We start from the raw sequence: 144,179 nt of genomic DNA on the forward strand, positions 1-144,179 counted from the left end.
GGTATACGCAGCGCGCTAGCGTGCGTATGCGCGCGCGGGCGTGTATGGGAAATGCAAGATGGCAGCCGCGAACATGAAGCCGGCAGTTCTGCATCGACGACGGCGACTGCGGCGCTGACCCGTACATTAGTACTCAGTACAATATTAACAAATAATGTACTGAGAACATATATCTTTATTTAACATTTCTTGCATTATAAAAGCAAGCGTATTTCAAATTCATTTCTCAGTAACTCCTATTCGGACCACTAGGTGGGGCAGCAGAGCGCCTCGTTCTTTACCCCGCTCGAGCGGATGAGTGATCCGCCGGGCTAAAATTCTTTTTTCGCGAGCCGCTCCACTGGCGCAACGGTGGAGACCGCGAGCGGAGCGAAACGTAAACCCGCTGAGCTAAAAGTCTCCGCTGGACTCGGGCGTTTGTCGGGCAGTGCCAAAGCATTGGAGCGAGGTGCTTGAAAAACGCGGATGCTGCAGGTTCGACTCGGCGTAGCGCCAAAGATTTAAAGTATTTTTCTTCATACGGTACTAGAATAACAAGGCTACGCAGAACCATTGTAGCTAAAGCACGGCAATGGCTTCTATTCTCCGCTTCCCTCCCACAATGTACACCTCCTTCTCCTGGCCGAGATATAGCACACTCCGCCGCTGCCTCTTTCCTTCATTTGGCATCTACGCATCGTTGTAGGCTACTCCGGAACTTTCTTCAGACTCCTAGCAACGGTTGTCATGGGTATTCGTTATGTGCACGGGCGAATGGAGAACACACATGCACCCAAATTCATGATAACAGCTGACGCAGTAAAATACCGAACGGAATATGTCTTTCCTCACAAATCCATTATATTCAGCGCAGTACACTGGAAGGTTTTAGGATTATATTGTGACCTCGAATCTGCACGTAAAAATTTGTTTACAGTCATCATACTGTATCGCAGAAATGACGCGGGGTTACGGCGCTACGCAATTCGTCCACAGTGCGTAACAAACGAAGACGCAATGAGCTTTGTCGACAAGGCCGTAAGAAATTCCTGAAAAAAATGGTTAATATACCATTCGTACTTCTCTTGCAGTTGAACGGCGGTAGTTCCCAGTTTTAATTATTTCTTTGTCCCGCTTCGTCCTGTCAGCGTGTAGCTGGCTACGAAGCCTAGCTTGTGATAAAGCAATGTCCTACTAGACTGCGCTACGTGTAGGTCTACGACAACAGCTTACGTGAGTGGCACAGGCATGTGCGTAGTGACAATGAGACGAGGACGGCACGACAACCGCATTGAGGCAGTTACATGATGTCAATAATGACTACCGCCACATCACAACAAAGTCATGACAATAAAGATGACAGTACAATTATAGAACATTACATATAAGTATGCCATGGCCATGAATACGCGAATCAATATTCGAATCCACATAAGTATTGTTTACACAGTGTGCAGAATATCGAGAATCTTTTTCCCAAGTAATTCTAGTATTAGTGTATATGCTGACAAGCAGGGACAAGCATCCACTTTCGTGCGCTGATTTATACAAAGAGAAAACCCCAAGCACGAGACCAAATCCTTCAATCAGGTGACTAAAGCTCTAAACATGCTAAACGGCTAAAGGCGTGGAAGAAACTCTCACGCGATTATGATTGCGATAGCAACTTTATGGACGTTACAGGCGCATTTATACCGTCGCCCTCGGCGTCGCCATGAGGTTGTGTATAAAGTCCATTGGCGATAAAATCGTCGCTACGCGCCGTATGCTGAAAGTGCGAGTGAACGCGTGCGAGGATTACCCGGCGAACGAGGCTCAATTTGGCCTGCGCGAGCGAGGAAGGCGTGGGGCGGGGCGGTACCTTGCGCTTTTCTCTCGTATGCTAGACACGGGGGTGAGGCAGGGGAAAGAGGGAGGAGGGGGGCGTTCTGCGGCGGCTGCTCCTTGAGGCACGGCCATGCGGGCGCCGTATGTTGAAAGCGATCTGTGACGTGCCCAATATGCGCGCCCGCGCGCGCCTTATATGGCCTCATCTTCAAAGCAATCTGCGATGTTTGCAGAGTGTACGTAGGGCAGGTAGCTTCCTATGCGCTCTGTTTTCGACGTTTCTTTCGCGTTGAAGCGACAGTTGCACGAAGGTCAATACGCTCGCTCATGCTGCCGTGATTGCCCCCTCCATCGTTTTGATAGCGAGTTCTCGTGGTAATTGACCGAGATGTGTGCATGTTTACCTGGTCGCGGGTGACACCATGCTTGTTAGTTTGGTTAGCAAGCGAATGTCTAAAACTTTGTGCGCCGACAAAACTAATATCCTTATGTCGTACAGCTATGGACTAATTTGCTATCGGAATCAGTGCGTCGCCGTTCGGGCAAAACTGCTACTTTTTTATTAGCACAATTTCACTGCATGTCCTATGCTTTGCACAACACATCGTGGAAGCGAGAATATGTTGCAGCAACATGGTTTGTTCGTTTTGCAAACAAAATATTTCCCGCAATATTCCTATCAGCAGTGGAAGAGGGATAGTTGCCGGCCTAAACTATACATTAGAATTCGTACTTACACACAGGTAGTTTTTGTACATTCCACGTAGAAATAATAAATATTTACGGAAAGTCCACCGAAGTAGCCCTAAAGAGGTGCCGCCTGTTAATTCAGTAGGTATGTTGTCCCGACCCCTATGAATACGCGCGAAAAAAATTAACAATAACACAGTCGGTTGACTGAAGACTGAAAAGAGGACATGGCTAAGTCACATAGATCAGAGTTATCGTTTAAAATGTCGCAGCTTCACATGAAAGGCGATGCATCGATTGCGATAGCCAATTAGTCGCCAGCCATAATATGTAAGGATAATATATTTATGAGCCGTATAAGCTAGTAAACACTCGCTTGATAAATAAATTAACAAGCATGGTGTCAGCGGCCATAAGCAAACATGCGCACATAACTCTCGATGACTCCGGACACTCATGTCTAAACGCTGACGTGAGCAAGCGCGGCAGCAGCAGCGAGTGAAGTGACCTTCGTGCTGTCTATCGTTTCAACGCAAACTGAGCAGCAAGAACACAGCACATTCAAAGCTACGAGCCCCCGTCTGCCCACCTAGACTCTGCCCCCAAAGCAGGTCTCATTTAGGATAAAGCCCGCGCGACCACGCGTCAAATGATGATTTTGATGCCCCTTGCATCAAAATGAGCTAAAGCGCTAAAACACAGCGCGCGGCGGACTCTGTGCACGTCGCATATAGCTTTCAAGATAAGCCGGCCTGGGAGTCCGCGCGGCCGACTTTGTCCAAGCCGCCTGAAGAAAACTTTGGTAGCCACATTGCCCCTTGCGCGGACGCGTATACGGAAAACATATCCCCTGAGCGCCAGGGGGTCAGACCTGCACGTCTATTGGCTCTCGTAACAGGCCACTTCCGCTAGTGCGGCGGCACCCAGGGACGCGGCCTTCAACGTCGCCTACGAGATTAAGTTTCTTTACGCTCCGACGCTGGGCTGCCGCGGTGGTGAACGCCCTGCAGCAGTGAGCACTGAAGCCCCGTAATAGGAGCGCGCATAACTTGCATTGTGGTGTATCCGAGGCACGTGAAGCAACTAGCAATGCTTTAAGAAACACCTGTGCAACATTGTGCAATGGTTGCGTGCAGGCCTTTGACAACGCCACTCCTTGCTGCCAAAAGCCTCGTCGCGGCGTTTTGAACGACGCTAAAGAAGAATTCATGCGGAAAGTGGACACGCGCCACATCGAAAAGGAAGCAGGCGACGGTGGCATATGATCATGGAGCCGTGTCTTGAGGGCCCAGCAACAACGGCGACGCGGTAAGTTTTTGTTGCAATTCAGATTGCATATGTCCGAGAACCGTAGCACGATCAGGTAAGACTTAACGCCGGATACGTTACGCGGATCTCGCACTTCTCCAAAATATTTCGTTGCCACACAGACTGACTGAGCGCATGCCACGTGGAATGAGAAGCGCACATATATTTGCAGATGTACGTCCATAAGCCTTCAAAGCATGCTTCAAACCATGAGCGTTTTCCTGCTGCTGCGCGTGCGGCATGCGCGGCATTCATGCACGTGGAACCACGCATGAATAATCATGATCCCTAAACCGGGCAAGAAATTGGCAATTGAAAACCTCAGACCCATCTCGCTCACGTCCTGCCCCGGCAAAGTGTACGAGATATTATAAACACGAGACTACAGACACACTTAAAAGATAACAAACACCTGCCGGACAGCACGTTCGGTTTCCTCGCAGGCCTGTCGACACAAGATGATGTGCTACTCCAAATCAAGGAAGAAGTCCTCAGCAACGTTTCCCGTAGCGGCGAACACGTCCTGCTAGCAATCGACATCAAAGGGGCTTTCGATAACGTCAGTCACCAAGGTATCCTAGAAGGGCTGACCGACAGCAACTGCAGCGAGCGAACGTACAATTATGTTCAGAGCTTCCTGAGCCGCCGCACGGCAGAGCTGAAGATGGGAGAGATCGAGGCTCCAGTGTACCACTCTCCCAACAAGGGCACACCACAAGGTACTGTCATCTCACCCACGCTGTTCAACGTCGCCATGACAGGCCTCGCAAGCAAACTGCAGGACGTAGGAGGTCTTCAGCACGCAATCTACGCAGACGACATAACGCTGTGGACCACAACAGGGTCCCTTGTTGAAAAAGAAGAACGGTTGCAAACTGCATCAAATCTAATCCAAGAATACGTCAGCCAACGGCGACTACAATGCTACCCCGAAAAATCTGATCTCCTACGAGTCTGTCGCGGCCGAGGTAACCACACAGTCCCCACAGACCCAACAAGAACACTCGAGATACGCCTCAACCGGGGCCTCATACCAGACAAGCCAATTCTCAGGGCGCTGGGCTAGTGGCTGCAGTCCAAACAGTGGGCCACACACACCCCTACACTCCTCAAAACCAGTGTCAAGGCTATATCACGTATGATCTCCGGCCTAACATCCAAGAACAGAGGCATGGAAGAGACACTCTCGGACTTGTCGGAATCCTGGTGGTGAGCTGAATCACACAATGCCTGCCCTACTACTATCTCACACAATCCGAGCCGAAGCAGGCCGACACACTTTTGAGGATGGCTTTCAACACCGCTCTCCGCCTGCCGATGAGTACATCAACCGAAAGATTATTGGCACTAGGGTTGGACAACATCTTCAGCGAACTGACAGAAGCAGCTTACATCTCGCAACAACAGAGATTTGCGCGGACTCGCATGGGCCGGCAGGTCCTACAAGCCTTGGGGTTCCAAGCTATACCAACATGAACCCAAGACACCTACTCCGTACCTCGTCACGTCCAGGACAGGTATCACGTTGCCCAATACCACGCAATATGAACCCTAACTCCCTAGCTAACCCTAGCTCCATAACCCTAGCTCCGGCAGGAGGAGAGCAAGGACCCAGTACATGGAGAAAGCATTCAGGTTTAATACACGGCCCGTTTTACGGGCACCGCCATGTATGGGACAAGCAGCAAGGGCGCAGTGGCAGTGGTATACAACCACTGAGGCCACATTACCTCCGCTGCATCAACCCGCCCTTGCACGATCACGGAAGCCGAAGAGCTGGCCATCGTGTTAGCTATCCGCGAAGGCAAACACGCGAACAAACCACTGACGATCCTCATGGATTCCCAGCAGGCCTGCCGCAACTTCCTACAAAGAAGAATTGGAAGACCAGCTGCACAAGTCCTAGCCGAAATACTTAAGGAGGAGCCTGAGGGCATAACCACCCGAATCATCATCTGAATACCGGGTCACACTGGCATCACGGGCAACCTGCAGGCCGACAGAGCAGCTCGAGAATGCGTACATAACCGAGCACTCATAAAGCCGGCTGCAGAAGGCCCGGACCCTGCCGACCTGGAGTATTCAGGCATAATGAACGACCACAGAGGGAGTCGCTTGCGATATCCACCACCCTATCGAAATCTAAAGACAGGGGATGCCGCTGCCTGGGGTAGGCTCCAGCCAAACACTTCCACGCACCTACACATATTACATCGCATACACGTACCCCACAGCCTACAGGGACGAATGCCCGTGGGGCGGCGCCACACCAACCCTACACCACATTACATGGGAGTACACACTACACAGCATACAACACCCCGACGCGAACACCACGAGGGAGCAATGGGAGGCACTGCTGTCCAGCTCGGCCCTTGACGACCAGCTCAAGCTGATAGAAAGAGCTGAGAAGATGGCAAGAGGCAGCGGAGCCCTGGACTAGGGGCCCGAAGCATTAGCGATTCTTCTGATTATTCTTTTATTAAAGTTTATCTATCTATCTATCTTACACACCGCCCGGCCTATTCGTCTCCTGGCTTCCTCACTGCTCGCCCTTTTTCCCGTCGCTCGCCCTCCCATGCGGTTGTTCGCTCCGCGGACACCTATAGAGTTACACGTAATAAGACATTAAAAATCCTTGTTTGGTATTTTCGCATAGATTTTTACCGTATTTAAGGTTTGTTTATTGTGTTCTGTGCTAGGTGTGGTCATGGAACGCTGTGTAACTGGCATAATCAGATGATTTTTGTGCTTTTTCAGCGAGTAACTACGCAGCTGTTTTGCCGCTTCAGGTTGGCTGCCTGCTTCTTGTTGGAAGCCTTGTGAGGCTAGTTTGGTGGCCGATTACTTTAGTGTCGTCTTCTAGCACAAAAACCAGAACTTTTTGTCTCTCCAAAATCGCATACGTGATGCACACGATGTTCATGCACCTGCCACGGTTTTATTTCTGTGTTATGTCGTTCATGACTAAAGTACCTGCACGCAAAAGCACTGTCGCGGCTTGCACAGATCAAGCTGCTTCTCGAGTTATTTCTACTGCACTGATCAGATTCTTAATTTGGCTTTCTAACGACACTTGCCCGGCGCAAAAGGGCTGGGATGAAGTCAAGTTTCGCCGTTACACGCAAAAGGTGATGCGGTTGCGTGTGCAGCACTATGTAGCTGCAATTCAACGACTCGGATGCGTTTAAGCTGCTCGAAGTGCGCACGTGTGTTCTTGCGTATACCCAATCGACTGCCGTGTGTCGAGCTTCTGTAGCTTCATAATTTATTCATCTTACTACCATGGTGACCTACCGCAAGGCGCTACATATTTGCCTGAATAAGGCGAGCCTCATCTAGAAACGTGCGCGATCAACGCGGAGCATTTCAGCTATTCTCGTCATTTAGTCATGATGCTGGCATCTCTTTATGCAGTGAAACGGGTGCCGTTAGCTCTCAAGCGCAAATGTCACACTGAAACCTGTACTTTATTTGTAAATAAAGCATATGCAAGGACGAAAGTTCCATTTAGAAATGGTTTCCATCAATGAACACTTTCCCTCTTTTTATTGCGCAGTTCGAAGTCAACATCAGTGAAAATCGTCCAATGCTTTATTCTGCCGAGACGGCGAAGGGGAGAAAGCCTGCTCACACTAGTAAAATTAATTTATTCTTGATAATGAGCAGCTTGTCCTCGCAAGATATGTTTGTAGCGCCTAACAAAAGCATGGACTGATAAAGCTACACACTCTCCGTACTAAAACTATAACGCTTGTTACGCTACCAGCGTGATATAGGACAGAACACAGCCTACGCACCCCGTAGCTTCATATACCTGTAGACTATACCGTAAGCAGGAAAACAAATCTGAACGAGCACCCAGAAAAGCACCGGTGCATAAGCTTGCCCATGCTTGTGCTCCGCACAACGTCAGCAAACAAAAAAGCTCCGTTCCTACATGCTTGCACCTCCAATACTCTTAAAATCAGTCTCTAACGTAAAACAAAACAATTGAGTTCTCCAATGAAGCGGTTAGCCACGAAACTGAGCCAAAACACAGCAAATCTTTTGCGAATGCCTCGCCTCGGATACTCGACGGCCAACTGTCATGGTAGCGAGCGCGCCTAGACGCAAATATATATATATATATATATATATATATATATATATATATATATATATATATATATATATATATATATATATATATATATAAATATAGAAAAGGGCGCGAGAAATACCACGTGATGGAGCGCAACCAATTGGAAGACGCAGACCTTAGCTCCTGCCGCCCCGCGTGCTCGTCGCAGCAGCGGCAGCGGCAGGGTAAAGGTAAAGTCGCTACGCCTTGTTTGATTCAGGGAGTGACTTCGCCTCCCCAAGTAAAACGCCCCCCCCCCCCCTCCTCCATATCCACGGCGGACCTTGTCTCCGTCGAGAATAGCTTTCAAGATAAATCGGCCCAAGCGGGCAAGAGTGGGCGCACGGGCTGCCCAGAACATGCCCTCCCATCCGTTCCATCCACCCACTTTCCTCGCTTTAGTGCTCGAGAAAGCAGCGCTATCCGGCTCAAGCTCGCAAGCTTTCACTCACCCACACAGACAGCAGACGGCGCGCGGCGACGATTTTATCGCCCTGGGACTTTATATGGAACCACACGGTGACGCCGACGCCAAAAGTGTGCTTAAGGTCCCAAATAATTTCTATCGCAATAATATAATTGCACTGGGAGGCGACAGGGCAGTGCAACCAGAAGTCTTTTCTTAGGTCCGGGACATTGTGGCGGGGTATGGAGCTTTTGCCACATGCCCTAATCCCAAGCAGAGGAAGACAATAAGGAGCCAAAATTTTCCATATTGTGCCTGTACCGACAGTTCAGCCAATACAAAGAGAACGAAGTCACCCCCGCTATAAACGGTGATGCAAATCACATGAAAATTATCGTGAACGTCAAGTGCATGCACCGTTAGACACAGAGAAAAATAGAGACTTTTAGCTTGTACGCTTTTCCGGTAAACGAGAGCGGTTTGGGCGGATTACCGGATGGTCGGGGCGTAAACGTGAGCGGTGAAGCCGCCTGGTGTTGTAGAGCTCAACCAGACAAACGCATGGCTAAAACTGCAGTAACTCACCATATCCTGCTTCGCCACTCGTGCAAATTTTTGGCAGCGGCGTAATTGTGAACACGATTACGCCACTGTCGAAAATTTACGCCAGCAGCTAAGCAGAATATAGTAATTAGCTCTGTGTTTGTGTGGTTGAGCTTTGCGCCACCAGCTGGCGCCACCAATCTGGCCGCTCACGTTGACGCCCCCGCTAAACCGGAAAACCGCCCGCGCTTGCCCGAATACCGGACACGTTAAAAGTCTCTATTATGTAGAACCTAATCTTACAGAATATAACATTGGCACGAGTACGTCGGGACTCAAAACGGAGTCGTATGCCAACTGTTGTCTACTTTCCAAATGCGATGTTAATGCAATGATTGGTGCCTGCTTGTGGCCTTAATGCATCGCAGTGTATGTAAGGCAACGAAACTTGGGCCACAGCGTATTTCCCGTCAAAACTTCTATGCAAAACATTGAAGAAAGAGGGTTAACCGAGGGGCCCGATTTTTATTATTCATATCATGAGAAGCCAACAAACACTGACACCAAGGACAACATAGGGGAAATTATTGGTGCTTAATAACTGAAGTAAAGAAACGATACATTAATGGAAATTAAAGTTGATGAAAAAACAATTTGCCGCAAGGGGGAACCGAACCCGCAACCTTCGCATTTCTACCAATTGAGCTACCACGGCTTTTTTTTTTCCTTATTTCCAGCTTGGCTAGAAGCTTCAAAAGCGTTTGTCATCTTAGATCACACTCGTTTTATATGTGTCAAAGTATCAATGATTGACACCACAGCTTCATCACAGTCATTCGCTTTGTACACGTCACGTACCTTCACAACCATTTCCACAAAATATTCATAAACAGGTCGACTTTTAACATCACAATGTCTATATGCCAACAGACTACGCCAGACTGCGTACAGCCCAAGTAAAATGATAACATCCCTCTGTTCAAAATCGCGTTCAGGTGGTAAAAAGCGAATGCCATGTGGATTGAAAGGTAGGTCTATCTTTAACGTTCTCTGTAATATATCCTAAAAGAACATGGCATTCTTACAATCAATGAAAACATGTTCAATCGTTTCAGCTTTGTTGCACAGAAAGCATCTGCTTCCCCATGGCACATAAATCCCTCTTTCCTCTAACCACGTTTTAACAGGTAAAGTTCCCGTGTGAAGCTTGAAGAAGAATGTTTGAACGTTTGCCGGTATACACATTTTTAACCCTTTCAGGTACGTCTTGCCCAGGCCCTTCTTGAAAAATTAACCGATACAATGGAACAGGGAACACACTTTCAATGAGATCCTTCATAAGACGCTTTCTTTTTACATTGGAGAGGTACTCAAGGGAAAATCTCGCCTTAAGGAAACGATAGGACGTTGCAACTTCACGCAAGAACCTTGAAATTTTGTAATGAGGGCCAATGGCTGAAGAAGCAAAAAAAAGAAATCAGGCATAGAAACTGTTAACATATTTTGAAAAAAAAAAAACCTCAGAAATGGGTCTCTTTCGTCCCTTATCAATATGAAAAGTTATACAACTTGCTGAAGAAACAAGTGGCACACCGACAGGCCACCTTTCTTTACTCGACGAAACAAATTTGTCCATGATGTGCGCTCCCACACAGAACACCATATAAACGTGGCAAAGATTCGGTGAAATTTTTGAATGTGCTTGCGTGTAGAATACAGTGCCTGCAGAAGATACATAATTTTCGCAGCGAGAAAGACGTTACAAACAGTGGCACGTGCGAAAATCGACAATTCACGGCCACCCCATGCTTCGTCCATCGCACGCATTTCATCCGTTTTTCCGAGCCAGAGTGACTCGTTCTCACGATACCCATCCAAAGGCACCCCCAGGTAAGTGCTAGGTGTCGTGAGCCACCGGATATATTCAAAAGCACCGGGCGTGGCATTCCAATGGCCATTCCAGAGACAAATACTCTTTTGCTTACTAATTTCACTGCCGATTTTCTCACAAAACCTTTCAGTAATTCTTAATAATGAGCTAACACTCTCCCTATCTGCAGCAAATAGGGCAACGTCATCGGCATAAGCTAGAACACGGACTTCAAAGGACTGTATCTTAAACCCCCTGATTTCTGTGCTGTTAACTATTTTTCTACAGAGCGGCTCCAAAAATAAAGCAAAAAGTAAAGGACTTAACGGACAACCCTGTTGAACGGAAGAGAGAACTTGTATGCGTTGTGAGAGTTCACCATTAACAATTAAATTGGTACACAAGCTTTGATATGCCATTTTGATGCCCTTACACAAGACGGAACCAAGTCCTACATATTTAATTAATAAAAAGAGAACACTATGTGGTACCATATCAAAAGCCTTAACTAGATCTATTTGCAGCATCGCTACCTTGAGGAGAGCGTTATCGCAATATTCTAAAATGCTTCTAGCTGTATGAATATTTGTAAATATTTTCCTACCTCTGATGCCGCATGTCTGATGCGGCCCAACTAACTTCCATATAACTCCCTGCAGCCTTGCTGCAACAATTTTCACGAAAACCTTGTACTCAACATTTGTCAACGTAATTGGCCTGTATCCCTTTACTTTACGTAATATATTTTTATCTTTTCCTTTTTTGATTAGTACTGTGTGCGCACGATTGAACGATGGAGGTAAAGTCCCCCGCTCGAGTGCCTCTGAAAACTCTTCATGCTGGTCTCGAATCCGGCAACATTGATGCCTTCAGGTAGCATGCGTGGGTTTATTGACCAGTCGCCTTCACCCAAAAAGATCACGTTCTCGTTACACCTGCGACAAAAACGACGTTTCACGTCCGCGCCAAGGTCTGTGAGTGGTGGCGCTGGTTAACACTCCCAAGGTTCTACCAGGACACATAAATACCCAAGAAAAGTGGATGAGGAAACAGCGCCGCGTTAGCTCAAATGGTAGAGCATCGAACGCGAAATGCGAAGGTTAGAGGTTTGGTTCCCAGCTGCGGCAAGGTGTTTTTTCATCCACTTTAACTTCCATTAATGTATCGTTTCTTTACTTCATTTATTAAGCACAAGTAATTTGCTCTATGTTGTCCTTGGTGTCGGTGTTTGTTGGCTTCTCATGATATGACTAATAAAAATCGGGCGCCTCGGTTAACCGTCTTTCTTCTTGTTTATTACATAACGAGGGTCTCGAATCCGGCAACATTGATGCCTTCAGGTAGCATGCGTGGGTTTATTGACCAGTCGCCTTCACCCAAAAAGATCACGTTCTCGTTACACCTGCGGCAAAAACGACGTTTCACGTCCGCCGCCAAAGTCTGTCAGTGGTGGCGCTGGTTAACACTCCCAGGGCTCTACCAGGACACATAAATACCCAAGAAAAGTGGATGGGGAAACAGCGCCGCGGTAGCTCAATTGGTAGAGTATCGCACGCGAAATGCGAAGGTTGTAGGTTTGGTTCCCAACTGCGGCAAGGTGTTTTTTCATCCACCTTAATTTCCATTATTGTATCGTTTCCTTACTTCATTTATTAAGCACAAGTAATTTCGCCTATGCTGTCTTTGGTGTCAGTGTTTGTTGGCTTCTCATGATAAGCAAAACATTGCAGTTTAAGACATCAAATGTTCCCTACGACCCCAGAGGAAAGCTCTGCACGGTGATCATTTTTAGGTTTTATGATTTTTTCAAATTTAGCCTGTTGCTGATAACATAATGTTAGTGCTTGAGCTGGATGATTCAGAGAGAGCGGACATCAGTTCCACAAGAAACCGAAACACAGATTTGAATAATTATTATAAATTTACTAATTACTTTGTTGCATAATTACTCGTTAGATTATGTCGCAATTTACGAATTGTAACTGGTCAGGTTCCAAGGCGTCTCAACTTGGAATGAATTTCCAGAATGACACCAGTTTGCAGATGTGAGCCAAGAAACCTGCTGTAAGAATGCTCTATTCTTGCCCTTTTTCAAAGAAAACGCTCCTTTATGCATTTGTGGGCAAAAGTAACTGGAACGCCCGTGTATTTCGTTCCACCCACTTTGGGAAATAATATCTCGAAAGTGGTTTCATCCCGCAAATATTTACAAGCGGATACTTCTTGCAAGCTCATCAGCACCAATATTTAAATTGCAACATGTACCGTAAAGTAATTAGGAATTATTGTCTTTTTTCGTTATTTGAACATGCGCATGAATTAATCGTGCTACTTATGTTCCTGTCTTGGAATAATCCAGCTCAATGACAAAGATTATGCTATCTGCCACAGGCGACCTTTAAAAATTCCATAAGCCTTAAAAACGATCACATTGCATATGTATATTCGCCACATTCATCATATGTATAACATCACATTGCATATGTTTTTAATACGAATCCACAGGCTAAGTTTTCTAAGAAATTGCAATGATATCTTTGTTTCTATCCTTATCTTCTGTAACCCCCCCTTATGTAATACCCCGACAGGGGTCCTTAAGGAAAAATAAATGATAATGATGATGTATATGTATCAGTGATTGGGGGATGGGATACGACTGATACTTCGCAGAGCACAATGTTTTGCGACTCGCCAGCTAAACCAATCGGGAAGCCATAGCTGATACACTTTACTGCATGGGGTGCCTTTAGTTTGCATCCCACAGTATAGGTCCAGTGTGTATGGAGCCTTGCATGTTTTAATAGTGGTGACAGAATTTTCTTACGCTTTTTCCGTCACTTCAGTTCCTTTGCGTTAACTTTCCATTTTTCTTGCCGATCCGGAATATCTATCTAGAGCGAAGTAAACGCTGCGCCTCCAGTTGCTCCTTGCGAAAGCAAGAGCGACACCTTCAGGTCGATAGGAGGGGCCTTGGGGGACGACTTCACCCCCCCCCCCCCCTTGCCTCCCTATGACATGCGAACGCGTCAGCGCTGGCACAATCCAGTGCGCAACAATCCAACCCCCCCCCCCCCCCCCCGAATATACAGTACTAGAAAGTCTAGAAGGCTGCGGTGGACGCCGCCATGATCAAAACCTGACGACGCAAACGAAGTGCTAACTCCAGCCACTCATTAGTAAAAGCACGAAGATCACAATTTGCACTACTTGCGCCAATAAAGAGGACGCGTGTGCACATTTGGTCAAGTGTATCAGTTACTTGTGAAAGTATTACGCTCGTACAGTTGCGCGGCGTCCGAATTATGCATCTTTATATCGTACTTGTAATAGTCTTTTTTTTGTCCTCTACCGCGTTGCCGCGTACAAGATTATCTCGTTGGCGAGATGATGCGTCATCTATTTCAGCGTGTCTTGTCACAATTTGCAGCTTGAAAAGGAGCACTATGGCTGCACCATCCATCGACCATGAGAAGCCGCTGTGCCGTCAGCCTATCATTTCACGCATCTTGTGGAGCCGGTTTGCTGCGCCCCCGCATTCATGCAGGGCGAGGTTAAACGTGAGGTTATGAGCCAGCCATCCAACTACGTGGGTGGCAACGAGGTTCAGCTGCTGGAGTTTCATATTCGTCTTGTTCATCTGCAGAGGTAGAGCAATACGTAAGAAGTAAATACAGATGTACAAATCATGAGTCGCTTATCAGAGATACGAATTTGATACCGCATTTCCTCACCTGTACAAACACACTGAAAATCTACACTAAATATTTTTCTTTCGCTCGAGTAGTTTATGAACAAGACACTACGGTCACGTAGGTCGTTCAACCTCTCATCATATTCTGCTGCATGATTTAAACCACATGAACTTTCCGCAAAGACAGCCATTGTGAGAAAGCCAGAAAACTGCCGGCCCAACATATGCTAGTACAACAGACATGCTATTTCTTGTTTCATGTTATCAGCGCAGTAGTAAAAGGAGACGCAGACAGCAATATTTTGTTGAGGTCTAATATGGGCTTACCTTGGCCAGGTATTTCTTGATAGCAAGTTACGAGGACCCTCGAAATATATATATATATATATATTGTGACGCAGCAGTAATCACGGCTTTTATTCCGCGTCACAAGATTAGGCGAACCGACCACGCCCACAGCACGGAGCACACTCGAGAGCCAGCCCCACAAGCGATGATGAAGAAGAACCCCATATAAACCCCATATGATGATGATCGTGTACAGATGACAAAGAATAGCTTATGAATTCCCACACTAATGTCCCCTCGCGCGAGAGCGGCCATCCTGGCCGCAATTCAAAGGGGCGGTGAACGTCTCGTGAAAGGCTTCATACGGGAAACGTGGACAATCTCAGCGGCGCGGCAGCGGCGGTCATTTGGAACAATAACTGGTTCCACGCGATAGTTCACTGGAGAAGTCTGCTCCAAGACTTTGTAGGGGCCGATGAACCGAAGCTGAAACTTGTCACACAAGCCAGGAGTACGAACTGGTGTCCGGAGTAGCACTTCCTCACCAGGGCGGAAGCACACGACGCGATGAGAGGCGTCGTAATGCTGCTTGCGGTCCTGTTGCCGTGCTTCGATGTTGGTGCGGGCGAGCTGGCGACAACGCAGAATGCGGGACACATATTCTTCGCAGGAGGAAGGACATTGATGAACCGTTGGCGCGAAGAAAGAGACGTCAAGACAGGAAGAGGGCGAACGACCATAGACAAGGTAGAATGGCGAGTAACCGGTCGTGCGTTGAACGGCGGTATTATATGCAAAGGTCACGAATGGTAAAATTGCGTCCCAGTTTCTGTGATCCGGGTCAATGTACATGACTAACATGTCTGACAGCGTGCGATGAAATCGCTCTGTGAGGCCGTTGCTTTGCGGATGGTAACTGGAGGTAGTCTTGTGGGTGGTTCCGGAGGCTCTGAGTACTTCGTCTAGTAGTTGCGAGAGGAATGCTTTTCCACGGTCGCTCAGGAGGACGCGAGGAGCACCGTGACGCAGTATTAAGGATTGAAGTATGAATGCAGCAACTTCAGAGGCTGAGGCAGAACTCACACAAGTTGTTTCGGCGTAGCGTGTCAAGTGATCAACGGCTGTCACAATCCATCGTTTACCGGTGAGAGTCACAGGAAGTGGGCCATATAGGTCAACTCCAACGACCTCAAATGGTTGCGACGGACAAGGAACCGGTTGCAGTTGTCCGCTTGGAGCTGATGTAGGCAGCTTTCGACGCTGACATAGAGCGCAGGAAGCGACATACCTCGCTACACTGGCGGACAATCCAGGCCAGTAGAAGCGCCCTTTGATGCGGTCATAGGGTTTCTGGAAACCAAGGTGACCAGCAGTCATGTCGTCGTGAGAAGCCCGCAGGACATAAGCACGTAGAGAGCGTGGCAGAACAGGAACCCAGCGTTGACCGTCGGGGTGATAGACATGACGGTATAGGACGCGGTTGTCAATCTTAAATTGCGTCAGCTGCCGACGAAGGCGGGCGTTAGGCGGGCGCGAAGCTCCTTGAAGGTGGTCGATAATGCGCCGACAGTAAGAGTCGGCAAGTTGATGAAATTGGAAGGATTTGTTGTCGTGTGGAGGCATCTCGTCGACAGTGGCCAACAAGAAAGCATCTGAGGAGGGATCGAGCGAAAGCTTGTCACGGATGGTAGTTGGAGCTCCATTGCATGGTGTCGTAGGAAGCGGACAGCGAGAAAGTGCGTCTGCATCTTGGTGTTTTTTTCCGCACTTGTAGGTAATGGTAAAGTCGTATTCTTGCAAACGAAGAATCCACCGACCAAGTCGTCCAGACAAGTTCTTCAGCGTCGAAAGCCAGCATAATGCATGATGGTCTGTAACGATCGTAAAGTGGTGGCCGTGAAGATAAGGTCGAAACTTCTGCACAGACCAAATGATAGCTAGACATTCCTGCTCCGTGATGGTGTAATTCTTTTCGGCGTTTGTCAGAACGCGACTTGCGTATGCGACGACCCTCTCACCTAAAGTGTCGTCTCGCTGTAGGAGAATGCCACCAATTCCGTGACCACTAGCATCCGTATGCAGGAGGGTAGGAGCAGCTTCATCAAAATGGCGTAGTACTGGTTCAGATGTGAGAGCGCGCTTCAGATGGGTGAACGCAGATTCACATTCGGGAGACCACACAAAGGGAACATTAGAACCCAGTAATTTGTGCAGAGGTGACGCTATTGAGGCGAAGCCCCGTATGAATCGCCGAAAATAGGAAGCGAGGCCTAAGAAACTACGCAAATCTTTGGTCTTTTCGGGACGAGGGAAGTGCTGAACTGCGGAAACCTTGTCAGGATCAGGACGAATGCCATCTTTGCTCACAATGTGACCTAGAACTTTGATTGTCTTGCTCGCAAAATGGCATTTCTTAGTGTTTAGCTGAAGTCCAGCGTTGGCAAGGCACGTGAGAACTTCATCCAGACGTTGCAGGTGCTGAGAGAAGGTTGACGAGAAAACAACAATATCGTCGAGATAGCACAGGCAAGTCTTCCACTTTAGGCCACGAAGAACGGTGTCAATCATGCGCTCGAACGTTGCGGGCGCATTGCAAAGGCCGAATGGCATGACATTAAACTCGTAGAGCCCATCTGGTGTTGAAAACGCTGTTTTCTCCTTATCGTCCTCATGCATAGGTATCTGCCAGTAGCCGGAACGCAGATCGATGCTGGAGAAGTACTCGGCACCCTGCAGGGAATCCAAGGCATCGTCTATTCGCGGCATAGGGTATACATCCTTGCGTGTGATCTTGTTAAGTGCTCGGTAGTCGACACAAAATCGAACAGAGCCGTCTTTTTTGCGAACCAAAACAACGGGGGAAGACCAAGGGCTAGCAGAGGGGCGTATTATGTTTCGTTGGAGCATGTCGGTGACGTTCTCGTCAATGACTTTCCTCTCGACTAGCGATACGCGATATGGTCTACGGCGCACGATGGATGTACCATCTGTCTCTATCCGATGCGTCGTAATCGAAGTCTTTCCCAACGAAGATGAATGCGCGTCAAAGGAAGCTTCATGTTTTCGGAGCAAAGCAAGCAATTGTTGTGACTGCGAAGCTGTCAGGTCGGAACTGATGGCAGCTGCAAGAGCTGAAGGAGATGCGGCCCGTCCGGTACAAGGACCTTCAGAGGAAGGTGGTTTAAAGGAAATAACAGATATAGACTCTGATGCAGTGGCGCAAGCCAATGTAGTGCCTTTAGGGATGAGAATCTTTTCGGATGTCGGGTTTGTAGCGTAGAGAAGTGCAGCGCCATGATCAAACCTAACGAGCCCTGATGCAAAGGCTATCCCTCTTGCAAGACAGCGTGCAGATGGTAAGACGAGCCCGTCGCCGCAGTCAATCACATCAGACGTGATAGTAACGATGCTTTGATGGCGAGGAGGTAACGCGGTATCTTCTGCAGCAACGAAGTGAAGGGGTGTGTCAGCTGCATGAAGTGAATAGGTCGTGTCGGTCATGTGGAGAACGCGTTGTCCACAGCAGATGGAGGCGGAGGCCGTAGAAAGAAAATCCCATCCCAATATGAGCTGCTGGGCACACGAACTTAGCACTGCAAATTGTACGTGATGTAGAAGTCCATCGATGGAAATACGAGCTGTGCACATAGCAATATGTCGAATGGAGGCCCCTTGAGCAGCGAGTAGCGTAGGTCCATCATAGGGGGTCGTAACTTTCCTAAGTCGCGAACACAAATCACGGTGAATGACGGAAACACTAGCACCAGTGTCTATTAAAGCTTCTACTTGTACACCTTCTACTACAACCAATATCACATTGTACGGACGCGATGGAGGAATTTCTGTCCTGTCGTTCGATGCAGCTTTTCCTCCAAAAGCTGCATAATTCAGTTTTCCGGACGACGCTCGGCGAATTGAGAAGCAGGTCTCAGTGGGGACGTAGAGCGGCGAAGGGGTGACGGCGAGCGGCGTCTCGCAGGACGGTAAGCTGTCTCGGATGCTACAGTAGGCGATGGAGAGCGTCCGCGCGGTGGACCATAAGGACGGCGTTGGTCATGGAAGCTCCCTAGACGTTGGAAAATAGCACCGGGCGAAAAGTCATCCCGTTCGTATACGTCATATCCGCGACGCTCGTCTTGCTGGCGCTTGCGGCAAAAACGCGCTATGTGGCCACGATAGCCGCAGTAGTAGCAGATGGGACGAGGAGGACGCCACTGCGGATAGCTGGTTTGGGTAGGTGCGCTGGTAGTCATGGAAGCGATGTGAGCCGGTGTTGGTTTTGGAGGCATCGGTGGGACGATGACTGGAGTAGCTGCGGCTACTAGTGCGTACGTCGATGGGGCCCTAGGTGTTAGAGGGACCGTGTACGCTGCACCAGCCATGGATGCCAATTCCTCCTTGATGGCATCTCGCAGATTGGTATCGGAGGCATGAGAAGGCATAGGTCTTGCTGCTAAGCCAAGATACTGGAGCTCTTCTCGAATTATTGCGCGTATCATTGCTCGTAACGTAGGGTCGTCGGCGCTAGTGTTTGCAGTGGTGTCCGGCTGCAACCGTACTGATTCGAGTTCGTCAAGGCGCTGGCAAGTAGCGACGATATCAGCGACGGTAGCGGGGTTCTGGATGGCTAAAGCATTGAAAGCAATAGCTCCGATGCCTTTGAGGATGTGGCGAACCCTGTCTGATTCGGTCAGGGCCGTGTTCACGCGTCGACAAAGAGCAAGCACATCCTCGATGTACGACGTATAAGATTCACCGGGTTGTTGCTTGCGAGTGTCGAGCGTCTTTTTTGCGAGGGCAGAACGAACAGCCGGTGTACCGAAGATTTGGCGGAGCTGCTGTTTGAAAGCGCCCCAGTTCGTGAAATCAACCTCATGGTTGAAAAACCAAGTCTTCGCTACGCCTGTCAGATAAAAGGCGACGTGACGTAGCTTGGACGCATCGTCCCAACGGTTAGCCGAACTCACTCGGTCATAGTCGTCCAGCCAATCCTCGACGTCTTCACCGCGAAGTCCAGCAAACAGATGGGGATCACGCTGGTGCCCACTGACAACCCAATACGGAGAGGCTGGGGTAGTCGAGGCCGAGATGGTGGAAGTAGAAGTGCCTGTTGGCTCGTCCTGCGACATGTTGGCGGACAGCTGGCACAATCGGCGACCCGATCGAAGCTCCAGGAGGTTGAGCGGGGAGTCAGAGGACGGGGGACCGAAGAGCACACTCCACCACTTGTGACGCAGCAGTAATCACGGCTTTTATTCCGCGTCACAAGATTAGGCGAACCGACCACGCCCACAGCACGGAGCACACTCGAGAGCCAGCCCCACAAGCGATGATGAAGAAGAACCCCATATAAACCCCATATGATGATGATCGTGTACAGATGACAAAGAATAGCTTATGAATTCCCACAATATATATATGTATAGATATATAAATATATATATATATTGCTTGGCGCTTAGTGCACATGCTGGAGCAAGCATTTATGACACGAATGGGCACAGACACAGCTCTCCTAGGATATCTTCACGGAGCAGGTTTTTCTTGCTACAAAATCTGACGGAACATGCCCTGCACGAAGCAAGGGCTATTAGGGTAACCATACGGCTTGGGCACGGAAAGGTATGTAGCGGGTCCTTCGCGGTTCCAAATTTCATGGCATCAGGTTGTACGCCAGTAGTGCCCACATTATGCTCACAAATGACAACACGGTGGTCGCTGCTTGCACTTAGACCAATTCAGTGCTATTTCACCCGTAGAAACACGTCAAGAACCATGCAGACGAGTTGAAGGTGCCTTTCCAATGCAGTTGAAAACACGATTAAAACGTCTTGATACCACAGGGATGTGAGCAGCTTGAATTCATGAAGAAGGGTCTATCGTTCAGTCAGATGTAGCTGGCGTATTACACACACCCCAAGGCATGAGCATTAGGAGTGACAAATACTGTTTTGACTGGCTCCATATTGTCCACCATAATCTTTCATATCCAGAGTGAAGGTGGATAGAAGAAAAATACACAGCACAATACATGCTATCAAGGGCATGATCAATTGTGGCAAACGGCCTGTATCTTCGTAATGGTGTTGACGTGGCTATAATCCATGAAAAAGTGCTATGACTCAAATTTATTTCTAAGGGCCGCCACCAGGGATTTCCAGATATTGGAGGATGGCTCAATAAGACCAATGGCAAGTATGTTCGCGCTTTCTGCTGGATGACGCTTTTCTAAGGCGCAGACGCTGACTGGATAGGGGCACCGGTGAACAAGGCTGGCATTACTAGTGTGTATGCGCGGCGAGACATGTCTAGCCGAAATGCCTATTACGTAATTCTAAGATTCCTGAATAGGACACGACAAGCAGCCGGCGGCCTTCAGGGTGAGTAGGAGGAAGACCTGAGATTACGCTGTGGATTTTGTAGCAACCACTAGTTAGCAACGTCGGTGTGCCCTTCTGAGGGAAGGCTCATGGGTTCTGCGTGGAAGCCTTGCAGTGCAAAACGGCGAGGCATGGAGATCCCCTTTGGTATGACTCGCTTGGTGAAGCGAACATTGACAACTTGAAGGATGTTTTTAAAAGCCAAGACTGACCTTTGCAACGTTTAACACTCGGACCCTCTCGAGTGAAGCTAGCCTAGCAGAACTCCTTGAGGAAATATCAGGCCCTGTTTGGGATATCATTGGCCTTAGTAAGTAAGGTAAGAAGAACTGGTGAAGCTGTTACAGTGCTGACATATGGTCACGTCCTATTCTATAGAAGACTAGCAGATAAGAAGCAGTTCGGAGTAGGATTCCTGATGCATAATGTCATAACAGGCAAGACTGACGAATTCTACATAATTATTGCGAGGGTTGCAGTAGTCGTAAGAAAGCTAAATAGGAGGTACACTATAAAGGTAGCACAAATCTACGCTCCTACCTCCAGTCACGATGATGAAGAAAGAGAACAGTTTTATGAAGACGTTGAATTAGCGATGCGAAAAGTGCAAACTCAGTATACTGTAGTCATGGGCGACTTCAAAACAAAAGTGGGGAAAAAGCAGGCTGGTGAACCAGAAATTAGCAACAATGGCGTGGATTATAACAACACTCGAGGAGAGATGTTGGTAGAATTAGCGGCACGAAATAAGCGGCGAATAATGATAACCTTCTTCAGGAAGCGTTGGAATAAAAAGTGCACCTGGAAAAGCCCTAATAGTCAAACAAGAAATGAGATTGAGTTCATCCTTTCTGCCGATCCCAGCATAGTACAGGATGCAGAAGTGTTAGGTAGGGTAAAGTGCAGTGATCATAGGTTAGCGAGGGTTAGCATTCATCTGAATTTGAAGAGAGAAAGGATAAAATTGGTCAAGAAGAAACAGGCCAACCTAGACGCAGTAAGGGTGATAGCACACCAATTCAGGTTGACACTTTCAAGCAAATTTGCAGCCTTAGAAGAGAGAGATGAACATTTATGTTACATTAGATTCATAGAGGCAATGAATGAAACCGGAGCTACGCTGGCTTCAGAAGCAGCAATTGAACTGGGAATGAATGCCCCAAGGCAACCAGTAGGTAAGCGCTCCCAATTAACAAAAGAACTAATAAATAAACGACAAAGAATGAAAGTGCCCAACTCAAGGCACTTTCATTCTTTACACAAACTACGGCAAGAGAACTCGTGCTTTCTACGTGCCGGCTAATTTTAATAAATTGAAGGAGAATGATATCGCGGGAACATTTAAACAAATAAAATCACATTTAAGGTCATGGGTGATACGTAATGTCCATACTCTTTGATGTTTTCTTCGGGATTTGAAGCATGCGAACCTGATTGCGAAGTCATCTCTAATGTCAATGTGTACTTTTTTTCCCCTGTTGATGCAATAATTTCTTTTGTTCAAATAATCTCTTTTGTTCACTTTTGCAATATCATTTTTTTCCTATATTCTTTTTATTAATTTATTTGTTTGTACACATATCAGTACTACCAGCTGACTGCCCAGCCTCGCACACAAGCAATGTTGCTTATGCGGGCTGGATCTGTAACAGTGACATGACTGGATGTAATAAAGATTATTATTATTATTATTATTATTATTATTATAAGAGATCAGATAGAATTCGCGTAACTGAAAACTAATCAACAAAGACAAAATAAGGGATATTCGAAGCTATGAGGTGAAAAAAACTGAGAAAGCAGTAAAAAAAAATTGACGCAGCCTGAAAACAGTCAGACGGAAACTAGGCATTGGACAAACCAAGATGTATGCACTGAAAGATAGGGTAATATCATCAGCAATCTCGAAGACATAGTACAAGCGCAGTAAGAATTATATTGTCACCTGTAAGTACGCAAAGCAGGAACTATACCTCCATTCATATTAGTAATGAACAGGTTAGAGAGGCTCCTTTTAAACCTATCGATGAAGTTAGATGCGCCTTGCAAGATATGAAACGGGGAAAAGCGGCAAGAGAAGATGGAATATCACTCTATGTAATAAACGATGGTGGAGGCATAATGCTTGAAAATCTAGTGGCCCTTTATACGAACTGCGAATCGACTTCAAGGATCCCAGAGAACTGTAAGAATGCCAAAATTTTACTAATTCACAAAAAGGGAGACGTCAATGAATTGAAAACTATGTGCCCATTAGCTTACATCCAATATTATATAAAATATTCACCAAGATAATCTCCAATAGAGTAAGAGCAACACTAGACTTCATTCACCTAAGCGAACAGCAGGTTTCAGGAATGGATACTCTACAGTGGACCACATTCATGTCATCCATTAAGTAATCGGCAAATCCACAGAGTACATACACTCTGCCTCGCTATATGGCTTTCATAGATTACGAAAAGGCATTTGATTCAGTGGAAATACCAGCAATCGTAAAGGCATTACGTAAGCAATGAGTGCAGGACGCTTACGTAAATATCTTGGAGAGTATCTACAGAGATTCCACAGCTACCTTAATTCTCCCCGAGAATAGTGGGAAGATACTTATAAAGAAATGAATGATGAAATTAGGGAATTCGCAGGCGCTAGTTGGCATTGCTTGTCGCAGGACAGGGGTGATTGGCGATCGCAGGGAGAGGCCTTCATTCTGCAGTGGACATAAAATAGGCTGCTGCTGATGATGATGAATGGTCAGTACGGCACTGTAGACAGGAGCGACAGCGTAAGGGACGACATCTACTACTTTCCATGTGGAACCACAGGCAAAGATGGTACCTCGGCAGGCGTCCCAGTTTTATTCGGCAAGTGAACAATCTCGCTTGAATGTAAGTGACTCAGAGGTCGGACATAGACGTAAAAAAATTCTACTCAGTACAAGGTGCAACGCCCCGGTGAAGCAATCGGTCAGATTGCAATTAGAAGAAAGAATATTAAGTCTAGGTATTTTGTCAAGGGGCTACTGCGTAAGGACGACAAAAACCTGGTGACCGGTAACCGTAATCTGGATTCTGCTTAACCGAACAACAGTGACTCTCGCACCATCGGCGATGCGTACGGCTTGCGGTATAGGAGGTGTTAAGATCTACATTCGATGACGAAAACTTGTACTTAAAACACAGATGTGTACTCCGGCGTCGGTCATAGCTCTGATTCAAAGGTCGTTGATGTATACTTCAAAGATATTCCAGTCGGAAAGTAATTTAGCAGAGCGTTTTAGCTCAAGCTTCACTTCCCAAAACTCTGTTGCGATACCGGCGCCTGTGCGCGTTTTGCGCGCCGATGGACGCGCCACTGGTGGCGGCCTTGCGCAGAACACCGGCAAACGAGCCAGGAGCGCGCCGTGGTTTTCTGCGTCTTTGAGCGTGCTTCCCTTTCTTATTCGCGTTTTCAGACAGAGCAGAATAAGGAACAACCTTCGCATGTGTGGCGTGGTCAAAGCTTCAAGGAATGTCGAAGAAGAATTCTGGCATGGTGGGTGGCTCCAATACCGGCAAAAACGTGCCGACGATACGGTTTTAATCATTCCCCGCAAACCCTCATCAGCGGGAGCAACGTTTGTAATTAATCGCCGCCGTTCAGCGGCAAATTTCTTGTTCTTATCCTTTCCTTTGTCATTTCAGTGTTTTTTCCGTTCGGTAATATTTAGATGGGTAAGCGATCAAGTTCGTCTGCAGTGATGCATGCCATTTAAAGGAAATTCGCTAAAGTTCTGAATGCCGTATGCCGGTTCATTACCGCGTGCGCTAACTAGGCAGCTGAATGGCTCGACTGAACGAGTGCGTCGTGTTGTGTGTTAAAGCTACTAAAGCTTGCACAATCGAAATTGTTGGTTTTATGCGGCCCGGTAAGTCCTCGCACTAGCTGTCGTGCACTTCATGTTTTTGCACCTCTTTTATGCGCGATATCGCGCATGTTGAACTGTTGCTAGTTGCTTCGTGCAGACCTGTTGTGGATTTTTGGAGGTGCGAGATTTTGACCCTGCCTCGTTTGTAAAGGGTCTAAATCGCGCTCATAGATGTTGTGGTCTTTTGGGATGTGTTTAGAAAATAGGTAGTTCAAGGTGAGAATTACTAACAGTTGCTGCATATGCTATTTTTGTTCCATTTTCGCTGAAGAGCTTGTGTCACGTTTGGGAATCCGTCACACCTAGATGCTGTCTCAGCAGATTCGCCACGCCGATTCATTGGTTTTGTTTACAACGTAGTCCCTTTCTGCATATTAATGTTGTGCTCAATTGAATTATTTCTTGTTATACTTATGCCACAGGGGACTAAACCTTGCATTGCCGCCAGCGCCCATTTGCTTCGACTGACGCTACTCTGCCTTTATATATATATATATATCATGTGGCATCTCCCTCTAGGAACGTTAAAAAAAAAAGCACTGAAAAGTTGGCAAAACTTTAGCTTTGTACGTTTCCAAGCAGCTCCCTTAGGGAATTTAAAATTACAAAAAGGCCAGTCGATACATCAGTTCATCGGCATATGCAGCCGAATTGCTTCGGCGGTACAGCGCTAACACTCACTCTGATTAACCCTTGCGTTTGCTTGCTTCGTTGACTAGCGTACGCGTTTTCATCAATAAATTCGGAATTACTCTTCTTGAGTCGACTTTTACTGTACTAATTCGTCGATGTCACTTCTATTGACTGGCAGAAAGATCCGAACGGCATGTGTAGACATTGCACCGTGCGGATTTGTTCCGAGATGTAAGTCTTCACTAACGACGAGTGCTTATTATTGAGGTACAGAAGCAGTATTATGGCATGGGTATAATTAAAGAAAGCAATCGAGACATCGCATTACTCTATAAAATTTACCGGCTAGTTAACGTGAGCTCCACATCGTTTATATGGGGTTCATAGCATTTGTCTGCGGAACGCACCTGGCATGTATGTGGACCGTGTTGTCCCAAACATGGCCAACATCGTGTTCATGCCCGCTCCCACAGAGGCCCGCGTATTCCAGAGAGCTGTCAACGCAGAAGAAGCAGTCTGGCACCCAAACAAAGGAGAAATCGCAGCCGCTAACTTCTGCTATCTTTGCTGCAAAGTGTTGCCGGCTGCTACTACTCCTGTGCGTACTGTTGGAAGTGCCCTCTAGGTGGCTATCAGTGGCACCTCAACTTTTAGCCTTACCAAGCGGTACGCTACGCGCACAGGACGGGGAGGGAGAGCGATGGCTTGTTAGTGAACGACATGGACGGCGGAGGCGACTGGGCATGGCACGTACCGCCCTCGGGAACTGTACTTGCAGATAACTTGTTGTTGGGCGGAAAAGGCGAGCAATGCTGCAGGGAGCGAGGTAAGCGCGAAACGCAGAGGTGACAGAGAGGGCTTCTGGCCACGGTAATAGAAAAGGTGGTGTGCAGCACGATTAAACCGGGGACATGTAAGCTCATTTACAGCTCTTAATCGTAAAGACGATTCCTGGCACGACAAAAGGAATACGCGCGGCCTCGACACGCTCCACCGAGGTTACAGCACCATGAAAATTATTCATGGCGCAGACACTAAACAGGTCCATGTCCAGGAATTTCCGAAAACCAACGGCTTGGATCAAAGAAATAGCCAAAGTCGAGGTGCCAGAGAGCACAGTGTTATGAGCATCCGGATAAGCTGCCTCGAGTTTACATCAGGCCATACGTGCAAGGTCGTCAGATGTAGACAGTTGACAAGTATTTGCCTCGTATTCCGAAGTTGGAGCGGTGGTCGGGAGAAGCCCGAAGTGATGCGAGATGAGGTGGCTCTTCAGTTCCTCTAAGCGGTGGCACTAAGATTACGCTGCCAACGGTCACCACGTTGATAACGACAAGGAGACGAATGCGTCGTCCGTGAGGGCTTTACGTTTGTGAGTCTTGTGGTCAGTCACAGACATCGTCTAATGAGCTTCTTCAGACAAAGCTAGAACGCCATTGATGTACGATAAGAAAGGCTAAGTTCACGTGTGGCTATGTAGCACCAGTTGCTTCTCGGCAAAGTGGCAATCGTGTAGTTTCCTGGAAAGCTGACAGAGGTGCTGTCTGAAAGCGTCCCAGGTGGTCTAATTGCCCTCGTGGGTTTGGACGTAGACGCCAGCAGGTCTGCCAAGGTGGAAGATGACGTAGGTCTACACGACGATTGAATCCCAATCATGGTTACTGTCACACTCTTAGATGTTAAGCACCTCGTCGACTTCACCACCGTCCATCTCCAACATTATGCCGAGATCGCCTGAATGTCAGAGGGTCGTGATCTGAATAGCTTGAGATGCAGTAGGCGGTGACGTGTCTTCACTTGGATGACAGGTGGTAGACTCTATGTGGTGTCCAAAAGAGCCCCGCCATCAAAAGAGTTACGAAGCACCTCCATCAAAACTCTAACCTGGAATTACTGAAAGCTGCTAACTGTTCTCACAGTGTATTTACAAGTCTGGCCTTAGCAAACCCTGGCCAAGATTAATGCCAGCACACATGCATATGTGATGCAGTAGCGGCTACCGTCTTTGACAGTCATGTAGCAATAAGAATGGTCATCTTTGGATTCAAGATAGAGTTACAATAATGTTTTGCTAACACTAAGACGCACAACTTTTAAGCGAAACAACTGCGATTATTTACACTTGCCTATAATACTTCGTTGCAGGTTTCTTTCTTCGAAGCTCTCTCTCCAGTTGCTTCTATCCAATTTAATTCTGTTGATTCAACATCTTTACATGATGCCAAGAGCAGAACAAATAAGCCATTTCGATTACTGGCTTGATGACGTGACTACTCATTCACGGCTCAAGGGGTCATTACTCAAGGTATATTGCAGATACAGGCTTAACTCGGAAAGAATGATGGCGTGCAGCTTTGAGAAGAAGTGAATATCAACACCTTGTGGGTATACATGTGGTGATAGGAAAATATATAATAAATATTTCATGGGAGTCTTCCAGACATCCGAACAGGCAAAAAAATTTCTGATATGCCGCAGAACAAAGTTTGCGCCTCATTCGCAGAAACAACAAAATGGCACGAGTCGTTCAAGCTGTATCACTTCATTTTCATGATACCACAAGGATTGTTTTCCTCTACCCTGATACGTTGTGTTGTGAACAACAAATGCCATATTCCGTGCCTCCAGTTTCGCTATGAAAAGATTCAGCCCATAAGCATTCCTTGTTTGCACAGTTGACCGCGCCTCTTTCGTTTACCATGGTCACAAGTCAGTGAAACACTGGTATTTTCCGCTGTGGATCGAAATGTCCCTGCATTCTGAGGAAACTGCACTAAATTCATGGCATGCCATGATACCTACAAGCATAAACAAATGCATCCGTGGTGCAGCGAGGGGGTGGAAAACTAGGCACGCCCTCCACCCCGACCCAGAAATTTCTGGGTTGGCATGCGATCGCCCACCCTCCCCCAGTTACGCGAGTGCTTCCCATGAGAAATTCTTCTGGCTACGCCACTGAAATGCACATATAGGAACCTATAGCGAACCATTTATGTAGCTACACCAGGCCATGATACGGATAAGTGAGCATCGGAAGCACACTAACGCTAGCTTTGTACACGTGTGCTACAACAGTTGCTATATTTTAGGTCGAAGCACATATGACCACGCTCTCGAAATGAGGAGCTAGACATGCAGCATTCGCAAGTGCTAAAGAGTACCGCGAGATACAGACAGTCTCAGTTTCGATCACATCGTTTACACTTCTCCATAAAGTTGTTACGCGTGTGCCCTTTATCTCGTGTCCAACTCAAGGGATGAACGGGCATGCGTTCCTGTTGTACCAAATATTGCTCTTTCAGCCTCAGAAGTTAAAAGTGAGCCATGTAGAAAAGCTGGCGGGATAAATCAAACAGCCCTTACTTCATTTGACCGCCGCAGGAGACTTGTTCATAAATAGTGTGATGGTAGCTCGCGTTTATTTACCGGATGGAGATGATAGCTCATCGTAGGCCGTTACAGAGACGCTCGCTGTACATTACAACTTCATCCTCTCATTCCATCTTCCGTTAATACATTTCCTTTCCCCGTTCGCAGACGATGACCACTGGACAACTCGGTCATGGGATCGATGGCGGTAAGGCTTGAGGCACGTGATGCCAGCGGCGAGCACCACTCGTGAGACGAGACATTACATATGTTACGTCACTGAGGCGATCAAGAATCCCGAGTGGATCGGAGTAGTGCACCGATTACATCTGGCGCAAATGTCGCTTGCAGAGTTGTGTACAGAACCACACATGGTCACATTAAGATAAGAAATGTGTAGACTGCTGGTGTCGTAGCACGCTTTTGACGATGTTGAGATCCGAGAGAGCCTAGGTGAGCGATAAGACGTGCCTCTCCTGCATGGTATAGCAAATAAGGAACTAAGGTATCCACGTCGAGTGTGAGAGGAAGAGTGGTGTTGAGACAGCTGCGAGGCGAGCTAGCTTAAAGAAAATAGATTGGAGGGAACCCGGTAGTTTTAGGCTGCACGGTGCTCTGTGTGTAAGTCATGCACTGTAGCACTTTGTTCCACTTTTGCTATTCAGAAAGAACATAAATGGATAGCATGATCGTTATAGTCTTGATTGGGCTTTCGACGAGGTCATTGATCTGTAGGCGACGTGATGTGGCATAATGAAACTGGCAGCGAGACACACGGAAGATTTAATCAGTGACGACAGCGACGAATGGATGTCCCCGATCGCTGATGACGACGCGTGCAGGGCCATGGCGAAGAATTATAAATAAACGCATGAACTAATTAAGGGGAAATCAGACATTCACCCGTTCGTAGCAATTGCTACAAAGGTTTTCCCTTAATTAATTATCACTCTGCACCTTGCGGGCTTCTGCAGAACTATTCTGCCAACGCAGGAACTGTGAAACAAGCAAAGCCATTGCAAGGCAGCTATTGCGGCAGTTTCTGCGTAGCGCGTCAGAAGGCGGACGCAGAAACTCACACACACCGTCCACGTCCAACGGTACACACCGTCCACGTCCAACGGTGGACGGTGTGTCATCGTGCGAATGGGCCTAGAGGGTCCACACACATTCTCAAAGGGAGAATGAGGTGGTGGCACAGAATGAAGACCTGGCGGCATAGTCGGAGAGTGCTTATGACATTTGCATTGCTCGCAACCTGCAACGTTTATTAACGTAACGGTCGTAACGTTACGGTCGTAACGCTATATTAACCTAACGACGTAACGGTCGGCATATTCGGCAGCAGGACATTGCTTGTATGTGATGCAACACTGGCGAAACGAATGTGACTACAAGTTGGGTCACCTTGCATGACGCAAAGGACGTGTGAGTGTATGGTCAGTGGAACGACGAGGAGCACACGGACTCCTTGGCAGGAATAACTTTTCTCGTAAACGCGATCGTCGTGAACCACAAAACAGCTTTAGCTCACATTGACTGGCAGAAGCGAATAAATGATCTAAGCTATGGTCGTTGTGCTTTTCTATCCGGAAATTAGCAATGTCGGGAATCGGAGGGAGAATAGCGGTAAGATGTTGTCAGCATCACACTCAGGCGTTGGCAGAGGAAAGAGCGAGGGGCAGTCAGCGTCAGCGTGGCGGTTACCACTCTTGTAGTATACCAGAAAGTCAAGCTATTCTAAAGGTAAGCCCCATCCCGATCGAAGGCCATATGTCTCTCGTAGGCCACCCAATCAGCAAAGAGAGTGGCAATCGGTGACGACTTAAATGTAACGGCCAAAAATGTACGGACGAAACTGGCGAACGGCTAAAACGACTGCGAGAAAGTCTTGTCTTCTGACTATATAATTACGCTCCGTTTTCCTGCACAAGTGGCTTCCATAGTACAGTGCATGTTCAGCATTGACTTAGCATTGAATTAGCACTGCGCCGAGACTGATTCCACTATCATCGGTATGGATTCCTGTGGTAGCAGATGGGCAAAAGGGTCGTAGCACTAGCCCTGAGGCCAGTACAACTTCAGCTCTAGAAATGATGATTCACAATACGGTGTCCAGCGGAAATGTACGTCCTTTTGCAGCAAGTCAACCAGGCAGACAAACTGCAGATGTCACGTTGTAGGTCAAGAACACAGTAGCAAAACTGTATGACGAAACCAACTTTTATTGGGCGAACTTGTGCCCTCAGAACAGGTGACACGCGATGCGTAACGATAGCGGCGAACACGGTCGGCGATCGTCGAAAATCGGATCTGCCGGTCAATCGCGTCGGCTTTTACAGATGAGTGATTGAAGTTTCTAGAGTAATCCCTGGAGCCCGCGTGTCTTCCAGAATGTGCTAAACAATTCGCGTCGCGCATACAATCAGATTACACAACCTTCGGAGACAACACACAACGGATAGAACCGTCGCCAACATTCCAATAAGTTCCAATCATGCTGGCTCGTCTTGTGCTGAGTGACAACTTATTATTATTCCAACCACGTTATTAGTGGTTGGAAAGCAGTCCGCGAGAAGGGAATAAGTACACGTGTGAATATGTCTTCTCAGCAAAATTGGGAACAAAGCGCCGGAAGTACGAGCTAAGGCTCAGGAAACTTCGCAGCTCCGGAGAGATACCGCGGCTAATTGAAGTTGCTGACAGCGGCAACTTAATGCGAGTCTGATGTGATCCCATCCTTGATCAGAAGTTGTCTAAGAACCAGTGTTTCGCGTTCTCCAAAACGACATTTCTTTGAGTTCAATGCTACCACACCTTTAACCAGACAGGTTAGGGCAACGTCAAGGCAATAGTTCGTGAAATGTATGGCCAAAGATAACCACATCGTCCAGATAGCATGGACAAGTGTCCCATTTTAGGCCGCGAAGTACTTTTTTCATATATATGTTTGAAATGCTGCGCTGGCATTGCACAAGCTGAACGGCATGCCATTAAATTCAAGCAAGCCGTCTTGTGTAACGAAATGCGCCTTTTCTTTATCAGTTGGATCCATTGGAGTTTGCCGCTGACCAGATCGCAAATTCACTGTACAAAAATAAGACGCTGAATGTGGGCAGTCCACGACGTCATCAATGCGATGAAGAGGTTACACATTTTCTTGGTTATAAAGTTGAGAAGCTTCAAAATAGAATCAACCCCCGGAAGTTAAGTGGTAGTTTCGGTTTTAAGGTACGTGAGCGCTATAAGCGGTTGCCGGACATTCTAACTTTCTTTATTTCTCTTTTTCTAAATGTTAAATCTGGCGAAGCGCGGGAAGTGCTTGTCTTCGTGAGGCCTTCGAAATCACCAACTCACGCTTGCCACTCGCTCAGCGATATCAAAAGTCGGATCGCGGTTGGTCACGTGGGGCGCGATCGGAGATCTTTGTTCGATAGGTGTTCTGTTTGGTTGCCGCGACGTCGCAACGTGGCAGCATGCAGAATTTCTGAGAACGGGGCGGAGAGAGCAGCCAATCGGCAAACAGTGACTCCCAGGAAGTTTACTTCCCTCGTTTGTCGTCTGCTTGCAAACAGTGTACTGTAAAACGAAATGTTTCTCGTCTTTCAAATAAATGAAGTCTTTATCTAAAAAAATTATTTTTTTCTTCGCTAGCCCAAACACGCTTTCAAATAGTGCTACTTGTGACTACTGCAATATATAACAATTAGTTTCTCTGCGTTGTGCGTAGGTGGCGTGGCGTACAAGGAGAAGAAAAAAAAAGAGCAAAGAAACGATGGGAACAGTGGCGCACTTTTCAAGAGGCAGCAACAACACCCCAGTTGAACGCTGGCACCGATAATGGGGTCGATTTCACTCTGCAACCAACACACTATTTGTTTCGAGCAACGAAAGTGACACCGAAACTCGCTTTCTGCCGTTTCATCAAACGTGTTTCGCACCACCACCCGCTCTCTTTCCTCCTCGAGCAACGCCAGCGCAACAACCTAATTTCCCAAAGCACATGCAATTTCTTGAATTAAATTATGGATTGGATCCGAATGTGCCATTCTGCAGCCGCCGGTTGGATCCAATCCAATCCACCACACGTGCCATGCGAAGCCGGTCTAGTAACGAGCGTATGATCGCTCCAAACTTCACAACTCCCGTCGGGTTCGGCGGCTAGCAGACGACGTGCTCGGTTGCACGATGATTGACAGGAGCGTGTCGTCATTTTGACGTCACCAAAAACGTGGCTGCGCCCCGCGGCTGGTAGCGTTGGCGCGAGTAGTCCAATCGCGCGTGCCGGTAACCCTCTACATTTTGACCTCATCTGTGACATCATGGTGGCATTGTATTGTTTGTGAATTATTTCCAGTTAGCTATCCGGCAACCGCCAGTGGCGTTAGCGGCACTGCTGCCGCGTATCGGCATGCGACCGGGTGTCTCAATGGAGGTATAGGGAGTTTCCGCCCCCTGACAGAATCTCCAAGAACCGTATTTTTTCTTCACCAAGGTGACAGGCGCAGCCCAACGACTTGTATAAGTTGCATAAATTCTGCAATTTGCGTATCGCTAGTTTGCTGTGAGATTACTTTGCACACTGACGAGGAAATTCGCTAGGGCGTCAGTCAGACAGGGTGGGTGCATGCGGTGTTGATCGTTTGACGGATGAGCGCATTCGATGCGTGATTTTATGCGCCTTCTGAGCAAAATCGAAAACTTTGGCGTGTCTCGACAGCTGCGTAACGAAGTCTTGGCGCTTCTACGTGGAAATAGCCTTGTTGATTATGCTAAACAACTCAGATTCGGTCACCGCACATAATTCTTCACCCATACACAATACTGATGTTCAACTGCAAATTCTAGCTGAACTAAAGGCCATCAGAGAAGAAAACAAACGCCTTCATGAAGAAAACAACAAACTTCGCACGCAGATTGCAGAACTATATGCGACTCTTACTGCCACTCAGCATTCCACACCAATAACCGCACCCTCAATGCCCTCATCTTCGGAGCATTTTGAACCCATGATTCTCGCGGAACCAGCAAAACCGACAGAAATCGCACAAGTCGAGGAGAAAGTTGATGTACTGCAACGGCAGCTTCTAGCAATGCAACAAAGCATCCAGCAACTGGCAAGTGTTATTGAAGAAACGCGGCTCGCAAAAGATCAGCGACGCAAGAAAGTCAGAACACTAGTACAACAGGAAGTAGAGCAGGGACACCCTGCCGATCCACCCGTCAGCCAGGACGAATAGCAAAACCAACCACAGGAACGAAAATCCACTCATAATCTGGCAATGGAATTGCCGCAGCTACAAACGCAAGCAAGGATCACTGAGACAGTACATAAGTAACTCCAAAACGACACCAAGCGTAATCGCACTACAGGAAACAGGCACACACCCAACTCAAGCTGGCTACAACACACATACCACCACGCCTGAAAGCCGCGTGGCCACACTTACAGCTAAAACGCTCACAACCACACAACACACAATAGACGGCAGTGACGTCGATCATAACCTAATTGAGATCCTGCCACTCCAACGAGGCTGAAAGAGCCTTTTCATACTGAATATATACAGCCCACCCAAGCAGAAGCAGGCCAAGTTCGACTACTTGATCACTAAAGCGATTGGCATAGCCAAAAATAATAGTCTGCTGATTGTAGGCGACTTCAACGCTGCTCACCAGGCATGGGGCTACACGACAGCCACATCAAAAGGCACTGCACTCCAGTGCACGATACAGCAGCACCGTCTCACCATCCTCACAGACCCCGCATACCCCACACGTCTAGGCAACAGCGTCTCCCGAGATACATGCCCTGACCTCACCCTCACTAAAGGGATACAGCAAGCTGCCTGGCACAACACGGAGGAAACTCTGGGCAGTGACCACTGCATACTTGCCACCACATTGAACGTTACGCATGCACGCCACCCGATAAAAAAGACAAAACTCACAGATTGGACAGCTTTTCGCAAAGAGCGAGCGGATGAGTCCTCAACGGGTATTACGGATCTCGAGCAGTGGGTACGAGAGCTCCATCAAGACGTAGCCAGACATTCAAAACAGATCACACTCACCACAGACATACCGGCCGTAGACCCACACCTTCTTCACCTCTGGGAAGCACGTCGAGGCCTTGTTAGAAGATGGAAGCGCCAAAAACATAATCGTAAATTGAAATTACGTATAGCGAAACTCACGGCAACCGCGGAATTTTATGCTGGGGAGCTCACCCGTCACAACTGGCGACAACTATGCAACAAGTTGCAGGGTAATCTTAGCGCGGCCAAAACATGGTCGCTGCTACGCCATCTTCTTGACCCCACACAGAGCAAGGCAATTAGCCAGCAAACAATCCAACGTATCCTCCACAACCATCCGGGTTCTGATGACGAAATCCTGGAGGAGTTGCGGGCGCGGTACATAGGCGATTTCGAACCCGCACAAGGACAACCCCCAACCTACAGCGGGAGCGACAATCACGACCTCGACAAGCCGATCACTATCACTGAGGTGCAACAAGCACTCCATGCACTCACACGAAACACCACCCCAGGCAAGGACAAAATAAATAACAAGCTCCTGCGCAATCTGGACGATGGCACCATTCAATCCCTTACTGACCTCTTTAATCATCATTGGGAAGCGGGTACACTACCAGCAGACTGGAAGCACGCGGACATCACACTCATTCCGAAGCCAGGCAAACTCTCCAGCTTAGAAAATATGAAACCAATTTCACTGACTTCATGCCTAGGCAAGCTTCTGGAACATGTCATTCTGAACCGCCTTCAACCTTACCTAGAATCCAGCGACCTCTTTCCCGAAACAATGTTCGGATTCCGGCCCCACCTTTCTACCCACGACATCCTTCTTCAGCTGAAGGAACAAGTCCTTGAACACATCTCACCGCACAACACCGGAGCGATTTTAGCACTCGATCCCAAAGGCGCTTTCGACAATGTGGCTCACCATACCATCCTTACAAATCTAAGCCTCACGAACTGTGGTCGTAATACTTACAATTATATACGCGCCTTTCTAAGCAACCGCACGGCCACAATAGGCATTGGCTCACTCAGAACCCCGACGTTACCTACCCGCAACACAGGAACCCCACAAGGTGCTGTTCTATCACCCACCCTTTTCAATATTGCTATGATGAAATTACCTGACAAACTCAACGCAATACCAGGAATCAGGCATGCAATATACGCCGATGACATCACTATCTGGACCACCGCTGGTTCCGAAGGAGAGAAACAAGACGCCCTTCAACAAGCGACCGACGTCGTCCAGCAATATGCAAAAACAAGTGGTCTCCGGTGCTCCCCCGAGAAGTCAGAACTATTAGTCGTTCAACAGAAATCCCGAAGAAAACTCAATGAACTACCAAACATCACACTCACCCTCGACGACGAAGAAATACCCACAGTAAACCGCGTCCGCATTCTCGGACTCCACATACAACAGGACGGCGGAGGCGCATACACCATCCAACGTCTCAAGCAGACCACCTTCCAGATCATGCGAATGATCAGCCGTATCACCACCAAACAATACGGACTGAAAGAAGACGACATAATACAGCTCGTCCAGGCCCTGATAATCAGCCGCATTGCCTACGCTGCCCCGTACTTGCCCCTCACTCCCAAGGAGATAGATCAATTAGACGTACTTCTTCGGAAAGCCTACAAGCAAGCGCCCGGCCTACCCTCGGGAGCAGCGACACTCAAGCTTGAAGCCCTAGGAGTCCATAATATTATAAGAGAAATTATAGACGCCCACCTCACAAGCCAAGGTGAACGACTAGCCCTCACACCAACAGGAAGAACAGTCCTAGCGCGCCTAGGCTACCCCACACACAGCAAAGGCCACGAACAAGCAATACATCTGGCCCCCAACTTCTGAGAGCACATCAAAGTAGCCCCTATCCCCAGAAGCATGCACCCGGAACATCATGCCGATCGTCGCCAAGCTCGCGCAAAAGCTCTACAGACAAGATATGGCAGTCTCCCCACCACACTATACACAGATACCGCGCAGTACCCCCAAAAAGCAGCCATGACGGCCAGCGTTGTCGACTATAACCTACAAGAGGTGGTCTCGATGACGGTCCGCACTGCCAGCGCCCTCATAGCGGAGGAGACAGCCATCGCCTTGGCCATCACCTCTAGTCTGACCAACGAGTACATCACATTACCGACTCCCAGGCAGCTTGCCGTAGCTACGCGAGAGGTCGAATATCTTCAATCGCCCACCGACTCCTCAAACAGGCCTCTACGTTCCCGGACGTTGAAATAGTGTGGACTCCAGGACACGAGTCCCTCCGTGGAAATCAGCGTGCGCACGCTGTAGCCCGAGCTGATGCCTCCCGGGCGCCACAAGAGAGAGATACGGACGCATCCATGGAGCCCGTACCTTTACAATACAACGCCATACTACAACACCACAGATTGAACAGACGACAATACCCACCTCCACACAAGACCCTCTCACGTGAAGACGCCGTAACATGGAGACAACTACAAACCAATACATACCCACAATTAAGCAGACTACACGCAATCCACCCTACACTATATTCATACAAATGTCCCCTTTGTAATGATTACGCCTCCCTATATCACACCACATGGGCATGCCCCAACGTGAAGGCGGCCCCGCAAGTACCCAACCCCACACCCGAGCAGTGGGAGGCCGTGCTGACTAGTTCGGACCCTCGTAACCAGCAGCAACTGGTGCGGCGGGCCCGGGAGACAGCAAGAGCCGCAGGAGCCCTGGACTAAGGGCGCCTCCCGCACAAGCAGAAAGACACCTGCTTGCCCTTTTTTTTTAAATAAATGTTTCTCCTCCTCCTCCTCCAGATTCGGTTGCGCAAACAGCGGTAGATTCCAACGTTATCACGTTGGATTAGGTTCACATGCAAACGCTGTTGTATTTTGAAACTGCAAGACGCCTACATTCCGGTAGAGCAAAGGACTTGGATGAACAGTTTAGCACCCATAGCTAAGCTCTTCCGTCAATGTGAGAAATTGCACATTGCGAGACGGAGATATTTTTCTTCGGCGAAAGCAAAGGTAAGAACTAAATCATGGCGTCAAATGATCTCGCGTAAGTTTTAGAAGCATTAACTGACACGCTAGCTGCACTATAAGCCAGTAGAAGGGCATGTTAAACTACGACATCCTGTCTCGGGGACAAGTCGGCTGTTTAATAAAAGCGCACAAGCGACCCTCGCCTGTTCCTCAGTCGACAGTGGCACGGCACTCCTGCATAAAATCAATCCCAAGGATTCTATCGTGCGGTAAATGAGCAAAGACTGCTTATTAGACGTTAACGCCTTGCAAGTGAAACAGACGGACACCGTACACACTAACTGGGCGTTACGACTCGCGGCTCACAGCCCGAAAGGTAGCAAGTTTATTCCAACCAAACATAACATTGCAGCGAAGTCGTTCATTAAAAACTGAATTCGTCAGCTAAGCAGTTGCTCCGGTATCTATCGAAGCCATCACAAAAACATCGCCGACAAACACATGAACCTTGTCTTGAAGCACTGAAGCTGGTAGAAGCTTACTTTTGTGCAATGTGGTATTTCCTGCGACTTCACCTCCATTGCTCACTCCAGCTAATTTCCCAGTAGTTTGGATGTGATCCGTGGTCGCGACCGTGACCAAGGGTATCGTCGCTTGCGCGTAGCAGCTGGCGTTAAACTCCACGAAAAGGCGGGCGAATCGCTACGCAGGTTCTGCTGGTGCATCCTTTGCAAAGAAGTGCGTGTAGTGGGGTCATTGGCGGCGCGGTGGACATGTTATTGGTCGATGCAAAAGCGTCGCAGGTGATGGACGTCCAGTAGGTAAGAAACGAGCGATTTGTCCAGGAATGCCGCAGTGGAAGTGTACACTGACACTTTTTGTACACGTGGAGTCGTAAAATTTGCGGCGTTTTGAGGGTTGTCGACACACTCTTCCCACAGCTCGGCTAGGTGGTCGGTTGAAGTAGCCTCTCGTGGGGGAGCAACAGATGGGTCGACGTAAGGAACATCTGGGGAAATGGGGTGCCTGAGCCGTGGTAGCCGTTTAGGACGGTCATAATCATCGAATCTCGTGGCATTCATAGTGGTAGACACCGGTTAACATGGCCTGTATCTACATTGTACGGGGAGGGCAGCATGCCACCCAAGTGCCTTGCGCAAGATTGAATGGATGGTTCATGAAAGGTGGCAAGGCGGTGAATCTTGCCTCACGTCGATGGCAGCCACCCCCTGGCGGCGTTGGCTAGTCAACCGAACTTAGATGTGATGCGACGTGTTTTCACAGTTTCGGAAGTTCCCCAGTATTTAATAACGTCCGCTACGCACTCCGGATTCTCATTCCCGATGAGGAAGTGATAAACGTGCTCGGCGCTACCTTAAAGAATGTGGTCCACTTTGTCCTCTTCCGCCATGAGGACGTCCACAGACTTGCACAACTTCAGTTCCTTTTCAATGCATGTTCTGCATGTCTCGCCAGTAACCAGAACAATCTGCGACAACATCTGTCCCGCGCACTTCTTCTTCGTTGCTTGGTCTCCAAAACACTTCCGAATTTCTTCCACAAATCGTTCCCAACTGTCCAACGTGTCTTCGTGGGTCTCAAATCAAAACAACACGGTGACATCAACGGACGACCCAACGTAACGTAACTGGGTAGCAGTATTCCAGCCGTTTTTTATATTGGCTAACACGCTGATAGTGGCTGAGCCACTCGTCCACATGGTCGTCTGGCCTTTCACTGAATGTATGCGGCTCCCGGTAGTGGTGTGCAAGCGTCCATGCGGAAGGCTGCTGGACGTCTCCATCTAAGCACACCTGTTGGGGTAGCGGTGCAAGGCCGTTGAGTCGGTAGCCATGGCTAACCTCGTACTGCTGTGTTTCAGTCGTTTGTCGGCGGCGATCTTCCGGAATCGCTTCGTAATGGCTTACCCAGCACCTCGATTATATCTGCGGCGATGGCTCATGTTTGTTTATATGATTAAAGACGCCAGCTCAAGTTAGGCCATCTAAGGAAACGCTCGCAGTGGAGTACAACTTTATCCTCTCCTTCTACCTTCCAGTAGGACGTTTCAGTGTGTTAGATAATTGCTGCTCTAGGAAACAAAACGTTGAACATCAAGGAAACACATGAAGGAAAAAATTTCCTTGTTGTTCATTGTATGTCTTGGAAGAAAAGTGCTGTGGATCCGACTGTAAAATAATAATGAAAGGTAAAGCTTCCAATGATTTTCGCAGCGTAAATTCAGACGTGAATTCATGCACTCTTTCACGTATTATTTTCCCGGTAAATGTTTGTGGGAATGTGGTGACAGAAATGAGAACCGGAACTGCCAAGTAATAAATGAACAGCTTCAAGAGCGGGACACTACAATACTCAAGAATTGGAGATTGAAACCACTGTTTCTGATTCCTAATCAGACTAACGTGCACAGGACGTGTGAAACACCTGACTAGTGTAAGTATGCGCACTGCCATGGAGTGGGGAAACATGCCAGGAGACGAGCAACTGAAGTCGCCCCTTCAAAGGGTGACGGGCCGCCAAACAAGGACGAAATTGCCGGTTCTTCCCCAGCACCTCGAACCGCAGACTGTGATACCACAAGCCGTTCGCAATCGCCTCCAGGAAATACGAGAAAAGCAGTGGATCTTCTACAAGCGGTCGGCCAAGCGTCTACCCCATCTTCGCAGCGGGTCTCCAGTATCAAATTCGCAAATGAGGAAGAAAAGCAAGACCTCGATAAGCTCATCTGAAAATTCGAGGTCCACTACAAACCAGCAACGAATCTAACGTTCAACGAGTTTCGTTTCGGCTCCCGAGAAGAAAGTGAGGGCGAATCTTTTAACGAGTGGCTGATCGATATCCTAACTCTTGCTCGCTTGTGTTAAAGGTCGGGAGGCAGGGAACAAAGTGTGTTTATTATCAGACAAGGGGCTGCTTATATAAGGACAGATACAAATATGAGCATGCGCGATTCGTGCCGTAAGGGCACGTGTTAACGTGACAGTGCGCATACTTACAACTAGCATCATGAAAACAAAAGCACTATCAAAAGAAGAGCACCACCAAAAGCGTCATCATCGAGACCAGCATCGAAAATCCTCAGATGAGAAAAAGTAATGTCTTCGACATCAATGAAAAAAAAAAATGTATACCTCAAGAACAACGGCCATCTAGCATCGCTGCATTTGGCCAGAGCACAAGCGTGGGGCGTAGCCTTGAGCGAAATGAGAAATCATTTTAATTGCGGCGAATAAACTCGGAAGAGGCGCTGGAAACACAATGATCGTTGCGACTGTAACGAATATTTTCCCATATCGATTATTTCTACAGCGCTATTGCAATGCACTTTCACCTGTGTCAGAACTAAATAAAGGAAACTAGCAGAATATGTTGATACAGGTAGAATTTTTGATGCTGGATAGTGCCAGAGTTTCATACGGCCGTTCGACAACTTTCATTATGTAGCTGTGTCTTTTTTCTCCTGTATAGTCTATTTAAATGACGAATGTCAGCAGCCATGGCATATGTTTGACTAACTGAGATACTTGTACTTCTGCCCGCTAACACTTACTCAACAACACCAGCGCCCCCGAATGTCGAAGAACCTTCATCCTCCTATCGAACAGACCAATGTTTCTACGAATTTCCTGAAATTAGAGATGAAGAGCGCACAAAATTCTTTTACGCTATAACGTACCTTATCCTGTATAGATTGAGCCGTTTCAAAAGAAGCAACTCCGCTATGGAATAGATCGTTGAAATTGGCGAAAATGCAACAGCCGTCGGGAAAGTACTTGAAGTTTACCCCTTTCATGTCGCTTTGGTACACATTCTTATAGCACACCTGCGAAGGCAGAAGCAACAAATGTAATTCTTATTCTCTAAAACCGACATATAGCATATCATGCGTAGCGCCCATTTGGACCACTTATTTCAGGGCTTTCGCCTTTGTAACGTGCGTGGACAACTTTTTAAGCGAATTACGCAGCACTTTAAAGCTGTGCTGATTGCTCAGAATGACCACGTGATTTACAGTTTTCGCAAAGCCACGAGTGTGTATCTTTGTGCCTAGCGGGTTTACTTTGGCAGTATTGAAACGAAAGAAGATTCACGATTTCGGCAGATCACGATGTCCAGGGCCCTATAGCCTAAAATTATTCCAATATGTTTTTACTCCAATCTCCTAACGTCAAATTTGCGTAACTGCCGACGCAAGCATCGGGCGTTGTCCCAAAGGGTGGTCTAGAAAGACCAATCAAACGCTCTCCTCGTTCATAGAAGGTCACTTTTGCTTGCTTGAAAAACGAATAACATGGCCTACACTGAGCGGCTTGTCTTATCTAAGTGACTGGCAAGAGACGAGAAGCACGCTCGAGTGGAGAGGGATTCAATGGGGCCGAGCCACTGCACTGAAACTCGATAACCCGATCAAGATGGTGGTGCCGGCGTCTGCGGTTTGTCCGTTTTTCCTTACTCTTAGCTTGCGGTGGCTTACCGAAAATCGCGGTGGCATGCAACGGAAGCTTAAGAATGACGCTGAAACGGATCCTCAGCAAAGAAAGAGTTGGCAGAACGAGGTGGTAAACGTGCGGAAAGTGCTGGATAATGTTACACAGCCACGCAAAAAGTTTTGTTCTACGCAATTCAGCCCACATTCTCCAGCAGGTGCGAGTCGCCAGTGCCTGAGCGATCGGTGGCATCCATCTTTGATTCCGTTCTAGAATGGGGCAGCCTGCGGCTGTTCCGAAGAAAAGTCAGTTTTCTTCGGTATATTAATGCATCTTTATCGCGTACACGTCACTTTGACGCGGTGAGTTTTTGAGATTTTGTGACGTCGCGTGACAGGCAGGTGAAGTGGGTGCAGGCCGAAAACTTTTGACCAAAGACCGAGGGCTAATGGCGAAAAGGGGTCGAATCGGAAAGAACTAGTTTCCCTTTGTTCGATAAAATCATACATAATCAGCGTAAACACATCGTATCACATGGGGACCTATTACGGTTTTCATGACGTCGCTTGACAGACAGGTTAAGTGGGGTGGTCCAAAAAAGTTTTTGACCAATCGGGGATGGCTGATTGCAGAATTGAATAGAAATGTTTCGAATAGTTTTGCGTTATAGCGCCTCAAGTTCCTGTTAAATATTAGATGATATGAAGTGTTGTTCTACACTGCCACAGGGTGATATGTTCTAGTGAATTTTCTGCAACGAAACGTACCATGAAAACAAAAGAGTCATATGCGAGATGTTCGAGCTCTATGCACCGAGTTACAAAAAAGGCACGCCTTCTTTGCGAATCGTTCCGAGAGCCTGTAGTCAACATCAGCTGTAATATGCGTCGACTACTACAGGTGGATAGCGTGTTCATTTGCACTGGTTCATACATCTTGCAAACCGCTTTAAGCGGCGCGACTGAGGACATAGCAAAGGAACCACATATCATCCATGCAGAAAACATCGTCCTGCCTTCTGGTTCTCTTTCTGGGTCTTATGTGGCGCTATTTAAATGTCTCTTTTACTACTCCTGTTGCGTTTAAAAGAGGTGTGCTCCATAAATAGCCAAGATCCTAATTATTCTATTTAGGGCAGATGTCATTGTCAGGTGCTAGAACACAATCTAAAAGAATCTAAAAGATGTCTATTGCTTGCGACGCTCTATCTTATCTGCGACACTTTGTTTCCGTGTGTGTGATTAAACAAGCGCCCATGAAACATGTTTTCAAAAATACGACCCCGCTAGCCGCTAGCGTGCCATGGCAGCCCTGCAGCTCTCGAACAGACTGCGAATAAACAAATCACGCTAGCATAATGAAACGCTTCAGTCATATATACGGTCTCGTACCCGTCTTCGACGTAGCTACTGCAATCATTCCCGTGTAGCGCTTTTGTTTAAAATTTTACTTAGGCGGGAAACGTGACTTAATGGAAAGGCAATAAATACTGAACATGGCCGTAAAACAATGCAATGATGACAAAACATATAGAGCAAAGTGTGAGATATTCAAATCAAAATCATCCATTCTAAACATCGAACAGACCTCGTCTACGATGACTATCCAAGTACCGGAACAGCTGAAACACATTATTTAACAGGCTGGTACTGCAACCAGGCTCCTTTATGGCGCTTCGCTCTGGACACTGCGTTTTCTGGCGGCGCTGCTGTGAGCTCCGCCCACTCTTGGCGTCAAGGGGGTTCAATGAAGAGCAGCGCATGCGCAGAGGCCCATAGACATGTGAACAGCCCACATTTAAAGCTGCATTACCGTCGCGATCAGTCCACATTTTCTGTGGTATAAGTAAATTGCTAGGCCGCTAGCTAGCAGAAAAGGAAAGTGGTGGGACGATGCCAAGAATGCCAATCGCACTATTGCAGAGAGCGAAGTGCCGCGCCATGAGCACATCAAAAGAAGCACTGCAATCAAGCTAGTTGTTACGAGTCCACAACTTCGGAGAGCGCAAAGGAGACGAACGCTGGAACAAGAGCCTGTCTTGTATACTTCGTTCCATCCTTCATCCCTTATGCACTGTCCCAAAGTACGCATCAAAATGAACATGACAGTTACGCGAAATTGGTTCAAAATGTCCAGCAACACAGATAGTTCTTCAGCTGTGATTAGTGTTGCTATCGCCTCAGAATTATCCAAGTTGGTGCGTGAATGCCTCTGAGTCAGTAATAGAGGCTACATATTTTGGAGGGGAATTGTGCTCTTTATTGTCGAGATTACGCTAAAACAACTACAGATTAGATTTCTGCAAGCAAACGAACGCTAGAGAGTTCAGCTATGCATATACTACAAAAATATAACGCGGGCTGTTTGAACTAATTCACTCGTATGAGTTGCTGTAGAACTTGTGAAAAACTTCTTAGGCTGGAAGTTTTCGTTCTAATTTGCAGTGATAGCATATTGCTGCAATTCGTATTAAGTGAAATCCTTTAACACGATGAGAACTGTTTTGTTACGAACAGACCTGTTAATTTTACCAGGATTCAGTTCTTTCATATTAATAAATAGATATATAAATAAATATGATTGGTAAAAGCTCTATATAAAAGATGCATATTCGCATTTTCATTGCATGATGATGGCACACGTAAAGAGTGTGGTGCCTTCGTTATCAACACAGAGTGTATGAGGAATGTAAGCACATGGTTACACCTGCTTTTGAGTGTAGTCTCAATGTGTATGCGCTACGACAGTGCAGCAGTCAAGTGACCGCTACAAATTAGGTTGAACTCAGGTGCGATATTGACAGCATGTGGTACCAGTTTTGATACTGGTACTGGTACCGCATATATATATATATATATATATATATATATATATATATATATATATATATATATATATATATATATATATATATATATATATATATAGATAGATAGATAGATAGATACCAACGTGACCAGCATGCCAAACCAGAGGCATACGCTTTTTTGTAGTTTCACGTTTGTAATGCAGCCTCATTAAAGCGAAATCGACTACCGATCTGCAGCCTGAGCCTGTTCAGCCTACACACTTGGGAGCGCATCAACAAACTTGAACAAATGTTTTCCAACGTTCGTTTCAGCGCTGCAGTTCTCCGGTAAACACAACGTCACTTGTCTCATCGGCGTGTTGGCGACACTGCTCTCGTATTGGTGCCCGAAATTACGGATGAGAAAAATGCTGCCTATAGCGGCGTCAGAATGACCGGCAAAAAATTCACGTTCTTCCTTCAAAGTTTAGAGGTCGGCTCATCGGATAAGCGAAAACGCCAAAGGAACGTGCCCCGCAATCTACCTTTTTCGCGAGAACTCGAAGTACGGGCTTGAGTTTCGCCAGCTGTCTCAAAAAAGGGGGAAAGCACGCTCTCGTAAAGCAGCACAAACAAGAAAAAAACAGCACAGCCGGGCGAATGGCAAACGAGAACAATATTAACGAGCAGCGGCAGCGCGCCTGAGTACCAAACACTGTGTCTAGCCAAGCTGCGCTAGGCATAGTTTAGGGAACTTTAGCCGAGGGGGGTGTACAGCACACAGGTTGTTTTGAACACCTTCCTCTCCCTTACCGAGGGAAGTAGGAGGACGGAGGGGTAATTAAAATGTCCTTCTTGGAATACGCCCGTTTCCAGCTTGGCATCCTTAGCCCATCACTAGCTCAGCACATCGGCGGCGCCCGTGCATTAACAGGTGCCATTGGTGGCGAAGGGAAGGGGGAAAATGTCAGTATAGCGGGCTGCGAGTTACCGACGCAGTCTTTGGCATTTATTTACAGTTGCAAAATATAAAGAACTAGAAGATTGATGTCAGACAGAAAGTATGGCACGATATTACAGAGGACACACGCATTGTAGACTGGAATAAATGATATTTTTTTTCATTTGCAGTTCAGAATTACACCCTAGCTATGCACTTTTTGTTTACTTACATCTTTAAAGTCTTGAATTATGTGATTACTGCTGCCTCCCACGCGTTCCAGGCCCGGCGTAGTTGTATTCTGGCGAATTTCAGAGAGTTGAACCTTTGGAAAAATGTCGATTCGAAAGCTTATTGCGAGGGCAAACATATTCATGGGCGGTGTCACCATGCTGATAAGCCGCACTGCATCCTCCTGGGAAGATAAAAAGAAATCACCCCGCTTTCAAAATTCAAAACTGAAACGTGGGCAAGCACAAATTAAACTCCGATAAAACATCACACCTGGGCATCTGTGAATTCAGAAATGTAGAAAGCGATCTAACATCTGAAAATGGATCTGGCCGAATCAAGCCTCTCAGTCCGAAAGTATGGTTTTTAAAAATGATGGAAGCGCTCCCGTGCTATTTGTGTACACATTGAACGCAAATACGTACACTCTATGCAGGGTGTCGCAGCTAACATTACCCTGAGTTGAAAAAATATCCGAAAGCCATGTAGCTGTACAGAACCAAGGTAATGTTATTTGCCGTCAGTTGGAGATGCTCAAATTATTTTCTTTTCATTCCGGCTGATTAGATCATCATCCTTAATGAATTAGTCAACTTCTAAAATATTATAATTAGAAGAAAAGTGTGGATGAGAAAATTGTAGAGCGACATGAGAAACTCCCTATGCAGCTTTCAGTTGCTCAGTACGTTCTACATAAAGATGTTTTTCCGAGCGTGAAAGAAGCTGGCAAATGCAGGCGAAATTGGCGCGCGAATGGCCGCTCGAGGCATTTGCGTGTGTAGGCGGGCTTGACTAGAAGTTCGGCCCTTTCTCTTTTAGCGACGCTTGTGAAAGTCTTGAGGGACTCGCTGCCTAACAGGTACCACGTCTTTAACGAGGAATCTCCATTTTTGAAGCAAGTCCTGGCGAAAAATAGAAGGGATGAAGCTTGTCCTCAGGGATCCACTTGCTGTAGATTGACACTGTCTCGAACGTATCGAGCCAGGTCTCCTGGTCTTCCGTTGAAGCTCCACGGAAGATAGGTGGCTACCTTGGTCGCTAAACAACAAACGTTGATGGCGACGCTCGTGTTGTCATTATGGCTGTTGACATGGTGCCGATCTTTCTGCTCTGCTCGGGTAAAGATCCGTGCCCCGGGGGCAAATTTTGTAGTCTGCAGCTTGCTCGGTGGTCTGGGGTGGCGTTGGTGTTGTCTTTACGGTTCGGACTGGGGTGCCGGCTTTGCGGGGGTGTCCGGTACGTGAACGCACAAACGGCTCCACCACATGTCACGTTGCAGTCACGGTGAGGAACACAGCAGCACAACTGTAAATCCGGAAACAAAAAAAAAAAAAATTACATTATTAGGTTCTGCGTGCCAGAACCACAATCTCATTATGTGGCACGCTGTACCGGGGCACTCCGGATGACATGGGGTTCTTTAACGTGTCGACAGATCTAAGTAGACGAGTGTTTTCGCACTTCGCCCCCATCGAAATGCAGCCGCCATGGCCGGGATTCAATCTCGCGACCTCGTGCTTTGCAGCCCAACACCATAGCCACTAAGCCACCGCGGCGGGTTAAACCACGAAACGAACGCTTTCTTGGGCGAACCTGTGCCTACAAAAGCAAGTGACCCTCAGAGCACCACGACAGCGCCGAGAGCAGTCGGCGATCGTCGAAGTCAAGCGCGCCGTCCAACGTCCCAGCGTAATCACTGGTGCCCGCGTCGCTTCCATACAGTACTGCACAAATAGCGCCGCGCATACATTCAGATTACAAAAGGTTCGGGGACAACAGCCCATCGATAGAACAATACGTAACATTCGAGATACTTCTGATGCATGCAGATGCGTGCAGTGGCGACCTACAATGTTTAACATTTGTTAGCCGTTGAAAAGCGGTAACCGAAGAAAGATAAACATGTGCGTCATATAATGCAAACACGTTAGAGAGTGCTGTAACAATGCACTTACACGTGCCCATAAATTTCTGGTAGCATTTCGTGGTGAGGCACGCAATAAACATAAACGTACTCAACAGAACGGTTTCCGTTATATGCCTTATCTCTAATGTTTAAGAGAAATACACGATATTACATTTCGTACCGGAACTTAGACAACACATTACAGACTATTCGCAATAGCTGTTCCCGAAAGGTTACGCTATCTTCAATCACAAGCTGTACATCTCCAATTTCAAGGCCCTGATTTTTCTGCCTTTTTTTTTTTTCATTTGCGCTGTCATCTTACGCCAAAGCACGCCTATACGGGCAAACAGCGCAGAAGCTTCGCGTGCGAGCAGCTGCGCCGTGTCACACAGCCTAGCGAGTGGTGGACAGAGTTTTCAGTACCACGTACCATAATTTCGTGTCAGCAAGTTCTCTGATCGTCCCGAGACGCACTTTTCATGGTTCCTCCCATGACAGGGAACCAACGTGGTAGTACGTAGCAGCGCATGCACTCAACGCACCGCGCATGCCCATGGACAGAACTTGGCTATCGGGCTATGCAAAGTCGACGTATGCGCACGTATGTTATCCTTGAATATGTTCTGCGATCTTCGCAGCCTCGGATAGTGTCAGCATATTTTAGTTCCACAGTATAACTGTTTGAGCGACTCCTGGCCAGCGCTCCATGGTTCCCCATAGTACGATACTTCCTAGCCTGCACCATCGAATCAGCGAGTTTAGTGCTAGACATTTCGAAAATGTGTAGTAGTAGCAATGAACAACTACACCGAAAATATTCGAAGCCTACATAACAACAAGAATTAACCAAAAACAGTGTGCAAAATTCGCTAATTCTCAAGGAAATTGCAAACCTAACTACAGCAATGTCGGAACACACCCTTGCCACACGGCCGCAAAAACGACTGCCTCGCGCGTCGTTTTTATGATCCCGATGAAGCTTTCAAGCGTATTTACTCGTTTGACTCTCGCAAAATTATATCATTTGCTAAGTTAGCGGCATCGTGCCCATTGATGTCTTCACTTCGTCCTTTGCCTCAGCGCTCTCCTTACCGGCAAAGGAATTAATGGTGCTCTGTCACCTTGTAAACAAGCCCGACGTTATACCGGACCCACGAATGGTAGCCGCAGCGAGAATTTTGAAGTTTGTGGCGGCAGCAATTGCGCAGACATTAGAGGCGAACTGGCGCCGTAAGCACTGGAGACTTGCCTCCAGGCGCGCGCGGCGACCCGAGCCAGGTAGAGCGCCCGTACCTGCCAAGAACAGGGCCGGTACTCACAAAAAAACTTGTTGGGGGTCGCTTAAGCTTTGTCCTTAATAAAGCCCGTAGATCTAAAAGTGACATCTCTTCTCTCCTCCTCCTATGCCGGCGCTCCGTCCTTCTCTGGGCTCATCCCGGGCGCCGATGGTGGCGGCAGCCTGGAGGGTTTGGTTGTTGCGTTCACGACAGGAGAGCTTCATAAATGAGTTACTCCAATAACTGCCGGTATTCACGTTTCACTACTTTATCGAAGCCCCTTTCACTGCCATCATTTCGATTGCGTTGTCAACGGTGGCATTGGTGTGCTCAAGCGAGCTAACGGAGTGTTCTTTCTCGAACGGCGCCTTTTGATCAGCTTCATTTCAACTTCCACGCCGCCAAGAGAAATTGGAACATGCGCTTTGTATGTGGACATTTACAGTTTACTTTTTTAAACACAGGCACGGGGTCTAGGCTCTATAAGAAACGATGGTGGTGTACCACTTTCATAAACTGTCAGAGGCGCGTTTTGTCATACTACAATAAGGCTTGGTAATGCATCGGACCTTCATTTCTTGATGCCGTAATTCCGAAGGAAGTGACTTTCAAATTTACTTTCGGTGAAGTGATCCTAAGATGAATCAACTAAGATTTGGTATGGTACAACTTTTTGAGAAACGATACTAGGCGCAGAAGAAAAATATACACCCTGACAGTTCACAAATAATCTCAAAAAGAACTGTGGGTATGTCAGCCCGCCATGTGCGTGGCCACAACAATTAGATCAATGTGGAACGTTGAAAATGGTCTGGGTCATAGCGTGCCCCGTCGTTAAGAGGCTCCTTTTACCAGATCTATCCGCGTTAAAAATGGTTCAACCAGCTTAGATTTGCACGACATCTTTGAACCCATTATATTTTCGGCTGTGTTTAGCAGATGTCTGGAGACTGACTTATTATGCGCGCAGATATAGCGAAGTGACGATACAGCTGCTGTTACTGTGCCTAGGCACAGTAACCTCCGATTTTGGAAACAACCCCGCAAATAAGATTACGCGAAGCGATGCGCGCTACATAAAAGCTAGACCTGCACCGCGAGCAGCAGGAACACCGTGGGCCCAAACGACGACAACTGTCGTTTTAGTCTAGAGTTCGTCAGCAGACTCCAACTAAAAAAAAAAAAAAGTCTAGCAATACGCGTCACTTCAGAGGTAGACCTGAACTGCTAGCAGCGTGAACAGCGCGGCCGAATTAGCATATGAAGCGCAACTTTCGTGTCTGAGCCCAGAAACGGTTTCACCTACAGCGGAACGAGTGCGCCAAGCAATGTGCGCGACATCATAATAAGGCCTGCCGAACCAGAAGCGTGAACGGCGAGGCTCCGACAACACGAAGCACGGCTTCTGTAGCAGCGAGTGAACGTTTCCAACTTCAACCATGCTGAACGTTATGTAGTGCAAAGAAAGGCGGCAGACGCCCGGGCTTCTCACCAAATCTTCCGAAAAAATACGAGTGACTTCTGATGAAAGGCACTTACCACACACAGGCGCGGGTCCCACGTATTTTCAAAGCTTTCCTGGCCGATCCTGTGCAGCCAAATCTTTCGGCGAGCCTCGTTGCTTCTTGCGGATGGAACGACGAACAGTCTTTTCCCCTAGCCTCCTCGGTTGTTGCACCCAAATGCAAAACACAGGCTATAGGCATCGCCGCAATACGTAAAGGGCGCCAGCGCTAGCGAAACGCTCTCCGCCAAAACTCCGCTGCCAGAAACGAACCAAAGCGCGAGTTTGATACCCGGGGATGGAGCCGGCGTCTTCTACTTACCAAAAAACCACGCGCTATTACGTGACGACGACACTTCGACTAATAGGAGGGTCCACTCTCCGGAGGCGCGGAAGGCGAGAGAGAAAGCGGCAAAGTTCAAAGGAAGGGAGCGCAGTCCTTAAGACAGGAACGCGACAGCATTCCAAGATACTCCACTGCTTCTCATGCTTCCCTGAAATTGCAGCTTCGTAACCATTATTTTTTTCTGGAAACGCTGGCGGCGAACCCAACATCGGCCGGAGCCGCTGATGCGGACGCGCAGAGGCGAGCGACGTCTGCATGGTGCTGCTAAGAACTGAGTGGGGTGCTCCGCTTCTACAAAGTCAGACCTCAAACGGCAGCTGGGAAATTAATTTGTGTTTGAGTTTCCGCGTAACAGAATGGCGTTTTCTCATATATTCAAATTACAATCCGACGATGTCATGTCTGTAGGTTGTGTATGCCCTACTTTTCAAAATTTCTGACGCATTTTTTTTCTTTGGAACATTGAATTCCTTCACTAACGCCTATGCGCCTCGCGGAGGGCCTGCGTGGCTCGGGAAGGTTTTTCACTGATGGACAACGCCGCCGACAACGGCACCAGATTTTCGACGACATGGGGTCCTTAAGGCTAACGCGTTAAAATGTTCTTAGGCAAAAACTGGTCATAAAAGCACGTGCTAGTCAATCTTGCTGCTGGACATATCATCAATGAAGGCGGCTGGCCAATCGGAACAGCACTTACAAAAAAAAAAACAAATAAAACTCGCAGTTTCGTCCGCCAGACGAAGCATCGATTGGGACCGCAAATTAGTGCACGGCTGTATACGAAGGAAGGATAGTAATTTTATCCGCTGCATAAACTTGAAAACATTCGCTTACTAACTGAATTCATAAGCATATTGTGTGAGCGTGCACGAGCAAACCTGAACACATCACAGTCGACGAGCGCGGACAGTCGCTGTCAAAACGCTGATGTGAGCAACGCGGAACCAGCAGCCAGTGAAGTGACCTTGGTGCGGTCTACCGCTTCAACGCAAGAGCGGTGAGCACACAGCGCGCACAAAGGTATGAGCCGTCTGCAGATCATTTGCAAGATGCGGCGCGCGTGACCGCGCGCGGCGGTCACGCGCGCGGTCACGAGTACACACTGTTTGACGCAGTCTAAGCCGCCCCCGACCCTCCCGCGCAGCCTGCACGCTTGTCTCCATATGTGGCGCCCATGATTGAGCTGCGATCATCACTTGCCCTTGCTCTAGGTCAGGAAATGCGCAGTTTCTGCCAGAACACAACCTCGACACTCCCTGCCTCCATCCATACCCCCACCGCCTTTCGCGCGACGGAAAACGGCGCGTTTGCTCTCCGCTTTCTTCTTTCGCGCATGCTATATTGAGCCGCGATCGCCGGCATCCGTTGCGTGCTTTCACTCGCACATACACCATACGACGCGCGGTGACGGCGTTCTCGCCCTTAGACTTTATACAGAAAATCACGGCGATGGCGATGCCGACGGCAAAAGTCCGCTTGGAGTGTCCGTATAATTGCTATCGAAATAAAACCTTTCTGAATCGGACCTCTGACCTCTACGCTCGCACCGCGTATCTACGCGCACAAGCCGTCCCTCCTCATCTGCATATGCGCAGGCGCGCTGCCGCGAGCTGGCCCACGCAGCCAAGCGTACATGTGGCTTGGCCATTAGGACGTATTGGAGACGCGAAAAATGTGCAAGGCGTTTGCTTGGAAGTACAACCAAGCCCAATGGACGTACCCTCACGCTCGCCTCATCGGCTGTGCTGCGGAGCCAAGGCCATGTCCTGCCTGCTACTACAGGCTTGAGTATTGTGGGCGCAAACACCCGTGTTAATGCTGGGCGGCTGCGTCGTACTGTGGTGCGCACGAAGGTTTCAGCAGAATGGACACAACACATCAAACCAATAAAGTTTAAGAGGACTGACGTTTGCGAAGTTGGACAAGCTTCACCATATGTTGAGAACAAAACACACAGACGGAACCGATGACGGCTGTCCTGTCGTCTTCGCTTCCGTCCATGCGTTCTTGCGCTGCACATACGATGAAGTTCAAACCTGCTAACGCTGACATCTCTCTAATTGTACACCATTGACGTGAACTCGCCTAAAAAGCTGATGGCGGTGCTGCTCATCACGCCAGTGTTGGGGCAAACCCGAAACCCGCAGGTGCGCTGTTTCTGAGGCGCATCAGATGTTGCATCACGTGCTGTTTCCCTGCGTGTTCATAGAACGCCGTCTAATGAATTCCAGCTGAACGCCAAATCGTTATCTCTCCTCTAGAGGACTGCCCAATTTTTTTTTTCATGAGGTAGCAGTGGTGCCATGCGTGAATTGACAGTCTTCGAAATCCCCTCCCGGAACACGCCATAGTGTTTCCTTTTGTGTAATTTTGCCGTCCACATGTTTCTGTTGTAGTCATTCTTGCCGCCGAAAATTTTTCTCGCGCAGACTTGCCGTCATCATTTCGCAACGGTCACCAACAACCATTCGGTCTTGTAGCATGCTGCCGGGTCTATCCAGCTGTCGACTTTGATGGGAAAGAGGTTCCGGAAATCTGACTTTCGAGTGTGTTACAAAATTGGCCACCGCCAAGCTCACCATGATTGTCTTTAGCGGCTTTCGCACCGGACCACCGAATGTGAGGCCCACAACTTCGACGAATTTTTTGTTATTCCTAACACCGTTTCTCACCGTTGCTACTTTTCATGCACATTAACTCAACGACCACAATTAGATGCCTTGCTTTCATAGCCATTTCCGAAGCACACGATCAACGCAGCTTCCTTGCACCAGATCGCCTCCTCCAAAAGCAAGATTACTCCAACCAATCTACATTTTTGTCTGTTCGGTGAGTGCTCCGACGCGATGTGCTCCCCAAACACGATTGTTCGATGCGCGCAGATATTTGTTAGCCAAAGCCGTCACAGTTCTTCTGGCTCGAAATCATCGTAGACGGCTGCACTCCTAGCCAACCACGAGGAGAGTGAATTACACAAGCTTCTGACTAGTTCATTGCCGTAAGTGCTGTTTTACACTGCGCCACCTCTCGTTAGCCGTTTCTGATGTTTGACGTCGACCTGATCGGCCCCCTACCGCAATTCTTCAATACAACGGCTAAAACTAAATCGTTGTGCACCTGGCTTAATATGCCGAAAATGCATCTGTACCTGTGGTAACACTGGTGACGTCTTGCACCTAATTGTGACTTTATTCATTTTAAGTCATCGCCCCCCCCTCCCCAATAGTGCTATCGTTAATGCTCATGGCCACCAGGTCGATGCCGGTGTCGTCGAGAACCTGATCCTTCTTTCAGTGTCCGAGTTTCGTCATTTTCGTCGTTTCGTACTACCGACACACCGACGGTCTCACTGAACGTGCCAACACAACTTTCATCCAGATGCTTTTCACGTGGATTCGAACTAAAAATATTACAACACAGGCAGATCCATGCAGAGGCGTTGGAATGAAGAAGCACAAACATTGCAAGTGAACTGTAATCACACAGTTTACAGAGGCAGACCATACACTTCGGCTACATTGATACGCACGTAACAAAAAATAAACATTCTGCTAGGGGGAAGGTTTTCGTTAAGGGAAAGCTTGAGCTCGTGCCCACGCTCTGTTGGCACTTATTCAAGTACATGTCAAACGCAGTAATGTTTTAATATAACAACTCGGTCGATTTTAAAACGGTTGCTCTATTTGAGACAAAATAATAAATTTAATTACTGTTGCAAGCTATATATTTATTTAGCTCATGAATTGTATTACAAAATTTACTCAAAGTCGGCAAATCTGAAAGAAAGCACGAAATATACAAATCCGTTACTCGGCATTAAGAACAGATTCCCAATTCACTAAAGAGCACCCGTTAGATGAAATAATTAAAGCTGACAAATTTTGTTTATACTTTCTGAATATTGGGTGTATTTGTGGCTATATGTGCAAAGGTTTCGCAAATGTCCTAGAGACACGTTAGTGGCGCTCTTAGAAGCCACGTATGAAACCACTATATTTTGAGCTTTAGGTGCACGATTAGCTGCAAGTTGAAAAATTCTATCTTTTTTTCATTGCTTAGTTATAGAGCTGTAGACTTGATAATTCAGTTTTATTTAATTTTTGATTTTCTAAGATTTTTACAATAATATCAAGAACGAAAATCAGGTATGCGCTTTCAACAGTCACTAAAATTTAGCCTTTGCTTCTAAACGTAAAAAATAAAGTCCTCAGATTTAGCGTTCTAGCTGCAGAAAACAAAAATAAAACTGGGAGTTTCGCTTGAACTATTAAGCACTGGCTGCGATAGCAAGGTTTAGCGTTGCGCTTCAACTTAGCGCACTCGGCTACGATTATTGCGGACGCGGCATACGCGGCTGCACCAAACTTTCTGGCTCCCTTAAATGCTTTACCATGATGCCGTGTAACGCCTGTAATGGCATGGACTAGGCGCCACTACGCTCCCCGTAAAGATCCGCGCCAGAAAACTTAGATATGTGCCAGGTTTGAGAACAGCTATTGTTTTCAGCTTTTATTGGCCCCTCACCAAGCCCCATAGCAAATTTTGATTACACGTGTCCTCTAGGGAGCGTTCTGCCGCAAAAATTTTTCAAGTCGGCTCAATAATAGCAGAGATAGAAACATTTCAGTGCCGCGAACCCACGATTTCAGCAGGCGGGCTCCACTGCATAGCGAGACTCCCTCTCCACTCGCCCCGTCTAGCCTACGCAAGCGAAATTCCTTCCTTGCGTTCTCCCCCGTCGGACCTCGAGCATGGCGCGACGCATACGTCAAGGACCTCACCTTCCATCTTTTTTTTTTTTTCTCGCTTTCTTTTTTCGGCGATGCGCGCTTCCACTGGCGACGTTGCGCGCGAGCTGTTGTCTCGTTCGCGCAGAGCGCGATTTTGAGCGCTGCTCACAAGGACACATGACTAGCGGTATAATTCAGTGCTACACGAATACTGAGCAGAACAAGCGGATCGCAGAGCATTATCACACGATGGAGCGCGGTAGAAAACGGCACAGTTTCGGTACCAGCGCACTTGACCGCATGACCGTTGGAACAAGCAGACGAAGCCGAGACTCATCTCTCTTGCTTCGGTGCGAAGTAAAGCAAAAAAAAAAAAAAAGAACATGCTGACATAGCGTTTGTGTGTTTTATTATTGCTCTAAACTTCAATGCGCCAATTCAAGCAACAGATCCCACAAATAACGGATGGTGCCTTGGATAATTCTCGAAGTCACGTGTCCCCACGAGCGACGTCACACTGCGGACTCGAATACGTAGGCGCGTGGACGTAAGTACGGCATCCTCGGATTTGGAGCGTGGCAGCCGTGAGCGAAAGGAAAAACGGCGTTCGGACTGAAATTTCATACCTTTCAGCGGCGCGTCTCGATGTAACTCTTTGCAAATACGGTCGTTGGTGCGCATTGTATGATCTGCGCTTGTCAGCTCAATATGACCAGACCTGGTGAGGGGCCCTTCAATATTTATTAGTCGCAGGCAATTTTAGATAAAAGGCACAAGCTGTCAGTATCATGGCTCGTGACACTTCTTTGCGTGCTGCCTTTCTAAAAATTCTGAACAATAGTTCCTTGACAACCTAAGACCTCGTATGAGCAACTTCAGTAATAGAAGATGTAGCCGTATAACCCTGATATATGGCATACGAGTAGCATACGGATACTTATATATGTGAGGAGCTCCACGGCAACGCCGACGACGAAAATTCGCTTGGAAGGTCCATATACTTGCTGTCGCAATGAAACGATTTCACTTTTTTTACGTATTTGAGTAGAAACCCCCGAGCTAAACTTCCTCTTAAAACAATGAAGGTTACTAAACGAACTACAGCCAATTACTAAAGTTCCTACAGTCCGTGACACCGTAAGAATTAAATTAAATTATGGGGTTTTACGTGCCAAAACCACCTTCCGTTTATGAGGCACGCCGTAGTGGAGGACTCCGGAAATGTGAATAACCGTTCACTTGCACCTAAATCTAAATACACGGGTGCTTTCGCATTTCGTCCCCATCGAAATACGGCCCCCGTGGCCGGGATTCAATCCCACGACCTCGTTCTCAGCAGCCGAATACCATAGCCCCTGAACAACCACGGTGGGTCACCATAAGAATTGCAAGGCACATGTATGCTGTCCAACTTAAAAATGATTTCCATAGAGTAGCCAGCCAATTAGGCTCGCTTATTTGCTTGATGTAAAGCAGTTACGCGTGTTTCAAACAACTCGGTTCTAAGTAGAGATCGCCCTTTCTGTCACCACATTCAGGATCAAATCTGAATGACTAGGCAAATTTTGTGGGCGATCTTGATATCACTGCTCACCCACCGCTAACATTTTAGCTTGAAATACCTAACTTTTCTTATCTAATTAGCCTAGCACTTCCGCCAGCACAGCAAGGTCATCAATCTGCGAGAGGACACCAGCAGGCTCCGCCCTCTTTCAGAGATGAATGGCAGGTGCCAACGTTTTTTGCGGAGGAGCTTGTTTGTAATCTGTGCGTTGCCATAGAGAGCCGGGATTGTTTCAGAAGCAGAGTAGAAATGCGTAACATGCATAAGCAATGGCTGCTAGTTGTAATCTACCTGATGATGTGCATAGTACACATGTAAAGGAGCCTACAGGCGAATACGACGGGTTATTATCTCTCGTTAAACAAGCAAGTGTGGTGGCGCAGCAACCACATAACGGTTTGGCGTATGTAAACGACTTTGCTCTCCTTGCGGTGGATGAGAAAGACAAACGAAGGGCTGTCAGAAGACTACCCTTCGATGTGCGCACACAGAATTGATTACGAGGCAGTACACGAAGACGTGCTGATCGACCTTAAAAATTCGGTAGTGTGATAACACAGTCTGCTTGCGAAAAGCGATTACAAGTTATTAAGAAAAACCGGATCTGAAGCTCGTGTATTTATGCTTCACGCTTTTAGTTTCGGATTATAATTCGCAATATGGACAGGCGGCAGCCCCAGTGTCAAAGACTGCGACGGGACCCTCGGGTAAAAATAAAAAAAAAAAGCATAGACCTATGAAGAGACGAGCAAGCAAGGGAAATCAGAGCAAAATATTTAATAAAGAAAATAACACACAATGCCGTGAAATACAACCTAACAAAAATGAAACAGATCAAATACAACATCAGTATTGTTACGAACGGGATGCAAGGGTACCGAGCTACAAAATTTCCCCAGTCAGCTGCAGCGGTGTGGGTGATGATATTCGGAGAACCAGACTTCGGAACGTGCCCAGTCCGCTGCGATGCCTCGTTCTGGGAAAACAACAATACGCCGGGTCCCCAAGCGAGCGCCGCCGCTATGACTAAATGCGGTCGGCGGACCAAGTATTGTTAGTCGATTCGCCGTGGCCGCCACAGCTTGTTAGAAGCGGTGGAAATTTTGGGAGGAGATGTCTTGCGGCCGTTTCACGGGGCTTAGAAGTCATGGACAGACACGGCGGCCATTGTCTGCGGAGTAAACACTGGGACGAAGAGGTGCCGGCTCGGAGCAAGCACCGTGTCTCCGAGAACCTACTAACCTTGGCGTGGTCAGTGAAACCTGTGCGAAAGTGTGTGTCACCCCACTCCCTCAAAGGCGGGTCGGCTACGATGACTTCGCACACTCCGAATTGGTAGCAGGTTGAACGGCCGTTTTCCCTCATTGGGATCTACGGATGTCATAGTGTACTAAAGGAGCCGCTAGCGGCTCCTCTCTGTGCATTCTTTCTCAGTCATGCTAGAATGATGAACTGTAACGTTCTCGTGTATATACTCTAAATAAATGCCGTGTTCCTCGTACTCGGTGAGAACAAGTCTGTCCCTTCTACAACGTCCTCAGCATGGATAAGTAGGACGCGGGCATGGGCCAGCTACCATCTATTTCATGCCCAACCTCACACATTAAAGTATACAATGATACAGTGCATAATATACTGTAAATACACACAGATGCAAAGTTTGTATGATGAGCGATGTATGCTTAGTGATACATGGGAAATGCTGGAAACATAAGACAGAACCCATCTCATGACGTCTGTGTACAATAATACGTTAGGAACGAATAATTGTAGCCATACAACGTATTGTCACCGTTGAAACGAGTTACGTTTGAGGCGTGTAATGCAGCGGGACTCCTCTTTAGCGCTTCTCTAACAACGCTCGGCGCCATTTAGTGCCGCGGCCGCGTAGCATGGGATGACATACGAAATGCATGGCGCACCGGTTATTCCGATCCCTGAGTAGAGCGTCCAGTGACAACCGGGATTGTCTCTAGCGCTGCTTGCTCGGCACGCTGGGCCGTCTACTGGCGCTACCGAGAGGTATGCGCTTGGTCTAGGGCACGAGAAGCGTGACGCGCTGGTGCCTCAAAGCGCTGAGAATCATTCACTCCCTTGGCGCACACTCAGTGGACATGCTCAGTGACTCAAGATTGCGAGACGCTTACTGAAGGGTGATACTTATCCAGTGCATTTGTGCCGCATTCTGCAAATGTGTTGGGTTGCCGTTTTTGAGGAACCCTTGTGAACTGAGTTCGATTCCGCTCAGCATCGGGGAAAATTAAGAGATCTTTTTCGTCAGTGTAAGGTGGCAGATTCCCAGTTGCACATAATTACCTACATTGGCATCAGGGAGGTTCATGAACACCAACACAGAAGGATTGGCCCATAACCATTTTTCCAATTTGGCACCGAATGGTTTATAAATAGTAGTGCATACCCAATCCCGCTACTGCAGTTACAAATGTCGGCAATAAAGAAGTTCGTTGAAAAGTGTAACTTATGTGCACATGCTTAGTGGCTCAATTGTTCCAACGGTTGTCCTTGAGTCCTGTTCCTTCAGCTTAGTAGACCGATGCCTTGTTCATTCGACCATGGACTACTCGGCGACACAGGTTGGAGTCGAAACGGTTAGAGATACAAAGATAGATATATGGGCCGTTAACCCCCGGGAATTCTATCAAGTATCCTAAGAACGTTAAAGTGGGTGGCACTTCGATCCTTTGGAGATGATTCGTGATGCTCATGCAATTAGGAAACTATCTTATGATTGGTGTGTAATTTGCGAAACGTGCGATCTATTTCATGCACTTTCCTGAACGAGCTATCTATGTTTGTATGCCTGTATCTGTCTATGTTTATTTTTATTTATGTATACATGTTTGTATCTATCCATTTTCCTGCATGCCTGTGTCACTGGGTTATCCGTGATCGAATGGCTAGCGCATTAGGCTGCTCTTCTGGGGGCATGTTCGAAACCAACGATCGGACTGACTCGCGTAACTGGGCACGAGGCCATATGTACGTGTGCGGAGGTCTTTAGCGAACGTCTTTCACGCTGACATTTTGTCACTGAAGATGTGGGACTATGTAGGTACCGCTGCTCAAAGAAAGTCTTTCAGGCCGAATTGAAGTATTGGGTACGTGCGACTCGTTCTATGCTTTTCTCCGATGTACAGCTTTGATGCCAACTTGGGTCACTTGCCATGTACCAGTAAGTGTGTGTCACTCTTGAATAAACATTTTTGACGCTAACTTGAGTAAATAACTAAGAATGTGTGATGCTAGAATAAGGGAAAAGGTTCCTTCATTTTCTCCGATAATGAGCGGAATTGAACCGACTGAACAAGTGTTCCTCAGGGACAGCAATCCGACACATTGTCAGGCTGCTGCACAAATTAACTGCGCATGTCCCACTTTTCAGTGAACGCCTTGCATGCCAACGCTTCAGGGAGCAGCGCCATGAATGCACTGGGTATGTGCCGCTCTTCAATGAACTTATCGTCAACTTGGAACACTTAGTATGCGTCACTGAGTGCGCGGTAAGTGAGGGAACAATTATCAGCGTTCACAGGGAACGGCAGGCCATGCTTATTTCCAAGTAGGGCACGCGCGGGCATTCTCGGCAGTGCCACCAGAAGGCGCAGCGTGTCCAGAAAGAAGCGCGAAAAAGGAGTCCCGTTGCCACGTGACGCGCTTATCGGCGGTCGCATGCACCGGTGCGCCATGCATTTACAGGCCACAAGCGGGCTTTAGGCGGCGGCACCAAGTAGGGCTGAGGGTTCTTAGGCAGGAACGGGGAAGGAATCCAGCGGCAGTGCGCGCTTTTGTCTTCGTGTAGTGTATCAGAGGAGCAGGTGTTCCGACCGGGCTAAGCTCACCCCCTCTCCGCATCATGGCGCAAACTGTCGCTGCTGTCAGTAGAACCGTGTTCCTGCATGCGTTTTCCGTACGCAGTGAAGATTATGGTACCCATAAGATACGTGTTACAGGATATCGCTGCCGCTGGTTTCAGCTATAATGTACGCTTCAAATACCATTCTTAGAAGTGTAGAAGTTCTTAGAAGAATCCCAGAGCCACTGGTGGGAATCGAACCCATGACCTTAAGCAGGAGTCGCATCCACAATATTTGGTGCTAATGGGCTTTTTTCTTGTCGGAACAGCGCACCTATTGGATGCCGCAGAAAGCAAAACTGGTGGCTGCTAGCCTCCGCAATCCACAACGTGGTGCGAGTAGATAATCACGGGTGTCATCACTGGCACTATTTGCACTCCAGCGAAGTGAGGTGTCGGCAATCGCTAGTGGCCCCTCTCGTCGCACTGGGTAAAACGCTCACTTCGTCTCTGCGTTGTGAGCACAGAAATTTCTGCTAAAGGTATACAAGATGACCGCACAGAATGAGTTAATTCCCTGTATGACTCGGGAGGTGAATGGACGAGTGCCGGCTTGTGTGACCCGACCCACCCGACGTGCCATGGACGACCACTCCGCTTGTGTGTTCACACCGCCAACAACGGCAAGGGTGGACTTCCAAAGAGGAAAGGCACATTCGCCGCATCAAATGTATAAGTTTACCGGTACTCCTCGGACTGCGACATGGACGTCCCGCGAAATATATGCCTATGCACAGCGAAGCCTGGACACTAAAGGCAACTAGGTGCTCTGCAGAAAGCAGATACACACGTCGTGCAAGTGTACTGCGACTGTGTTGCTGGATGAGTAGCCATTTCTTCGCCTGTGCTTAGCATATGCCGAAAAACGCGTAGATATTCTCAGTCATGTTTTGGTGTAACTGATCATTAGTATCTAAGGGTCCTGTTTTGTTCAACATCGGTCAGTGTCGCTGTTAGGCCTTTCATGACTTGAGGAGACGCTAAATAGTGGTTTCAAATAAAGCACTTTGTGAACGTTTGGGTTTCTGACAATATTCCGATGCGTGCAGCAATACATCCAAAGTCCGCAGAGTGGTAGGAATCCCTAAGATTGGTATCGCTGTGTGACCGTTTCCGCCTTCACATTGACGTCCTTTAATAAACGTCGTGTCTCACTTGCAAAGGAATACCATCTACGTTGTCAAGATGCTTGCTAATATTTCTTGCAGTTGGAAACAATGTTCCTTTGCTAAGCCTCCTGCGTTGATTTATTTACTTCCATTGCTCTCACATTTTTCTCCGCCTTCCGTCGTTCAACCACAACATGGCATGTGTGCGCGATGCATGCCATGTGTAAAAAGATATAGGCTAAATAGATTGTTATGTTTCTTTCACTCTTATCGTTCACTGCTTTCGCTTCACCGTAAGATGATTGAACTCAATGTTGACAATGTTTTATTATATTTAAAGCACAACGTATTGCTTGTCCCACAACTCGCCGACACCACCTTCAAGAAGAATATCATGAACAAATTTGTGTATTCTAAAGTCAAGCATCGCCTTCTACCTACACTGCCCCCAAAAGAACAAGACGCGCACAAAAGGTTTGCTCTACAAAGTGCAAAGGTTGCCCCGAATACCATTTGAAACACATATAGTGCAGCTACGCCACTACCCCATCGAAACTAGAGCATCCTTCCGGACACACAAGACTTTCATTCTTAAAGATGCTTGCACATGTTCCTGTCAAATATGCAACAGCAGGCACCGCAGTCATCAACAAAGAGAGCCGGGATATGCCACAGAACACTTGGCCGAGGCCAGAACTCCGAATGTACGAAGTAAAGGGTTGACCGACTGACAGCACCTAATTACTACCGAATTATTCAGTGCACAAAGCCCGCAGACTTAGTGAAAACATCCTGAATCATACGAAACAATGATTGCTGGGACCAATTGACCCGAGGATTTATGGTCTAGAAAAATGAGGCAGTTGCTGTTGAGGCCTACAGCTCCATATTGCATTTATATTATACGGTAATAGAAATAAGTGAAACCGGACTCCATGTCAACGAACAATACACGTTTCTGGCAGCCTCTCCTGATTGTGTAGTCAGACACGGCAATGAAGTCGGATTGCTGGAAGTGAAGTGTCCAGCGTCAAAACCAGGAAAAGCAGTGCATGACGAATACCAAAACAGCTTGTGCGGAAGTTGTCAATGGTGAAATGCAGCTAACGAGGATGCATGAATTTTTTTTTTTCAGATCGAAGGAATGCTAAGCACCACCTAAAACAGTGCGGAGTGATTTTATTCTGGGGGACACGGCATCTTTAACCTCATGAGCGTGTGAATGTGGAGCGCATCTACTCTGACCAGGTACTGCGGAAGGAAATGCCTGAGAGCCTTCTGTGCTTTTATAGAAAGGCAGTATTGCCTCAGCTGCTCACGAGACGCATAAGGCATGACGGTTTTCTGGACACAACTGTTGAGGGTTATGTGCCTTTTAAAAATACAGATGGGCTCTACATTTGCAAACAACAATAAAGCTTAGGAAGCTAAAGTAAAGATGAAAAGCAATAGCAAAAGTCATGGCTAGTTGCATATTTATATGTGCAATATTCTATTGATTTATTTAAACGATATAAAGTGCACACATAGCTTTGCAGTATTTAAAACACTAAATGTTGTTTAGTACCATGGAGTCGCAGGTGAGACCATCAGTACTTGACTGGCCATTGATTGACATAAAGTAGTGATGAAAATGATTTTTACAGGGAACGTTGCCGAAGCCAAGGTTTCAACAAGTGGACTTGTAAGGCAGCAACTTCGCAGCAATGGCTCCAGCGACATTCCCTGTTCAAAAATTTTCATCACTTCAAGCCTCCATCTTTCTCTGAACTTCTTTCTTGTTTGGCGTAAAGTAGGACACACCAGCGGTGAGCTTACGAATAAATGTTTATTATTCAAGTTTGAGCTTTACCACAAATAGCGGAGCAATACACACAGAATACAACAAAAGAAAATTGCAGCTCACTATCACAACACTCATGGCTAAGTGCATATCTATGCGGGCAATATTTTATTTATTTGTTTGTGATACATAGTTCACATATAGCTACGCATTATTTAAAAAAATATGTCTGTATGAAATTGTGCCTTTTCTGTTGTTTAACACCGTGGAGCCGTAGGCGACACCATGAGGATATGACGGCCATTGAGACGTATTTAGACAAGTTGCTTTTAGATACTTTCACAAAGGCCAAATGATGTCAAAGTTGCAAAACAAGTTTAAACGTGATGAAATTGCACTAACCTTTCGTGTTTTCGTATGTCAACGTTTCTTTGGCGTTTTGTTTCTTCTGCGCATTGTTTCAGTCTTATGCTTTCAAATTTTCGGTTTGAAGGCGTTTAATTCATTGAATTTAATGTGTATAACACTTCCAAAAACAACACTTTCCTTTTTCCTAAAGTTACATTTTTATAAATATTACGAAAAATTGAATATTAAACATGTGAAATAATGAAACGCGTTTGATATTTTAGCTTGTGCAGATATGTTAGGATTGTGATTATGGAAATACAAATTACACTATGCTAAAATGAAAAACTCAATAGAGTTGTCTACTAAGGGTTCTTGCAAAAAAAACAAACAGGGAAATAAAGTGCCGGAGCTATTCAGAATCTGATTCTGCCTCCCTTCTTTCATTTAGAACTAGGGCTACTCTATAGTTGGACAAGAAATCTGCATGTTGTAAACACAGCAACCGCTAAACCAAACGTATTCATTGGCTCGCCTGTATTCAGTTCGTCTGTCCTAAAGCTTAGTAGAAAATTTTAACAACCATTGACGCCATAGGTGGCATCATTTTGTCTATTTCAACAACAAGGGAACTTAACTTTCCCATAGAGGTATGGGGTGCAGTCGTCCGACCATTGCATGTCAATTCATACCCTTCCAATCAAAAATTCATTAAGGGTAAGGTTGCAAACTAATTGCGCACAAAGAGAAAACTTGGCCGCCGTGGAACCATGCACTACCAGCTCCAGTGGCCGAGCACGAGGCAACGCGTGCGCGATTACAAGCTCTGCAAGTGCCGGCACCGAAGTCCTGACATCGCAATTTGCGCAGGCTTCATTAGCAGCTTGTTGCGGTGACTTCTTCGAGTGTTTTCGGCTATAATCATGCTGTGTTATCACAGTCCCCAATAGCTCTCGCTCTTCATTTCGCAGGCACCATATTATAAATTTGCGTGGAAGGACCATATTGTCGCATCTTTGCTACACCTCTCCTAGTTCACCACATGGATAAAATCGTGCTTGAGGAACTGTTCCTAAAAGCGTCCTTGGCGCAGAAGTGGTGTCCGCTGCTGATTTTGTCGGCGTTGAAAAGAATGCTGATTTAGGCTCTCCTGGCTTACAGTTCTGAGGGAAGGATGAAGTGGACATAATTTCCTTCTTTGAGGCAGAAATACCGGCACTATTTGGTGCGGACTCCGCTTATTCAGCCTTCAAGATGAGCTGCCGCTAACCATGCCGCTCTCATTTTTGTCGGATAAACTTCTACATCGTTTAGCCATTTGCAAACCTGCAATTACAGATGACAGGTTTTCACTGTGGGAGCTCTAATCACAGCGCACCGTGTGCCACAAGTACAAGACGAGATGCGACGCAGAGCACCGTAGTATCGCCTTTGTGCTGAGCGCAGCGCCACTTTGCGTCACGACGCCGAGAAGTAGTGAGCTAGGCTCAAGACGGGTCAGTCGCCACAACATACCGTCGTGCTCACCTGTAAAAAAATTCCTCGCCGTTCCTCACTCTCACCCTGGATAGGCTCCCATCCTTTTGTTACCTTCCGTTTCCACACAGTTTGCTCGACCTTCCGTTTCCACACGAAACCGATTGCTCGACCTTCGAGCTTAGTTTACGTCGGTGAATGTCTTGTGTCATTCCTACTGTCAAATCGTGCCTCACTACTTTGCTTTTAGGCACTTGACAATAGGTCGGCTAAATCAACGGTGCTCACTCAAACTCACTCAAAATATACATTTTTACTCGGGGCTCATTCGGACCCGCCAAAAGTATATTAGGCCGGGCTCACTCGGACTCAGACTCGGCAATCTTTTCGTCAGGCCCTCTCAGACTCAGACATACCAAAATACTACTCAACTGCTTGGCTTTCGCATCCAGGCGCAAGTGCAGTGTAACATTAATACGAGGTCTGGTTCTTGTATTCGTGGCGTTAAATCCTTTGACGGCTATCTTAAATTCGCAAAAATATGAGATGCCACTTAAGATGCAAATATGATATCATGGCTGAAATTTTTTGAGTGCATGTCAACCATTGTGGCTCAGAAACTAATGCCGCTTTTCTCAAGCATGAGGTCACGCCTTTCATTCGTGCCACAGCGGCTGCATATCGTCAGTCGCCAAGTTAAAAGAAAGTCGTGGTTCCGCCCGAAAGGCGAAGCGTCGATCGCAATAGAAAATAGTAGGCAGCTATACAAAGTAAGCATAGTAGCTAGATCAGCGGTATAAACTTGTAAGCATGCGCTTATGATCTAAATAACAAGCCAGGTGTCACGTGGCCACAAGCAAACCTCCACACACCTCACCCGACGATTGGGGAAGCACGCTGTAGAAACGCTGGCGTGAGCAAGCGCGGCAGCAGATGCGAGCGAATTGACCTCCGTGCTGCTCTCGCCTCAACGCGAACAAAGTGGGGAAAATAAAGCGCACACGAAGCTATCAGCAGTCTGCTTACTCTACACTCAGCAGAGGTCTTTCAAGAAAGGGCCCGCGCGGTCGAGCCATGCGCAGCAGCCGCCCAAGTAGCTCACCCTCCCCCCCAGGTGCCCTTTGCGCGACGACAGACGGCGCGCTTCCTTGCCGCTTTCCGGCCTTGTGCGCGAGACTGAGCCGCCACCGTCGGCTCACCCTCGCCCGCTTTCACTCGACATGCAGCAAAGGGCGTGCGACGACGATGTTGTCGCCCTTGGACTGTGCACGCAACATCACGGTGACAACGGCGGCAGAAGTGCGCCTGGAGTGTCATTATGATTGCTATCGCACTCTAAACACCTTAATTGTAATTGCTACACTTAGCTGGTAGTTAAATAAGCCAACATTATTGCAGTGAAAAGCCGAAGCCAATACTTTTCCAGCAATAAGTACGTTTGCGATTATGATGATGCGTGGGGTTTTATGGCGCAAGGGCCAGGTTTGGCCAAAGAGCTCCAAGCCAATGGTAATTATATCAAAGTGAAGCAATATATTACGAGCAATGAATGTTATGGGGCTGTAAAGGGGCCTAAAAGATGGCCACTGTAATGTTTGTCAGAGCTACATGTAATAAAGCTATGGCAATGACTATGAAGCTTGCCAAGGACGCGAAAGGTCCATTGTAAAAGAGTTACGATGTACGATTGGTCATTTGGATAACAATTCGAAAAGCACTACTGCCCTAACAGATTCCTTAAATCGCAAGGACCTGAAGGCGTGTGCTGTACGAAGACTAATATCACAGCACCATCCTCTGTAGAGAGGATGTGCTACGAAACATTTGGACTATTAACATGCAAGAAAGTATGTTTGTAAGCCGCATGAACCTGACCATTATTTTTTACAATCACGCCTATAGAAGGCGGAGTAGATGGAACATGAATCTATGTACTGAGTTCTGTCTTCTTTCTAATAAATCACTAGGGATATTTCTTATGCGGTATGTTTCTTGCCGGTTACGGGGATTTGGGAACTGATCACTTATCGGAATTCATGAATCTATAGAAAGCAATAACGTGTTGATCTATTCAACTATACTGTGCTTTTTTTTTTGAGAATCAGTGCAACATCTCAACGTTCTGGAGCTTGAGATAAAATAATTAAGCTGAATCTTTTCTGTGAATAAAGTAGCTCGACTTTGTTGCCATGTGGGTGCTTAAGTGTAAAACAAAAAAGCTTTTGTTGTACTGTAGACGAGCTATAGATATTTTACCAAAACGTTTTTTCTTCATCTTGATGTTTCCTTTAGTTAATATGGCAGCAAACGCTTTCAGTGGCAGAAAATCCTCACGCTGAAATTTTTGTCTATTTAATTAGAACAAGAAAAATTAAGCAGATCCCACGTACTGTGGGAATCGATGTAAGCGAAGTTTTCTGTGCTGGTTGATTTGATTGACGTTAATTAGCGGTGATGTTGATGGCGAAAACATAATTTCTTCAACGTTTAGTCTAACATGAGAGTGGTGAGTTGATGCTGAACGTTAGCTTGCGTGCACCACGGCTGTTTATCTGCGTAGTACAGAGAACACAAAGGGAGAAGTGTTTGCTTGAGGCGTTGTTGCGCGCCATATTTCATAACCTCTGAGAGGGTTGAGCATTGTCATTGCCACACATGGCACATCGTACCGTGGCAGAAATATTGAACTTGAATCGCATTATGGGACTGTACGTCCCAAAACGAAAAGTTGATTGTAAGGCACGCAGTAAGGGCACATTACGGATTAATTTCGACACCATGGTGTTCTTCACTGTTTCCCAAGACCAACGTGCACGTACGTTTTCTATTTCGCCCACGTCGAGATGCGGCTGCCTCGGTTGGGATCAAATCCGCGACCTCGAGCAATTCCAAAGGCACAAAGCTACCGCAGCGGGCACAAAAGTGTCGATTTGACGTGCGACCACTTCCGTAGTGTCGTGTGGAACCTGCGGTGCGCTTTACTGAATGGGGCTCTGCTTCTTCACGCCCTGCGTAAGTTGTCCGCTTGACATACTTGCATGGTGCTCATTTCTCAGAAATAGCACAAACGCACGGTACCGTACTTTGAACTTAAGCTTATCCACTTTCTCTGCAACCACCGTCTTGCTATAGTAGTAGCGTTCCCTTGCCTTATCACGTTACCTCCCCCCCCCCCCCCCCCCTTGTAAGGGAACAGCCTATTCTTCGCCCTCCTCTCTACAATTCAATCTACGCCCCCTCTGGACTGGCACGTTACTACGAAGGTAAGCGCTACAGTTTGTGGAAGGCTTTTTCTGGCGATCAGTGATAATAAAGCTATCAAGAGGCTAAGGTGGCAACCCTTAGGAGCTCTAGAGGGCATTGTGCACATTCGACGCGGTGAAGTCGCCTTTCCACCTTCCTCATTGCTGTCATGTATACTCACACTTTGAACTACCCCCCGACGTGGTGTGCCGGACAGCAGCAGCAAGAGAAGGAGCAGCGGCATAAGCCCATAAGTTGAAGGAAAAAGCAAAGAAAGCTTCTCTTTAAAAGGTCAATTTCACAGTGTTTACCGCGGATGAAAGAGTGGGCTGATCGGTGGTGACCAGCGAAAGAATAATAATCTCGGAGTTACGCCAAAGCCTCCCCGTTACTTCTCTCGCTCTCTTTGTCGCTTTCAGTGGCTACAGTTTTCAATAGATTTAGCTACAGCAAGTATAAACCGCTATTTATGACTTTAGTCAGGTGAAAGTGGGCTTCGACGTATATCTGCGGACATCTGAATTCCTGACAGCGCACTTTAAAACTTTAGAATTTAAACCAGCCAGGCATACGATTTCAGAGCTTTTCGGCAGTTCAGTAATATGAATCGCCTTTTCCTCATTTAACCTAACATCATCACCGCATCCTCACTCGCCCTCACCTCAGAACGTCCGCCCTCCCTTACCTTAGCCTCACCAATTTTCCCGAAAGCGATCCGCACCACACCTTCACTTCGCCACGTGAGCGTGAAGGAAGGTGATGATGAGGAAGGCCCTAGTGAGAGCTCTCCCTCGTGAGGCAGCGAATGTCCGCTGATACATAACTGGCTTTATCTGTGGCAAATCCAAGGTGTCACTATATTGATTCAGTGCTAACACATTACCGTAGACAGTCATCATGAGATGGGCTCTGCCGCAGTTTGTTATATATTATGATCATTGTTATAATGATTTTGGGGATTATTATGTACTTTCACGAGAACGAGACAGAGTTGTGACGGTCACAAGCGCAGAACGTTGATTAAAGAGACTGAGGTGATAACTGTTTTTTTCCATACATACACACATAACCTATGCCACATACCGAGTGGCAGAGTGTGTGTGTGTGTGTGTGTGTGTGTGTGTTTGTGTGTGTGTGTAGTGTCTGTCATGTCCGCATGCTTTCTACCGGCTCTTACTTCCACTCAACGACATTGCATGATGCACCAAATGACCCATAAGTCAACGCTTCTGCATCACACGCTGTGTGAGATATACTACACACACTACAGAGTGGGCAAATTTCCCGAATAATGTTAGCCGCATTCATATAGCGCCGAATTGAAAACATGACGTTGTGGTGCTGGACGAACTCACAATTCTGGTTTGCGAATCGAAGAACAGGCAGCTGCTGTCCCAAGCGCCTGGCGGCTCCGGCTGGCTGTTGCCGCCATCCGTAATAGTCAAAATGATTATCACACTTGCCATCCTGCGCACAATAAGCACGATTGTGTTGCCATCCGCAGTTGACTACTGCAGGCGCGCTGCAAAGCGAAATTTTGTTTCTGTGGGTTGGGGAAAGCACTGTGATACTGCGAAGGGAGAAATCTTGTTCTGATATGCCACAGGCTGAAGTTTAATTCTACAAACGAACTGGAACGTTAAGAAAGATGGGCTTGAATGCTGGAATTGTAAAATTATTAGTCTCGAGCGTTGGTTGATGCACTAGCAAGAAGCATTGTTTAATTGTATCTGGCAGTAGTTTGTTAAGAAACTAATAAATACACTAATCATAACGCATTCCGATAGGCAAACGTAATTTGAGCTGCTAAGATAAATTGCTATAATAAGCAGTGGTTCATAAATTGCCAACATGGCATCACTGACACATACAATTATTTACAAAACTCAAGCATCCCTATTCCCTGCCCCGCGAGTGTTTAACACGCCTGTATGCAGTTTTCAAACAACATCTAATATGACGTTTAGCGACAATTTTCGATACACTCGAGAACAGTGTAAAGAATGAACGCTTGAGTTTTGCTTTGTAAAAAGCCAGCATACTTCCATGAGCTCTTAGCTATCCAACGCAATATAATTTTAAATTTGGCATGATTAACTTACCGGCACCTGTCTTTGATGTTCCATCTATAATTACCAGTCTACAAAAGTGATCGAAACCACATGCGCTGTGGGATTCAATGATATGCGAAGCATTTGCAGGTGCCCTGCCATGGTGTTTCGTTTGCGGTATGGAGAAAGTTACCGGTTGGTGACGAATATTTCTATAAGGCGAGCAATTGTGTTGGTGTGACGAGAGCGTGTCCATTACTACAGCAGCAAGGCGACGGTGATTGCATAACGGCTATGTCATGGCCCGCATTTATTGTACTCAGCTGAAGAGACGTTACAATCTCTAGCGTTACGACCTGAACCAATAGAAAATGCGGTTAAATATTTGAAAACAAACAACACTCTCACTCTTATAATATTCTTGCTTCTATGGGACCTAAGGAACGCGAAATGTAGTGGTAACATTGAAATTAGCTGGTGTGTTCCCTTCATCTGTCTGATGTCACACGCACATGTTCTTCCTTCTTTATTGAAACTGTTTTATGCAACCTGATGCATGGACCACTTGTTAAGCATTAGTCTGCTTTGACAAGAAAGAATTACGCATGCTTCCTTGGCGCAAATAGATCCATGGCCCTCGTTCAATCCCACCATAAAGCAAGAAACCTCTGGGAAGCGGTAGCCCTGATTTTAAATAATCTGTGTAAAGCTGACGTGATCAAATCTCACATCTACGGTTCTTGAATGACGCCTGTATAGTTAAGCCGTTAGCACGTATAACAAGGCCTAGTAACCATCTAAATGATAAATCTGCCGAACAATGTGCGGTGTTACACTAACAGGAATGAGCGATTCAAGTGATTCAACCGAACTCTACTCATATACCGTCGGTGCTTTTTTTTTTTTTAAGGAGCACCCGCCGTGATAGCTCAGTGGCTATGGTATTGGGCTGCTGAGCACGAGGTCGCGTGATTGAATCCCGGCCACGGTGGCCGCATTTCAATGGGGGCGAAATGCGAAAACACCCGTGTACTTAGATTTAGGTGCGCGTTAAAGAACCCCAGGTGGTCGAAATTTCCGGAGTCCTCCACTACGGTGTGCCTCAAAATCAGAAAGTGCTTTTGGCACGTAAAACCTCATACTTTAATTTTTTTAAAGAGACAGTGTTTTTAATTTACTATCATTTTGCCTATCCTAGAATGCTTTCTCAACTATTCGTCTCTTCAGCGAAGCAGACATGAGCACCCTAGAAATCTGTTCGATATTTAACTGAAATCCGCTAGCTGAAGTCCGCTCTTTAACTGAAGTCCGCTAGCTTGACTCTTACGAAATACCCCCCCCCCCCTCTAGATCTCCTAAAACGTAATTTGAAGCATGCTCCATGTGACCTGTGATTACGGGCGTTCTGTACACTAATTGAACCTAAAATTGATTATGCTTCAGCTATTTGTGGCCCTGATCAAGCATATATAATAAATAAAATGGCATCATTGCAGAAACTCGCGCTTCGTTTCGTTTACTCTGATTACTCGCGTCATAACTGCATCACAGCATTTAAGAAACACGCAGAGCTGCAAGAACTATGTCACCACCGAGAAGCTGCGCGTTTGTCACTTTTTCATAAGCTGTATCATCACTCTACACTTCATAATCACATTTTTTGTTTGCCTTCCATATTTGACCGACGCGACCATCCGTTTAACGTTCAGCGCTTCTCATGTCGTGCATTTAACTACGCATATTCTTTCATACGACGCGCCGTAACTGACTGGAATGCTCTGCCTCCACGTGTTGCTACTGCCATTGATCCCGACAAGTTTTGCAATCTGTTGTCTCCCTTACTGCTGCTTAACATGATGCGTATATTATTACCTCATGTTTGGACTGTTTGATTACTTTGTATTTCTAATAATGTAGATATCATTGTTTCATTCATTTATCCTGCTGTTTGGAAGATGTATGATTGGTATAATTTTTTACTATTGCCGTGATCATGTTATTGCTTGTTTTGTTTCTTGTTGTGCGTGTCGGAATTTACAGTATTCGGCACATATATCCTAACGTCACATGATGTGTGCTAAATTTTTTTTCAGTGAACTTGTGCTGTATTTTACTTTTATCTATTGCCCGTAGCCCCCCTCCCCATGTAATACCCTCAGCCGTGAGGGTTTTAGGGGTATTTTGTATAAATAAATATAAATATAAAATAAGCGAACAGAATGAGATGCACAATGCGTGTCTAATGTCGTCACACTGAATTGACAAATACGGAAAAAAGCATAGTCGCATAATGAAATCTTATTTTCAGAAAGTTTGTTTTGAATGACAAGTGTCCCTTGAACTATGTCTTCACTTTTTCCTTAATTACGAGAACAGGGAAGCGCTCACTTGTTGTACTTCGCATTTTTCAAGCTGGCTCGCCCACTGTTTAAAGCCAGTTTGCATATATGAACAAAGGGAGAACAATGCTTGCACGTTGACATGTTCACTTCTTAAGTTGTGATCTTTATGAGTTCGAATAAAGTGGGACTGTCTTCACAAAAGCTCAAAAGAACAAATTTCAGCAATCGTAATCTGAACATTTCATTAGCGAAGACGGTTGATCAATTCCAAAGCGCGCGTACAAACAAAAAAAAATAATTGTGGGGTCGGAACATCCTTATGGGGACCGATTACCAGCGAAGCTGTTTAGGCTTCATACATGGGTACATACATGGGCTGCACACGTTATGAATTAAGTCACAAATTTTTTATAAGGAACTCCAATACACCGACACAAATGCCGCCGCGGTCACCGCACCTCCCATGCATCTGCAACGACTGCTGCTGTAGCCGCGCCTGTAACTGTGACGTGCGTGACGTTATAACCACAAAAGTGCAGGTCACGTGCACAGACACCGTCGCCACACTCTTTCCCCATCTCCCCAAACCTGTTTCCATTACTGGAGCGTGGTTGCCAGACACTTTTCCCCTCTCCCCCTACCCGTCTCCCTTGCTGCATCGTGGTCACCACACTATTTCCGTCTTTCCCCTACTCGCCTCGATTGCTCCAGTGCCGTCGCCACACTTTTCCTCTCTTCCCCAAAAATTGTCGGCTGCGCGCGCATTCCTGTCCACGCGCCGTGTCCCCAATGCGGACGCGATCTGCGCAGGAGGAGGAGGAGACAGTAATGGACGGAAAGACAGGAATGTTAGCCAGTCCTCAGACAGCCTGGCCGTACTGGGGTAAGGGGGCACCGGGAATTAAAGATAGCAGGGAAGAGATGTTACAAAAAAAATCGAAAGAAGAGCAAAGCAAAGGAAAAAAGAGAGATAGGAGAGGACGGCACGGCATTGTTTAAATGCTGTCTCTATAACCAGTAAGACCAGTTCTCCCCAAAAAGCGCAACAACGCTTTCAAAGCCTTCTGTGCGGAGAGCGGTCTCAGCCAGTGTCCCTGGCCCCTTTACTCCGACAAAGGGCGTTTTTCAAGACAATCTAACACTCTTGGAAGTTCTTTCGTGGGCGCACTGAAGCGGGGACCCTCAAACAGAAAGTGAGCGATTTTTTCCTCGCAGCTACAGTTATCGCATGTAGTGCTGTTGGCCATTCGGACACGAAATAAGTGAGCCGCCCAGGGTACCTCCTATGGCAAAGCATGCGGGGGACACATTTGCACCGACGATTGTGAAAAACCATAATACAAAATTTGTGCGCCGCTATACGCGTGTGTTAATTTCGTGATATGTTGGCTGGCGCAGACATTCTGCCTCGTGCGGCAGACTGCATACGGTGCTAAGTGTGGCGCGACGACCTCGCTAATTGAGAGATCGCGAAACGAAGTGCGTGGGTGACGCGTGGGCGCGATTCACAGCAGCACCTGAGACAACCTGTGCTCATGCAGCGCTTTGTTTTCATACAGACAACGCACGCTACTCAGGTGCCATCTCGTAGCTGTCGTCACCAAAAAGCCCCAAGATGCGCCATACTAGGCTTTTCTTCTCACGCTTTCGTCATACCCTCCTCTTCCGCTTTCCTCCTCGCGTTCTCTTCGTTCTCGGCACTTTTCTCATCCACCGCTGCGCTCCGCGTTTGCTCGCATTTTTCGCTGTGGTCGTTCGCTCGGTTATTAGGGAGGACGCCGAGGCCGCTGCTCGCCGCAGCAACGGGCGACTAAGAGCTGCGCTTTAAGATCGCTAATTTGACTCCTTTCGTAACACGCACACAATTGTGAAATGTGTACATGTAGAGGTAGTGTAATATTCACACCAATGTTTACTTCATGTTTCTCGTGAGCTTGTTGTAATTTATTATTTCTACATTTCAAATTTAAAAGAAAAACAAATTTTCCTTGCGCTTTCTTTGGCATCGTGGTTATAAATGGCAAAACATAGAGCCACTTCAGGCCCGTTGACGTTCTCGCTTAGTGTGCGATGTTAACTTCAACGCTGTAAAGTCTTGCTACATTGTCGAATTCACCACTTTGACGCCTCCAATTGGCCCACACGGCTTTTGTGTGGCCTCTCTGGTTGTCTGAAAATCCCTGCTTGTCAGAATTCGACAGCATCTTAAATTAAGAAAGAACGCTGTCCTCACTGTTATACGAGTCACATGGTCCATGCGTGAAGTTTCGGTTATATCATGGGTACACTGGATCGGTGCAACTTTGGTCGTGATTAAGCAGTTCTAGCTCGGTGTGTAATCTAGGTGCACCTCAGGCCCGCAGTGCAGTGCACGGCAAGAATTCGCGCCCACCCACTGAGCCATAAAGGCAAGCAATGCTCGTGCCGGCCACAAAAAAGCATAACAGCGTCTTCTATCCGCTGTCCAGCCATTCAGCGGAGTACGAAGGCCTGTTCATTTGGTTGTTTTGTATTTGACCCAAGTTGAGCGGGCGTCTAAACAACGCGCTTCTAAATATGTGAAATCAAATCGTTCTCTGCAATGCCTGGCCTGTGAAATGTGAATGCTTATTCAGCAAAAGAACTGCGTGCTTAGAAGTATACATATCGGAGCACCTGATGAAAGGTAATCCGGCGCGCTCCCCTGCGGCGACCTTTATGACTTGTGCGCTTTGGTGACGTTAAGTCCCACAATTTGGTTTTGTTGTTTGATCAAAGATACACTGTTTGCAATGGAGTGAGGAGCTCTGGGATGTCACCATGGTAAGGTTCTTATGGTGGGCTGTCCCTTCTCTGTGTTTACCAGTGTCCATTATGCGTGCAGGTTAATTTTGTCACCTTGAAATAAAGATCATTTAAATACCATAAACTGCTCAGCTCTGACGCTTCTCCGAGTGGCTAAATATTTATACTTAGCGGCGACCCATGATGTTCCGTGCCGCTGGTTAATTACTTTCGCATTCATACTCTAACACCTTCACAGGCAGCGGAATTTCCATACTTAGAGAATTTCGCCGGGTTGGGCGGGTGTTCAAATTTTTTTAAATAAAGAATATAATATGGTTCTATTCGATAAGGTCTTTGAACGAATAGTCAATATCTATAGAAGCGAATATTTTTCATTAGTTTTCGACTGTTACAAATCGCTGAGTGGGCACATTTTAAAACAAAATTGGACCGAAATACCGATAAATGTCCTCCTCCTCGCTCAGATACCTGCTATAAAACATGAGGCATTACGTAGAAAAACACACTAATTACCACAGGAAGCCAGTTTTATCAGGATAAACAGGTATCAAGCACAATCAATAATGACTGAACACTAAGTGAATATACTATTTATCTGCTAGTAGTTCTCCATTTCGTATTTTAATAAACAACCTTTCATAACGTGCAATGCATTTGTAGAAACTGTTAACGTTGGGAATATACTTGAATCTAATGTCTGCTTCAAACTAAAAGTAAAAAATTGCTGCTGATTATTCGAAAAGTGTTATAGATGTATTCGACATTTCATTGCGTTTGATTCCCTCCTAGCCCTATTCAATTATCATTCGACTGTATCTGGAAACTTACTCTTCGCACACCCCTTAGCTTTTTTGGTTTACTAGGTCTTAACACAAAGCGTCACCATATATTCAAACGGGGAAAATTCTGAAACTGCAGCAATGATCTTTCTTTCGTTTTATAATTTCCCTGTATTCTTAGCAGTGACCTAATTCAGACCCTTAGCCGTAAGCTGCAAACAACTCTATGCTTATACCCAAGCTACAAGGGCAGCTTTACTATGGTTAAACATAACTGCGGTCAACTCGTTCAACCATGGTTACTGGCAACCGTAGTCCACCAGAGGTTACACGAGCTATCCTGTTCACGGTTAACCACATGATGACATGTCACGTGATTGCTTGCGTGCAGGCTTCAGTTTGGATAATTGTCCTGTAAAATCCCATTACAATAGCTTTATTGAGCAAACAAATTGCCATATTTAGGAGTACTAGTGTGTTAGAGAGATTTCCGCGTTTTCGTTCCTTATCTAACCTAATTTTAAAATAATCTGCAATTGGTTGTCGCAATCGAATGTAAAATAGTTTTACGGCCGACAAAATCCGTTGGCCTCAAGCTGTTATCTGTTTCATGTTCCTACATCGTGTCTATACTGAGCTCAATGCGCAGAAGTCGACGCTGTGGAGGCTACAGAGACTTCTTGCAGTGGCTTCGTTCGCACTTGAATATAGTTCGCTGGATTTTGACCGCAATTGTGTGCAACGTTTTTTAACAAGATTTAATTAAACCTTAGTAACAAACACACTGCGGTATATGGCTGCTAATGCGTTGTGTTAGAACATGTTTATTTTTGTTGTTCTTTCCGGCTTTTTTTTATTCGCAACCCCTCGGGTGGAGCTTCACGTGCATGCTCGCGCGAGCGGATGCTGTTGGCACACAGCCAAGGGTGGACGGAACGCGCGGAATGATAAATGTTCTTGGCCGAACTTCTTGTGTAGCTTCCACAGCGTTGACTGCTGCGTATGGAAAGGAGTACACGTTCACGTTTCGCTGTGTGTTCTTTCTCTGGCGAAATGGCGTGTCCGATTGTCGTCTTTACAATTTTTTTATTCTATTTGTTGCGTTGTCATTGCGCTGTGTGTCTGGTTCCTGGTGAACCGTCGTCGGTTTCCTCACGATGGTTCTTCGCCCGCCGGAGCAGCGTCTCCGTGACGATCGGCTTTTGTGGCCCGCAACGTTCAAGCTATCCATGACATGGAACAACAGAGTGGGCTAAGCAATGGTGCCGCCAACTAATGGTCGCAGCTTTGCTATTTAGCGCAGACGAAAGGCCAATATGAATGTATCCGCGTGAAAATTCGTGGCACGAAGCAACCACGTGTGACGTGCTGTAGCAAAATGGAATGAAACCTCCGTTGGTCGTGGCAGACCAAATGATACGCCTGTGGCGAAGATGTTTGCGAAGCGCCAGCGCTATGTTCGGGAGAAGTGCCGTGCGCCATTTGGCCCGTTTCCGAAACGTCGTTTACCCTAAGCCGATGTTGACAAGCCCGTTTAGCGGTCAACCGCGGTTTGCGGCCAAACCGCCGTTTAAGCTGCCGTAAACCTGCGCTAACCACGTTTAGCGATAAACGCAGTTACGATAAGTTCTGTTAAGTTCGTCAAAGAAGATATCGCATGACACGACAGTCTTTCGAATAATTAATGGGTAAAAGGTGTTCGCTCCCGCTGGCGCTTCAAATTGTCATGAAGGTACATCACGTGGCTGAGGAGATAGTATGCCACTGAATGACGCTTCCATACCACTTGGGTGTGTTGTGTTCTTAAATAGCTCTGATGCGATGAGTCGCCTTTGGAAGGAACAAGGCGTCAATGGTTTTGTCTACTGAAGCCCGCTCGAGGCGACATTCATGGATGCTAAATGTATCTCAGAACTCCTGCGGTTCTTGCAGCGCTTACAGAATGAGGACAAATAGAAGATTTACGATGGACATGCGCTGACTCAGATCCATGTTGTTTACTGGAAAACATTCGCATATATAGGCATGCAACCACATTAGCAGAAGAGCAGAAAGGCATCATACGGAAAACATTGTACATGAATGCATCACTACATTATCGCCGTTATCACAATTTACACGTGCCATTGAGGTAACTAAATGCAACGTCACTCAGTGCGGCGTACAGTAGGCTTACAAACCTACATATTTTCCGTATTATGTAGGCAGCCCCGATTACTTCCTTTGCAAGCTGCTGTCTGTGAATGTTGTGACTACCTGCTGTCCAGTGAAAATGGTTGTGCACCTATGTCTGAGAAGCCAGTGGTCCTTTCACGGCAAGCGAAGTAATCGAGGCTTCTCATATCAGACGGAAAGGAGAGGGATGTGCTAGCCTGCCGTCCATCTGCCTTGGTGACACTGAGTTTAAGTACCTCGCTAGGGCGAGTATTATGCTAGCCTTGATAGGGCAGTTATGCATCCAGGTAGAATTCTTTGGGTGTCATGTCATTCGGTTCCTCTGCTAATGTTATTGTATCCCTATACACACGAATGTTTTTTAATAGCAAAATATAGTTGCTACGCCGGGCATATCGAGTGTGCTTCTTCCCTTTGTGGGCGCTTTGTGGGCGCTGCAAGAACCTAATGTTCACTGCGCACCAACTTGCTCAGTTTACAATTTTGATGTATCCAAAACCTGCTCTTTCCTTTGAAAGCGAATAGCTTTGCCTCGAATAGCCTTCCCTCTTTCGGCTGCTTTAGCGGTAATTCGGTGGCATGAAAGTGGTCGGACTTTGGGCAATGAAGTAGAGGGAACGTACCCAGGGAAAGGTTGGAAGTGACGGAAGGGAGGCGGTGCGATCGTGCTAGAGATCTCACGTAACCAAATGGCGGGCAGGTGCTAGAAAGAGGAGGGACCCCGCTATTCCGCCGATTCGACGTGGTAAGGTGAGGGAAAATGTGCCTGTTTTCGGGCAAAGGAATGGCCCGGAAGAAATCGAACAGAGGAGGAGGGAGGTTGTCGTTCATTCGCCCGCTTACTCGTTCGTCACACGTGTCTCTAGCCACCCGGTGGTGCCCAGCCAGTAGCAGACGATGCGGTGGACGAGAATTCGTAGCAGATTGTGGTCTCTCGTGCAACTGGATTGAGATGGGTGTCAAGGAACGGTTGAGGGTACTGTCGCTAGCTCGTTCGTCCGTAAGTCTGTTGGGCTATTCGCTTACAACGATAGTCATCGCTGGTGGTTTCTGCAAAATTTTCTTTGCACGCTAACCAAAGCTGTTGGTGTTTCTTTGGTGCCATCTCTTGTACCCTTAAAGTGCGACAGCTGCAACACCAGTGGCACGCTCCACGTCATGGCAGCGTTCTGACTCCTTCGGCACCATCCCACTGCTTGCAACGCTTTGCCTTCGAGCGAAAGTGAGTTTTTGTTTCGGCTTGGTAATTTCCTATTAGGACGGAAGATTGGGGCTACTTGGTTTACACTAAGCATGGTCTTAAGCAGCGCTAACTTGACACAACACCAGAACAAAGAGGGGAGACACACGCCAATCAGGACATATAAAAGAGCCCGGTGACAGACGTGTTATGTGTCTCCCTTCTTCCTTCTTGTGTTTCGTCAAGTTTAGCGCGACTTAAGACCCATGCTTGGTAATATTTCTCAACTAATTTTTGACTGCTTGTTTCCGGAGGGCAGAGAAGTACGTATCCTTTGAGCTCTTATATCTTAAGACCCGTGCAATACATATAAGCGCCTACCAGGAATTAAGCCGCGATTTTGCCGTAGGACACAAATAAAGTGTGCCAGTATATGTTTATTATCGTATTAAATCGTGCCGGCGTGAAACACATCTGTATATCAGTGGGCTCGGACGTCGAATAAAGCTGAGGCTTGATTTTGTTTACTACTTCTTGTCAATATTTTGTTCAATTTGCCCTCCGTAATCGTCCTACGCCATGCCGGGCCAATGCAATAATCACGGAGAGCGACTGATTAGAGGGATGGATAACAATAAATAAAAAGAAGGGAATGAAAAGAATTCTCACGGGATGCTTCTGCTGGAAATGATAATAACACGAATAAAGCTTTGCTCACCCGCTGATACTTTGCATGAATTGTGTATAGGTAGCAAAATTGGGTGCAAGTTTGTATGGCCTGAAAGCGTAGAAGGTGAACGGCGTTTTTATGCCAACGTCATTTTTCAAATTCTCGTGCAGCGTCTGAAATAAAGAGAGGAAAACATAAACAAGCATATTAGAAGCAGTTCCAATGCGCTCGGAGCTGGTTACTTAAAACCACGCTTGGTAATTTTTCACCACTATCGAATGACACGGCCGTCACACTTTCCTAAAACAAAATCAACAAGGACCCACGATGGAAACCACATGCGGCGTCGTATGCCTTCGCCAAAAGCCTTGAGCCATGGTGTCATGACTGCGGATGGCTGCGGCGGCGATGCCAGCCATTCGCACCGAGAATAACGGCAGTGAGGTTTTTCGGCAACCCGCTAAAGGTCACGGTCCGAAATGCAGCTGAGAAAACCGCACACACCCTGTTATTGCCGACGGAACACTCAGCTCGCACACGAACTCTAAAAGAAGAAGCAATACTGTCGTCTCACATTACTTCTTGATGTTTTTGTTATCTTGAGTACTCCCGCGATGCTTTCAGCATAGAGGTCCTTTGCAAGTGGTCGTTAGTTTAAACTTTCATCGCAGTGGTCGGGCACTTGCCCTTGAAAAGAATGGAGAAAACTCCTGTGTGAGGCTCCGGTTTGGCCCAATTTCTTTCGCAGCATTACCATATAAACCCAACAGCCAAAGTAGCTGTGGCAGCGTTCGTGTGCCGACGACGACGATGTGCCAACCAATGGAGCGCGAGCCGCGCGAGCACGCTAGCCGCGCGCCCATTGAGCAGGGAGGATAAAGTTAGACTGTGAATAAGTTCCGCCATTATGCGGGAGATCTGCAGGTAAAATAACAGAAAACATAATTTTCCTAAAATACAGTGAGAGCTTGTGTTAAAATATGTACAGTGCTGCCCGTCTTAAGTTTTACGGACATTTCACGCCTGACAATATACAGCGACTTTTCTATTCTTCACGAAACAGAAAGAATTCCGCATTTCCTTGTTTGTTCAATTCCGCGCTATTGCGGCACTGTGTGACTGTGTGAAGAACTGTCACTGTGTGAAGAACTAGATGTCGGGCGCTGCGGAGCTCCTTTGTGTCTAGTTGGTACACCCCACCTCGACCAAAAGCGTGATGGGGATAATACCAGGCCAAACAAAAGTCAAAGTGTTTAGGTAACCTATACAGACAGAAGCGGAGACGGCGGAACAACACCCAAACGAGCGCTTCGCCCCGCGCTTGCGCGTTCTCGAATGCAAGGGAATGGCTAGTATTATATATATATATATATACATATTTATATATAGGAAAATAAATGCATGTAATATGATGTTACGTGGAAGCGCAATATGTAAACTATTCAGGCGACGTACTTACGAGGGCTAACAAACACTGGCCACCATGATTGAAGCCAGCGAACATCAAGCAAGCGATGTCGTCGTTCTCAGATCAGCCAGAGGCTCCTCATGAGTACGTCCCACTAAATACAAGTGTCCACGTCATCTGCTTTGAATAGCACGTAGCATGACCTCCAGCGGCGGAAGCGCCGGCCCGCCGCTACTAAGGATCTACAGCAGAGAAAGGATGGTAATGCTTGACTCTAAAAACGAGGACGGCATCGGTAAACAACGAAACCGATGATGTCGCACTGGCGGACGAAATCGCCTACGTGACGTTAGTCACTTGACGAAGGGTGTGGCATTGGCCCACGTAGCAAGGGAATAACTTTTCAGAGAGGCCCACTCCTCATCTGGGGGTCCAAAGTCACCCGAGCGCACCAGGCGAAAAACGTTCGTCGCGGTGTCGCTGGTCGTCAAGGCGCTTCTGATTGTCTCGGGAAGCAGCGAGTCTACTACAGGCTTTCTGCCACGTGTAATCAGCACGAGCAATACTGTCGCGTGCCCATGCAGTATTCGAAGTCGCAAGGGAGGGCAGAAATGTGTCCAGAGGTAAACTTGGTTCACGTCCGAATAAAAGGCACACGGGAGATTATCCAGCATCATCTTGGAGGGAGGAATTATATGCGAAAGTCACTTACGGCAGTTCAAGGTTCCAATCACGGTGGTCAGCAGGCACGTGCTTTGACAGCAGGTCTGTTAAGGTCCGATTCAAGGGCTTGCCGACCATGTTCATCTGGGATGCTATGATGTGGTGATATTGTGCTACGTGGAGCAACACCACAGGATATCGTCCACGACTTTTGACAGGAAATTACGGCCTCAGTCAGTCAGTAATTTACGGGGGGCACCGTGTGTTAAAACTACGTCATGGAGAAAAAAGTCGGCCGCGTCTATTGCACAGCTAGTCGCCAGCGCTCGTGTCATTTGGTAGTGCGTCACGTAATCGGCACCAACGGAAACCCATTTGTTTCCTGAAGCAGATGTAGGTAAGAATCCGATAAGGTCCAAACCCACACGGAAGAAGAAGTCAGGTAGGACGACAATGGGCGGAATGTACGCACCAGGAAGAGCAGACCGTATTAGTCGCCGTTAACAGAGCTCCCAGGCGCTGTCATAACGCCGCACTGAGTGGGCTAGGCCAGGCCAATAGAAGCGACGTCGCATGCCGTCGTGCGTACTAGTAACACCAAGGTGGCCAGCGATTGGGGCGTCGTGAAGCTCAGCAAGAACAGTCAAGCGCAGGTGTGATGGCATAACTAGAAGGAGATCAGCATTGCCCAAATACACGTTACGCCGATATAAGGTACCATTCTTCTGGGGGAATGTGCTCAGGGAGGCGTTGCTGAGATAGTATTTCAGGCGCTCGATTACCTCCCTCAAGTAGGCATCTTGACGCAATTCATCGGGTGGTGTTAAGGAACCGGCTCATGGAAAGGACAAAATTGAGGGATTCAGTGCGCGAGGAGTCCCAGTCGGCCACACGGTGGCGGGACAAACAATGCGCATCTTTGAACAGGTTCCCCGTCTGTATACAACCGTGCAGGTGTACTCTCGCAGGTTCACTGCACATCGAGGGAGTCTGCGCGTAGGATCTTTCAAAGAGGCCAGCCTCTTTTCAAGAATTTTCAACAGTCGGCCAAATAGATAAGGGTGAAATTTTGCTACTGCCAATGCAAAAGCGAGACACTCACGTTCTGTAACTGAATAAATTCGCTGTATTGTAGGCAGCAGCTTGCTGACATAAGTGATGACGCAGTTCGCCCCACGCTGACGTTAGGCCAAGAGCTCGCCTATCTCGTCACCACTCGCGCCGTTCCGCACTTCGGTATCAGTCTAAGTGGGCCAAAATGGGAGGCATTTTCCCAGTAGAGTGTTTAAGTCGGAGAAAGCCGAGGCTTGCGCAGACTGCCAGGTAAAAGGGACATCTTGTTTAAGATCTCTGAGCGGCATCACAATCACTGCGAAATTCTTCACGAACCGGCGAAAATTGGAGAAGAGCCCCACGAAGCTGCGAACATCTTTCGCCGACTTGGACATAGGGAAATCTTTGACGACTCTTTTCTGGGTCAGCTTTTACACTGGCAACGTCCACAATATTACCAGTGATTGTGATGTGGCGACAGTCAAAAGGGCACTTCGATAAATTCAACTGAAGTCCGGCACGGCGGAACACGTTAATATTCACTGAGATGCGTTTGAGAAGTGTAACAAACGTAGGAGAAAACACAATCAAGCTGTCTGAATAACACAAACATGTATACTACTTGAACTCGTGAAGCAGAGAATCCATCATTCCTTCGAATGTGGCTGGGACATTACACAGACCTAAAGGCATGGCCTTCAACTCCTAAAGCCCATAGCGAGTTACAAAAGCCATTTTCTCTAGGTTCATTGACTCCACAGCAATCTGCCAATATTCAGATCGAATGTCGATAGAAGAGAAGTACGCGGCTCCATATAGGCAATCAAATGCCTCACAAATTCATGGTAACAGGTAAGCGCATTTGTTAGTAATGTTCTTGAGGAGGCGATAGTTGACACAAAAGCAGCACGATCCCACCTCCTTTTTAGCAAAAACAACAGCCGATGCCCACGGACTTGAGGATGGCACGATAATGTCCTTCGCAAGCATCTAGTGGACTTCCTGGGCAATGGCGCTTCGCTCACACGCAGGCGCTCGATTGGGGCGCCGGTGAACAGGATTGGCATCGCCTATGTGCATGCGATGCGCGACAATGGCCGTCTGGCCAAAACACTGATTACTGAAGTAGAAAATATCTCGGTACGATTCAAGAATACATCTAAGGGCTTCAGGGGGCTCAGGCGGAAGGTCATTGTGGATCATACTGCGCATTTCGCGGCTGCCACCAGCACTCGGCGTCGGAGTGCCCTTCGAAAGACATGTAGGATCCAGTGCAAAAGCTTCTAGCTGAAAGACTTGCAGGGGGAAATGGTGGGCTACGGAAAAGGCCTTGTTGAAGGAATCGCTTGATGAAACCAAAATTAGTGAGTGGAAGGCAGGTTCTGTAAGCCGTAATGCTCCGTACCGTGTAGAGTGCAGCGATACCGTGCAAGAGCAGGACGACAGTAAGAGGCGTCACGTAGTAGTCGCCATCTGGAACAGCCGGCAAACTTGGCAGTTCGACATACGCAACGGTTTTAGATGGTTGGCGAACAAAATTTCTGCAGTGTACTGGGATGGAGGAGGTTAGTGACTTGGTTCACAGAGGCGAGGCAGTTCAATGCAGAGAACCCTAATGGAGCAATCAATCAGAGCGAAATGGGCCAAAAAAATAGAAGTCCAAGTATGAGGTCGTGAGGTCACTGCGCAAGGACCGCAATTTAACTACGACCAACCACAGTAACGTGAGCTGCGCACATCCCAACAACAGCGGTCATCACATCGTCAGCGACACGCACGACTAAGGATCTTCTTTATGCGATGACGAAAAGAGGCACTCATGAGAATAACGTACGCCCCACTATCAACCAAAGCTCTGACAGGAACGCCGTCGACGTGGACTACAGGCGTGTTCCGGTGGGCACGTAAGGGTCAAAGGGAATTTCGGGTCAATGTCGTCAGTGCAGCTTTACTTCCAGAAGCTGTGCAGTCTAGTTTTCCGGCGAGAAACGACGCCTAATGGACGGGGAAGGAGAGCTGCGGCGAGTCGGTGAACGAGATGGAAGGCGATGCGGCAGAAGCGACTGGGCGTAGAGGCTAACTTCCCCAGGGACATTTGGGGCAGAGCATACGGTTCGGAGTGGATAGCGGCTTGCAGCATGGAAGCGACCAGAGTTAGTGGGAAATAAGCTATGGGACTGAGAAGGCCACTAGCTGCGGCAATAGCGAGCAACGTGTCCAGCTCGGCTGCAGAGGAAGCAGGTAGGCATATCGTTGGCTTTTCTCCATTCGGACGGGTTTCTGGAACGATGAAGGACGTACGGCCCACGACGAGGCCTGTCCACGGACGGTGTCAGGCGTGTTCATGGCGCAGACAGTAGAAACGAAACCAAGGTTTGCAAATTCCTGGCGAACAACGGCCTGGAACAATGGAGCAGGCGTCGTCGAGACCTCGGATACAGTGGGTTTATAAGAAGCTGGATATGCGACCTCGAGTTTTCGATGGACGATGCGCGTCATGTGCTCTGATGGAGATGATTGACACAGAGTTGATTCGCAGGACCACGTTGCAGCAACATTCCGTATATACGCTCGAACTGAGGTGACATGCTCCGGAATTTCGCTTGCTCTAGACGACGGCACTCTTTGATCACACTGTCAACGGTGGTCACATTATTGAAAACGGGCAAATTGAACGCTTCGTCTGCGCCACCCATCATAATGCGGCCGACCTTGTCAGCCTCGGACATCTTCAAGTCAGCTTGTAGACACAAGGGCAGCACGTCCTGTATGTACAAGTAAAGCTCAGTTGACGTCATGTTGCGTACCGCAAGTTGTCTACTGGCAGCAAGCTGTTGATCAAATATCATCATCATCATCATCATCTTCATCATGAGCCTATTTTATGTCCACTGCAGGACAAAGGCCTCTCCCTGCGATCCCATGTACCTATGTCCTGCGCCAACCGATTCCAACTAACACCCGCAAATTTCCTCATACCGTGGCCCCACCTAGTCTTCTGTGGTCCTCTACTGCACTTACCTTATCTTGTGTGACGCAGGTTCTTTTGTTTAAGGGTTCAGGCGGTTCTCTGAGGCAAAGTTTCCGAGAAAGCAATTGAGGACAAAGCTGTTTGTTTCAAACACACACACACAATCTTTTAATAAAACTAGAAAAATGATAAAACATAAAATATACACTCAAAGAGACATCACGGCAAGAAACACACTTAGGGCTAGTATGGCGTTAACAGTACGCGATTCCGGGCTGATCATGACTGCAAGGGCGCATAATAGTCTCTGCCATATAGCGTCATTACAAGCCCGCCTATCGCACCACCAAGTGCGCATGCACCTGCTGATTGGTGCAGAATAAAAGCAGCCACGCTATCTTCAATAAATTATTCCGTTGCTTGCACCTACTGCGTCTGTTCTTGTTACCTGCGCTATAGCAGTGGCGAAGAAGATGGGATTTCATGTGAGCATGGTCTGCGACTTACAGGATCGAATGATGGCATCTCGCCAAAAGGTTTTTGACGAGACGGTGAGCAGCTGGAGCACGTACAGGATACGGCTGGAAGCTTATATTCAGGGTAATGGAATTATCGACACGGCCAAACGCGGAGCTCTGCTGGTGTCTTCATTGAGCAATAATGTCGTGCGCATGTCGCAAGGACGCCTTTCCGACCGTGTTGGTTAACAGCCAGACTTACGATGAAGTCGTTAAATACCTCGAGAAACATTACAATCCTCAAGGTAATGAAATAGCTACGAGTTTTCCGTTCTTTATGCGCAAGCAAAGAGACGGAGAGAGCGTTCGGGAATACACTGCCGACCTTCGGAGACTGGCGGAACGTTGCAACTTCGGCAACTCGCTGCACCGTATGCTGTGAGACCGCATAGTATGCGGAATCAGGGACGACGACGCACGACGCTGTCTATTAATGCGGACGAAGCTAACTTTTGAGGAACCAGAAGAATTTGTCACAGCTTCAGAGAATGCGCTAGGCGACGTTCGTGACATGCGAGAAGCAGACCCAGTGACTACGGGAACCAGCATCAGTGTTGTACAGTCGCAGCGAGGACGACGACCCTGGACGCAGTGGAACACTGCAAAGATGATGATGATGATATGTTGTTTTTAATGGCGCAAGGGCCAGTTATGGCCAAAGAGCGCCTTGACAAATGGTAATTTAAAGGATTTATTCTCGATGGCGTGGGCAGTGAATTTGCGATGGTAGGTGTGACATGGCTGTATAAGGGCCTAAAAACTTTCGCTGTAAACGACGTAAATCTGTAATGACGTAAAGCTAGTAAAATAATGACACTGATTAGTTATGGACGTGGACGATGGCAGTTGTGTTTTGATAAAAAACATACGAAAACGAGACAACAGTTACACTAAAGCATCAAGACGTCCCTGAATACAAGGGCTGGTAATCACGTGTTAAAATTTCCTGGCCAAATTATTTTCATAATGTCGGTTTCGGCTGAGAAATCTAAGACTATTTGCAGTTTAAAAAGCGGTTCATCACTAAGAAAAAATCCAGGATGAAGTGGTATATTTTCCCGATATGCCAGAGGGAAATACTTTTTCCTCTCTATTTCTATTGCAGGGCACTGGATAAGAACATGGAGCACTGTCAAGCTATCGCCGCACCTACTACAAGTAGGAGAATCTCCGCCAGTCAAGAGGTAGCAGTGAAAACTGTAAGTTTGTCCTATTCTTAATCGGCAAAGAAGCACTTCCTCGTATCATGCTGTTTTCTCACTTATCCAATTCCGTAGTTTTGGTTTTATGATGTGAAACGTATTCAATGTTTGTGTATTCCACTCTGCTTGCCAATGTTTCCTCAATTTACGGCGCAGAAAGGGTTTAGGTCTGTGGCAGGAATGGGGATATTTCCATCTGTGTCGCTAAAACTCACTGACGTAGTGTTTTCGTCAGCAGCTACGTTGCTTTTTATACCTTTATGGCTAGGTACCCAGCATAGGATAATCGTTTGGTTGCACATATATGCGGAGCACAACAAGCTAGACAGCTCATTCAAAACGGGATTCTTATGCTTTCGTAAGCTAATTAAGGCTCTCACGACACTTAATGAGTCTGTAAAGACAACAGCTTTAGCGACATTTCTGCGCCTTATGTTTTTAATAGCCGAAAGTATGGTGTATGCTTCTGCCGTAAAGATACTGGTGTGTGGGTTTAGTGGCCCAGATGTTGAAAATGAGGGTCCGATAGCTGCGTAAGCAACACTAGCAGGAGACTTCGAAGGATCTGTGTAATATTCTTCACAGGAGTACTTCTCTTTAAGTTCAAGAAAATGTGATTGTATGTGAGCATCAGGTGCTTGTTTTGACATTTCTATGAAAGAAATGTCGCATTTGATAGTCTGCCACTCCCAAGGCGGTGGAAGCCATGTAGGAGCCATTAGGACATTGTGTAAAAGAGGGACCCCTGTATTTCCTGAGAGTGCTTCCAACCGGAGGGACAGAGGAGGCCTAGTGGCCGGGCGGTTAGGAAACAGCCTAGCAGTGGACAAGTCGCATATAGTAGAATGACAAGGATGTTTAACATCTGAGCTAACTTTCAGGTCGTAGGAGAAAGTTAAATATGTCCTTTGGTAGTGCAATGACCATTCGTTTGATACAACGTAGAGGCTCTGCACAGGGCTAGTCCTAAAGGCGCCTGTAGCAAGGCGGATACCTAAGTGGTGAATAGGATCTAGCATTTTCAAGGCGCTAGGTGCAGCAGAATTATAGACTATTGCTCCGTAGTCAAGCCGTGTTAATATTACACTTTTGTAAAGTTTTAAATGGCACCGTCTGTCGCTTCCCCAAGATGTACGTGACAAGAGCTTCAGCAGATTCATAGTCTTGAGGCACTTTGATTTCAGATACTTCAGGTATGGCACAAAAGTGAGCTTACTGTCTAAAAGAATTAATAGAAATTTGTGTTCATGGCTCGCAGATAGCCGTTCTCCATTTAGATCTATTGTGGGGTCCGCAAGTATGCCTCTCGTTAGAAAACAGGACGCTCGTACTTTTTTTTCGGATTTAGCTTAAAACCATTTTCGTCCGCCCACTTAGACAATTTATTTATGCAAAGCTGTACTTGTCGCTCACAGATATTTAGATTACATGATTTAAAGCCTATCTGGATGTCATCCACATATACAGAATAAAACATACCACGTGGTATAGTAGTCTGGATCGAGTTCGTTTTGAAAATAAAGTGTGCAGCTCAGCACACCTCCTTGTGGAACACTAGCCTCTTGCGTAAATGGACGAGGCATAACGTTACCAACTCTAACACGGAACGTACGATTGGAGAGGTAAATCTGAATCACGTATAGCTAGTTGCCTCGAACTCCCATTTCAGTCAGATCACGGAGGATTCCAAAGCGCCAGGTTGTGTCGTATGCATTCTCCATATCTAAAAATACGGACAGGAAAAACTGTTTGTGAACAAAGGCATCGCGGATATTTGTCTCAAACCGGACAAGGTGGTCTGTTGTGGATCTACCCTCTCTAAAACCGCACTGTAAGGGATCGAGTATCTTGTTGCTTTCAACAAAAAGGATGAGGTGACGGTTAATCATTTTCTCAAATAATTTCCATATACAACTTGTCAGAACTATATAGACCTATAACTGTTGGGTGAGGAAGGGTCCTTGCCCTTTTTGAGAATAGGGATTACGATTGCTTCTTTCCAGACAGAAGGAATGAATCCGGCAGAGAACATGGAATTGAAGAGTGACAGTAGTGTTTTTTGGGTTTCAGGGTGTAAGTGTCTGATCATCTCATACATAATTCTGTCACTTCCTGGAGCGGACTTGTTGCAACAGTTCAGTGAGGCCTGGAACTCAGCCATTCCAAATGGACGATTGTATGCTTCATTGGATGTGCCTTTCCGACTCAAATGCAGCTGTTCTGCTAGTCGCTGGTATTTTATGAATGTATCTGTATAATGAGATGTACTGGAAATGTGCTCGAAATGTGCTCCTAGACAATCAGCTTGGTCCTCAAGAGTGCCTGTTGGTGTGTTTACTAATGGTATAGGATGAGTTTCGTTGCCTTTTAATTTATTTACCCTGTTCCAGGCTTTTCCTTCGTCTGTATGAGAATTAATGTCGGAAATATATTTTAGCCAGCTATCCCTTTTAGCACGGCGGCGCGTTCTTCTGCCTTTTGATTTTATTTTCTTAAAGCGGATAAGGTTTTCAATAGTCGGAGAGTCACGGAGCTGATTCCAAGCCTTATTCTATTTCTTTCGTGCTTCCTTACATTCATCGTTCCACCAGGGAACACGTCGTTTATTAGGCGATGCATTTGTTTGCGGTATACATATTGACGCTACGTCGATAATAAATGCGGTTAAATATGACACTGCCTCGTCAATACTAAGCGCACGAATATCATCCCTGGTCATATATGTCAGCTCTCCGTATCGCTGCCAGTTCACTGAGTCAGCTTTCCACTGGGGTACATGTGGATAACATTCGTCCCGTTTCCTTAATTTTAATACAGTCGGCAAATGATCACTCCCGTATGGGTCCTTATGTACTTTCTAGTCCAAGTACGCCACGACTCTACTTGAAACAATGGATAAATCTATAGATGAAAATGTCTTGTGCGCAACGCTGTAAAAAGTTGGCTCCTTTTTATTTAGCAAGCATAGCATGCACCCGTACTGAAGGGGAAGTTTTCAATCAGACGCCCTCTGGCATCTCACCTAGAGTCGCCCCACAAGGTATAATGGGCATTTATGTCTCCCACGACAATGTAGGGTTCGGGAAGTTGCGCAATAAAGCTTTCAAATTCAGTTTAGGAGAGTTGACAGTTGAGAGGAATGTATAAGGTTGCAACTGTCCGCAGCTTACTAAAAAGCACTGCTGTGACTGTAACTTCCTCTAGGGGCGTTTGAAGCTGTAACGGCCGGCAAACAACTCTTATCTACTATTACAGCCACATCGCCCGACGAGGCGAGGGCCTCGTTGCGGTCTTTTCAGAAAATGGCATACAGTCGGAGGAAGTTTGTCTTTGAAGGTTTAAGATGCGTGTCTTGGACACACAGCACCTTTGGGGTGCACCTATGTAAAGGTTCCTTGATGTCGTCTAGGTTGTGGAGTAAACCCCTCACATTCCACTGTAATATCTGTGTGTCCATATTATGTGTGTGTTGTGCTGTGTGTCGAAGAGTATTAGATTAGGTTAGCTCACGAGTCCTTTCCAGACCCCATGATACGGAATTTTTCTTTCTTCCCGGTCCACTCGAGAGAGCTGCGCCGTTGCTTGGGTGTCTGAGACGCCGGAGTTGTATTTGTTGTGTCCATCACCTCGTCTGAGGCGGTGGATACAGCCCGCGGAGCGGGAATTTTCGCAGGAGTTGTGGGCCGATCTGCACGAGCAGTGGCCCTGTGTTCAACAGACCCGAGGGTCTGCTGTTCCTCCTTTGCGGGGGCTGGAACAACGCTGGCTGTTCCGGCCGGGGGAGGGGGGGGGGGGGGGCTGATGGAGTGACCGCTGCCACACTCCGTGCGACTTGGGCGGCCGCCGAGTGATGTAGCGCTGCCCCCCGGCGCGCCACATCGGTGTAGGAAGGACTAGATTGGTTCATCGAGAAGCGCTTGCGTGCCTCTTGGAAGGAAAGGTTCAGTTTGATTTGGATTTGGATTATTTGTTTTTCTTTTTTCCAGGATGGGAAAGAACGGGAGTACGCTGGGTGATCCCCGTCACAGTTAGCACAATGGGTGGTGGAAGTGCAGGTGTCAGATGAGTGCTCGTTTGATGCTCATTTCGCAGAAGTAGTGCGCCCTCGGCAGCTTTGTGAACCGTGCCCGAACCGCTGACACTTGAAGCATCGGCGTGGGTTAGGAATGTATGGCCTTGCACGGAGTTTGCAGCATCCTGTTTCTATTGAGTCTGGTAAGTTGCTAGTTCCAAAAGTTAAGATTATGTGTTTTGTGGGGATTTCCTTGCCGTTCGCCTAATCGTTATTCTCTGGACCTTTACTACATTTTGATCTTGCCATCCCTCAAGTGGCTCACTTTCACTAAGATCGAGCAGGTCATCTTCAGAGACGACACCGCGGACAGTGTTCAAAGATCTGTGTGGGCCTACTGAAACTGAAATGCCCCCAAAAGCAATTAGTTTTGGCAATTTACTGTACTATGTCTTGTCACGAAGTTCAAGAAGAAGATCGCCGCTTCCTATTTTAGTTACTTTGTAGCCTGGGCCGATGGAGGTTGCCGATGATTTTGCCACAACAAAAGGAGATATTGTTCGGCCTGTCTTGCTTTCATGTTGACTGTGATTAATATGGTATTTTGGGAATGTTTCTTTCGGACTCATGAAGAGGTTGAAGGAAACTTCGGTGCGCCCCCTCTTGAAGGAGCGATCAGGGATTGGAGGGAAAGTTGATTCCTTGAGTAATAATAACATATTCGGCAGGGATGGCCGCCACCCACCATGGAGTCCAACCGGGGGACGACACTAGACGGGAAGTATTCAGTTCTGCGCACGCCATCGGTACATACCCACTATAGCCAAATAGCTATACCCGAGGCTGGGCATAATGCACAAGGTTAACCCTTGGATGTAACGCCAGTAAATACGGATGTAACAAGAATTGAAGAGAAGACAGGAAAGAGAAAAAGGTGAGAGAGAAAGCCGAAGATGGAGAGGAGGACAGGAAAAGACGACTACCGATTTCCCCCAGGTAGGTCAGCCTGGAGGTGCCGTCTATGTGAAGCAGAGGCCAAAGGGGTGTGTTGAATCCGCCAGGGGGCCTTGAAGGTCCAAACACCCAGTATCGGCTCAACCCCCTGGATCCCCTTTTTCCCAGACACGGCTAAGCCGTGCACGGCTACACGCGGGAGGGTCCAACCCTCGTGTGCTCGGGTACGTGGTGTCGGAACACTGCAAAGAACAACCATTCATGTGAGCGTTGCGGCAGCCTCCACGCAACACACATGTGCCGTCATCGAAACACCAAGTGCCACCACTGCGGCAGGAAAGGTCATCTGGCGAAGTACTGCAGCAGTGGCCGCCCTCGGGAACGTGGTGCCGTTGCCGTCGAGGAAATGGAAGGTGAGAACGAAGAAGAAATATTGCTTGCTCTTTTCGCTCACAGCTCCGTCAACTGAGCTACGTTGAAGCCTCTCGAGGAAGAGTTGACATGGCAGGGCCGGGAATTGCGAATGTTTCTAGACATGGGCTCTGCGGTCAGCGTCATACCGAAGAACATATTTAACAAACATCGCAAATGTGACCGGCACAGGAATAAACGTCGCTCCGCTTAACATGCTTCCTCGGGCCATTGCCAGTTGTCGGCGAGATAACCATGAGGGTTCAGTCTGGATCGATTGTTGTGACCAGCAAGCTAATCGTGGTGGCATGTAACGGACCACTGCTCTGCGGCCGGAATACGATATAGGCCTTCCGTAAGGCGGGTGTGTCTTTCTGTGACACTAGAGCCACCTCAAGTGTAAATGTTGTTCGTGATAACAGGATGACGCCTCTGCTCGATGAATTTTCGGATATTTTCGACAACAAGTTTGGCTGTTGCGAGGGCCCCCCGGTGCAATTACACCTCAAAGAAGGAGCCATCCAACGTTTCTGTAAGGCACGTACAGTGCCTTATACCATGCGCTACAAGGTTTCGGCAGAGATCGACTGTCTTCTACAAGACGGAGTGTTTCGTCGATAAGCATTTCAGATTGGCCAACACCGGTGGTTCCGGTAGCAAAAAAGAACGGCGAAATACGATTGTGCGGCGACTTCAACGCAACGCGTACAATCAGCTGCCGCTGCATGATGAAGCCAGAAAGACGGGGGTACTCAACACACACCGGGGCCTTTACTGCTACAATCGCCTAGCATTTGGAATTGCTTCAACCCCCGCCTTGTTCCTGCGACGCGTGGAATCGATTTTGCAAGGTTTGCCGAATGTTCAAGTGTAGCTCGACGACATCATTGTGGTGAGAAGGAAAACGACAGATCGGTACTGCGGCAGGTGTTTCAGCGGCTTCGTGAACACAACCTGAAATTGAACAAAGCCAAACGCCACTTTAGGGAAGCAGAAGTGTCGTTTCTGGGGCACCACATCAATGCCAATGGCCTTCGTCCTCTGCAAGATAACCTCGAGGCGGTACTGGCCACCCCGAAGCCAACATCGGTAAGCCAGCTGAAATGTTTCTTGAAATGTTACTTATTAAGCTAAATGCTTGCCCAAGTTGTCAACGACGCTGGCTCCCTTATATCGCTTGCTGGCAAAGGGGGCGTTGTGGCAATGGGGGCCGTCCCAGGACAGCGCATTTAGAGAAGCAACGAGTGCCTTAGGCAAGGCTAACTTTCTGGTCCATTATGACCCGCGAAAATCCCTTCGAATCGAATGTGATGCCTCATCGGTCGGCTTGGGCGCAGTGCTGTCCCACCGCATCAAGGGCGAAGACTATCCGATAGCTTTTCGCTCTAGAACCTTGACGCAGACGGAGCGAAATTACTCGCAACTGAAAAAGGAAGCGTTCGCCCTAGTTTTCGGTGTGACAAGGTTCAGAGACTATCTTTTCGGTAATAAATTTGTGTTGGATAACGGATCACAAGCCGTTGACAGAGGTCTTCCATCCAGAGAAACCAATTCCGCAGATGGCGGCGGTCAGGATACAACGTTGGGCGCTCCTTCTATCAGCGTATCAGTACGACATATAATTCCGGAAAGGACCATTACACGCGAATGCCTATGCTTTGAGCCGTTTGCCGTTGCCGGAGCCCGGGCTCCCTGGTGAAGATGTTCCCGTCGAATATGTGCTACATGCGCAAGCTTTGGCAGATTTTTCTCTTAGCGCACAGCAGTTGGCAGACAGCACAAGCCAGGACATGCTTCTCCGACAGGTGAAAACGTGGATCCTTCATGATTCACCAAACCAGCTGTGGCCGGAGCAACAGTGCCTTCAGGAATACTTCACCCGTAGATACGCACTCACTGCGAGTAAAGGACTAATATACTGGGGGCATCGCGTTGTTCTGCCAGAGACCGTGCGGGCACGTATTCTTAGAGAACTTCACGGCACCCACTCAGGCATGACTTCAATGAAGCGCCTGGCCCGTACGACGTTTTGGTACCCCGGATTGGACCACGAGATAGACAAGCTGGTACAAAGCTGCCAGCAATGCGTACAATGTTGGCCCATGCCAGCGGTACAGGTCCCTTCAAGCTGGCCGAAAGCCAACAAACGCTGGTCTCACCTGCATATCGACTATGCAGAGCCAGTGGAATGTGACATGATCTTGGTGGTGGTAGATGCGGAAACGAAATGAATAGAGGCAGTACCCCTTAAAACAGCATATGCAGAAACTACAGTCGAAGTACTGCGAGGGGTCTTCGCGTGTTTTGGTCTGCCCCATACAGTCATTTCCGACAATGGGCCACAATTTAGCAGTTCAGTGACTGAAAGATTTTTCAAAGATAAGCATGTGGGTCATGTTACCTCCGCTTCATACTATCCGCAGTCGAATGGATTGGCCGAGCGTGCAGTGCACACCATTAACAAAGGTATCAAGAAAAATAAGGATGAAAGTCTGCTCAATCGTATTTCCAAGTTTTTGCTACGCTACAGGGCAACACCGATTGAGATGGCAAGTCGCCCACCGAGATGTTGCTGGGTTTTCAACCCAGGACCCGCCTAAGTGTACATTTTCCAGAGGAAGAGATGGCACGGGATCCCACGGTGAGCAGACCCCCGGCACCGTTGTCACAAGTGTTTTCACCGGGAGCACCTGTTTGGTCGCGGCAGTGCAATCACGCTTGCCAGAGATGGTTCCCCGGCACGATGACGTCAACAAGAGGTAGGGGTGTTTTCACGGTGGACACCACAGGAGGAATGCAGCGCCGTCACGTGGACCAAGTGCGGCCACGACTCGCAGCGGATGAAGTGAAGCAAGAATTCTACGCAACTCGACCCGGAGACGACCAAGTCACAGTGGAAGACACTGAACCATGGTCAAACGGATCACTTGGTACATCCCAAGCTTCCAGTGAAGCAAACTCAAGTGTACTGGCGGGCTTAGGACTTCCTAGGCGATCTACGCGCACAAGGAGACCACCCGACAGGATAGGCTTCTAAGGGGAAGGAAGTGCCGTATCGCGTCATTGCAAGCCCGCCTATCGCACCACGAAGTGCGCATACACCTGCTGATTCGTACAGAATAAAAGCAGCCACGCTATTCTTCAATAAACAATTCCATCGCTTGCACCTACTGCGTCTGTTGTTGTTACCCGCGCAATTGCAGTCTCGACGTGGAGAAGCGGCGACAAGGCGACGAGAGAAGTGGCCCCGGTCTCACCAAAGGTCGGGGAGTAGGACCGTTGCTCGGGCTACCAGACCGCGACAGCCCTGCCATAAGGAGCGAAGGCAGGCGGCTTGGCGGCACGAAATGATGGCGGCGGCGTTCTGGCCAGGCTGGTGGGCGTAGGACTTGGGTCCGAATCCCAACTGCTCTCGTCCTGCCCAGGGGCGCAGAAGCCCGATCGCCGGCCTCGGGCAGCAGGCAGCACTTGCAGATGGCGGCGGCGTTCCGGCCAGGCAGGTGGGCGTAGAACTCGGGCCCGTATCCCGACTGCTTTCGTCCTGCCCACGGGCGCAGAAGCTCACCGGCCTTGTGCAGCAGTTCACAGTCGGGTAGAGTGGCGACGCACAGGAATGGGTTGGCAGCAGGCCCCGGTCGGTTGAAGTCCTGGTGGCTCGGGTCCGGAACCCGACGGCCTGTCTTCAACTCCCGGTCCGGTGGCCGACCTTCCCCTGGCGTCGCTTCCTGGAACTCTCCCTGCGTCTCCCTCTTCTGCCAGGGCGTCTCGCTTTTTCTCCCGCTCGGGCCGATTCGTCGTTAGCTCATTGGCTACTTGAAGCTCCATAGTCTCTTCTGAATGGATTGGACTTTTCTCTTTTATTTCCTTTTCTTGCTCCGCGTGTTCACGTGCCGGACGCTCTTAACGTTGTCATTTTCCTTTCAGCACGGAATTCACTTCAGCGCGCACAGTTCTTGTCGTCTGCTTCTTGTGCGCTCCAACCACCGCACCGTGTCGCGTACTACAAACATCACATAGGCCCCTTTTTTACAAAGTATTTTTCAAAGAAAAAAAGCTGCCGCTAAGTGCGACAGGCTATCTCAACACACTCTATTTGAACAAACACAATCCACTCTTTATGTCACCGTGCCCAAGGACAAAAGTCCGACAGATTTCACAGGTGACACCCAAACCTTTGGTGAGACCGGCGCCACTTCTCTCGTCGTCTTGTCGCCGCTTCTGCACGCCGAGGCTTTTATGCGCCCTTGCAGTCGTGGTCAGCCCGGACTCACGTATCGTTAACGCCATACTAACCCTAAGCGTGTTTCTTGCCGTGATGTCTCTTTGAGTGTTTATTTTATATTTTATCCTTATTCTAGTTTTATTAACAATTTGTGTACGTGTTTTTGAAACAAACGGCTTTGTCTTCAATTGGGTTCTCGGAAGCTCCGCCTCAGAGAACCGTCAGAACCGCTGAACACAAGAACCTGAACAGCGAGGATCGGGAGATGCCACTAGCGCTCCTCGACCAAGCACGGCGGACCGCTCAAGCCAGTGGGGCCCTGGACTAGGGGCTCCACCCACTGGCTTTCTGCATTACTTTTGCTTTTAAATAAACGTGTTGCTATATATATATATATACATATATATATATATATATATATATATATATATATATATATATATATATACAAATTGGCGTCCGCGACAGGACAAAGCCCTTCGTTTAGATTTTGAAAGCTTATAGCGGCTCGGAACCATTGCTACCACACGAGACCTGTTAGCTTTATCTGAACGCATTGGGCTGGAAGGACCGCAGTTAGAGGCATGGTTAGACGAGCAGGAGGTGCGGGCATGAAAAGAGCGATCGGCGAAAGCAGCAGCTTGCATTTGAAGAGAGGAATTCACAGTTACAGCTAAATGTAGGAGAAGCTGTGCGCAATCGTGGAGAGACAACTCAACAAGAGTTAGAATTGAAGTAGCTGTAAAGAAGAAGTGTGCCATGAAGAGCTCCGCAGCCGGATCGCCAGTGCTACTGAAGTGGGGCTCGGGCTGGTGTGACTGGCTAAGCCTACGCTTTTGTGTCTTCCTGTCGGCGTCCCTCTTGTCGTCCACAGCCGTGTTGGACTTTTTGCGATAATTGGTGGAGGTTTGCTGGGTCTCCTGTAATCCTGGAATTGCGCAGCCGGACTCTCCCTGCGATCATCGCCACCGAAAGTGCCATGAGCTTACCACCACCTGCTCCCCAGTCCTCCGCATGCCCCGGCACACTCCGTCAGTGGGACCCTCCCATCTTCAGCGGCACTGACGACCACGACGTTGATCACTGGCTCTCATCGTACGAAAGCGTCAGTCTGAACAACAAATGGGATGACGTCACGAAATTGACCACCGTCCCTTTGTATTTCACCGGAATTGCCCCCTTTTGGTTTCGGAACAAGAAAAGCGAAGTCCCAAGCTGGACGGTGTTCAGGACAAAGTTCAGCGAGGTCTTCGGCCACCCTGCTGTTCAAAACCTTCGAGCCGAACAGCATCTGCAGTCGCGCCTTTACCAGCTACAGCTACCAGCTTTACCAGCTACCTTTACCAGCAACATCGAAGATGTCTTCGATCTCTGTAAACGCGTCGATGCATCCATGACTGACGGCAATGAGATCAAGCATATAATTAAGGGTATCGACGAGGACGCATTTCAGATGCTCATTTCAAAAAGGCCCTCTACTGTTGCTCAAGTTATTGAACTGTGCCAAAGTTATGACTGATGGGCCAAAGTACTGTGCCAAAGTACTGATGGGCGGCTTCAATGCCAAGGTAGGCAAGGTGCAGGCTGGAGACAAGGCAGTGGGGGAATATGGCATAGGCAGTAGGAATAGCAGGCGAGAGTTATTAGTAGACTTTGCAGAACGGAATATTATGCGCATAATGAATACGTTCTTCCGCAAGCGGGATATCCGAAGGTGGACGTCGAGGAGCCTCAATGGAGAGACTAAGAAAGAAATAGACTTTATACTCTGCGCTAACCCTGGCATCATACAAGATGTGGACGTGCTCAGGAAAGTGTGCTGCAGTGACCATAGGATGGTAAGAACTCGAATTAGCCTAGACTTGAGGAGGGAACGGAACAAACTAGTACATAAGAAGCCGACCAATTATTTAGCGGTAAGAGGGAAAATAGAAGAATTCCGGATCAAGCTACAGAACTGGTATACGGCTTTCACTCAGGAAGAGGACCTTAGTGTTTGAGATATATACGACAATCATATGGGCAGCATTAAGGAGTGTGCAATAGAAGTCGGTGGTAAATCCGTTAGACAGACAGATTAGACACATAATCCTAATCCATAAGAAAGGGGACACCAATTACTTGAATAATTATAGACCGATCAGCTTACTGTCTGTTGCCTCCAAAGTATTTACTAAGGTGATCGCAAATCGAATCAGGAACACCTTAGACTCCTGTCAACCAAAGGACCAGGCTGGATTACGTAAAGGCTACTCAACAATAGGCCATATTCACACTATAAATGAGGTGATAGAGAAATGTGTGGAATATAACCAACCCTTATACATAGCTTTCATTGATTACGAGAAAGCATTTGATTCAGTCGAAACCTCAGCAGTCATGGAGGCATTACGGAATCAGGGAGTAGACGAGCCGTATGTAAAAATACTGGAAGATATCTATAGCGGCTCAACAGCCACCGTAGTCCTCCATAATGAAAGCAACAAAATCCCAATAAAGAAAGGCGTCAGGCAGGGAGATACCACCTCTCCAATGCTATTCACAGCGTGTTTACAGAATGTATTCAGAGACGTGGATTGGGAACATTTGGGGATAAGAGTTAATGGATAATACCTAAGTAACTTGCAATTCGCTGATCATATTGCCTTGCTTAGTAACTCAGGGGACCAATTGCAATGCAGTAAGGGAGAAGCCTTTGCCCTGCAGTGGGCGTAACCAGGCTGCTGCTGCTGCTGATGACGATGATGAACGTTATGACGAGTTCCGCCGTCAATGCATCCGCACTCGCCGTCCTGTTCCCCATCAAGAATCGTTGTCCGGCTTGGCCTCTACTTTTTCAGTTTCCACCCTCCTCTCGCAAATCAAGGCTTTCGTGCGGGAAGAAGTTGCTCGCGAGCTCTCCCTTATCTCCAAGCCGCCGGAGTCAAGTTCGTCCCTTAGTCCGATCTTACGACACGTTATAGAAGAACAAATGTCCGAAGTCCTTCCTCTGGAACGGGCGCATCAACTCAACGCCCCATTGACTGACGCCGACGTCGTCGCTCGACCCCAACCGCCGACGTTCCAGGCTCCTCCTCCGATGCCTAGCCCTGTTTTTACCCCCACGCCGCCGCGACCTGTAGCACATCGAGTAATTAATCCCTGGCGCACAGCGAACAATCGGCCAATCTGCTATCCGTGCGGTATTCCCGGACACGTTGCACGCCTGTGCCGCCGCCGTCCACTTCATTCACGTGACGACCCATGTACGGCCACGTTCGACCAACCGTTGTCTTACGCTCCAGACCGCGATTTACCACTTCCCCGCCCAAGCCTTCGCCCAGTTTCCGACCGCCGTCCTCCTTCACCTCATCGTCGCTCGCTCTTGCCGATGCGTCGAAGTCCCTCTACCGCTGACACGGAAAACTAAATGGCGCGGTTCCGGAGGCAAGAAATGCGCCATCGTCGCAACGCTCAAGCCCTCTTCTTTCGCCGCCCAACGTTATTGATGCCGCTGTTGAAGGTGTCTCTATGCTTGCCCTCATTGACACAGGTGCCGCCATATCTTTCATTGCCGAAAAACAATGGCGCTCAATACGAAAAGTCACAACGCCTTTCTTCGGTCCTTTACTCCGCACGGCCACAGCACAGCACGTCCAGCCGGTGGCTGCGTGCACCGCCAGACTTGAAATTTAAGGAGTGCTCTACGCAGTTGAGTTCGTTGTTCTTCCCCACTGTTGCCAGGATATTATTTTATGTTGGGACTTTCTCTCGCGTCACTGAGCTGTGAGTGATTTCTCCCGTGCAGAAGTCGCCTTCTCTTCGCTTTGCAACGCCATATTTGATGACGTTTCGCTTTCTTGCACCAAGTTGTCCCTCGGCGACGACATCGAAATACCTCCACACGCATCCGTTCTGGCACCTGTATCCTGTTCCGTTGCCTCCGACTGCACCGTACTCTTCACACCTTCCACTGCTTTCGTTCATCGCCACCTCTCACCGCTCCAAACTGCGCTACTTGGCCTTCAGGCTGGTGCGACTCACCTTCCTGTACACAACCACTTCCCATTCCCGATTGGGTTGCCTCACGGTGAATCTCTCAGCACTATGGAGCCTTACGACACCATTACCACATTGGAACTTCCAATTGGATCGTCACAGGTCAACACCCTCTACTGTAGTCCTCTAAATGCCACATCGCCTGACTAAGTTTACAGCCACGTCATCGACAACGCCTTAAACCCCACGCAACGCCATGGCCTTCTCAGTCTCCTCGAGAAATTTCGATCTGCATTTGACAGCCATAATACTTCTCTCGGCCGAAGGACGACTGTATGTCGAAACTTGCCAAGGTTGACGACTGGGCGTGTTGGTATAGCTTATTAGAGGCTTGCTAGCGCAACATTTGCACGAAACACACAGAAGAGAAACACACACCACAAAGCGAGACTGTATGTCAGCGGATTGACACCGGTTATCACTCACCGCTACGGCAGCGACCATACCGCGCATCGTCGACAGAACGACGCGTCAGTGGTGAGCAAGTAGGTGACATGCTAAAGCATGGTGTCATTGAACCGTCCGACAGCCCAGCGACATCGCCAGTTGTTTTAGTTAAAAAGTATGGCTCGATTCGCTTTTGCGTGGATTACCGACGCCTAAACAAAATAACCCGAAAGGATGTTTATCGATTGCCACAGATGGACGATGCCCTAGACTGCTTACAAGGTGCGGAGTTCTTTTCCTCCCTCGCTCTACGCTCTGGTTATTGGTAGGCGCCTATAGCTGCAGACGATGATCCTAAAAGTGCTTTTATTACACCAGATGGCTTATACGAATTTCGCGTGGTGCCATTCGGACTTTGCAACGCGCCCGCGACTTTTAAACGTATGATGGACGCTATTCTTCGAGGCCTCAAATGAAACACGTTCTTTTGTTCTTTGGATGATGTAGTAGTGTTCGTACTAGATTTTCCTACCCACCTTCATCGCTTTGAGCAGGTTTTACACTGCCTCACTAACGCTGGCCTCCAACTAAACATTAAAAAATGTCACTTTGGGGCAGGCAAGATGACAATACTCCAACATGTCGTGTCGAAGAACAGCGTTCTCCCTGATGCCGCTAAACTCCGTGCTGTTAAAAAATTCTCGAGGCCAACGTCGCTAAAAGACTTGCGTAGTTTCATTGGCCACTGCTCGTACTTGCACCGCTTTATTCGAAATTTCGCTTTGATTATGGCACCTCTGAAAGAGCTTCTTCGGGGAGACCCAAATCTTTCCGCGTGGTCCCCAGCTTGCGATGATGCCTTCGCGACGCTACGTCGCCTGCTCACAACACCACCGATACTGCGCCATTTCGATGCAAGTGCTCACACGGAAATTCATATGGATGCTAGCGGTGTTGGTCTTGGACCTGTGTTGGCCCAGCGAAAGCCCGGCTGCCAAGAATATGTTGCTTACGCGAGCCGCACTCTCACGAAAGCTGAAGCGAACTATTCAGTCACGGAAAAATAATGTCTAGCGATCATCTGGGCCATCACAATATTTCGTCCATACCTGTACGGCTGGTCCTTCGATGTCGATCACCACGCATTTCGCTGGTTGTCGTCTCAAGAATCCCTGCGGCCGCCTAGCCCGGTGGGCAGAGAGGCTCCAAGAGTACGATATCCGGGTTGCCTACCGCTCAGGCAAGAAACACGCCGATGCCGATTCCCTTTCGCGCTCTTCTGTCTACGCCGAAAATGTCTCCGTGCTAGACGACCCACTTCTCCCATTCGCTTCTGTCGACATGGCTTTGGAGCAGCGCAAGGACTCCTGAATTTCTTCTTTGATAGATTACATCTCTGATTCAACTGCACACCCACCATCCCGAGCGTTACGCCGACAAGCTTCGCACTTCGCCATCCGCAACGAAACCATCTATCGTAGTAGCTATAGTTCCGGCGGCCGCAAATGGCTCCTTGTCATACCCCGGTAGCTCCGCACTGATGTATGCGCCACTTTCCACGCCGACCCTCAGTGCGCAGAAGCGAGTCTCTTCAAGACATACGCCAGACTACGTCATAGATTTTATTGGCGCGATATGTACACATTTGCGCAAAAGTGCATCCGCTCTTGCACAGAATGTCGACGCCGCAAGCCTGATTCTTGCCGCCGTTCTGGGCCAATGCAACCTTTGCCGTGCCCTTCGCAACCCTTTGATCGGTTCGGGATAGACCTATACGAACCTCTGCCATACACAGCTGCTGGCAATCGCTGGGTCATTGTAGCTATAGACCACCTCACGAGGTATGCAGAAACGGCCGCTCTACCAGCCGAGACGGCTCGTGACGTTGCCTCCTTTCTCATTCGCTCCCTACGAACTTCTGAGCGACCGAGGCCGCGTCTTTCTCGCCGATGACATTCAAGAACTTCTCGCTGAATGCCGCGTTTTTCATCGCTGTACTACCGCATATCACCCGCAAACAAACGGATTGACAGAGCGCTTTAACCGAACTCTTGGTCACATGCTTTCGATGTATGTCGCCTCCAATCACAGCAACTGGGACCTCATCCTTCCCTATGTCACGTACGCCTACAATACGGCACCCCAGTGAACGACGGGCTTTCCTCCCTTCTTTCTTCTATATGGCCGCAAACCATCATTTTCCATTGACACCATTCTTCCTTACCGTCCCGACTTATCAGAGAGTACACCGGTTTCCGAAGCCGCCCCATATGCAGAACAATGTCGGCAACTAGCTCGCTCCCTTACAATGCAAGAACAAGTGCTACAGAAATTTTGTCATGACGACGGGCGCCCCCACAACCAGTTTTTGCCTGACGCTCTCGTTTGGTTGTGGGTGCCTCCTACTTCGACACCAGGTGTCTCCTCCAAATTTCTCTCCCGATCCCAAAGACACTACCGGATTCTGCAGCAAACTTCTCCGATGAACTACGTCATCGAACCTCTGACGCCTCCTACGGACCTGCGTCGCGGAGGCTGCGAAATTGTGCACGCAGATCGGCTGGAGCCGTATCACTTCATCCTCACGACGCCTTAGGCCTCCTCGGCGGCTCCGTTATCAGGGAGCGGGAGATATGTAAGGAAGAAGGGTGCCGTGCAGAGCTCCGCAGCCGGATCGCCAGTGCTACTGAAGTGGGGCTCGGGCTAGACGCAGTTCCTGGTGTGACTTGCTAAGCCTACACCGTTGTTTCTTCCTGTCGGCGTCCTTCGTGTCGTCCACAGCCGTGTCGGACTTCCTTGCCATAGAGTGAACGCTTCAGTTGCGCCTTCAAATGGCGGACTTGGCCACCATGGGCTGTGGTTAGGTTTGCATGGGGAAGACTCTGACAAATGGGTTCAAGAGCTATGGTCGATAATATGCGAGAAAGCTCAGGAGGAGCGCGAGAAGTGAGTGGTTGAACAGGCGACTGAGAAAGCACATCTGGAAGAAGAGCTTCGCAAGGTACGCTTTCGCACCAAATGCCCAGATTCATCACTCACGCATGCTTGCTCCGAAGGGACAAGTTCCATGGTTGGGGATGCAATAGAGCAGTGCAATGGTGACCGGAAAACTCTCTCGATAGTACATCGGAGCGTTTGCACCCTGGTCAAGATAAACCTGAAGATATCAGGGCTTCTGAGGAACCGGGTTTTGTTTCCATAAAAAGTACTGAGGTGTCCTTACTGCGTTCCTCGAATCCGACAAAAGCAACTCCTTGTGACACTATGCGCACTTTGGAGGGTTCCGGACTGTGTACCAAGTAAACTCATGGCTTTAAAGATTCAGAAGATTCTTTGTGTTTTTATGCACTCGTGTGTCGTTCCACCATTGGCAGTGGTGCTCCAACCATGCGTCACAACATTCACTACCTTATAACGCCGGCAGTGACTTGAACGATGCCATCCACAGACATTATTGCGTGGAGCGATATGATCGCCGATTGACCAGTGTACCCTGACCGAGAAGATAAATTTATTGTACGGTTGATGTTGGAACGGGTGACTTAAATGAGCTGTAATGTTTCACCTATGATTTCTCTCGGAGTTTTCACCTTGGACACGGTGACATAAAGACTCGATTTTGTTTTGTTCAAATAGAGTGTGTTGTAATAGCCTGTCGCGCACTTAAAGGGAAGCTGAAAGGTTTTCCAGAAAAAATGAGTGAACATCTTTACATAATGATTTTCAACCCTCCGAATTCAAATATCGTATCGAAATTGAGCGAAAGAAAGCGCAAATATATTTTATTTCGACAAAAAGTGCAGCAGCGGACACGCCCAGCTCGCGCGTCTCGTTTCCGCCTGTGATTGGTCGGGCGCCTCGTGACGTCAACTCTAGTAACCGACCGCTGCCGCTACACATGAAGCGCGGTGCCAGGTAGTTTGGTGCTGTTTTTCTGAGACGGTAATGGAAAATTTAGAGAGACTGCGTTTTTCTGAGGAGTTCGGCGTTACTCCCTACATGTACGAGCCGATTGCGAAGAGCCGGCCTCTCGAAGAAGCAAACGATGCTGGTGCGAGCAGTGCTTTCGACGCGAACGAAAGCAAAGTCTTGGGATCTCCTCGTGTTGGAAATACTCTTTGGTGAGTATGTTTTTTTGCAAAGCGATCTAGTGATCTCGCCGATCTTTCGGCGATCTAGTGACCTCGTTTCCGCTCAAACAACTGTAGTGTTGTTTTCCTGCATGCCTCCTCGTGGAACGTAAGCGGGGATGCGATTGTCGGCATTTGTGCGCTGTCCAAAGCTGTTGGCAATCTACAAAGACGGTTTAAACGCGTGAAAAGCTTCCCGGTTCATGCAGTACGTGTAGTGACCTTCATCTTTTGACTACCACGTTGAATACCACTCGCGTTGATTATCACTTACGTTGACTATCACTCACGTTGACTACCACTCTACATACACGCAGACGCACCAATAAAGGAATGCAGGGTCGATCGAAGCAGATTACGATGGCACGCACGCAGAAACAAGCGCGGTCAGGCACGGTAGCGGACGCTGCGAAGGAACGAAACACTAGAGTTGACGTCACAACACCGCGGTTTCCGGTCTCCGCTCGCATCGTCAGCGTCAGCAGCAGCGCGCGGCATTCGATGGGGGGCAGAGCTACAGCGCAATTTCAACCGACGATTACGTCGCTCCTAATTGAAAAAAAAACCCAAGTTTTACCTACATGACCTTTAGGGTCCCCGCATCCGTATATGAGCGTCCTATTGAATTCTACAGGCTCTTCAGCTTCCCTTTAAGGGGGCTTATGTGATGTGTGTAGTGCGGACACGGTGTGGTGGTTGGAGAGGACAAGAAGCAGACGACAAGTAGTGCGTGCGCCAAGGTGAATTCCATGCTGGATGGAAAACGACAACATCTAATAGCGTCCAGCACGTGAACACGAGGCACAAGAAAAGAAACTAAAAGAGAAAAAGCCAATCCCATCAGAAGAGACCACGGAGCTTCAAGCAGCCAATGAGCAAACGAGGAATCGGCCAGAGCGGGAGAAAAAGCGAGGCGCGCTGGCATAAGGGGGAGATGCAGGTATAGTTCCAGGAAACGACGCCAATAGAAGGTTGGCCACCGGACTGGGAGATGAAGACAGGCCGACGGGTTCTGGACCAGTGCCACCAGGATGCCACCCGACCGAGGCCTCCTGCCAACTCATTCCTGTGTGTCGCCACTCTACCCGATCGTGAATTGCTGCCCAAGGCTGGCCAGCGTCTGCGCCCGTGGGCAGGACGAGAGCAGCCGGCCTACGGGACCGAGTTCTACGCCTAGGTGCCTGCACAAAACGCCAACGCAATTTGTTCGTGCCATGAAGCCGCCTGCTTTCCCTCTGCAAGCCAGGGCTTACGCGCTATGGTTGCCTGATCAATGGTCCAACACCTCGACCTTTGGTGAAACCGGCGCCATTTCTCGTCGTCTTTTCGCCGCTTCTCCACGTCGAGACTATTATGCGCTCTTGCAGTCGTGGTGAGCCCGGACTCGCGTACTGTTAACGCCATACTAGCCCTCAGTGTGTTTCTTGCCGTGATGTCTCTTTGAGTGCTTATTTTATGTTTTATCCTCTTTCTAGTTTTATTAAAGATTTGTGTGTGTTTTTGAATCAAACCGCTGTGTCCTCAGTTGGGTTCTCGGAGAACCCTCAGAGAACCGTCTGAATCCTTAAAGAAAAGCCCCTGCATCACATCTTGGTACACATTGTGTCACCCTAATGGTCCAACGGCTATCTAATTTACGCATTACATGACCTGCCCAGCCCCATTTTTTTGTCTTAACGTCTATTAGAATATCCTCTATACCCGTTCGCTCTCTTCACCAAAATGGTCGCGGAGCTGCTGCTTGAACGTGTTATAGCTGATGGTATCAGCCTCGTGGGTAGGAAACAGGACGCGAGGGGTTCCGCCGAGGTAAATATGACGTTGACCAGCATTACAGTTGCATCCCAGCCATTCTCCTTGCTGACACGCTCGTATGTCCTGAGCCACTCTTCCAGGTCAGCGCTGTTCTCCGTAAATGTTCCCGGGATCACGGGGAATCGAGAGGGCGATAAACTAGGTGGTGGTGGCAGACGTAGTTGGCGCCGACTTGTCATCAACTGTCGTCCTGGCGGTAGAATCGAGATGGCGTGCTCTGCGAAGCTCCAGTGTCAGAAGTACCAAGCACCTCCTCCAAATAAATGTAACGCGGAAGCACACAAGGTAAACTATTTAAATAATGCATTTGCAAAGGGTAGCAAGAACTGGCCAACATGGAAGCCAGCCAATATCAAGCAAGGCGCATCGACATCCTCACGTGAGCCGAAGGCCGCTTATGGGCATGTTCCAGTAAATCCAAGTGTCCACATCGTCGGATCGCACGTTGCAATATATATATATATATATATATATATATATATATATATATATATATATATATATATATATATATATATATATATATTGCATGGGTGTCCTTGCGCGAAAGCGACGTCAACTGTTACAACGAATCTGTAGCGCCAATCTAATCTTCGATATCTGCTGCGCGAATATTGTGGAAAACCTTGTAAACAATTCTCCTTGTCTGCAGCACAGATAATTATTGCGGCGAATCTAAAAACAGAGTGCCTTTCTACAGAGCCCATAAACACCAACGTATGTGAATGTTCGATGAGTATTAGCTATAACCGAAAATCAGATAATTAGTATTTTTTCGCCAAATTTGCCCCCTTTGCCTTCCACCATGTTGTTTCTAAGGTTGGCGAGTTTGCAGCAGCCTCGACTGCAGGATGTCATTTTGCATGACCGAGTGAATCTGCGTGCATGACACCTCGTCGACAACGATTTGCTGCACAGAATGTCGTGAGTTTTGTTATGCATCATCGACCACCTCAAGAACCGCCGCTTTTTTTGTTGGAATGCGACAATAATGCAAAGCATGGTTGGTGTTCTAACGAAAGAATCAAACCCCGTTATCCCCATATTCTCCTAATTTGATGTCTTGGGTTGAATTAGCATAATGGACACCAAGAGGGGAAATCTGATATATAATCATTGTGTGTATGTAAATTAGTTTTAGTGGGCTTTTCGGATGCTATGGGTCAGTGTAGCAGAATGCAGCTTTTTCGTCATTCATTGTTAACAAACCTCACTCTTGATTGCGGCAACAAGTTTAATGTAGTTTGCTAGAACTCGTACAAACATATATATTGTGAATAAATTGGCGTGGAGAAAAAGACAAATACTTTGTAAGGACCAGATGTTCATTGAGACCAATAAATCTTAGCCTTACATCTGCAGATGGTACTGCTGAATGAATACCCACACTGTAGAATTATCCACAACATATTAGTCCAATAAAAGAAAGCAATCTTCGAACAACATATGAATTTAACATTTGTTTAAAAAATGATTCCTTTTTATGGCCAAGTAATACAGAAATACAACATACAAAGGAAAAAGAATTAGACCAAAGGAAATTGAAATCATCAACTGAGGCACGAGTATAAACATCGCTCAACTTTTCGCAATCTTGCAGCTGGTTATCGTCTTGCCTGACATTTTCATTCATGGTATTTGTTTATGATGTTTATTTTTATGTTAGAGCCAAACTCACACTTACTTTATTTTGGCGTCATTGCTTATATATTTATTATTTGGTCATTCTCTGTTTTTCATTACCGCCCAACAAAATGTGAATTCATAATATTTGCCTTCATTTGACATCTACATGGATCTTAACCGAACGCGTCGTAATACAGCGTGTCTTTTTTCCAATTTGTTCATTGTTTGTTTTCCAAAGGTCCAAATACTTTATCTTACTTCCTAGTTAGTTTTCTGAGAAGTCTAAGTCTACTGCATTAATGCCTGCTTACATGTGTAGATTCTTTTTTGTTTGGTCATTCCTACTCTTTGGAGGAATTGACAGCAGTGCCCTTACCTACTCCATCATAATCACGGCTAAACATGTCTTTCGGGCCTTTATTTTAACACTTCGGCTTGTCTTGACCTACACGATATGCAGGAGCTTCTCCCCCAATGAGGATTGGGGTAGAACACTGCCAAGGAAAACAAAAGAACACTGCCATGGAAAACACTTCCTGACCTGATGACAAGAATCCTTGTTGAAATGTTGGCTACAGCAACGTCCCTTCCAACAATTTTGGCCCATGTTCATTATTTTCTAACCCATAGGTTATCTTTGTTTTGTTCTGCGATTATACTTTATTGCCTTTCTTTAGGATGGAAGTTCACGAAAACTTTTCGTTTCTCCTAGCAGCATCAAGTTTATCCTTACAAAGGATGTTACGTTAAGAACAACTTTTGCCACGAAACTGTCCAATACGCGTAACTGAAGAAACTAAACATGCTTAACTGTGCAAAATAATTTGATGACGGCATTTTTTCAGCTATTTGATTAAGTGATATACCGTTCATTCATATCACACACTCAAAGATCTCTTAACTTTTCAGCTATGTCAACGTGTTGGCCAGACAGCTCTATTTTCTGAATATTTTCACAATATAGCTCCTGCTGCTAGAGTTACCTTCGCGGCATTTGCATTAAAGGGCATTTAATATCGGAGACGAAAATGCCAAGGACGATGAGCGTCAACGGAATCGCATTGCTACGGGATGTATATAGTAGAGACCTTTAGCGTGTCCGCTATTCCGGCAAACCGGGGCGGTTTGGGCGGATTACCGGATGGTCGGGGGCGTAAATGTGAGCGGCCAGATTGGTGGCGCCAGCTTGTGGTGCAAAGCTCAACCACCTAAACACAGAGTGAATTACTATATTCTTCTTAGCTGGGGTTAAGTTTTCGACAGCGGCGTAATTGGGAACACAATTGCGCCGCTGCCGAAAATTTGCACCAGCAGCGAAGCAGAATAAAGTAGGTTACTGCAATTTTAGCTCTGTGTTTGTCTGATTGAGCTCTACAACACTAGGCAGCTGCACCGCTCGGGCCGCTCAAGTTTACGCCCCTGACCATCTGGTAATCCGCCCAAACCGCCACGGTTTGCCGGAATAGTGGACACGCTAAAAGTCTCTATTTATTTTATGTGCCGGGATGAGCCACGCTATCATCTGTGTTCGAGAGCACTGGAAAGCATGATCCGCGCATGCGCTTTCCAAGCGCAGATCTTAGTGCGGCTGATCCTGGCGATAGCGCAGCGATGGAATCAAGTCGAGGCTCGGCCGGGCTCACCACTTGCGTCCAACGATATTACATTCTCGAAACAGCCAATATGCGCTGTAAAATGTAATACCGGAAGCATCTGTTTTTTTAACGGTTGGACCATATGGTAAGGTTACACCATACAGCCCCTTCCGTTTTCTAAATACACGGAGCACCTGTATATTAAGGCTTGGAACGTATAGTATGGCATCACCATACAGAATATTACATTTTCTAGACACGAAAGTACTCGCTTTTTGTGTTACCGTCAGTGCCGGACAGGCCGTCCGTTCTAAGTATATTCCCTTTTTTATTTACGGAAAGGAATCGGTGACAGTTTACCGGCACATTTTGCCCTAAACCAGCCAACTTTGTTTTACAGTACGGTAAACGCATATCGACGTCGAAAAATCTCTAATCACCTAAGAAGCCAAGAAAACCGTAGGGGTTATCGGCTGTTGTTGATAGTGACATGTAGAAAAAAAAATCAAGAAGAAATGAAAGTAAACAAAAATATAACTTGTCGGCTGTGAGGACCGAACCAACATCCTTTGCATTACGAATTGTGCTACAGCGAAGGCCGTCAATCCGTCCCCTTGCTTATATTTATGTGTACTATATCCAGCCCTGGGAGCGTTAGCTTGCGCCACTCAGAGCCGTGACAGGCTGATGTGGAATTTCTCTCTTTTGCCCTATGATGTCGCGCAACACGTGAAGGTTCTAGAGCGCGCACCTGGCTAATACACCTTAATATGCTATCTAATGACACGAAGGCTGCCAGTTTCGAGGTCCTCAATACGAATGAGCGAGAAGGGAAAGACATACGCGCTCGATTTTCGTCAATCACAACCATATAATGCCAACAGGCAATGAAGCCAAGGAAAGCACAGCGGTAATTAGCTCTGGTTCAAATCTCAATATCGAAAATGATGAACTGCGCCATAACTCATCTCACGATGACTGTCAATGGTAATGCGTTAGCATTGAATCAATATGGCGACACTGCGTATTGCCGCCGCCGAAACGACTTAAGTATGAGGCCTGTATTGCAGCGGCAGTCCTCTTCCGCGCTTCCCTAAGAACACTCGGCGGCAGCTAGAGCCGCCGCCACGAAGCCTGCGCATGGCACAGGAATTGAATCGCGCGGTGGTGCGAGCAAAAGCTGAGAAATGGCTTATACAACAAGCAGGCTCCTTTCTGACTGCTCTTTGTGGACATTCTGCGCCATCTAGCGGTGCTGCCGAGAAATCCGCACCTGGTGTTCGACACGAGAAGCGTGGCAAGCCGTTGCTTGCGAACGCTGAGAATTGTTACCTCGCTTGGCCGCACGCCCAGTGGCGCATACTCTGCGTCCCAACTTAGCGACAGCTTCACAGGAAAGCGGCACATACCGAGTGCATTCATGGCGCAGCTCACCGAAGCGTTCGCGTGAAAGGCGTTCATTGAAAAGCAGCACATAATTGACACATTTGTGGTGCAACCAGTAATTCCTTGAGGCTGCTGTTCTTCAGGAACCCATGTGACCTGTACTCGTTACCGCTCAGCATCGGACAAAATTTACCCCAGAAAGCCTGAACACCATTCCACATCAAGGAAAATTGTAACGCCTTGGGGCCCTATAACGTAAAACTATTCCAATATGTTTTTATTCCAATCTCCTGACGTCAAAAATGCACCACCACCATCGCAAGCATCGACCGGTCCCCCGCTGCGTTGTATCAAAAGGCCAATCAAACGCTCACCTTATTCATAGGAGGGCTCTTTTGCTTGCTTGAAAAACGAACAATATTGCCTGCACTGTGTAGCTTGTCTTATCTAATTGGCTCACAAGAGGCGAGGAGCACGCTCTAGTTGAGGGGGGTTCGATGGCACGGAGCCACAGCACTGAAAATTCATAAGCGGATGAAGAGGGTGGTGCCGACGTCTGCGATTGGTCCTCTTTCCCTTAGCTTGCGGTGGCTCGTCAACAATCGCGACGCCATGAAATTGAAGCTTAAAGGGACACTAAAGTGAAAAATTATTTCTTCTGCATCAGTAAATTACCGTTCTATGACACCAAAAACACCACTCTTACAACGACCACTCTTACAACGAGCCAGAAACGGCGCAAGAACCAAATAAGGGTGGTGACGCCTACTTAAGCTCCCGCACCTGGGGGCTGTCACATGTTGGATTTTGATGGCATCTTCTAGGGCCGGCGACTTACATATAGCGGTACAGATTGACTACATTATGTTCTAAAGGAACCAAATATTGAACATGGCAAGTTTCGGGATCCTTTATACAGCCAATGCGGCCCAAATCCGAAAACGTACTTTCGAATCCCTGACGTCACGCTGACGTACCGGCGCTGGGGTTTCGGCACGAAATTAAAATACTGATTCTTGGACCCTGATTTTCTCGTCTAATATTCAAACTACTTTTTGAAATCACTGCCTGCATGGTTCTCAAACAATGCTTCATTAGTCCAAACTGATTTATTGTTTCGCTTTAGTGTCCCTTTAAGAATAACGCTAAGACGGATCCACAGCAAAGAAGAGTTGGCAGATCGAGGACGTAAACGTGCCGAAAGTGCTCGAAAATGTTACACTGCCACGCAAAAATTAATAGCCATTGCCTGAGCGATCGGCGGCAGCCATCTTTTATTCCTTGCGGAACGGGGCAGCCTGCGGGTGCCCCTGTTATAATGCATCTTTAACGCGTACACGTCACTTTGACGCGGCGAGTTTTTGCGGTTTTTTGACGTCGTGTGACAGGCAGGTGAAGTGGGTGCAGCCCGAAAACTCTTGACGAATAGCAGAGGACTAGTGGCGAAAAGGCGTCGAATCACAAATAACTAGCTATTTTTCTTTTGCTCAGTGAAGTCATGCATAAACAGTGGGTTCACCTCATATCAAATTGGGAGCTATCGCGGTTTTCGTGATGTCGCCTGACAGACAGGTAAGGGGGGAGGGGTGTCCAAAAAAGTTTTTGACCAATTGTTGAGGGCTGATTGCAGAATTAGAATGGAAAAGTTTGGAATAGTTTTAAGTTATAGCACCCTTGTACACCCTTATTCCTGGATGTGGAAAATACATTAATTAAAGAAACAGAAGATCATCATGTGCCTGCTAAGCTAATTAGCATAGCAGTAAGAGTAATTGGTTTGCTAAGCTATCCACAACTAAAGGTTCATTGCAGCCTTTAAAAAAGCAAATACTTGTACTATGGCTATAGCTTTGTTTCCTGCGCATAAATCAGCATTTTGAGGTATGGAAAAAAGCGTATTATACATTGGGCCTTCTGGGGAGGGATCTTTTTCGTGACTGTAGAACGACACATTACCAGTGCACATGCATAGCTACACAAGTTGACGTGAAAGACGTTCATTCAAGAGTGGCACACACCTAGGGCCCTATAACGTAAAACTTTTGCAATGTGTATTTATTTCAATTTCGTGACGTCACATTTGCGTAACCGTCGACGCAAGCATCGGGCGGTGACCCGCAGCGTTACCTCAACAGACGAATCAAACGCCCTCTTAGTTTGTAGGAGGTCACTTTCCTTTGCTTCCAAAACGAATAACATTGTCTGGAATAAAATCAAGAAAGGCGCTTGACCGATGGAATAGCACACTGAGGTATAAAGGTTATAAACAGAGAGAAGGTGCCTCAGAAAGGCTGGCCAACGTTTAGATACGAGGACCTATCTTCGTCAAAGGCGGCCTCGTCTTTCTCCGCTTGTTGGTTCTAAAACGTGCCCGCAACCTTCTACAGGTTGTGCGAAATTTTCTGTCGGTAGGGTGCCACTTCCGGTCACAATTTTATAAGCTTCTTTCCTTCACAAAATTTCACACAACCTGAAGAACGTTGCCGGCAGATTTGGGGTACCGCTCCTGTTTTGCGCTCCGGAATATCAAAGCTATGCCCCCGTATCTCCGGCAAGGAATCCGCAAAAGGCGGATGTGTAAAAAACATGCCAGGCTCTATGTGCGTTGCCAATCGGGAGTTGTACACGAGATACCGCTGTCCTGCGCAAAAGCCTATGTAGGACAAACAGGCAGATGCCTGAACGATCGGCTGAGGGAGCACCAACTAAATTTAGAGAACAACAAAGACGCGCGCTTAGTACAGCACTGCAGTACCTCCAAGAAGTGTTCGCCGCATTTTGAGAGTGCAAATATATTAATTAGTTAGGGGGCAAAAGCCAGACCGCACGACAGCTACTGGAAGACTTCCATATAAAGAGAAAGGGCTGTGATTGCATTAGGGATACGACAATTGTGTTATATGGTTTGAATTGTGACCTTTTCTGAGCAAGAAGATAAGACGTATTTTGTGGGGTGTTGTGGTGGCACGCGTTCTTTGCCTACAAACGCGCATACGCGACGCAGCCTTTATATTCAACTTCTTTTCGTGGAACAAAATCAGTTGTGAGTGCAGTGATTTTCCGTGCCTGTGAGCGTACCTTTGTTTGTGTGTTTCTTTTTTGGCGCTGCCGTTATGCCTGCAATAAGTTACCAACTCGCCCAAGAACTAGTCTTACAGAAGCATACATCTACTGGCAACTTATATGTGAATTTTAACACCTACGCCAGGAAGTTAGATAGGGAAATATTTGAGGCATATTCCACATCAAAAGCTGCTGATGAATGTGCAAGAGCTCCCTCCCTGGCTCTCGCTGATAAATAGTTCGATCTTGAGAAGAACCTGATGAATGCTTTGTAATGGCTTGCTGTGGGCGCCTACCGGCTTCCTTGCGCATGTGGTTTTCTCTTACGTGGCACATTGGTTTCTGCGCCCGTGTGCCTATTTTTGGGCATACTGTGGTTCGTTGCATTTTTTTTTTTTCTGAAGAAAGCCTGTCCGTTGAAGTCTGGCACTCTGTCCTGTCACAAGATTTTTTCCGTTACTTTTGTTTGCGCTAGTAACTATGTCTCAGCAAATGATAAAACGGCTTCTAAGCAAGCAAGAGTTGGCATAGCGAGGCCGTAAACGTGCCGAAAGTGCTCAAAAACGTTACATGTCCACGCAGAAAGTTTTGTCATAAGCAAATAAATCCGTGCTCCAGCAGGTGCGAGTAGCCAGTGCCTGACTGATCGGCAGCAGCCATCTCTTATTCTTTTCGGAAGGGGGCAGCCTGCGGCTATTCAAAAATAAAAACTGTTTTGTTCGGCATACAAATGCATCTTTAACGCGTACACATCATTTTGAGGCGGTGAGTTTTCGTAATCTTGTGACGTCGCGTGGCAGGCAGGCGCAGTAGGTGCAGCCTGAAAACTTTTGACCAATAGCCGTTGGCTAATGCTGAAAAGGCGTCGAATGATGATGATTTATGATGTTTGAGGTTTAATGGCGCAAGGGCCAGGTATGGCCAAAGAGCGCCATGCTAGTGGTAATGAATATGTCGTGGTCTGATGGGCTCTGTGAATTTCATGTGACTTGGCTGTAGAGGGGCCTAAAAGAGTGTGTAAATTGCATAAAAATTACCCTTAATAAAATTATGGCAATGATTAATGACATGTACTATGATCACTAAAATGCATTAAAAAAGAATGATGCATTATATAAAATATGCGAGAGACTAAAATTGTCTAAGAGCACTACTGCCTCGCCAGAGCCCTTGAAACGCAAGGGCCGAGAGGCATGTGCTATACAAAATAGCTATCACAGCGGCATCCTCTGGAGAGAGGAGACGCTATGAACGTATAGGGCTAATTACTTGTAACACGACATCTTTCAGGAAGTCTAGGACAGCGTTAGTGTCAAAGAGTGGTTCTGGGCCGAGTAAAATTACAGGATGAAGGGGAATGTGCTGCCGGTATGCTAATGGAAAATGTTTCTTTCTGTCAGACTCTGCTTTCCGACACTCCAGGAGGACATGGAGGACAGTCAGCCTCTCCCCGCATCTCCCACAGGTTGGGGGCTCATTTCCAGTAAGTAAAAAGTTATGCGTGCCAAAAGTGTGTCCTATTCTTAGACGACAGAATAAGACATCTGTCCGGCGTGATTTTGTTACAGGAGGCCAGAAATCTAATTGTGGCTTTATTACACGCAGCTTATTATTTCTTTCCAGGTCCCACAAGCGTTGCCAGTAGTTTCGCAGTTTTCTTCTTAAGAAAGGCTTCAGGTCTGCGACAGGGACTGCAGCGGTAGAATTAACAGTGTGTGATGCAATTGATGTGGCCATTTGGTCCGCTAGAACGTTACCCTGGATGCCCCTATGTCCAGGCACCCAGCATATTATCACATGCTGGTTAGATACATATGCTTTACATAGGAAGGAATAGAGTTCAGTTATTATAGGATTTTTGTGCTTACAGAACGATATCAAAGACTTCACAACACTTAGGGATTCCGTATATATAATTGATATTTTGAGTTTTGATTTTCTTATATGCTTCACGGTCGACAGTATTGCGTAGGCCTCAGCCGTGAAGATACTAGTTTCCGGATGCAGTAAATTGGATTCCGAGAAGGATGGACCGACGGTCGCATAGGACACCCCGTCGCGTGACTTCGATGCATCTGTGTAGAACTCCGTGCAGGAGTATTTGTACTGGAGTTCCCGGAAATGCATTTGGATTTCAATCTCTGGAGCATGCTTTGTGACTTCCACGAAAGATATATCGCATTGTATGAGCTGCCACTCCCAAGGAGGTAGCGGCTTGGCTGGATGCATTAGGCGAAACTCGAGGAGTGGAACATGCATTTCTTCACTAAGCTCCCTCACACGCAGCGAGAAAGGCTGTTTTACAGAGGGACGATTGCGAAATAGTGTAGCATATGCCATGTCATTAATGGTGTTAAAACAGGGATGTTGTGGATTTGAGTGGACTTCAGAAAATATGTTTGGCTGATGTATGTTCTCTGCAGATGAAGTGACCACTCATTGGATTCTACATATAAACTTTGTATGGGACTCGTTCTGAAAGCGCCAGTGTCCAGTCGAATTCCTAGATGGTGGACTGGGTCTAGCATCTTTAGTGCGCTCGGAGCGGCAGAGTGATAAATCATGGCGCCATAGTCTAGTCGTGATCGAATGAGGCTTTTATAGAGAGTCATTAAGCACTTCCTGTCACTACCCCATGTGGTCTGGGATAGAAGTTTAATTATGTTTATTGTTTTTAGACATCTTTCTTTAAGATATTTAATGTGGGGGACGAAGGTGAGTCTGTAGTCAAGTATGACACCTAGAAATTTGTGTTCTTTTTTTACAGGTATCTGTTGTCCACGCAGTTCTATGCAAGGATCTGGGATAAGTCCTCTCTTTCTTGTAAAAAGAACACAAGAGCTTTTGTTAGGATTGATCTTAAATCCATGCCTGTCTGCCCACGTTGACACTTTGTTCAGACCATGTTGTACCTGTCTCTCGCAGACTGCGAGGTTACAAGATTTGAAAGCTATTTGAATGTCGTCTACGTAGACAGAGTAAAAGATGGCGAGTGGTAGTGAAGCATGAACGTCTTCATCTTCACGATAAAGAGCGTGCAGCTGAGCACGCCTCCTTGGGGTACACCCGTTTTTTGCGTAAAAGGACGTGAGAGTTCATTGCCGACTTTTACCCGGAAGGTACGATTTGACAGATAGCTCTCTATTACATTTAGCATATTACCGTGGATGCCCATTTCTGACAGGTCTCTTAAGATTCCGTAACGCCACGTTGTGTCATACGCCTTTTCCATATCGAGGAATATGGATAGGAAGAACTGTTTATGTATAAATGCGTCCCGAATATTCCCTTCAACACGTACGAGATGATCGGTTGTGTAGCGCCCTTCTCGGAAGCTGCACTGATAAGGATCAAGCATTTTGCTCTGTTCAAGGAAATGAATGAGTCGCCGATTTATCATTTTTTCAAACACCTTACAAATGCAACTTGTGAGGGCTATCGGGCGCTAACTTGCCACTGAGGAAGGGTCTTTGCCTTGTTTCAAAGCAGGAATCACAATGGCTTCCTTCCACGCGGTTGGAAGGTACCCTGCATTGTTGAAAAGTGTGAGTAGTGAAAGTTGCGTGTCATTGTGTAAGTTTTTGAGCATTTCATACATGATTCTATCAGATCCTGGTGCGGAACTCTTGCATGCGCTCAAGGCAGCTTTCAACTCGGCAGCACTTAAAGGGCAATTGTACGGTTCATTCTGTCGGCATTTATTGATGAGTGGCTTGCATTCTTCGATTTGTTTATATTTCAGGAAGGATTGCGAATAATGATTTGAGCTTGATGCACTCTCAAAGTGCTCCCCAAGTGAGTCGGCCTGATCTTTCAGTGTATCGCCCTGTGTATTTACTAGAGGGAGTGAATATGTTTGCCGCCCTCTAATCCTATTAACCCGGTTCCAGGCTTTGGCCTCATCTCTAAACGAGTTAATACTCGATAAAAACTTGTGCCAACTTTCTCTTCTGGCCTGCCGGCGGGTTCTCCTACCTTGGGATTTTATTTTTTTAAAGTTCATAAGATTCTCTGCAGTGGGAGAAGCGCGTAGCAACCCCTACGCCTTGTTCTGATTCTTACGGGCGATCCTACATTCGCTGTTCCACCATGGTACACGGGGTTTGCATGCCAAACCACTTACTTCGGATATGCATTTTGACGCGGCATCTATTATTTATGAATGCTGTAAGATAATCCACAGCAGCATCAATTTCTAAAGAAGACAGGTCAGCCCATGAGATGCTAGAGAGAGCTCGAAATTTCTGCCAGTCGGCTGTGTCTATCTTCCACCTAGGAGCTTGTGGAGGACATTCGTTTTCTTTAGATGTTCTTATCAGTATGGGGAAGTGGTCGCTCCCGTAAGGATTGTTCATACCTTCCCATTCGAGTTCAGGCAGTATACACGGGGAAACTAGGCTGAGGTGAATTGATGAAAATGTTCTGTTGGCGAGAGAATAATATGTGGGTGCCTTCTTATTCGGCAGGCATGCACCAGAAGAGAAGAGGAACTGTTCAACAAGACGACCTCGCGCATCTATACGAGAGTCGCCCCACAGGCTGTTGTGCGCATTGAAATCTCCAAGTAAAACGTAAGGTTCTGGCAATTCATCTATGAAGGACTGAAATTCATGTTTGCTTAGTTTGTAGTGTGGGGGTATATAAATCGAACAAATAGTGATAAGTTTGTTTAGCAAAACAATTCGAACCGCCACTGCCTCAAGGGCCGTTCGTAGCTGTAAATGTTGACATGCTATGCTCTTTTGGATTACAATTGCAACACCTCCCGATGATGCGATTGCATCATCGCGATCTTTGCGAAAAGTAACATGCTGTCGGAGAAAGTTTGTGTGTTGTGATTTTAGGTGTGTTTCCTGTAGACACAGCACCTTTGGATTATGTTTGTGTATAATGTCTTGCACATCATCGAGGTTCCTAAGAAGACCTCTGACATTCCATTGAATGATTTGTGTATCCATATTTTAAATTAAATTGGTGCTGTGTTTACGGAAACGGAAGGGATGTCTTACATTACAGAGCCCTTTCGAGGCCCTGTTATAGGGGTTTTGCTCTTTCTGAAGTGCTCGAGCGAACCTCGGCGCTCCTTAGGCGCTTGGTGCGCCTTCAGGACAGGTGTAGTGTCCATTGCCTCCTGTGAGACGCCGGACAAGCGCTCTTGCGAGCGAGATGTTTTCTGAGAGAGTCCTGCCCCGGAAGGCAAGACCCCTGCGCCCCCCAGCCCGGAGGTCGATGGGGCTCCCTGAGGGACTTGGCTGCGCTGGCCGTTGCCAGCGCTGGAAGGGGCCTCGGAGGTTGGGGCAGCCTCGGCTGCGCCCACCTTCGCGATCGATGGCCCGGTCTGCTGGGTTGGCGGAGCAGCGCTAGCTGAAACCGCCGCGGGGGCAGATGGCGTAGCTGCAGACTCACTGCCTGTGGGTCGGACAGCCGCCGGAGGCCGTTGTGACGCTGCCCCCTGACGCGCCACTTCGGCAAAGCTTTTCTTTGGCAGGTATGCTACCCGCCTGCGTGCCTCCTTGTATGAGATATTTTCTTTTACTTTGATCGTTACGATTTCTTTTTCTTTCTTCCATCAGGGGCACGACCGCGAGTATGCGGCGTGCTCCCCGTCACAGTTTACACAGTGGAGAGCGTTATCGCAAGCATCAGAGGTGTGTTCTTGATCACTGCATTTTGCACATGTTTGGCGGCCTCGGCAGCTCTGCGAGCTGTGACCGAAGCGCTGGCATTTGAAATATCGGAGTGGATTTGGTACGTACGGCCTAACACGGAGCTTGATGTACCCGGCCTCGATTGACTCGGGCAAGATATTTCATCCAAAAGTAATTATTAGGTGCTTCGTCTGAATCTCGTTACCATCCCGCTTCATCCTAATTCTTCTGACATTGATCACATTTTGTTCGCTGAAGCCCTCCAGGAGTTCCGCTTCAGTCAGCTCAAGCAAATAATCATCTGACACAACACCACGGGTGGTGTTCATTGTACGGTGTGGGGTTACTGTTATGGGGGTCTCGCCAAATGACACTAGTTGCGGTAGTTTCTCATATTGTTTTACATCGCGGAGCTCCAAGAGGAGGTCGCCGCTTGACATCCTCGACACCTTGTAACCTGGACCAAAAACATCAGTCAGGTATTTTGAGACAAGGAATGGTGAAATGTTTCGGGCTACTTTGTTTGGCTTTTCAGAATGAATAGCGTGAAAGCAGGGAAAATTCTGGGTTGGGCGTCCAAAATACTTGAAGACATCTTCGGTGCGCCCTCGTTTCTGAGGGCGATCAGCAAGGGAGGGGAAAGAAGTTCTCATGGAAGAAATGTATATTTTCGGCAACAGCGCCGACCGCCCACCACGGAGCCCAACGAGGGGACGCGGCAGAGCTTGCACGCAAGTCTGCACGACGCCAGTCGTACGCCGTCACTATAACCGAATATGGTGTACCCAAGGTTGGATAGCCACACAGGGTTAACCCTTGCCGCCAGGAGAAAGGAAGTAAAAAGAAGGAAGAAGGAGACAGGAAAGGTCAAAAAGTGAGAGATAAAGACGAAGATTCGAGGAGGGGGAGACAGAAAAAGGCGACTGCCGATGTCCTCCAGGTGGGTCAGTCTGGAGGTGCCGTCTATGTGAAGCCGAGGCCGAAGAGGTGTGTTGCCTCCGCCGGGGGGCCTTAAAGGTCCAAACACCGAGCATCGACTCAACCTCCAGGATCCCCCTTTCCCCAGACAAGGCTAAGCCGCGCACGGCTACACGCGGGAGGGTCCAACCCTCGTGTGCTCGGGTACGTGGTGTCGCAACACACCAAACGCCTGCTCACGCAGACGCCCCTCCGGGGAAGGCGTCGAATGAGAAATACCTATTTTTCCTATGTTCGGTCCAATCATGCGTAATCAAAGTGTACACGTCGTATCCCATGGGAAGCTATTGCGGTTTTCGTGAGGTCGTTTGAGAGATAGGTGAAGGGGGGGTTGTCCAAAAAAAGTTTTAGACCGATCGCGGAGGGCTGATTCTAGAATTGGAACAGAAAAGATTGGAATAGCTTTACGTTATAGTGCCCGTACTGGCATATACCCAGTGACGCAAGTTAGCATCAAAAATGTTGATTGGAGACCAGCACCTACCGAGTGGCATATACTGAATACTCCATGTTGACGTCATAGAGTTTCTTCGAACCACGGCCCCTATCCAGCCCCGCGTCTACAGTAACCTATGTCGTCGTGATAGCGGTTCTTCAAATCGTGAAAGAACCGCAAGTATGTACACATTTCCACATACTCACGCGGAAAGATGGTTGCAAACAGACAGACTTACGTAGATGGACAAACACATAAACACAGGTGTACCTGGAAAGTGCCTGAGGTACTCGAAGAATGCGAATGCATTAAAACGAAAACTGAAAGTGGACAAAAATATGAATTCTCACTGGTGGGGACCGAACCCGCAACCTTCGCATTTCTAGCGCCATGGGTAGGGCATCGCACGCTCGATGCGAAGTTTGTGGGTTCTACCCCATCGGCGTCAACGTATCCGTTCGTCCAGCTCCATTTCCCATTTATTCTCTCATTTCTACAATTCCTTTACAACCACACCTTTTCTTGGCTTCATATCTTGTTGGTTTTGTATGGTCGTTACTAACGGAAATTTACCGAAGATTACGGTACCCCCTAATGCGATGTTTGATTGCAACTGCATACATGTTTTCATTTCGCGACATATTGGCTTGCGCACACAACCAGTCTCGTCCGCTGCGTTGCAAAGGGAGTGAAGCGTGGCGCGACTGCCTCGCTAATCGTGACGCTTGGTTGGAATTCACAGCAACAGCTGAAGACAGATCACCGCTCATGCAGCGCTTTTCCATGCAGACGACGCGCGCTACTCGGGCGCCATGATGTAGCCATCGTCACCGCAAAGCCAGTCGTCCGCGGCACTACGCTCTCCTCCTCGTGCTTTCGCGATACCGTCCTCCTCCGCTTTCCGTCTATTGGTTCCGCTGCACGCTCGCCTTCCGCTTTCCTCCTAACGCTCTCTTTGCTGCCGCCGTCTTTCATCTGTGCTCCGCGTTCGCTCGTTCATCCTTTTTTTGTGCTCGTTCGCTCGGTTAAGAGGACGGCAAAGTACGCCGCCGACGCTTGCCGCAAGAAAGGGCGAATAAGAGATGCGCTCTAAAATTGAGACCCTCTGTTTCCATTCCTTTCGAAGCGCTGCAATACCACGTGCGCTGGTGGCCGCTGTTCATATTTATGCGATCTTTTCAGCCTTCTCATGCTGAATAGAAGCCAAGCATTTAATTGTGACACCCGCAGCAATCTTTCCAGATTTATGACTCACGGGGAACTATAACGCAAATCTCTTCTTTACTATTTCTACTCTATTTCTGCATTCAGCCCACCTAGAGATTGGTAAACAATTTTTCAGAGAGGCCCCACTTCACCTATCGGTCACCGACATCACGAAAATTGTGAAATCTCTGCATCTGATAACACGCGCATACACTAATTATGCATGATTAGCCAAAATAAAAAAAAATGCTTTTCGATCGTACGCGTTTCTTACTTTTAGCCTTCCTCGATTGGACAAAATGTTTTCGGCCTACGTCCACTTCGCCTATCTGTCGTGCTACTTCACAAAAGCTCGAGAACTGTCCACGCAAATGTGACGTGTACACATAAAGATGCATATTATGCCAAAAATACTTTTATTTCGTATAGCCAGAGAGTGTCCCGTTGCGAAACAAATTTGGGATGCGTACCCGCCCATCGCTCTCGCACTATCTACAGGGAGCTGCAGGGAAGAATGCATCCTTTTCGTAATAATTATTTTTTGTTTTGTGTTTGAAGCACTATTGCGTTGTCCATTCCTTTCGGCACCTATACAAAATCGCTCTGCCAACTCTTTTTCGCGCAAGATCGGTTTTACCGGCCTTTTTAGCCTTCTGTTGCACGGTGTAGTAATTTTCGATCGGCCACCTTTAGCTATTCAAGAGGAAGCGGGCTGATCGCAAACGCCGCCACCACTCTCCTCATCAGGTTATTTCCTTACACTGCCGTAGCTATGTTCCACCGAAGCCCTCTCCACTTGTGTTCGCTTCTAGTCATTTTTCAGCTAATTAGATCGGAAAGAATAGTGAAGGTAGTTAGTGCTATGGCCTCTGAAAGCAAAGTGAGCTTCTACAAAGGAGGAGAGCGTTTGATTGGGTGCTTCAAACAACGCTGCAGGTTGCCGTCCCCTGCTTGTGTCACTTGTTACGTAAGCTTGACGCAAGTAGATTGGAATAAAAACACGTTTGAATAGCTCTACGTCCTAGGGTCCTCTTCTACAAGCAAGTCCACATGATTCCGTAATTGCTTTATTACAATGTACGCACCTTGTATATGGATCTAAGTGAGGTGACCTCGGCCGGGGTGTAGGTACTTCCGGCAGAGGAAAGCTCCTCGAACAGGCCTAATCCTTTTATAGTTAGGACCCTATTTATCAGCCGGACGCTGTCGATGAACTTTTTGCTGCTGATTATGCTCTCCACATACTGGAGAACGCCGCCGTTGTCAATCGTGAACAAGAATCTGTTGGTATTATTCAGAAACGAGTACGCAGAATCTGCGTGAAAGGAAAAAGCCCTAATAAATACAAAGGCAGAACACGCAAAAATAATTATTTGAACAACATGATCTAGTTCTTCACACGCCGAAGCTGTACCACTTATGAACGACATATTGCAATTAATCTGCATCCTGCTAGACCGAGTCACCTATTCTGCGAAGCGCTAGGATGCATTACACATGAATGCATTCCACATGGACATTAGGTGACTTAGCACACGCCTCTGAAGGCGAGTAACATGCGAGGTGGTCTGGAGCAGTAAAAGTATTAAAAAATAATGGGGACTTGAGCCGTGACCCCCTGCCTTCCCCTAAGCAGTATTACAGTCGCGATAGCTTTTTCGATAAATCGCTGGTGTGAACACCGCATGGTGGCTCGAGGGCTGAGTAACAATGCACAAGGGTTCACGCGCCATCAGATGAAGCACGCGCCACTTACACACAAGTACCCGCAGTCGGCAAAGACGTGGAAGAACGCAAGCCCACCGCTTAAACTGAACCATCGCAATAACAAAACGTTTCCTTCACTGCATACCATGCAATATACGAGCTATAAAGCGGACAAATGTTCTTGAGGCTACAACTCTGTAGTTGTAACTGGCACTAGAGGCAAATTCAATGTATATTAAAAAGTTTTGGCGCATTCGCTGTGCCTCTTCACGATCCAGGTGCGACACAGCACTCAAAAGTACAGTTTTTGAAAGCCTATTTCTCATTATGTAAAAGAAAAGTCGCAGTTTCGCCCGTAAAGAGAAGCACCGATTGCAACAGCAAATTAGTAGACAACTATACGAAGTAGGGATAGTAGTTTTATCGGCCACACAATCTCGTAAGCATTCGCTTACTAGCTTAACAATGACATAATGTATAAACACGGCTTCACCAGGACCAAGAAAGAAACAGGCACGTGTGTCCGTTTCTTTCTATCTCTTTGTTCAGTCGCGCCTACACATTCTATCATGGATGCAAACGAAGTAACCTACCCACGTGTTTTAACTAAATTAAGAAGCACAGTGTCACATGCGCACAGGTAAACATGAACACAACTCGCTCGATGAGCGCAGAACTCGCTGACAAACTGCCAGAGTGAGGAATCGCGGCAGCAGCAGCGATCAATTGACCTTCGTGCACCTGTCGCTTCAATGCGAACGAAACGTCGAAAGCACAGAGCATACGATGCTACCGGCACTACATGCACTCTGCAAACATCCCAGATGGCTTTGGAGAGGAGGCCCGTGCGGGCGGCCACTTTGGCTGCTTCGCAGATCGCTTTCAATATGGCACAACCGCGCCATAAGTAGCCGCCGCCGGAGAAGAACGCATCCCCCCGCCCCTGCCACGTGACGGGAGAAGGTGCGCTTCCAGCCCTACTTCCTCGCTCGCACACGCGAGATTGAGCCGCGTTCGCGGCCACACCCTCGCAAACTTTCACTCGCACCTACAGCATACGGCCCGCGGCGTCGATTTTATCGCCCTTGGACTAAACTTATACGGAAAATTACGGCGATGGCAGAAATGCACCTGGAGTGTCCATATAATTGCTATCGCAATAATATTCGTCTACACGCAAATGTTGTCAATAACAGTTTTACTGCACAGCTACCTACGTTGTAAAAACGATAACAAAACACTACCTAAAAAGCGACGTAACGACCTCTGTGACACTATACTTCTTTTGCATAACGCTGACAGCTCAGCGGGAACTGTTACGGTTGGCGTCTAGCACCCCATCCAAAAACGACTCTCGCCCACCATGCCTCATCGAAACGAAGTGTAACTTCCTAATTTGCCGTGGTTGCCTCGAGTTTATGCCGGTGTGGCGGAAGCCCCGCAGTGTTTACAGAGCCCTTCTGTGTGTGTGCAACTAAGAGGGACCCTTTCCTCGAGCTGTCAAGCTCTACAGGAGAACATTCGCGAACCAGCAACATACAAAAGAAAATAATAAGCGTCTACAATTTCCGTGCCAGAGGCTTGATATAACATGAGGCGGGACACCTTTTCATTGCTGCAGGCTTGGTATATCCGGAGGCGGGGCGCCCATCCCCAAACCAGGCTGTGTGCCTGTCACGTGACGTCAACGGGAGCAAGATCCCTCCCACAATTTTAGAGCCTATTTAAGGGGCTTCGAAATGTACTTTTTAACACTTCATTCTCTTCTCATCATCTTTCACCAACCTTTGAATAAACCATGCTAGTTTCGCACTAGAAATCTTCTCGTCCTGGCCTGGTCGCCATGGTCTACCGGATGCCTACAGCCCGCCGACAACGCCACGCTACCCAATAGTAACGTCTGTCCAGCTTTTATAAACAGGCGTCGCTACAACTCGGCTGCATTACGATACGCTACCCTGGAGTACGCAACAAACTGGCTCGCATCGATTGGGATACACAACCCTGGTGACCTCAACGTGGGTGACATCTACGAGATCATAGGCTCTTCGTCCTGGTGACAACGTCCGGAAGAAGTGTCAGGATTCATGACTGCATATGGTGAGTGCACGGCTTTTGTTCACTAAGATATCACTTGGCTTTAGGTACTCTTTTGGAGAAGTACAGTGATTTTTCTTTAACCGTTGACGGAAGTTTTGAGTACGTCGAGTTTGTTATAGTGTGAAGAATTAGGAAGAAACAGAGCCAACTAAGACGATCGCAAGAGGGAGAACGACACAGGACAAGCGCCATCCTTCTCCCTCGCGTAATCGTCTTAGTTGGCGCTGTTCCTTCCTAATTCAAGTACGCACCATCTAGCCCAAATGAATGGTGTCCTGAACAAGTGTGAATAGTTTGCAGCGCTAAGTGCAGCCATGACCTTGAAAGCACTAAAGAGGCCGGAATTGTTGAGCTTGGCCAGAGAGTTGGACCTCCAAATTGCCGAATCAAAGAGAAAGCCGGAGATCATGATCGGGTCAGATGACGATGAACTGAAGGAATACCTAGAGAGCATTGCGGAGAAAGAGGAAGAGCGTAAGCGCTTAGACGAAAAGGAAGAACGTAAGCGCCTAGAGGAAAAAGAGGAGCGCGGCCGTGTTGCACGCAACGCACTCGAAATGAAGCGCCTAGAGATTGAGCTTTTGAAAGCTCAAAATAATGAAAAGAACCTTGCACAGAGGTACGGGAAAGGGAGCGCAGAATGACAGACTTCATGGCACCCTACGCGGTAGGAGGGGACATAGGTCTTTTTCTGGTGCAGTTTGAGCGCACGTGTGAGAAGGCAAAATTTGCGAGAAACACGTGGCCGCAACGCTTGCTTACGTTACTGCCACGTGAGGTAGCTGATATCACTGCCCGCATGGGGAAAGAATAAGCAGGTGTCTTCAAAGAAGTCAAAACGAATCTGCCTAAAAAGTATAGATTATCAGCAGAAGCATTCAGGCGAAAATTCAGGGACGTCGAGACGACCAAAAGTGAGTAATACTCAGACTTTGCATACACCTTGGAGGTAAACCTGAAGGAATGGTTCAGAGAAGAGGGTGCACTCTGCGACGCGGAAAAGACAATGCAGTGCGTTCCTTTAGAACAGTTCTATGGCCGGCTGCCAGTAAACATCAAGTATTGGGTTCAGGATAGGCCAGGCGTGCACACTATCACGAGAGCGGCTGATCTCGCTGAGGAGTACGTAACTCGCCGTACGGACGAAAGCAACGAAGCTCCTAAGAAGGAGATGAATAAATACATACCCTACAAGCCAAAGCGACGGTCAAATTGGATTAGGTATAAAACTATGGAAAAGTCAGATTCGGTGAAAAATATTGACGAAGAAAGCGAGGGAGAGAAGGAGTCACCCGAACAGAGTGCAGAAAGGCAGAAGGAAGAAAACTTTCAGGGCAAAGAAACCAGTAGTTTCTACAACTGCCAGCAAACGGGCCATATCTCCGTGGGATGCAGAAATCCCAAACTTGTGTTAATATCACTAACTCGTAACGAGGAATACCTCAAATTGCTAGAACCGTACAATCGAAACCTCGTGGTAAACGGCAAACTGTGTAGAGTGCTTCGCGGCTCGGCAGCCACAATGGACGTGGTGCATCCGTCGTATGTAGAGGAAGGCCAGTTCACGGGAGAATGTTCTTGGATAAGGCAAGCCGTGTTTGTCCAGTGCTTGTCTCCCTGTGGCCACGACTCGTATTGAAGGCGCTTTTGGAGTACTGGACACTGAAGCTGCCGTCTCGGCACATCTCCCGCCAGAATATCCATATTTGGTTTCTAAGAAATCTGAGGATTTGCTGCGACGCAGGGGAATCCGGTTTAGTGAAGGAATAGTGCAAGCCCTAACTCATTCCAAAGCAAGGGATCTCGTGCCCAAGGCAGTGTACGAGTGTCCAGTGGTGGAGGAAACAGGTTTGACAGAGGTTTCGTCAACCAGTACCAAATAGGACAGCCCTGTAGGTGATAATACGAAAAGTACCCTAGCTAATGAATAAGTCAGGCAAGCGCAGGAGCCTCAAATGTCTCGCGAAGCAGAATGCAGGAGAAAGTAAGTAAACGTAAGGCCTGCGACAATGATCGCTGAGCAGCAAAGGCGTAAGGCCCGAATCAATGCTAAGCATTACTATGACAGGACGGCTAGGACGCGACGCTTTCAACTTGGGGAAAAGGTAATGATCTTGAAACCCTCAATAAAAAAGAAATTAGAGGTTCAATTGGAAGGACCGGTTGACATAATTCAAAGATTATCTGAAACCATCTACGTAATTATGGTACCGGAAAAACGAAGGACACAACAAGTGTACCATACCATTCTACTTAAACCCTACCGGCAGAGGGAGGCCATCGTAAACTTGTCCTTTAACCAAACTGAGGAGATGCCTGTCTACTTCGCACAGTTAACATCAGTAACGGAGGCAAAAGACATTCACGAGACCATTGACAAGCTAGTAGAGCTGGCGGAGTTGAATCCCAATCAAAAGGCTGAACTGAGGGAACTCGTCTTTGAATTTAAAGACATATTTTCTGACACCCCAGGCAGGACCACTGCGATCATTCACGACATCGAGTTCACCTCATCGTACCCAGTTCGTTCGAAAGCTTATCGCGTTTCACCTCGTCAGCGTGAAGTCATCGCCGCTGAAATAAACAAAATGTTAGAGCTAGGTGTAATTGAGCCAGGAGAAAGTGATTATACCTCGCCTCTTATCTTGGTTGAGGTCCCAGGATAGGAGCCGCGATCATGTATCGATTACCGCAGGCTCAATTTAATCACGAAGGACCAGACTTATCCAATACCGCATATCGAGGAAAGGCTTGAAAAAGCAAGCAATGCTAATTTCATCTCTACGCTTGATTTAGTCAGAGGGTACTGGCAGGTTCCGTTGAGGGAGAGGGTAAGCAGGCTTGAGTCGTTCATTTCCCCGATTGGAACCATTCGGCCGAAAGTGCTGAGCGTTTGATTGAAGAATGCTCTCTATTGCTCCTCTGTCCTTATCGACCAGGTGCTACGAGGATTGGAGGGCTTTGTACGTAGGTGCAGCGGTGGCGTAAAGGTAGAACACCCACCTCGCGTGCAAGAGGTCCGTGGTTCAAATCCCGGTGCCTCGCAATTTTCCACCGGATTTAAAAAAAAAATCCGCGTGTTGATAAAATTGCATAAACAGGCCTGGAGTGTGGCCTGATCCCGGTGACCAGAACCGGTAACGCACTCCCTCACCAGAGCAGGACTGGCCACCCTGGTGCAGTACTTGGCCCCAACCTCCTATATGAACACAACAATCAAACCCCGGCCCTCAGTATCTAGCAGCGGCGAAGCAACTGACCACGGTGGCGGTCAGACCTGCGACGCTGCAGAGGGTGCTAAGAATCCCTGGCTCCGGACAGGCCGCCATTGCAATATGAACCTGGCAACGTTTAACGCTAGAACGTTATCTAGTGACGCGAGTCTAGCAGTGCTATTGGGAGAAATAGAGGGCAGTAAATGGGATATAATAGGGCTCAGTGAAGTTAGGAGGCCAAAAGAAGCATATACAGTGCTCAGAAGCGGGCACGTCCTGTGCTACCGGGGCTTAGCGGAGAGACGAGAACTAGGAGTCGGATTCCTGATTAATAAGAATATAGCTGGTAACATACAGGAATTCTATAGCATTAACGAGAGGGTGGCATGTCTTGTTCTGAAACCTAATAAGAGGTACAAAATGAAGGTTGTACAGGTCTACGCTCCTACATCAAGTCATGATGACCAGGAAGTCGAAAGCTTCTATGAAGACGTGGAATCGGCGATGGGTAGAGTGAAAACAAAATACACTATACTGATGCGCGATTTCAATGACAAGGTAGGCAAGAAGCAGGCTGGAGACAAGGCAGTGGGGGAATACGGCATAGGCACTAGGAATAGCAGGGGACAGTTATTAGTAGAATTTGCAGAACAGAATAATATGCGGATAATGAATACCTTCTTCTTGCAAGCGGGATAGCCGAAAGTGGACGTGCAGGAGCCCGAACGGCGAGACTAGAAATGAAATAGACTTCATACTCTGCGCTAACCCTGGCATCATACAAGGCCCACTGCAGGGCCTTTGCCCTGCAGTGGGCGTAATCAGGCTGATGATGATGATGATGATGATGATGATGATGATGATGTACTTCCGTATCTCGATGACATAGCAATCTTTTCTTCATCAAGGGCGGACCATATACACCACATGCGAACCATGTTGTGTCGTCTACGAGAGGCCAACTTAACTGTCAAGGCTCTCAAATGCCAATTACGGCGCGCGGAGGTAGCTTACCAACGTCATGTAGTAGGGCAAGGCCATCGTCGGCCTACCGAGGTTAAACTGACCGCAACAGACAACTTCCCGCAATGACGAACATAGCGGGACTTCTGATCATTCCTTGGCATAGCGGGTTATTACCAAAGATATATCCCGCGGTATTCCGAGATTGCGAGTTCTTTGACGGATGCTCTCAGAAAAGCAGAACCACAAACGGTAAAGTGGGATGACGCAAAAGAAAAGACTTTTAGTATGCTGAAGAAACCATTAATGGGGAAGCCAGTGTTTAACGCACCCGACTACTCTAAGCCTTTCATTCTTATGTGTGATGCCAGTGACAGGGGTACGGGGGTGGTGCTCTATCAAAAGAGAGATGACGAGAACGAACACCCTGTACTGTACGCCAGTAGAAAGCTTTCAGTTCGTGAGGAAGCATACAGTGCGTCAAAAAAAGAACGCGCCTGCCTAGTATGGGCGGTGCAGAAGCTAGCTTGCTATATCGCTAGTTCAAGGTTCACCATAGAAACTAATCACTGTCCCCTCACATGGCTGCAGTCCATGTATACGAAAAACGGTCGTCTTTCGCGCTGGAGCTTGGATTTTCAGCAGTACATCTTCCATATTCGCTAAAAGAAGGATAAGCTTAACGGCAATGCCGACCGTCTGAGTCGTTGCCCATAGAGTAACGAAAGCCTCATGCTCACCCGGGTTTCCATGGCATTCTTACGTTCGCTCATACGTTTTTTTTCGAGAAGTTGTAATCGATTGTTAGCTGATTTTAATGACCACATCTTAACGCTTTCAAGAAATGGTTGTTTTTAGTGTTCAGGGGGGTAGGACGCGCAATAGGAATGGGAAAGGAGTTTATGGTTGATGTTGGAGGAGGGTGGCCTTGTGCTCGCTGCTTTGTGGTGGTGGGTGCGGCACTGTTCTCGGGTGATTGCTTGCCCACGCAGGAGATGATAAGTTTCGAGACCTGTTTGCAAGTCAATTTTCACCGGACCAGACCAAGGAGAAAAGTCACCAGAGCGCCACGAGGACTGATGAACGACTCCTAAAAATCTACCAGCTACGAGCCAAGGGTTCGTCACGTCAGAGAGGAATTCTGATACTGAAGCGCCGATCTCTCGCGCAGCGTCTGCGGGCCCCTACGCGTCGGGACCGCTGGAGATGCTGTTACGGTTGGCGTCTAGCACCCCGTGCAAAAGGTGCTCTCGCCCACCATAACCTTATCGAAACGATTTGTGACTACCTAATTCGCACTGGTTGCCTCGAATGTATGCAGGTCTGGCGGAAGCCCCGCAGTTTTTACAGGTCCGTTTTGTGTGTGTGCGACTTAAGGGGGACCCTTTCCTCGAACTGTCAAGCTCTACAGAACATTCGCGAACCAGCAACGTTCAAAAGAGAAGGATAAGCGTCTACAATTTCAGGACCTGAGGCTTGGTATAACCGGAGGTTTCACGTCCTTTTCTTGCTGCAGGCTTGGTATAACCGGATGCGGGACACTCATTCTTTGCTGCAGGCGTGGTATCTACGGTGGCGGGACGCCCGTTTCGCGAACAAACGTCGCCTAGAAGAAAGGAAAACGTCTACGGATCTGAGGCTTGGTATAACCGGAGGCAGGATGCCCATCCACCAGACTCTGCGCCTGTCACGTGACGTCAACGGGAGCAAGATCACTCCCACGATTATAGAGAGCCTATTTAAGGGACTCCGAAATGTACTTTTTGAGACTTCATTCTATTCTCATCTTCTTTCACCGACCTTTTAATGAAGTGTGCAAACTTCGCACTAGAAATCGTCTCGTACATGCCTGGTTGCCATTGTCTACCGCATGCCTGCAGCCCGCCCACAACGCCACGCTACCCAATAGTAACGTTGGTCGAGCTTCGATAAACAGGCGTCGCTACAACTCGGCAGCAGTACGATACGCTACCCTGGAGTACGCAACACAGCGCACAATACCCGCTTCCATCGGGGACGATAGACTTGCGGGTAACTGCAAACACGAGCAAAAATTTTGCTCTGATAGATGTCTCACTAGGCCTTCTTTGGATTTCACACAACTTGTTCGCCGCACTAACGTAGCCCTGCGAGCCCAAGCTTCTTGTAGCCAAGCAAGGTATAGGAGAAATATATTGGGTACTCCTGTTCTTCCACCACGAACGCGGCTTCCACCGTAATACAAAGAAAAAGTAGTGACTGTCAGAGGCCTCGGCTGCAGAAACCGGCACTTTCTCGCGTTCTGCGTCATTGTGGATTCCACCAAAGCGAAGTATCACACGAAAATGAGGGCAACAGCCCAATGAAGAGGGCGTGCTTCGATATATTGTGTACTCATGTAGTAAGCACGCGCGCTCCTCTAGCACGCCTGAAGTGTCACCTCGCTAACGCTGCAGTACATTGTCTCTATGCACAGACAGCAAATACTGGGAATACAGAGCAGGACACTTTAGTAAGGCAAACTGAAAATCCAATAGCCATGGACATCGTCTTCTCTTCTGCAATGCCCGATAGCTCCGTCTTACTCTGCGTGCCGTATATTGCATGTGCCATTTTCTCCATTCAGAGAGAGCATCGTCCAGATGACCAGCCAACGGCAGGAACATGTCGTTTCGTACGAGGTGCGCGCACTTCACTTCATTCCGAGCAATAGGGCTTCATGCGCACAATGTGCACGACTTCTGGTGGACGCCAGGGATAACCTCGCAGTTTGTCACTGAGGCGTCGTACAACATTATACGGAATAAAGTACCTCGCGAGTAGCTTTTCTGAAAGTCCTCGCCAGCGGATGGGACTTCAAAGACATACTTTCTCACCCGGCTGATAGGTGACGTATTGGTGTTTTCGGCTGTCAACGCCGAGTCCTGTTTAAGGGTGATTCTGACGTGCGAAAGCTATCTCGCTTTTCAGCCCGTCGAGTGAAAGCTTCAGCGTCCTTGGATGTATCACCGTAGCCATGTGGTGACATCGCATCGAGCATCGTCGACACTTCAAGGCCAGGAAGGTGACTAAATCTCGTCTTTCGTGTTCTTTTCTGCGGCTTTTCTGCGGTTCTTTTCATGCATGGATGTGTGTCCTCCCAATTTTTTGTTACCGTCTACGTACATAGCATGATCCAGGTAGTCTTGTTCAAGCGTTTTACTAAGCAGTTTCTTTAAGGTTGATAGGCTACTGTCTTTCGATGAGCCGTGCCGCTGAGGCTAAGCACTGTCTTTAGGAGTGTACCGGCAAATGCAGTCCCTCTATCCGTTATAATCAGCGTGGACCGACCATGCCGCAAAACCACGTTTTCACTGTGGAATCGAGCTGCTTCGACTTGGTGCCACTTGGAAGGCCCTTGGTTTCGGCGTAGCGTGTTAGGGTAATTGGTGGCAACAATTACCCGTTCTTCCAGTATTGGGAGTCGAGAATGGTCTAAGAAGGTGCATGCCGATTTGGGCAAATGGCGTCGTGGGCACTTGGACTGGATATAACAGCCGAGCTGCTTTCAAATGTGGTGGTTTGCTTCATTGACAATTGAGGCACGTGCGCACGTAATGTTTCAAAAAGACGGCAATCTTTGGCTAGTAATATTTCTCTTTCACGCGGGCGCATGCTCGCGTGTAGCCGAGGTGGACTGATGGCGTTCATTCTGGCAGGCTTGTAACTCCTCACGACGGATAGTCGGGATGACAAGGAGGCGGCTGCTTTCGCATCAAAGGAAGTTCTTCTAGTAGAGAACATTATTAAGGAAACCAGAATGATGGTAAGCTTCCTGGGAATCTGTTGGCCGCCATTGTGATTCAACCATCTAAAATATCAATAAGCGGATACAGCTCACTGTCTTCTCGCTGCTGTCGAGCAATGGTGGCCGTGCCTAGAACTCGTATAAAAGCCGTTTCTTCGTCATCTTGTGCGACTTCATGCTCGATTGGTGACATTCAAAAGCAGTCGGCGGCGGAGTGTTGTCGTCCAGACTTGCACACCACTTTCATATAGAATTCTTGAAACCTTAGGCTCCATCCTTCTCGTCGACCGCGTGGATCCTTCGGGTTCGTCAGCTAGCAAAGTCAGTGATGGTCGCTGACAACGCTGATCGAGTGGCTATAGATATATGGGCGATACTTCATAACTGCACATACCACCACAAGATATTCCTTTTCTGCGGTTGAGTAATTAGACTACGCACATGAGAGCGTCCTGCTTACGTATGCTATGACTCTCTCAGCTGAGTCTCACCATTGCACGAGCACAGCGCCTAGGCCGACGTTGCTAGCATCTGTATGAATTAGGGCTGGAGCGTCCTCATCAAAGTGAGAGCTAGTACAGGAGGTATTTGAAGGTGCTTTGGGAGATCATTCAAAGCTATTTGCTCTTCTTCCTATGTGAAGGCAACGTCTGTTAAAGCAAGCCGTGTTAACGCGAAGATATATGCAAAAAAAATGCTATAGATATTTTGAAATCTACGCAGAAACCTAGGAAACACCCCACAATCATCTTGCCTGTCGGCGCTGAGAATTCAGTGAGTGCCGTGATTTTCTCGAAGTCAGAGTGGGTTCCTTGATGGCTCACGCCACCTAAAAGTGACATTTTTCTGCTTTGAGTGTTACGCCGGTGGACTGTATCGTCTGTAATACCGCCAGCAACCGCCTGAGGTCTTCAACGCACGTTTACGAAGAAACTGTAACGTCATCGACGTACATGAAACATGACTTCCACTTCACTTCAGGTCTGACAGTAACGTATCCATGAGTTGCTGAAAAGTTGCTGGAGCTGAGTAAAAACCGAAAGCAAGGACCATGAATTTTAGAAGCCTGTCAGGCATTATGAAAGCAGTCCTTTCTCTGTATCACTCGCCAACGCCGATTAGCCAATAGCCATTTTTAAGTGCATCGACGACAAGTAGCAAGCATGCCTCAACCTATCGAGAGAATCATCGATAGGCGGTAATGGGCATACGTCTTTCTTTCCTAGCCGGTTCAGCTTGCGGCAGTCGAGAAAGAAAAGCAGACTGCCGTCTTTATTTTATTGCGATGGCTGATGCCTGTTAAACGGGAATGTCCGCCTTATTAAAAATAAAACAGAGTTATTGGAATTACCCTAATGCAGCACGATCCGCCATTACCATTATGACAGAAACGTGGCTTCATGCAGATGATTCGCTTCAAGCACGGCCACCATGGTTGAGCAGGACGCTAAGCTTGGATACAGCCAGCCAGCTCATCTGGCAGCATGGATTCAGCACGACTACGGTGGACGCGACCGGCTCCCTTCATAATCGTCAGCTAGCAGCCGCTTCACTTGGGCACGGCACCACTTCGAGAATGGCAGGCTTACGTCCGTTGCCTTTTCAGGTTAGTTACCTGAAAGGTGTTGCTTGCGCTAAATCCAGTAATAATTGCTTGTTAGTGGTGTCGTGCCCACGAGACCTGAATAATGTGCTGAAACATTTTTTTATTCTTGCGTGTCAAATGTGCGATGCCGTTTCTGCAATAACACTGATGCTGTTGGAAGACGTTGAAAGAAATCCTGGAGCAATAACTAAGCCTCAAGAAGAAGCTCTTGCTGCTGCACTAGAGGCTATTAAGAAATTAGAAGTAGCGCACTCACACTTGCTTTCTCAACTAACTAGTTTCAAAGCCAGTTTTACGGCAGTTATAAACAATTTTCCAAAAGCTAGAAAACGAGCTGGTAACACTACTCGCTGAACTGAAAATTTCGAAACTAAAACAAAAGGCCGCTGATGCTGACATCAAGCTGCAGAACGACAAGATCGCCGCGCTGTTCGATACTCCCGCATCCGGAAGCTCGGCTGTTAGAACAGCAGGTGCTGATATTCTTTGCGGTGTATCTAATCCACTGACCACACTTTCTTCAGGATGCTATGACACTGAGGATAGAACGCGATGCTAAAACCTTCGATTTTTTAACATAGCGAACGACGAAAAATATGACTGGGCTGCGTCCGAGCAGAGAATTGCTGATTATTGTGCTGAAAAGCTTGACCTAAGGCTATCTGTCTCACACTTCGAAAGGGTGCATAGGTTAGGCAAGCGTGCCGATAACAAAAAGAGACCCATCATAGCGAAGCTGACGTTTTATAAGGATAAAGAACGCACCTTGTCAGCGGCGCGAAAGCTTAAGGGCTCTGGGTTTTCGATTTGAGAATACTTCTCCCCAGCTATATGACAAGCTAGAAGAGAACCGATCGAATTCGCGAAGGCTAGAAAAACGTATTTCAAGCTAGCGTCGACAGAATGTTCATAGATATCACAACCTACGTGTACGACGGGGTCACCAGCACAGTAGCGCAGCTGAGCAGATAGCTGAAGCATTGCACTCGAACTCATGACTGTCAGCAGGCACCAGAACCTCGGATCTTACTGTCACTATCAATATCATTTACTAATATTCGAAGCCTTGTGCGCAAGCTCGATCAAGTCTCTTCTTTCCTAAACGATGCAGGTTCTGACATCATCTTGACGGAAACATGGCTCCACTCGGACATTTCAGACAATGAAATAAGTCCCATATATACCACGTATTGACACGTGTACTTATCTTTATTGGGCGGCCACGTTTAGCCACCTAACAAACGTTGTCACACAGCGCGGGACGCGCCTGCATGTATCCGAAGTTTCTGGAAAGTTATCCGCTGTCTGTTGTCGCCGAACCTTATTATCTGATTTCATCGCCTGACGTGAATGATGTAGAACTTTGTGGAAGGCATGAAGTCCCAACTATTAGTCTGGAACATTCGATGACTGCTGTATGTAAGCCGACGCGCTTGACCCGCTGATCCGATTTTCGACGATCGCCGACCGTGTTCGCCGCTATTGTTTTGCTATAAGTGTAGCCTGTTTTTGTGGGTACAGGTTCGCCCAATAAAAGTTAGTTTTGTCTTTCATAGTATTGCTACTGTGTTCTTGAACGTCACCACCACGTGACATCTGGTGGAGGTGCTTGTGCGTTCGTGTACCGAACGCCCCCGCAAAGCCGCGATCCAAGCCCGAAGCCCGAGGATAAAACCAACATCGCCCAAGACCAGCGTGCTAGCCGCAGACTGCAAGGACTGCCCCCAGAGCACGGACTTCTACCTGAGACGACAAAGAAGATCGTGGTCAAGACAACCCCAATGGCTGCCCCAGCGTCCCCCGTTATCCTACAACAACCTCGGGACCCACTGACCTTCCATGGTGCAGCGACGGACGACCCGGAATCCTGGCTGGAGACCTACGAACGAATTGCGACATTCAGCAACGGGGATGCCGACGACAAGCTGCGGCATGTCTACTTCGCGTTAGAAGACGCCGCCGGAACGTGGTTGGAGAACAGGAAGTTGACCTTGACAACGTGAGACCTGTTCCGTAGCGGCTTCCTGCGCACCTTTACAAGCGTCGTGCGCAAGGAAAGGGCCGAAGCTATGCTGGACGCCCGAGTGCAGCTACCAAAGAACGTTGCCATCGTTACGAAAGAAATGAGCCGTCTATTTCGCCACGCCGACCCTCAAATTCCCGAGGAGAAAAAACTCCGCCTACTCATGCGTGGTGTGAAAGAGGAACTTTTTGCCGGAATGGTACGAAGCCCACCAAACACCGTCGACGAGTTTCTTCGCGAGGCCACCAGCATCGAGCAGACACTCGAGATGCGAAACCGGCAATTCGACCGCCGCCCGAACTCGACAAGCTACGCGGGAGTTCAGTCACTGGCCACCGACGACCTGCACGAGACTATCCGAGCGGTCTTGCGGGAGGAGCTACAGAAGCGGTTCCCGTCATCACAGCCTCAAGTGACTTCGATTGCCGACCGCGTGCGTGAGGAGCTCCAACAACAACTCGGAGTAGTCCCTGAATCACCGCAGCCTCAGCCGCAAGCGATGACATACGCCACTGTAGCCCGCCGTCACGTTCCCCCTCCGCGCCCACGGCCGGGCTCAGTGACGACACAGTTCCGTCTCCACCACCACCCCCGCCGTCCACATGCCAACCCGTCAACCCACGCAGCCTTCCAAATAAGACACACGTTTGGTGCGCCTCCGACCACCGCCCGCTCTGCTACTACTGCGGAGAAGCCGGCCATGTGTACCGCCGATGCCCATACCGGGAGATGGGACTGCTAGGTTTCGGCGTTAACGCGCCGAGGCCGCAGTTTAGTGAACGATCTCACGATATCGCCGACTACATCGCCGCCACTCAGTGGAGCCCTCGACGACCTTCCCGTTCGCCGTCACCAGGCCGCTACCTGACGCCGCAGCGCCGACCATACACTGGCCCAGCCCAGGGCCGGTGCGTCAGCCCATATCCGGAAAACTAAAAGCAGCAACCGATGGAGATGCGGTTGCTGTTCTTCGAACTGACGAAGATCCTAAGCCGCCGACGAAGACGCCGAATAGACTACCTCGACGACATAACGACACGCCGCCGTACCGACGAAGCGTGGAAGCAATGAGTACGACGACGAAAGATAGCCTGACGACGGCACGTACCAGTCACAGGTCATGGCGACGCAGCCGTGATCCGACGCCAAGACCTAACTGTAACGCATGACAAAGGACCACAGACCTCGACGTGCTTCTCGACAGCCACAGGAGCCGATTACTCCGTCATGAGTAGACCCATCGCCGCCCAGTTGAGGGAAGTTAAGGCCGCATGGGAAGGCCCTCAAATTCGGGCCGCTGGAGGACACCTCATCACGCCGACTAGTCTGCACGGCAAGGATAACCATTCATGACCGGACTTACTCTGCCACCTTCGTTACCCTCCAACAGTGTTCACGAGACGTCATTCTCGGCATGGACTTCCTGAATCAACATGGCGCAGTCATCAACCTAAAGTCGGAATCGATAACGCTGACGCAAGATGAAGCGATACCGCCGGAGAGCTCTCGTAGTCAGCACGCCTTGAGTGTTCTCGAAGATCAAGTGAGCATCCCGCCGCGCTCCAGCATTATTATTTCCGTCGGCACCGAAACACCCGTTGATGTAGAAGGCATCATCGGGGGAAACCAACATCTACTGCTCGACCGTGAAATCTGCTTTGCAAGAGGGATCGCTCGACTCCACGGAGGGCAAGTGGAAGTTCTGCTAACTTCAACAACACATCAACAAGGGCACGAATATCGCATACATCCAGGAAATTGTAGACACCAGTAATGGCTTTGTCCTCTCGGATTCTGCCGCATCTACCCCGATGAGCATAGTCCCCGAACCAGACTTCGACGTGAATCCAAGTCTTCCTATGAGTAAGCATCAACAGATCAGAAGTCTTCTCCGACGATACAAAGAGTGCTTTTCGACGTCATCGAGGATTCGACAAACACCAATTGCAAACCATCGCATAATAACCGAAGAGTGCGCTCGAGAACACTCTGCCAGAGCCCTTACCGAGTTTCGACGCGAGAACGTGAAGCTATTAGGCAAAAGTCGACGAAATGCTGCGCGACGACATCATCTAGTCGTCGAAAAGCCCGTGGGCATCTCCTGTAGTCCTGGTGAAGAAAAAGGACGGCACCCTACGCATCTGCGTCGATTATCGTCAACTGAACAAGATGACGAAGAAGGATGTGTACCCCCTTCCACGCATAGACGACGCATTGGATCGGCTCTGCAACGCTAAGTACTTCTCGTCGATGGACCTCAAGTCTGACTACTGGCAAATAGAAGTCCTCGAGAGAGATCGCGAAAAGACCGCCTTCATCACGCCCGACGGCCTCTACGAGTTCAAGGTCAGGCCATTTGGACTTTGCTCGGTGTCTGCAACATTTCAGCGCGTCATGGACACGGTGTTAGCAGGATTGAAGTGGTAGACGTATCTTGTTTACTTGGATGACGTCGTTGTCTTCGCCGGAAATTTCGGCGATCGCCTTAGGCGGCTGCCAACAGTGTTAGAGGCCATCAAGTCATCAAGGCTCACTCTGAAGCCGGAAAAGCGCCGCTTCGCTTATGATGAGCTTTTGTTCCTAGGTCATGACATCAGCAAATCAGGAGTACGCCCCGATCTACAGAAGACAGCTGCCATCGCAAAGTTCCCGCAGCCAACCGACAAGAAGGCAATGCGCCGATTCCTTGTTATGTGTGCCTAGTATAGGCGCTTTTTCAAGGACTTTTCACGCATCGCGGAGCCGCTAACACATCTGACCAAATGTGATGTCAAGTTCAAGTGGAAAACGCCGCAGGCCGTAGCATTTCAAGAACTCAAACGACGCATGCAGTCGCCGCCGGTACTTGCACACTTCGACGAGGACGCCGATACCGAAATCCACACTAACGCCAGTAGCCTAGGCCTCGGTGCCGTCCTAGTCCAGAGGAAAGAAGGACTCGAACGGGTGATATCGTATGCTAGCCGGTCGCTGTCAAAAGCGGAAAGCAATTATCCTACGACAGAAAAGGAATACCTCGCCATCATTTGGGCTACAGCTAAATTCCGCCCTTACCTCTATGGCAGGTCATTCAATGTCGTCAGCGAACATCACGCGTTGTGTTGGCTAGCTAACCTAAAGGACACTTCAGGACGGCTGGCGCGGTGGAGCCCCAGACTGCAAGAATATGACGTCACGGTAATATGCAAGTCCGGAAGAAAACACTCCGACGCCGACTGCTTATCACGCGCCCCCTTCGATCCCTCGCCGCAAGACGATGAGGACGACGACGCCTTCCTTGGGATAATAAGCGCGGTAGACTTCACTAAACAGCAACGAGCAGACCCGGAGCTAAAAGGCCTCCTCGGGTATTTAGAAGGGAAGACCGACGTTGTCCCTAGAGCATTTATGCGCGGGTTGTCTTCATTCACTCTACAAAACATCCTGCTTGTGAAGAAGAACTTCTCATCAGTCCGCGCCAGCTACCTTCTT

The 144,179-nt window shown here is 47.8% G+C and overlaps 1 long non-coding RNA gene across 1 annotated transcript; it reads right to left on the reverse strand.

Moving 5' to 3' along the window:
• Positions 1-14,041: 14,041 nt before the first annotated feature.
• LOC129384960 (uncharacterized) lies at positions 14,042-71,071 on the reverse strand. Its single transcript, XR_011893704.1, has 3 exons — positions 70,978-71,071; positions 46,458-46,640; positions 14,042-14,383 (listed from the first exon to the last, which is right to left on the reverse strand). It is a non-coding gene; the product is annotated as an uncharacterized lncRNA (long non-coding RNA).
• Positions 71,072-144,179: the final 73,108 nt, after the last annotated feature.

Source organism: Dermacentor andersoni, chromosome 4, assembly GCF_023375885.2.
Source record: "Dermacentor andersoni chromosome 4, qqDerAnde1_hic_scaffold, whole genome shotgun sequence".
Taxonomy (NCBI): domain Eukaryota; kingdom Metazoa; phylum Arthropoda; class Arachnida; order Ixodida; family Ixodidae; genus Dermacentor; species Dermacentor andersoni.